The sequence below is a fragment of the Cupressus sempervirens genome, chromosome 2, assembly GCF_028749045.1.
Source record: "Cupressus sempervirens isolate cs-2001-9-10 chromosome 2, ASM2874904v1, whole genome shotgun sequence".
Lineage (NCBI taxonomy): Eukaryota > Viridiplantae > Streptophyta > Pinopsida > Cupressales > Cupressaceae > Cupressus > Cupressus sempervirens.
The window spans coordinates 290,469,663-290,613,841 of NC_143119.1; the positions used below are offsets into that span (position 1 = coordinate 290,469,663).

Consider the following 144,179-nt stretch of genomic DNA (forward strand, 5'->3'; position numbering starts at 1 on the left):
ATATATGCAAATAGCTTTATCATATCCTTCTAATTCACCAACATTTGTTGATAAAATAGAATACAAATAGGGAGAGAACCTTTCTTGATGTCTACTTAGCCATGTTGACCATCTAACATTTAGCAGAGTTTATGGTATTTGTTGTTTCTATTATTGTACATCATAAGGAACCATTACAACATCAATCTTTGGAGTATTATCCAATATTAGGAAATCATTTTCTTTCTTTTGATGTTGTTGCAATAGATCTTTGTATAATAATTTCTCATTGAATATGACATGATCCATGCTTCTTACAATTTTATGATTTGTAAAATCTCAATGTCTATAGACAAATTCATCAACTCATTACAAAAAATATATAGATCTTTGACTTAGATTCTAACTTGACTATATTTTTAGAATCTATATATACAAATGCTTCACATTGGAAGGATTTGAGAAAATAATAAATCACCTTCTTACATGTTTGTGCTTCCTTTAGAATACCACAATCCAAAGGTGTAGAGAGATGTCTATTAATTAAAGGAAAACAAATATTTTCAACCTCTTTCCATATGTTCAAGATAATTTTGACATGAAATCACATAGTCATTGTATTCTCTATTATTTTCCTTTTCATGCATTGAACAACTCAAATTTTCTATGGAGTCCTTAGAATGATTTTGTTCCTATGAATGCCATTAGAAGAACAATAATAATATTCAAATTCTTTTCTTCAATAATCACCACCATTATAAAATCTAAGATATTGTAGTCTTTATTCAAAATAATTATAACCAAACTTTTCTATTTTTTAAAAGTTTCAAATATTGTAAATTAGTAGATCTAAGGAAATAAAACCATAAATTTTTAGTTGCATTGTAAATTAGTGTAACATAATATAGATAGACACCAAGGGAAGATACTTGATCTATTCGTCATACATCTATATGCATGTTGGCTTCTGATTTGACAAAATTTCAACAACCTTTTGGATGATTAGAAAACCTAGGAATCAACTCGAGACCATGGTTTGCATTCTAAGATACAAACCTTAAGGACCAATTGACAAGACTCTGATGTCTTCTACACTTTGAATTTTGCAAGATTCAGGCGGGTATACCTAGGAATTCACTGCTTACTTCATTAAAACTTCAAAATCAACATGAATTCCACAATAATAGATAATTAGCCTCAATTATTCTAATTCCATGATAGTAAAAGAGATGGAAAATTGCTACTATATGAAACCCTAGAGCTCCATGAATGAAGTGTAGGATGACATTTCAAAACTTCAACAACAAAAAATTAAAAGATTGATTTATATGAATTTTTGCACAGTATAAGATATTCCGATTAGATCAACTTAAGAGGATGATCAATGCCTTGTCTATTGGGCTATAAAATCACATGAATTAGACATCAACTTCTAGATCTATCTAGACACTTTGTGAAAATATTATCAATATTCATTTCTAGATCTTATACTTATGAAAATCTTTAGTGAAAACCATAAAGTTCTTTCAATTTACATTAAGAATTTACATAACCCATTAGATTATTAGATAAAGAAAATTGAATATAATTCAAAGCGAATTACAACTAAAATTTAATATACTTTTCCATTAAATCTTAGAGATTAGAATAGAAATAAATGAAGAGCCAAGATTTGGGATGAATAGACAAGTTTTTGCATTTGCATTAACTTCTTTGAAAATGTATGCATTCAGTGACTATCCCTATCAGAAGAATAACTCAAGTAGACTAGAAATTGTTAAATTTCTATTCAATTTTCGAACAAAATTATAGTATACATGGACCAACTTAAAACATGAACAAAACCTAGTTCTACATAATGAAACTCGGACCATCACTCTACATCTTGGAAATCCTTTTATAGAAACAAGGTTGCAACAAGCTTATGATGGGAGGACACATGTTCAAAACTCAATTACGAATAACTTTTTCACATGAGACAAAATAATTAAAAAAGAATGCTGGAGATAGCCAAAATTTGAACAACTATCAGTTTTCATGTTTAGGGTTCACTCTATAATTTGTAATGAGAGCACATCCATAGCAAGTGAACCACAAAGATAAGATGTCTCTATTAGATAGTTTTCCTCCCTCCTGATGTTCTTTAACCTTTTTCTGCATGCTTGGTCGTTATCTCCAGATGGAATGGCCTTTAGGTCATCTATCACCTCCTAAATGGTAATATCATATTCTTCATGTGGCTAGGTGGCTACCCTAAATTCATTCAATTCTTCGAGGCACTTATTCCACTTTGCATTTGTTATATCTCTAACCTCTACAACTATTTTGTTCATGTCTGCTTCCTGCTTGTATAGAAGATCAACAATATCGAAAACTACTGCAATGTTTGTTTCTCCATTGTTGTAAGCAAAAAACCTTTCATGCTTCAAAATAATATCAAAAGAATCTAACCATTCTTGCCAATCCCTTATCTTATTTTCATCATCAGTTATCTTCTAGATAAAACTAGGTGTACCATTGGCAATGGTTTTAATTTTATTGCTTATTAATGACAATTTTCCAGAAAAGATTGCATTCAATTCTTTCACTCTATTTTACCATTTTCCTTGTGGAAATAATGGTTTCTTTAAGAAATTCCTTCTTTTGAGGCAAAATTGGGACTAATTTATCAAAAAATGGTATATAAAGATCCCATTTAGTAAATAAGGGAGACATAATGGATAGAGCTTCTGTAAATCAGTATTTTGCTCCCTATAGTGCAATGTAACTATTGTGAACACCTTGGAAAACCTGCTTATTAACACCTATTTTGTGTAAGAGCATGTTCTCGATTGTTATGAATTATATTTATTTCACAACATCTAGCTCATCCACTTCCATGAGCTGATCCATACCCTCATTTGTTATGATAGCTTTAGTCTGGGTCTCTTGATCCTTGACCTTTGTGATAGGTTTGATTACATTTCTTAGGTTCCTTATCTCATCCTCAAGGGTAACCACTCTCTAAGTTCTAATACATACATTTTATTTAGCTCTTCCTCATACTTCTTCCTTGCATCAATGGATATGTTGTATGTTTGGTACAACTCCTCTTCAAGCATATCCATTTTTCTTTTCCCCATTAATGATGCAGTGTTCATTAAATTATGAATTTGGTCACTTGAAATAGTAGTCACATTCCAGAATATCACATTTCCTTGGGGTGAGTCTCTTATCTTCATCAGGGTTGACTTGTTTTACTCAGAGGCCATACTCCATACTACTATTGTCCTGGAGTCCACATTGAGCCCAGACCCTTGCAACTATTCTACAATGTTTGTCTCCTCAAATGGGACATATTTGTCTTGTCTTCTGATCCGGTCCAACATGAAAGATGAGATGAAATCCCATCCTCAGAAATGTAACATCCCACTTCGTTGAACCAACTCCCTAGCTTCATTTACAGTGAGAGTCTCACTGCTTGGGTCATATTCTTGTAATTTTTGCACTAGTTCAACTATTTTTTCTGGTGAATATCCTGGCTGCATTTAGAGAGTGACTTCATTCTCTTTAATTGTGAACAAGAATAACTTGAACTCCTCTGAATTCATAAATTCACCATCCTTCATAAACTCTTCATCCTAGATTATTCTTTCATCCAACATTCTTGTTTGAAGCTCAAGTTTATTTGGGATTCTTTCATGTTGGCCTACCTACCTAATCAAGAAATTGTGCCTATGTCATCAAAATACTGTATGCCCCTTCAAAGGATCTGTAATGCCTTCTCCCTTGCCTTATCTAGGATTTCTACTAAATTTTTCTTTTTCTGCCTCCTTGGCCCCATGCTAAACTTTCAAGTTGATCATCTTCAACCTCTATTTGAATCAAATCCTCTTACTATAGAGATTGAGGTTCTGCTCTGTCTCTTATTTTGATAGGTACTGGAGACATTATGTTGTCAAAATTATCTAGGCACTTATTATACCTATCCAAGTATCTCTCCTCGTGGTAGAAACCTTTAAATGAGGGATTATCTCTCTTCATTTCCTGTTCCACCCTCATGATATCTTTCCACCTTAGGGTTCTATTTCCACAATCCTCTGTCTCTAGACAATTCATTATTATATCCTCCTCCCAATAAGGTTTTCTATTTGGGATAATGTATTTCCTTATTTATTTTAGGGCATGCCTAACTAAGTCATTAGGATCATAAGTCTACCAGGAGTAGTGGGCAATAGGAACTCACTCATATATGCATCTATCTCTTTTGTGGCATCCTTGCCAATGACAAAATCTCCTATCTTTACATTTCTAGGGACAAAGTTGTGGGACCTAAGTGTTCCTTGTTCAATATTATAAGCTACCAAAAAAATTCTAATTGCCTCAATCTTTCTGGAATATATTTGGGCAATACATGAGGGGGATGGGGGCATCCATACACCCTTATCAAGGGAAAATTGTCAAAACGAAACAAACTAGACCAATCATGACCTAGTCCTCTATCCCTATTAGGGCATTGAGAAGGTCTTATTTGTATTTTAATACCCCTAGGAACCCTATCTATTATATCAGCAAGCATATTGGGAATATGAAAAACAAAATCATTATAAAAAGCAACATAATTGGAATAAGGGTAAAACCTTTGCCAAAATTGAGTCCATAGCTTCATGGGAAAGTTTTCTCCATTATCCTCTATCCCTTTAATTAAATCAGGACTAATGTGCCCTATGTTCTTGTACATGATGATGTGCATTAATAATGGGAAGTCATGGAATATTAAAGTCCCCATCACTCCTTTCTTAGCATCAACAATTTCATTGTGCATCACATTGATTATGTGTGTCACAAAGTCATACCCAACATTGTGGTGTGATTCCTAGATGTCTAGGGCCCTAACATAGATATAACCGGGAGCATTCATTGTGCCATCTAGTCCAATTATATTATCCACTCCGAAAATAATATGTTGGAAGTATCTATTGAAGAGTTCTAGAGGCATGAAATCTCCTACCTTCTTTGGTAGCTCGCCCTTATCCTTTTTGGCCTAGGGATATGTCTCCACATAACCCTTCTAGTGAAGAAATTATTTTGGTTCTCGAATGTTTCATTCATCTTCTCCTACTCAATGGTCCTTTTCACTGGTCCTTCAAGCTTGAAAACTCCAATGAAAGTTTCTCTATCCAATATGCACAATATAATGATATATTTCGTATGAAATCCATGAGTGATAGGATTATAGGACTTTACCAAGGCTTTTATTTGGTCTACATCAACTATTACCTCTAACATGATTAATTTTGATAGGTTTCTGATCCAAGGGTTGGAGATTGGTGGTTTCTCAAATTTTTTATTGTATAAATACCTGAACAACTCATTTATGTTGGTTTCTGGCATAGTGACATCCCTACAGAAGCTGTATGTATCCTTGAAAATGTGGGAATTCATTTTCTGCGCGTGGAATGATCCTGGGAGAAAAAATACCCATTACTCAACATACCAGCTCGCTAATTTAGTGTTAGGTTTCTCAACACCTTGAGAGGTTTCTTACACAATGACTTGAGCAATTATCCTTCCCTCTTCTTGCACCATTGTCTCTAAATTCAACTTTTTCAAAAATTCTCTTTGCAATTGGAAAAATTTGAAAACTCTGAAAGCAACTTCGTGGTCAATCTTCTTTTCTTTGAATTATGTGAATGTTGTAATTAGAAATCTATTGCTTCATATTTTAAATAATAGTTCAGCAAAAGAATAACATTAATGGTGTCTTTAAGTCAACATGCATAAGAATTCTCAAAATCTCCAAAAGCGTCACAATCTAGGTTTACGACGCTTGTACTGCTACCTTTCAAAATCCCTTTTACGATTTTTAAGAAAGCACCTATCTTTTTTTTTTATAATCGTGAGGTTTCAATGGTCACTTTAATATTAAAATCTTATGCTATGACCATGTGAATAATGCATACTACTAGTTGTTCGTGGCTTCACAAGACTTATTTGTCACTTTATGTTTATGCTTGCAATTTTGTGAATACCTTGGTTGTTTCTTCATTGTTTACCTTTAAGTTTGACCCCTTAACCTTGTGACCTAGTGAGTACTGTTTAAAATAACTTGTCCCTGCTTTCTAGCTTCTTTTCTGCTTCATGCACTTATCTGTGCAACTAAGCAACCACACAAAACTTAACATTTTTTTGTCTCCATCGCATGACCATAGCTCATTTTTGTTTTTAACTCTTAAGGCTTATGACCTTGCGAAACCTTTTAGATTTGAGTGATCACTTGGTCGCTGCCTTCTTTTCCTTTTATTTCTTCATATGCACGACCATGCGATCATTGGGTTTTAAAAATGGCTCTTAACTATGTTGCTCAGTTGCAAGTTCCTTTTTAACTTGAAGTTTCAATTTTGTGACTGTGCATTCAAAGCACCTCTTATGCATATACTTTGATTTCCCTTTTTAATTATGTGATCGCATGATCAAAGGATTCTTCAAAGGTTATAAACCTTTTCGTCAATTCATAGGCTTTTATTTAATTGCAATTTTTGGACCTGCGACTATGCAATCAAAGAGTTTGACAAGTCACGGCTACATTTTTCCTTTTACCACTTAACTACGCAACTGTGTGACTAAGCATCTTTTGTATCCTATTGAGCAGCTTCACTAGGTTGTAACTTTGATTTACCTCATGTCTTCTAATCACACGATCAAGCAAAACTTAACAAGATTTTAACCGTGTCGCCCAATCGCAGCTCATAATCCTTGTTATCTTTTAAGACTTGTGACCATGTGATCAATCATTTTGGTTATTTACACTGACAATTTTGTACACTCATTGTTATCTCATAACATTGTATCTTTAGGCCTCCGACCGTGCAATCACAACCTATTGGTCAGTCACTTTATCATTTTGATCTTTTGAACTTTAGGAACCGAAACAACAATTGGCACTTTTTAACCTTGGTGGCATGGTTACACATAACTTGACTATTATGACAAGTCAATTCTTCTCAAATGCCACATGTCAAAACTTTTAAATGCTAACAGGTTTACGACTAAGCGATAACGCCTTTCCGTGCAATCGCAACTTGAAACTCTAACCTCATATTTAATTACGTGACTGCTACTTTCTTAATCGTTTCACTCATTCACTGCCTAGTATGACCCTTTTCAATAAACCACTATGACCAAGTGAATATTGATATTTTTAACCCTTTTGCATAGTTGCACCATAAAAATGCTAAGAGCCAAACCACGTAACGACCATGCAATCACCTTGGTCACTTGGTCACACCTTAAAGATTTCAAAGTTCTATTTATAAGTGTGAAAACACATTTTAAAAAGAGGAGGGTTTCAAATGGAAATAAGGATATAGATTATAAACTAGGGGTTTTCTAGGGTAATCTTGTATACAAAAATTGCAAACACTAACTGCTCAGAATAAATAAAATGGATTTTCACAACAAGATTTTTCAAGATTTTAAGCAAGGTGAAATTTTAGGCCGGCAATGCAAAAGTTCTAATTTCTCATTTTTCTTTTCCTTGCCACTCTTTAGAAAGCCAACTCTTTTTTTTTTAATATATAGTTTTATTTTTATTTTTTATATACTCAACATTCATATAAATTCATGTTGACACATCTTAGAAAAGGTAGAGATTTATTGTCAATGGAGCATTTTCTTTCACCTATGTTCCCAAATCTATTATGCAATAGTGGTATTTCATAATCTACAATGATTATTTGGTGTCCTTCCTACTCAACTACAAAAATTATTCTTGAACATTGACTTTCTTCTACAACAATTAATTTAGAAGAAAAAGTATGACTTGTACAAAGATATAAGGTGTCTATTTTTACACCTTTTTTTTTACTACTAAGGAACATTTTCAAACCTTCTAAGCCAATGATTCTAATTTTGTAACTTAATCTTAAACTTTCTCTTTTCAACAATTTGACAAGTTCCATTATCTCCTAAATAAACTAGCCCAAAATCCCCTTGGACATAATCAATAAAATAACTTATATTGGGTGTAGTATGAAATGAAGCCCCCAAATCTAAAACCCATGAAACATCTCCATTTTCTAGGGAAAAAATAAAATCCTTTTCTTTGGATTTATTACTTACTCCATTTGCATCATTATTTCCTTCTTATTTTTATCTTTTATTGTTCTTCCAAGACCAATAATATTTCCTCTTCTTACCTAGTTTCCCACAACACTAATAGAATCTTGTCATTTTCTTGTGAGTTCTCATGATTTTTAGAACTATTTATTCCCTCTAATGATCTACCCCTACTTTTCACATTGAAACCACTTCTTGATGTTGATCCACTTGATATTTTCATGTGATTTTTCTCACTTAGAATAATATGATGACATCATCAAATTTTATGACATTCAATCAAGAAATAGAGTTACTAAAAATCATTACCAAGCCATTCCAACTTTAGACATAGAACAAAAATTCAAATAAGTCATTATTTCTTCATCAAATTTGATATTTACGCAAGATAATTGATCAATGACCATAGAAAACTCATTGAAATGATCAGTAATAGACCCACCTTCCAAAATGTTCATATTAACAAATGCTTTATAATAGATACCTTATTTGAAGAGGAAGACTTTTCTTATGACTTCACTAGGGCTTCCATCAAATCTTCAGTTCTTTTTTCTTTATAAATATTAAAATTCACTAATCATGCTAGGCTTAATCAAATATTGCTAAGTGCTTTTTTGTCCAAAATATCCCAATTATCATATGAGATATTTGGGTCTTTCTTGTAATTTCCTCCCAATGGCCACTATAAATCCTTATGATAGAGACAATCCTTGTTGAAGTGGCATGCTTTCCTATCTAATAATCTTGTTGAAAAGTAGATAGGGAAATCTAGTTTAAGGTAGATACAACAAAGATAAAATCATATTGATTTATTGAGATATGTGAGAAGCTTAATATTGTAGTGAATGGTCAAGATTCAAAGGAAAAAGTTAAGCCTACTAGAATGGTTATTAATGAAAGGTTTTGTAATGCAAAAGCGACAGAGTTATTGAAGAGAGATTGAACAATATGATCAAGTCATTGGGAAGAGAAGAGCAGAGTGAAGTTGAAGAAGAGAAGATAACTAATTAGATTTGATAAGCAATGGGTGTCATTATGATATCAATGATGTACGTGTTCTGTAATAGTTACAATAGTTAAATTCCTGAATTTAGTGAGCCCTTACAAGTTATAGTTGTAAATCCCCTAATAGGGTAATTTGTTAGAAGAGTTTTATAAATCCTCTAACAAGGTAGATCCTAGCAGACTTCTTGTACTTCTAACAAGGTACAAATCACTCCTAATAGGGTGAAACCTCAAAAAGGGTACTTGTATCCTCCTATTGGGCAACTCATTTACTATAGTACCAATCTTTCTGGGCATCATCTCCACCATGGTTTTCACCCTCTGGCAAGGGTTTCCTCAAGATCATAATCGTAGTGTTATATGTGATGAATGTGTGATGGTTTGACATTGTTATGCTTTATTTAATGATACCTACAATATGCTTTATTATTTGGATGTTAATATTGCAATTTACTACTCCGATACCTAAGAATCCTAATAGGAAATGGAATGATTGATTTCTTGGAAGAAGTGGAGTTCACACTTATGAACTTGGTTGTGATGTAGCATAAAATTGCATTTGACCTATAACTATAGAAGTTCAGACAAGGAGGATTGGATTATTGTCAAACTTAATAGTTTCATAGTTATTGAATAGACCTAGTTACTTGAGCCATATTATTGGTGTTGGTATATTATTGGATCAGATGAGAGATATTAACACTTGTAATAAAACCACTAAACTTGGGGTAGTTAAATCTTGGCATCTTTGTAAGCATTTTTCCTAGAAGGATGAAACTTACAAGGTTAAAAAAAATGAAAATGGGATTTAGAAATGAGCTAAGGACTGAAATTCATAATTCTTTGACTAGCATTAGAAAAAATATTGAGACAGAAGATGAATTTGAGGAAGCTATTCAATATCTTGATAAAGATGAAGTTGAGATCTTGACCCAAATAGAATTATTTTTGAGAGCTATGACACAAATGGGCAATGTTCATAGAATTGAATTTGCATACCTTTTTGGCTCTTTACATCAAGATGAATTGATATACTAGAATAATAAACTAAAAATTTATTTTCAACTTAAAGATGTTAGAGATCAATAGAGAGTTAGGTTAGCACAAACTAAGTTGAAGGCTCACGTCACCTTATGCTAGAAAGAATTATAGAAAGTTAGGGAAGACAATGGAGAACAAAAGATTACTAGATAGAGAGTAGTGGTTTCCCAACTTAAGGCAAATTTTATACTAGAGGATTATGAACTAGATTTGTTTAAGAGATTACAAAACTTAAAGAGAAAAGATATGACAATTGAGGAGTATATATAGGAAAATTATAAGATAAAAATAAGATCCAAACATTGTGAGTCCTCTGAGGAAAAAGAGGCTAGGTACGTAAATGGTTTGAGACTTAAAATTTAAGATGAGTTAGGTATGCCAAGGAATAAAAATATTAAGGATGCTTATAAGTATTCTCTAAAGGAAGAAGATAAGTTGAAAAGAATAATAAGGAAAAATATATACTTGTCATTGAAGAGAAACTTGATTAGCAGATTCATGGAAAGGAAAAAGGGAATAGAGAGTTAAAAGGTACCTTTTCTAAATGTCAGAATGTTGAACATATGTATTTACAATGTTCCATTAGTTCTTGCAAAGGGAAAAAAAATCTAGTGGTACACAAGGAACAAGTGTTGAAAGATGAACTTGCTAAAAGGGAAGTTGCACTTGAGGTAGGAGAATCTATAATGTTCATAAGAGTTGTGTTGAGAAACAAGGAGGAAGAGCCTATGCTGAAAGGGTAGTTATTCTAAACCATTTAGAAATCAGCTAGTAAATATTGCAAGGTGATAATGGATGGTAGAAGTACTACCAACCTTGCATTTGAAGAAATGGTATAAAAGTTAGGATTATGGTGACTCAAACATTTGTGATCTTAGGTAATAAATTAATTTGAAGATAATCAATTGATGGAAGTAAAATACTAGTGTTAGGATTAAAACTCAAACAGAAATAATAATTACATGCAAATATAACCAATAACAAAAAATAATAGATCACACAGAAAAAAAAAAAAAAAAAACAAGACATCAAGATTTAACGCGGTTCACCCAATCCCTGGGCTACATCCACCAAATGACAAGTCCAATATTTTTTGATCTAGTGATTACAACCTAATTACAATTCGTAATCCCTTACAACTCAATACTACCGCAAGAACCAATTTTCGCATCACCTACAATAAAACAATCCCTAACCCTAAGCCCTTTTGCACAAGTATTTTTACCACTTCATGGTTACAACATGTCAGCCATATGTCGGCCATACGTCAACCACAACGTCAACCACGAGAATTTATGAAGTATGTACATTACTTCCCTGATTAGTCACCACAAACTAACAAAAAGTGTTTTGTTGATTTAGATATTGGACCATAACTAGATAAGTTATTATGTGATGTGGCTAACATGAGTGTTTATCATGTTTTGTTGGGTCGACCTTAGCAATATGATGTTAGCAATGTACACAATTTATGAAGGAATTATATTTATATTATGAAAGATGGCTCTAGGCTTACCTTACTTCTTGGAAGGAGGAATGAATGAAAGTGAATAACTCAAGTATGATGAGAAATTATATCTTATGAGATTGGACCACTTTAGATTAGAAGGTAATGGATTTACAATAGATGGATAAAAAGGTTACCAAGGTTGTACAATTATTAAGGAATCTGATGAGTGAACATGAACAAATGAGTTTGAATATTGGGAATAACTAGATGATGGCAATATAATAGGTTACCAAAGGAGTGGTATTAGATGAGCAGAAAAATCTTAGGAGTCTATTAGAGAATAATATCTAAGGTGAAATCAAATCACAAAAGTTGAAGTGAGCATTAGTTGGTCGTTGTAGAATTGATAGAGATCAAAATAATAAGTGTCATGAGATTGAAAAAAAGAGGTTGTAGAAGTAGTAGTAGTAGTAGTAAGGTACCTAGTGATGAAGTGCATTCTTATCAATTTGTTGATTACAAAGTCAAAACATTTATTTTCTTCCAAATGAAGAAGGTATGTGGAATTAAAATAATTATGGGATTAATATTCAAAATCTAAGAAGCATCCTCTATTCACCTAGGGTTTCTAATGAAGAAACTTTCTTAGGTTGTTGACAATATTGCATTACCAAAAAAAATTCCTTTCAATTTATTTATTTAGAGAATTTCTTGTTGTTTTAGGCTGTGATTGATCTAATTGTTTTTTTTTATGTGATCCTTATGGCATGGTCTATGCATCATGGAGATCGTATGTCTAGCTTGACATCATGTTCTCAGGTTTCCAAATCAGGTTTTCTAAAGATTGGTCTAGTGCCATGTTGGCTTTCACATTCCAATGGTTAGAGTGGCACGTTGCAACTACTTGTGAAGATTCATCATATGTGATGCTTAATAGTGCATTGCTATATGTTTGACTAACCCTCTTATGTGTTCACATGGCTTAAAATATCTATTTGGGATTTTTCTTATGGGTTTAGGTTTTTACCTATCTATTTATAATATGTTTCCTCTATCTTATAAATTAATGATTAGATAAGTCCGTTGTAGCTCGTGATCCTATTTATAAGTAAGGTAGTGGTTCTTGTTTAGGAGACAAGGATAAAGAAGAATTTGTAGAAGTAATTGGGCTAACTAGATGTTTGTTGAAGCATCATAATTTTGGAGGGATGATCAACTATAAATAGATTGTTGAAGGCAATATATGTATCTGACTTACCAGCAATTGAATATTGACAATGGTGTTGTAATAGCTACATTTGAAGGACAATTTAATGAGAAACCAATGATGTTTATTTCATTGATGTTCACTTATTGCTAGTTTTTTTGGGCATTTTCTTTGTGGAACATCTAGATACAAGGTTAGACATCTCCTTTGGGGGTTCTCTTTCCTTGACTACTTTAATCCTGCATTTGTATTTTTCATGAAAGAAATTTTTTCCCATTACACTTATCAACATCCAACTTACCATTGTCTGCAATTATCCCCACTAAATCATGAGACCTTACTATAGATGATAATTGAAACAACCTCACTTTGATACCACTTCTTAGAATTACAAGACAAAAATTTAACAAGTAAATGAAAATATAACCAATAAATAACGAGACTAAAACACACATAAGTATAATACAAGGTACATAGATTTAATGTGATTAACCTAATATTGGACTACATCCACCAAACAAAGAATACAATCTTATTATTTACTATCTAGTATAAATTAGAGTTTGATGAATTTTACATTACACCGTAAATTATCTTTAACTCTTTAGGTGGTTCACCAATGTCAGTTAAAAATTAAACCCTAAAAGAAACTTGACAAGTCAACGTAGGGAGTGTTTAATGAGTCAACTTGAAAATGGTTGATGAGTTAAGCCCAAAAAATAACCCCATTATAAATGGTGAGTATATGGTACTTTCTTGATCAGTCACAATAAACCAAAAATAATAGTGTTTACTTCAACTATTCTCAATTTTCTTCAATATCAATGACCTCAACACATATTATCAAATATCAAATTGGCATTTGTGACAACATAAAATGCCAACAATATTTAAAGTTTTATATATTTTTCATTCCTCTAACTATCTATCTTAGATAAGATACCTTTTCAATATAGACCAATTCTAAAAGTCATGGAACTTTTTTCTAATTATATAACATAAAGGATATATGAGAAATAATAATAAAAATCCACTAAAGATGGTTCGATGTAAAAAACATTGTTTTATTTTTACCCCTCCATTGAGTATATGTCATACAATATATAAAAAGAATAGATATGCATATACTTGTCTATTTTACTTGAGCTAGTTATAGTAATATCATCCATTAGATATTAAAAATATATAAAATAGAATTTAGTAAATTAAGTAAATAAAAGTGCGGAGTTTGTTTAACACATAGTTACATATTTAATGTTTAGGAATATGCTCCAATCCATATTGGCATTGAGTATATTAAAGTTCCAAAAGTAAACGCAGGAAATAGAGATAATAATATGTACACATAAGCCCTCCAAGAATGAATACTTTGATGCATGGCATGGACTTCTACAACAAATGCAGACACGGTACTCATGCACCCTAAAAATCCAAGTTCGAGGCCTTCTATCACAACTATTTTAGTATGATCCTTGACCTGCAATAAAAAATATGTTTAAGAAAATAATAGGGTGCTTAATCAAATTTAAACCAATATAAAAAATTAACTCCAAGAGAATGTTATACCACTTGATGAATTGTTGATAAAGCAGCCATCATAATGCTTGCCATGAAATTCATAAGTAATGTCCCGATTGGGAGCCATTTTAAGTGTTTTTTCTCTCCAATTCCTTGGCCATTTAGTCGAGCTATAGACCATCTTATCCACACTCCAAATGGTCCAACCATACAAGCTATCCATAATTTTGTCTTATGGTGGGACGTAAAATCAAACACTACTAAAACAAGGCTTCCTCCCCATAATATTCCAATAATGAACATCGCCACGATAAAACCATACAAGTGAATTTTCTTGTATTCATAAGATGGTATCCACATCAAGACTATTCGTTTCTTTTTAACTTTATTGTAAATATATGCAATTAACTTTGCAGATTCAATCCCTAGTAAAAGTGACATTTGGGAGAGCTCCATTCCTGTCATTTTGTAAATATTTTTTTATTACATGAATAATTAATCATTGGATTATATACACTAAAATAATAAAATAAAATCTCAAAGAATTGTGCATAAGGAACTGATAATATATTCTCAAATAGAAACTTTCTTTGTAATGATAAAAATGTTATTCTAAATCATAATTGGGCAGACTTTATCATTTTCATATCTTACCTAAAAGAAGACCAATAATTCCAGTTACCCAATCACCTTTAGTAATTAGGTTTAATGTTACTTGAGTCCAAGAAGTAAAAGTAGTAATGCTTCCCATCAATCCTGATGAGAGTCCGATGGCCAATGCTTCCGAGAAAAATATAATATCATTTCTGAATGCAACTCCAACCCATCCCATAAAAAAGCTTCCAACCTACCATTAAAAAATTAGCTAATCATAAGTTGAAGTATTCTAAATTAGCCCTTACCCATTTGTAGCATCATCTACAAGGGGAAAATATTTGTACTTCAAAAGGAGACTTAAAAATAAAATAATCCTCACCATATTTGAAGGAAGATCAATATAAAGAGCACTGTGATCATTTGTCACATTGGCTACATGTGGTCCAAACAATATTTGTAATGCATATCTTATCAATATCTACACATAATGATAAGTTAGTGATTTAATTTCAAATAAATAATTTTAATAAAATAAAATGTTTGAACATATAATTTTAGATCTTATACTAAAAATATATTTCATAATTATTAATAAATTATCTTTTGAATAGTGAACATGTTAAAATAATTTATTACATGTTGTATATTTGCATGTAAAGTAGAGCTAGATTTGTGAATTTTATGAGGTGGTGTACAATTTATTTTGTAGATTGTTCTGGGTGATCTCACAATAATGGGTTCCACTTTTTGACCAATTTTGACACTGAAATCAATATTTTTGCAACAAACGTCACGTTCAAGTGACTATATCTCCAAAACTATAAATAATTTCAAGATGACATAAATAGTGATTTTGAGTACTTTGTTCCTACTTTGTAACCATATTTTTTAATCTAAAAAAAAAAATTATTTATGTCAATTTTTTTTATCTCCTCCAAAAAGTGGTACATAATAAAATTCAATATTTTAAAAAGTGACAGTCCGTTGGACACACATAACTTTTTTTTTCTGGAAATGATAATGAAGTAATTCTTTCGGCGTTGGATTTGTAACATCAATATCCAGTGTTTGCATTTGGTTTGATTTATTTTTGTTGAATATTGTATAGTTTATGAAGTTTTGAAGTGACATGAACCATAATTCAGACATACATTCCGTTTGACATAGATAATTTGAAGTCAATTTATCATAAACCATTTTTTTTTTAAAAATAGAAAGGTATCTCAATAAGCCAGTGCCTCCATATTTTTCAAAAAAAATTTGACGTAATTTACTAATTTTCCCAAGGTGTCAAAGTCGGTTGATGTTCAATCGGTAATGAACCTATAATGAGTTAAACTCATATTTGAAAGTCTTAATGATTAAATTATGTAATAAAATTATAGTCGTTGGAAAGCTTGCTCCGAGCAGCACATTTTGACATTTTTTATTTTACAGTAGGAGATCATTCTCCTGCAATTATGGCAGTCAAAAGAGCAAAAAAAAAGAAAAAAGAAAAAAAGTTTAAAAATTTTGTGATTTTGCATGTTCGTGCGAACATGGCGCTCGCGTGAACACGTTTACTCAATTTCTCATTTTGCAATTTTTTTCATTTTTGTTCGTCCCACTAAAGTGGAACCCATTATTGTGGGTTCACCCTTCTTAGACCAAATGTTTAAAAAAATTCATTAACATCTGTAATATATAAGAAAATCGTGTATGTGACAATTAGAGTAAATAATCATATTTATTTAATACACATTAATTACTATAGATATAGATATTAAATCTTACCCCAATAATCCCAAACACTGCTAGATGAGAGAGGATCAATATATATTCCATTATTTGTGAGCATTTTTCTTGATTAACCTGCCAATATAAAAATTAAATATTTACCATTAGTGATATTTAGTCTTTAAATCACAATTACATTTCCAAAATTTGTAGCAATCAACTTTTAGATATAAGTAGTGTAGAAATCAAGACCATCTTTTGATAATATTATTATAATCTTATAAGGAAAAATGCAAATCTAAATATTATTATTTCTCTTTTTTCTTATTATGTCAAACAACCCAATATATAGTCAACTATAATGATGCAGGTACTTTTTAGTTACAAAATACGCTTAAATTAACTACTAGAAACAAAACTATTTTATAAAAAGAAGTATGATAAAAATATGATCTTGAAAAAATGATCTACCCTCTAATTTATCAAATAACTATTTTTATGAGAAATAAATGAACCTCAATATTATAATTGTATGTTTCATTTATTATTTAAATACAATGAAATCATTTCCTATGTATTAATTAAAGTAGTTAAAAATGAATGGTCTGCTCTCATGGTACACTTGAACATAAGTATTGACTGGTCTTACAAGGCTTCCAAGTTTTATAGGGGAAAGATATGCTATTAAATATTTTTATACAACTTTTCTTTTAAAAGAGATAAATTTTCGTATGACAAAAAAAAGTGAACATAAATATTGATGGGCCTAAAAAGGAAACCAATGTGTTGTAGGGGATACATATGTGATTGGAAGCCTTTATGCAATTTTTCTCTTGGGAGGGAAAAAATTCTTAGGAAACCAAATAAATAACAAAGTAGAGATGGAAACCTTTTTGTATGGCCTATAGACTACTTATAAGGAAGATTGTTAGGAAGGTGGGGTGAATGGTCTCATACACTATTGTTGATAAGAAATAACGTTATTAAAGAGAAAGCCCCTTTATATATATATAGTTCTAATTATGGTTTTAAAACTCAATATCTATTAGATAATTCATTGAGTACATGACTCTATAATATTTATTTTTAGAATTATCAATTATTTATAAATATTTTGTGCATGTGCGTGTGCGTGTGTGTGTGTGTGTTTAAAAGATTGTGTGGAATATATGATTTACCCTACTCTTAGTTATTCAATAGTTTCAACAATTAGTATTAGAGTTTGGCTCCTCAGTTTAAAGTTTAACAACTTGGGGTAGACCCTAATGCACACAAATTGAATATCCTTATGGTTTATGGATCTGATTACAAATCATGGAAAGGTCAATTTGAAGCATATATGGTATTGGTTGGAAATTATAAGACATGAAAGGAAGTAAAGACAAAGTATGTATTCCTTGTGAATGGCTTGTAGACAGCGTATGAGACTGAACTGTATCAAGAAAATGAGAAAGAAAGGTAGGCTATTATAAGTGCTTTATCTAAATCTCAAGTTGAAAAAGTTATTTCTTTGAAGATTAAACAAGAAGTTTGGGAAAAAGTTAAAGAGATCTACAAAGGAAATGTAAAAGTGAAATTATCTAGGGAGTTAACTAATAAGACATAGTATGATAATCTTAGAATGGAAGAAGGTGAAGGTATTAAAAATTAGCTTAGATAGTGAGAGTGTAGTTAAAGAAATCAAGGATCAAGGCAATAATATAATCAATGGAGATTTTATGGAGAAGATCTTGATGACATAACCTTTTTACCCCCTACTGACAATGCAAATAATGTATGTGAAACAGTCATATCAATTGTTATGTTTCCATAGATGTCAAGCCTTAGTTGGTTAGACATTATGCTAATTCAGTAGAGTGCCATATCATTTGATTGATGAAGAGGATTTCAAAAAAGCATGATGATGATATAAGTGTTGAAGGGTGTATGGCATTCAATGGGCGCTTTAGTACTAACTAAGATACTACAGTTGTCACTAAGCACATGATGAAGAAGTAAAGAAAGTGTAGTGTCAACCAAGCAAATTTAGTATTGACCAAGCAAGATGTAACGTTAACCAAGCATGAATAGGAAGAAAAAGTTTAGAAAATAATTAATCTGAGGCTGATATTTGATGAAAAAAAAGATTTGTCAAGAAATTTTGAAGATAAGAATGAAGTTAGTTACCAGATCAATGTCTAGAGAAATTAAATTAAGATCTAATGAAGGAGATTTAATAATTGGGAATGGAGCACAAAGTTCAAGGTGGAATTATATTTCCTAAGCATATAGATTCACTGAAAATGAACTTGATGAAGACTTGATGATTGTGATTAAGAAGAAAAACCTAGATGATTCTAGAGAAGCGGAAACAAATTTCTATTTAAAGGATGAACACAATGTTTATTGTGTTGATTTAGTTGGTATTTTTTATTAAGCTAAAGAAGTTGAAGAACTAAAGGTGAACCAAGAAAAACCGCATTGTTAAGGTCAAGGAAAGGAAGTGTTAAATTGATGTATGGAATGTGTGAATCGACCAAAAGATTGAAAGAGGAAAGAAATTGAGCAACACAAAGATCTGAAAAAAGCAAGGTAGTGTTAAAACCTTACAAACCATTACTCTCTAATCATTGTAGTAGAAAATCTTTTAACCCAATGGACCTAAAAGTCTTTTGAAATCCTATATGGTGACATATTGTTGAATGTTTTGTATTTTACAGAAGGCCATTCTTTAGAAATTTTAAGGAACTAATAAGGTGTAGATGAACATTGTTGTGAATCCTCTAACAATGCCATATTAAGATGTTATCCTTGTGAAAGTGTAGCTGAAAATACATATCATTTATTGCTCAAGTGCCCCTATACACTTGAAATCTAGTCTAGAGTTTTCTTTAAAATGAACCATCATTGGGTTTTACGGAATTCTATTCGTGATTTCTTTGACCAATGGATGAGACCTATTGCTAATAAGGGATTAGATAACTTATGGAAGTTCATTTTTCCTCATACTATCTAAAATGTATGGAAAGAATGAAACAATAGGTTATTTTGGGATCAAAGGAAACAACCTAGAGATGTTTGTGATAGATTCATATTCTATATTAATGAAGATGTGCAGATGGTGATGCAAAAAAATATGAACCAGAATTGTTAAGAGATCAAAAGTATTAAAATTTGGGAAATTTCTAAATTTAAAAAGGATCAACAATATAAAAAAAAAAGGAGAACCTTGTGTGGACTACGCCTCCTACTAATTAGGAAAAAGATAATTTTGATGATGCATCAAAGAGAAATCCTAGTAAAGTGAGATGTAGAAGAGTTGTGAGAAATGAATTTGGTAGCTATTTAAGTGTCCTAGCCACTCCCCTTGGAATTAAAACTTCTCATACTTATGAAGCCGTGGCTTCTTTGTACGCTATCCAATTGGCGGAAAGAATGGGATGCAAAAATTTAATGGTAAATGATTAATAAAATATTGTTAATTGCATTATTGGCAAAAGTGAGGTGGCACATGGTATAAGACACATTATTGATAAAATAAATATGATGGCATGTAGCTTTAAAAAGTTCCATATTACTCATGACTTCTGTGAAACCAATATGGCAGCCGACTCACTCATTCGGTTTGCGGCATGGAACGAACACTTCACTGCGCTCTTCTAATCGGAAGGTTTGCCCTACAATTCTAAGGTGGAGATGCTGGAACAGCTCGGTACGAACATGGATTGTCCCCCTGGAACGCATTGAATGGGAACGGAGTGTTCTTCGCAGGAACACGTGCAGATACTGGAGCATTCGGCGGATCTGGCAAATGTGGGAACTTCAACTAATGATATCATTACTTGGGATGATACGAGAATTAATATGTTAAATAGAGAAATTATCAATCAGCATGGTGGAGTTATATTAATAGTGATGGTTATGATAATACTTAGTGTTTTGTGTACCGATAAAACTAACAAAAAGAGAGTTCTTTTTCTCGTGAATCTGGGAATTGTATTTCTTATTTCTTGGTTTTTCTTATCTATGAAGACCGAACATCTCAGAGTGAATACTGCTAACTACAGAAGAACTAATAAGACGTTAGGCGATCTGAATTATTTGGAACCGAAGGTGTGTCAATGAAGAAACAAAATGAAAACTTGGAAATTTGTTCAGAAGGATGGCTTCTCTAATCTTTTTGAGAAATTTAGGGGTGCAAATGAAGATATCACTCTTATTTTTTTGGAAACCTGGAATGAGGGTAAAGTTATCCTACACAATCGAAAGGTTGAGTTGTCCATGGACCTGATTGCCAAAGTTACTGGTATGCTGAATGAAGGTAACACGTTCTTCAAAGATATAAAATATGCTCAACAAGTTGTAAAACCTTTTCCAACGGATACTAAAGAGAGATCTAGGTTAGTTAACAAGAAAGTTATCTTTTTTTTGAGATTACCCTTATTAAGAGAAAATGGAGAAATGTTTCGAAGGTCATGATGGAATACATTACCTTAGATGGTATATTTACTAGGGTTAGGAACTACCACTTTGTTTTCTTAAACTATTTCAGACATGACAAGTGTATTTCCTTTCTTCACTATTTGCAAAATACTTTGGTGAATGGGTTAACTAAGCATTGCAATAATTTGGCCAACTCTTTTCTTCACGAGGGTTAGATGTAACTCATTTTGAAGTATTGTGAAAAGCACAAAGTGGGTAAGATTCTTTGTTCGAAAGACCAAACTAAAAAAATGGAAGTCATTCAAAAGAAGAGGAAATGATCTTAGAAAGAGAATTTGACCAAGGCTAAAAAGAACAAGGAGGCTTCTAAGGACATAGAGGATGAGTCTTCTTCGAATTTCGAAGATGCCAAGGAATAAAATAAAAAATGAAAGTACTTGAGTTCTGAGGAGAGTAATAATAGTCATGCTTCTGAGGATTTTGAGTACTCGAAAGAGGATGAAGATTTGGAGGAAGAGGTTTCTAAGGAAGAGGAAAATAATGAGAAAAATGGGGATTTTGAGGAAGCCAAAGAAGACGGCAGTAAGGACAACACTAAGGAGGCTGAAGAGGAGAAAAAAGTTATGGAAGGAGGAACTTCTAAAGAGGATGTTGTTGAAAACATTGAAAAAAATGTTCCTGCTATTTAGGAACAGGAGGCGACATTCTTAGTGAAATTGACGAAAACAGGGTTGTTGAGGATACTAGGAATATTGATAGAACAAATGTAATGGACAACACCCAAAATAATGGCAGTGGGGATGATCTATCATCTAAGGTTCATGTATATCATGAGGATATCAATAAGGCAGAGGAAATCAATGCTCACAAGGGGGCCATGAGAGACATAGGGAACTTAAATATCAATGCAAATAGGAACATGAGATCAATGACAATCCGGAGATTCCTATGAATAACTTGCAAATAGTTAAGGCCAGGTATAATTATTATTTCCGATTTGATAAATGGATGGTTGGTGAAACCAACAATATCAATGAGGGATTGAAGGATTTGAGGAAAAAAGTTAAAGATGTCCAAAAGGAAAACGATAGCAAAGGCCTTTCCAACAATGTGGATAACGACTTCAATATTATTCTGGAGGTTTGTATGCATCAAATACAAGAAAGTATGGAAGAGAACAAAGCTCTTCTCAAGAACATTCTTCTCCAAACCATGAAATTCTTAGAGATTCAAAAGAAAACCTTAGAAGTCTACATGAAGTGCTTGAAATCTACAAGGAAAGGGAGATTATCAATGTGGACAAGGAAGCTGCTACTTCTAGTGAGAGGAATACTAGTCCTGGTAATAGAACTAGATCTAAAAAGAAGATGGAAGTTGAACTTGAGATCAAGGAGAAGCCCAAGGGGAAATCTGAATTTATTGAGTCTCTACATAGGTTAGAGGATGTAGAGAAGGAGACTGAGTCTCTCCTAATACTATTAGTCTAGGTGAGTTCATCCTGATCATGTTTTGCTAGTCTTTTTTGGTTTGTTTCTTTGGTTTGGTTTTTGAGTTTGTTATGTGCTTAGTGGGTCATCTAGTTTGTTTCTCGGTCTTGTACAAGGTTATCTTTCTATAGCATAATAGTTGTATCTAGTGAAAGTGTTGAATATCTATCTAGTTTGAGATTGTAAAGGGTTTTGGGTCCCTTCGAAACCTGTTTTTGCCATCAATCAAAAAAAATATTGTATGTACAACATGTTAGCCCCAACTGATAATGTAATTGGTAATGATATGAATGCATGTAAAAGAGTCATATTAGTTCTTATGTTATCATTGATGTCAAGTCCTAGTTGGCTAGACATTATGCCAATTTAGGAGAGTGTCATATCATTAGATTGATGAAAAGCATTTGAAGAATGTATGTTGAATATAGAGTTGATAAGTATAGTATTCAATGGGCATTTGAATGAGTTAGACAATGATAATGTAATATTGGTTTGATTTCTTTACAATCATGTAATATTGTAATTAGCGAGGTACACAAGCTTACCTTAGTGACAAGGTTAAAGAAGGAAGACTGTATTTTTTGAGTGACTATAGTATTAACCGAGAAGTTGACAAAGTTAAGTTGGAAGTTTAGTATTGCCCAAGGAAGTCCAGTATTAACCGAGTTCTATATTACCCAAGTAAAATGTTATGTTTACTGAGTAAGAATTGGAAGAACAATTTAAGTGTAAAGATGGAATCTAAAGCCAACTTTTGATAGAAAGATGGAATGTTTGGGGTGGTTTAAGGCATGAGTCAAAGTTTGTGACAAGATCAATGACTAAGAAAATTCAAAAGGATAAGGATGAGGAAAGAGTTCTATGAAAGTTCTATTTTCTAAGTGGTTACATAGATTGTATTTGGTAAACTCTGATATCAATGATTATGATTAAGTCACAATATCTGGAAGAATAAAGAAGCACAGAGATGACTATTTAAGGAGATGCTAAAGACAATTTTTTGTTGGAAGTTGATCAACTGGTAATATGATTGCTATGAATGTGAAGTAGTTGAAGTTGAAAGAGGATAGTTGAGCCAAGTGAATTGAGCAAAGAAAAGGGAAGATAAAAGAAGATTTGGTGAAAGTGTAAGAGTGAATCAGTTGGTCAAGAAAACATAGAAAGAAGATTAGAAGTGAGAGATCAAATAGAGACAAGTAAAAAGGAGATCTAAACAAGCTTGGTGGTGTTATACCTAAACAAATCATTTTTATATTGTTATTCTCTAATCATTCTTGAAGAAAATCTCATAGACTCATTGGACCTAAGAAGTTTGCAAAATCCTATATGGTAATATCAATTAGTGATGTTTGTAAGTCCTTTAGAGTGGGCCTCTCTTTAGATGATATCAAGGACTAATAAGGTCTAGATGATATCTTGGTTGAAATCCTCTAACAAGGTCATATTAATAATGTACATGTAACCTGTAACAAGGTGGGCTCTTAGCTGAGCTCACTTTAGAAGAGTGAAAATTTTGGTTTATTGGTCCTAGGTGGATTTTCCCTTTACATGGTTTTCACATTAAATAACTTGGTTTCAAATGGTGTGATTGTTGTTATGTTGCAAGTTAATTTTCATGTTATTTTCATTTTATTGCAACTTGGTAATAATTAAGTTAATGGTCGGTAATAACTACGTCTTGTTATTATTATCAGTCAATTAAAACAAAACAACGAATGGATAGTTTGGAGTTAAGTATTTGAAAGTGTTAAATGATAAGTTGATTGAATAAACTAAGTGATTATTTATGAAGTCTTTGATGTTTATTTGGTACTGAAATTGTTTGAAGGGACTATAGGATAACTGCGCATAACCGAATCATTGCATATTCATGAGAGAATGTGGTTCAATAGAGATCATAGTACCCTCATCTTTTTGATTAATTCTAGGAGGAGGTTCATGCCTAGGGGGGGAGGATGCAAGGCCTCAACCCAACCCATCATAGCGTAGTTGTTTATTTGGATTTAGATACTTTATGTTTTGAGACCATATTATATTTAAGACTTTTTGGACAGTGATTTAGACTATTTGATGTACTGTGGGACGCTTTATTTTTATGATGATTATTTATGATGTTAGAACTTATTGATGGTGCTTGATGATTAGCTATATTCATGTACTTGGTTGGCTACCTTATTGAGGAGTGTGCAATTATATCTTAATACAAAATTTAGATGGATTATATATTTGAAAATCATGAAATGTTACGAATGGCCATATCATGTTTGGTCTGATTATGCTAGTGTTATATGTGCACAATGTTTTAGAAATGGAAAAATGTTATTTGAAATTCATTTGATAAATGCTTTATGTTTTGATTCAATTATGAATATAGAATTGATTTAGAATTTATATATGCATATGATTAATTTATCTTGAACTACTGATATGTGGTTTGAGTGTGCAGGAAATAACCATGGTAAAATGGAGAACCAAGACTAAACCTTTGTATTTATTGAAAATGCGAAGGTTAGATCCAATGAAGAGAGATTAACCTTGTTGTTAAGTATTTTACTTTGTGAACATAATGTGAAAGCATGTTTTAGATTAGATTCATTTTATGAAAATTGATTTGTCACTCGTAATGTTAAGTGTATATTTTATAGTCACTTGACACTTGTGTTGTTATGTGTTTAAGTGGCAAATCAAATTGAGATATTGGTAAAAGACACCCAACCTTAATTTTACCCAATTAAAAATGTTTAAGTTACATCCCATTACATAATATTGTCATATGAATGCACTAATTAGAATAAATTAGGTCTTCAAGTTTAGGGTGACTTTAGAGGGCTTTATTAGTCCTGGGGTGTTCTTTTAGTGAAATTAAGTTACCTACATGTTAGTACTTTATGTTAGGGATTTAATTTTGACTTTACTTTAGTTTAAATCACTTTTCTAGCCCTTTTAAAAACTTATTTTTCAAGTATTGCGAAAATGGAAGAATTCTTACCCAACTTCCCACCTTACCTTTAGTAAGTCGGAGTTCCAATCAAACAGGGAAGCTTAGGTGGAGTTAAAGTGATTGTTCTCTTTTATGATGGAGAAAGAGTTTAGTTTCCCATTGTTGGTGTTTCAAAACATTATGTTTCAAAATCCCCAATAGGAATACATCTAGGGGCAACTACTTCCCTGTCTACAACATACCCATTCAAACACTGGGCCCAACTATAAGGCAAGACCCTTCTTCTAGTTCAGACTCTACAAAACCTAGGTGAGTGTACCTCAAATTCATTTATATGATACCAGTGTTAAAACATACACTTGAATCTAAAGAAAGCAAATAAAACCCTTATTTCTCTTATACTTATGCCATGACAAAGATGCGCAGTAGAAAATTGCAAATTCTATGAAATCTACAAGCTGAGCAAGAGTTGTTAGAATTCTTTAGAATAATTGAGAGGGGGGGGGGGGGGTGAATCAGTTATCCAAGCTCCAAATGCCCTATTAATACCTTTTTACTACTTTTAATAAATCCATACACTTTTTATCCATCCAAACTTAAATCAATCATATAAGCAAGTTACAGTAAATCAATATGCAAAGATAAAACATCCACGATCAACACATGACACAATGATTTACGTGGAAACCCAATTTGGGAAAAACCACCAGTAACATGCTACTTGATTCTAACTCTTCTAAAGTGATGCCCTGTTAAAAGCCTGCCCTGTTAAAGGCGTACAACACACTGTTAAATGTGACCCTATTAAAGGATTTATCTTATGGCATTAAACCAACCTAAGTCCATAGGATTTAAACTTATTGTTACAATTGCTAGAAAGTAACGATAATGGTCTTTTGATCTGATATAACTTACAACATACTTTGCAGATTTCATATCACACTTTCAGTTCAATCCTTATGCTTGGCTTCAATCACTCCAGCTCTGTCTGCTTGTCTTCCTCTCAAGCTTCGTCTCCTTGAGTCTTCTTACTCATTTTGCCAATGCAATCATCCTTGTGGTCGTCTATTCAAACAAAGTTCCAGTGCTTTCTTCTCCTGAGCAGCTTCTTCAGTACTTCATGCTTTTATGCTTGACCACCTCTCTCTCTCTCTCTCTCTCTCTCTCTCTCTCTCTCTTTATTAACTTATGTCTTCTTAAATAGAGATCTGATTTGCCCTTGCCGCTCAATTCTCCCTCTCTAATTTTAGAGTTTCAAAATGGATTAGGTATTTTAGAGTTTCAAAATGGATTAGGTAGGAGACAATGTATCTGCCCCATATCTTGTTCTAAACTTTGCTAGTTGTATTCTTAAAAATGTTTTACATGGTGTTCTGTGCCACCAGCTCATCATTCTTATCTTCCTTTTAATTCACAAATTTCTAGATAACAACCTTGTCGGCTTAGATCTGGCGAATCTTCGATTTTCAAAATAATGCAGCAACTCGGCATTATTGAGTTACTGGTGCTCGGCACCTTTGTGTTACTCGACAGCTATACCTGCTCGGCACTTGGTTCTGCTCGGCACTTGATAAACTCTGTGTCAGTCAGCATCTGAGTTTACTCAGCATCTGAACTTGCTCGGCATCTGAAGTTTGCTCGGCATCTGAAGTTTACTCGGCATTTGAAGTTTACTCGACATTAACTAAGAATTTGCTCGGCTCTTACTAGCTTGCTCGGCTCCTCTCTAATGAACTTAGTTTGAGCTTTACAAAAGACTTAGCTAAAACCTTAAATCTTTGATATGTTTCAGTGTGCTCATTCTTTGTATCTTATAGTATCAAATACACTTTTTCATCAATGGCTTAGCTGATCCTTGTACTTCATTACAACATCATAACTTCAACCTTTCTCTAGGTGTTCTAGTTACATCTTATTGATTGCCTCCACCTTGACAATCAACTAATTGATAGTATTTGGATCACTAAAGCAATTGTCATTCCTGCAAGTAGCATGTTTGACATCAATGACAAAACAATAATTGAGGACATTCTTTACTAGTTCCATATATTATTCCAGCAACTTTTCTTATGATCATTTCAATCATTTCCAACAAGAGTAACACTTTTCAGCTCTTCAACATGAAAGGGAAAAGATTTTGATTAATGATGTTGAATATCAGCACAACCCAAGTATGCAATAGCAAACACATGCAATTTCCTAGCTAATCAATCCCTTATCCATTGGGCATAAGCTAAGTCAAAACATACACATGGATACCTAAGATATACTCATATATTCAGATATTTGATCTATCCATTCACCTTGTAAACAAACATCTATCTTCAAAATGAAATTCATACTTATCAGATCCTCCCATGATCCCTGCAATTTTGTCAATGCATACTACGCAATTTACCCAAGTCCTTGACCCAATAGAAAAACATACAATGGCATACAACTTCAAAGCCAAGCTGCAATTGGACAATATGCACCTTATGCATATATCAACAGAAAATTACAAACCCATGAAGATGGAGACAAATTTCAGACTGAAACTTTCAATAAGGCTTTCTTATTAATTTCCTTGAAATCAATACATCATGCTATATGTCAAAACTCAGAATATACACAAAAAAAATTGTATAATCTATTTGCTTATAAGAAATAACAATTGTTGTTCATAAGAGAGAAAAAATACTGAAAAAATGGTGGAATCATAGTCATGATAGAAATTTCAACTGATCTGGAACAATCCTTGTGGTATCACAATAGTGAAAAAAATCCAAGAATTTGAACCAACCCTAGAGAAAGAGAAAAGAAGAGATTAAATACAAAAGAAGCAATCTTGGATCAGATCAGATGCTGCCATTTGTCCACTTGGAAAACCTCCATCTATTGATGAAGAACATCTCTCTCTCTCTCTCTCTCTCTCTCTCTCTCTCTATAACTGCAAATCAAATCTTTTCTTTGATGTTTTTTGAATGTATGAAAATATCTTTAGAATGAAAGAAACATCTAACTGAAAAGATACCAGATCTAATTTTAAAACAAGGGCAAAAACACATGTTAAAATGACTTCTAGAGGCAAAAAGAAACTATTAGAATCATTTTCCTTTGAATACTGGAACCAAGAAACTTTCATATCTGTCTTCCAACTGATTTTGATGCTACATGATGAATTTTGCCCATTTGACTGAGAATACCCCAGAAAACACAAAACAACTTATATCTTTTATTGGTGAATATATGTGCAAATTCTGATTGCACATTTGGAAATTTCATCTTCTGTCGATTCCAATAGTATATAATAGTCCTATGTTAGCATATTAGAGATGCCCAGACTGTCTAGTTGAAGATCAAGTTCATATCATGGCTCTTAGGTCTGCATTTCATTTTCAAAACATTTAAATCTTTTCTAAAGGATAAACTTTAGAATATAACATCTTTTAATTTTTTTAAATGCCTATACGTAATATGAGAGAAAACCTTTTAAAATATATATTTATGCACATTTTGAATTTTTCCCCTCAATTATGCATCCACGTCAAACTTCTTTGACTAATTGTGACATGTGTCGCCTCGTGACTCGTTAGTTGCTACATTGTTATCTCTCACCTAGGCACCATGTGGCACCTCTGATTGGGTCTTCAAATTTCCACTTGTCACCATTTCATTGGATCTCCTCCTATACGGTTAGTGCCATGTCATCTTCTTGCTGGCCCCTCGCCACGTCACTACCACGTGGCACCTCCTAATTGGTTTGATTTATCACACTGCTAAGTGGGCCTGTCGCCATGTGTTAGCACATCGTTATGTCACTTTGGTTAATTATCAGGCAACATTTCATTGTGACATAGCGACAGCCATCAATTCTGTGCCACGTGGTGAAATCTTGTGTTTTTCTCAAACATGCCATCTCAGCCCACCTGCCATGTTGTGACCTGTTGCTACTACCATGCATCGCTCTATGGATCGTTGTGATGCTGCCACTTGTCACATTTTTGGTAAATCTAGAATTCCACATCATCATCCTCATTTTGCGCACATGGTTCACAATTTTCTTGTGTCTCCAACGACCCTAGGCCCCACGTGAACTTGTTGTGGCTTACAAAAGCCGAGTGTCTTAAAGACACTTATGGAGTTAGTGCTTTTGTATTTAAAAATCAAAAATTTCCCCTACACAAGAAATGTGGGACTAAATCCTTGATGATATACTTCAAACTCTGCACTTCTCCACTGCTGCTCATGGAAAGATTGACATCGCACTCCATCATTTCAACTCACGATGTCTCCAAAGTTTGGAAGTTTGCGTTCACCATACAAAGTCTTCTTTTGTGTGGCCAAATCATTGCCCAACTTTTTGCATTTTTCCTCTCATCGCACCCCTGTTGAGCATTCGAATGCCAACTCTCCACTCCCAAATCCATCAACACACCCATGAAAGCTTCCATTCCATATTTAACTATTGACATATTTGCACATATGCTAGCAACACTAGTGTAAGTGAACTCATTAAGCATAAAATTGAATTTCACAACTGTTAGTTGCATTTCATGAATGAGTTTTAAGGTTAAGATGTGACATCCATCATTACTAAAGATGTCTTCAATGAGATGCTCAAGCATAGAAACGATGTTGTTGCTGGTTGTGTGTGGAACAACTTCTACAATTATAACGCCTTCATTGCAGCCGCCAATGCCTTCATCGGCTTTGCTACCACTAGTGATCTGACCACTCAGAGAAGATAACTCACTGCTTTCTTTAGCCAAACATCCCACGAAACCATCGGTAGCTAATTATTGCATTTCAAGTAGCTAAATGTCTCTTTGTTTATTTATTTATTCATAACATCTTATAACCTTCTCTTGTGTTGATGTAATTGACATAACTAGAAAGTCATGTAATGCAATATCTGATGAACCTGTGGATGGGCAGCAGTGCCAGGAGGTCCATATGCTTGGTGGTACTGCTTTGTCAAATAGATTGCCAATTCAAATACATAGTTATAAGAGCACTTGCCACAACTAAATCCAACTCGTAGCCATTTTTTATGACATCGGCATGGAGCTACTCATCATGTCCCAGGTTTTCTAAATTAGTACATGAACTAAGAGTAGTTACATATGTGGATGACTTTGGCACAACACCTTCCTGAGCCCCTATTTTAATTATTGCATTCCTTGCAATTTCCTCTAATGCATTTAGTCAAGCTCCAAAGTGGGTCCAACTAAAAAAAAATTGAACTAAAACACCAAACATTTCAAACTGATCTATTAATCTCCTGATACTGATTGAAATCACATTCGACCTCTGATTTATCATTTAAATCTTATTTTTCCTTTCATGCAAACTGCGAATTTCATGCCAAGGGATCATTTGACTAGCGTTAAAAACTGACTAAAACCGACAACCAGGCTCTAAAAGTTGACATGTTGATTCTCTATTCCACATTCTTGCACTATGTCAAATTTTGTGTCATGACAACACCTGGGTCGAAAGATATCGATCATCAAAGTTGCCTTCGTGAAATTGCCTGCAAGCAAACATGTAAGAAAACCATAAAATGCATTTGGTTTTGGCATGAAAATAGGTCAAACTAACACTTGGAAGCATATGAAAACTGGGGCATTGGTTCACTGTCACAAGGAGAGTATAAATTTGTGATTTGAGCTCATGATGAATAACTGGGCACATTTGGCAAGCGTTTAAAGTGGGGTACTTGGATTCGTAGAACTGGGAACACTCACAGAAAAGTAATTTTTGCAAAGAGAATGGACCTGGGAAAGTGTGCAGACGAATTTGTCAAGACTTGCAAACTGGCACACTTGAAGAATTTTGAGAGTAGAACATAGTGGTACAATCCATCTGGTTCAGACAATTACGGATTCTAAGCTATGGCATCCCAAATAGGGGTACTGATCAATCTGCATTTCTTGACACCACTAAAAACATCACAAATTGCATTTGGAATCACGTTTGCAAACTAATCAAACAGATTCATCATAGGCTCAAAACAAAAACATAATAAGTCTCTAACACCTAGAATGCAATACAAAAGGAATTTTCTCATTTCAATTTAATGCTTCAAAGTTAAAACTGGTCAAACAGGGCCTCCCAAAAATTTTGAACAATTTACATCAGTATGACAACTATAAACAATCGACTTTGAGGGATTTAAAACTTAGTCAAAATATATTGAAATGACTCAAAAAGCAAAACATAGGTTTTCTGATATGCATACTGAACATTCCCAAACCGGCGAGTCATGAAACATAACTGGGTGCAAGATATTCCAATGCAAACTAGGCTTCTTGTCGTTGTTTGACACGAGCAAAAATTCAGATTTGAACATTGCTCAAAATGAAACTTCACATAATGACTTAGAATGTCAAGTTAATATCATGGGATGCATGGATACACTGAATGCAAAGTGTTAGAAATATTAAACATCTCATAGGCCTCAACAGGACAAATGGGTAAACATGCACTAAACGCGCTCTAAGGGGCTCAAAATGACTCAAAAACTTACAATGGTACTAAAATCGGGGATGCAATTTTGAGTCCCATCACCTATCATAGGGGAATTTGAAAATAAAGTTATCATTCACCCACTCTCTAGTTTTAGATATTTTCTAGTTTGGACATTGCATCAAGGAAGGATATAAGGCTCTTCTCAAAATGTTCATTTGCCATATCTTGGAGAAAGGTTGGAACTTTTTCCATGTTTTAGGGATTATTTATTGTACTACTTTCATATATAAATATTGTGTAAATTTTGTTATAGATGCATATGTATATCATTTATTGTCCATGTTGTGTTGTTAGGTGTGAATGAATTTCTATTGCCTTCTTTTTACTTTTATTTTGAGAGTATGATGTTTATGGGTGTGTAAGGACATCACCCACCCTTAGGAGGGAGTTGTGGCCTTTAGGTGAAGGGGTTAGTTGGGCCTTTCCCCTAAGTGCAAAGTCTCTTCCCTAGAAGGAAGAGGGATAAGCATGAAGTATGGCCTTCATGTGCCAATACATTATTTTGCACTTTGGGGGTGATAAGAGGAGAATTTTTGTGAGAGTTGGTAATTATTTTGTATGTCTTGTGAATGAAAAAAAATGTTTTTTTTTGTATTTGGCTTCTCCACAAGATTCAAGCACACCATCACTCATTCTATTGATTTCTATGGTAACCTATTGTGTAAGCTCAAAAGGGTGTTAAATGTTGTATCCTATAGTTATTGTATTTATGTTTGTGCTTTATTGTTACCTGATCAGTCATGGTTCTCTAATGCAGGAGCATCCTGGGTGTAAGAGAAATCTTGCATCACCTAGAAATAATTCATTTCAGTAGTTTAAATAAGGGTTGTCTTAATGCAGAGTTGTTGTCTGTAGAGGCTTGCTACTTAGTAAGTCAGTCATACGAGATCAAAATGTCCAAATTTCAGAGGTGGATTCTCATCTTGGATATATCAACATACCAGTTGAGGCTCAATGCCATATCATGTGTATTCATGGATTTATTGCTGATTTTTGGTGTGCAGTCTTGGTATAAAAACTTTAGACTCACCATTGAAGGCTTGAATGTGCCTGAATGAGGCCCAAAAACTTGATGGATGGGTGCTTGCATGGATCCAAGCTTGTAGATTAGAAGTTCAAGATTCTAAAAAGTGGTCATAATAGCCAATTGGAGTAATGGTTTGAGAATTATGGTCTCCCGAAGTTGGGCTGGCCAAAAACTTCCAAAATAAATGTCAAAAAAGTATTTCACTAACTATGCATTTATTGTTAGGGTCTGTCATCCCTAGGTATTAAGTTTGAGTGTCTAGAACCTTCTTGAGTGACATAAAATTGTCTATTTAAGAAATGTTATAACATTGTCTACAACAACTCTGTGTGATAGTTCACAGCTTTGTCTTACACAGTCCTTACTTTACTGTATGTTTAAAATTCTTTAATAGGGTAAGATCTAATAGTTTTAAATGCATGTTTTAATAGAGCAGACCCCGCACATGGTAGATCGTCTAATATTATTAAAATTGTAACCCTAACAGGTTAACTTTGTTGTTGCAACAATGAAGATTTGTTGGTTTCATCCCCACCCCAGTTTTACCTTCATATTGAAGTGTTTATGGGTAACCACAATCATTGTGTTATGTGTTGATGATTTCCATGGATGTTATGCTTAGATAGATTTCATTTCAGCATTACATGTTTATGTTTATATGGAATAAGATCTGAGATATGAGATGGATAAGGTGTGAATTGTTTTATCAGAGAAAAGTATTATAGATCCTCAATAAGCATTATTCAAGAAATAATTATTAGGGAGAGTTTCCAAATGGATTTTAAAATTAAAATGTATTGACTATTTAAGATTTGATAGAGCATCATGAAGGCATTGAAGATGTCAATAGAGAACAATGGAAAATTCTAGTAACTACTTCTGAAAAGGAGCTAGAAGACATCATGGATTGCCACATGGGAAGAAGCACAAGATGGGATAAATATGAGGATTATTTCGCTATGTGGAAAGGAAGAATTTTTTAAGATTCATCGTGGTTGTCTAAGGATGAGATTTCCCATCTTAGTTGTTTTTAGACACCTAATATGTGTAAATCCACTTTTCAAATGATCCTTCTCTAATGCAAGAGAAATCAGTGGAGTAAGGAAAGTCTTGCATCACCCAAAATTATTGTATTTTTCTCTTTTTTATAACTTTTATTATTTTGAATCCCATAATGACACTCACAAGGTGTAGGATAACCAAAACCTCAAAGCAACTAGAACTATTCACTTCATATTTTTAGTAAGTTGACTTGTTTGGGTTTGATGAACATGAAAAATGGACTCCAAGGAGTGAAACTTAATGTAAAATAATTGGTTAAAGAATCATCATAACATCCTACACCATTTGAGAGGTATTAAGGTATTAATGTTTTTTCCATGATAATTTTTTTTGAGAAGTTTCAAACTCAAATTCAAAGACCTTAGAGGCCCTTGATATTTTTGAAAATTGAAGAAAATAGAACTATTCACAAGCTTTATAAGCTTTATAGCAATATGTTGTAATACCAAATCAAATGGTCAAAAGTTATAGCTCTTGGAATATGTATCCCCAAAACTCATGTTTAAACGAAAAGTCTACCTAGATAAATAAAAAATGAACCATGACCATTTTCTAGAACAATCTGATATGATCATTGGTGCTAAATAAGGTGGTAACTAAGTTTTTTAGAGTGACAATTACAAACTAAAAATTGCAGCTCCAAATTGTAAGATATTCTAAGAGAGTTGATTTTCTTTGTAATGATTTGAGTCATATGGTTGTAACATGTAATTTTTGAATGTTGTAGCCCTCATTTCATTAGGATAATAGAAATCAAGTGTTTCTTTCTTGCATTTTCTATTTATTAATTTGTTGTTGTTGTGCACATTTGGGCTTGTAAGGGGTGTACCCTTCATCAATGTGCACACAAAATAGATTTTATGTTACAAGTTTGTTTATGGGTTGAATGGAGATCCAAATAGTATATCCCTATGGATTTTAGTAGTTCTCATTTAAAGGGTTTGTCATTTTTATTCCATTATGCATTCTTAATTTTTAATTTGATCATAGTACATATCTTTCAGGTTCTTTAATTTAGAAGACTCAACCTTTAAAATGAGTTTTCTTAGTCTAATACGAAAGGAAAGTACAACTAAGGCTTAATTTTACCAATAAAAATCAAGGGGAGGATAGCATAATAACCTTGTAAAATATACTGTAACATGAAGGAGATCAAAACACGCCAAATTACTAGATATTTGGCATTCTTATAAACTTAAATAACATATAGAGTACATTACAACTATTTTACAAGCTCATCAAAACTTAAAAGATATTATTTTATAATTTTGTATGCAATTGTCAATAAGGATTTCGAGATTATTAATTTGAAAGGAAAGATCTAAGATAAAATTATGTGTGCACATCTTTTTATGATTATATGGGTAATGATAAGATCTATCAAAAAAAATTAAAGATATTTCAGCTTGAATGGGCTCTTAGAACTTACTTGTTTTTGTGGGCATTGATATTGGTTTTTATCCATGTCCCCTCCTTGTAGTGTCATTGAAGAGTGCCTTGACAAAGGTAGTTCAATAATATCAGAAGACAATGGTGTTACAACTGAATTTATTTTCCATGTAGAATCTCCATGCGGAAAAGAGCAAATGAAAGCATCATTTGGCATCAAACCCATCTCAATCATGTTCACATTATTTTCGAGCCTTGTTTTGCTACTAAATGATCGCCTTCCACCATCATCACCAACCTCTGCCACCTCTCTTTCATCAATTTCCTCCACTGCCTTTGTTGCCACATCATTTGAAAGATCGGTTGAGCCAATCTCATGCCAATCATTATTTCCACATTGTGAACTCATAAATTTTAAACTTGAGTGCGCTTTGATGTCAATGTTAGTTGAAGCATCTTCTTTTAGTGGAAGATTAGCCATCTTATCAATAATTCTTTGATGATAATTGAACCTGCACCAACCAAGAATTTAAAGATATTAATGCTTATATTTTGAAAGATGTTTTCATATTAATTTTTGATGATTTACATCATTCTTGTATATTTATAATTCATCTAATTGTGACCTTGCTATTTATCATAAATTTCATCAATTAGAAAACCATACAATAAAATAAATTATTTGAACCCACATTTATTTTCATTCAACTTCTAAGAATTAAAAGATAAATTTTTATTATTAAATAAATATATAAAAAATCTATTTCAAAAAGGGATTAAATATAATATTTGTATTTATATTAACATAATATTCCTTTTTTGAACATTTATTTCTATGTTTACAATGGCTCTTTTGCATATCTAATAAGTTAGGACAAATTGCATGGAGATATTTCTAGGACAAAAATGTTTTAATACATAATAAAAAATTATATAGATTGAACTTAGTAGTTCTATTTATGTTTGATACTCTTCAACAATCACATTTGATCTATCAAAATTTATAAAGTAAATGCTTACTTTTTAAGAATTACCTATTACCCTATATCTCAAATCCTTCCAAACTCTATTTAAATTTTATATAACATGATTTTGTATGATCTTATAATATAAAATTATATGTTTTTATATTAAACTTCTTAGATTTGTCTTCTTTCTAAATAAACTTTAAAGGCACCTCTTTATAAATAACAATCAAATGCCTAAATAAAAGATAGTTACACTAAATCAAAATTTGGCAATGTACAACATTAATAGATAATATTGTTCTATGAATGACTTTAGAAAATTAAAGAACTTAGAATATAAAATAAAAAAAGAAAACATCTCATGCTATTTGAACTTTTAAAATATTTTTTATTCTATAAAGGCTACTCTTTCCATACTATATAATTTTCTTAAAGATTTGTTTATTTGAAAAAGAAACAAATCTCTATAAAACATATTTGAAAGTAAGTGATAAAAAAGTATTCAATATTTTAATATTTTAATTAAGATACTTTTAATATAACTTAAATTACACGAGGATAGCCAATAGATTTGGTAAAGGAAGAACACAACACATTTCATTTCTAAATTGCTCTTTCTTTTCTTCTTCGAGATCACTTTTTCTTCTTAAAATTACTATTATAAAAATAAATTAGAAATAGAATATTAAGGAACTGGAGATGATAACCAAAAATCAAAAGAATATTAAGGAACCACAGATAACCAAAAATTCCTATTAAAAAAAAACAATTAACATAAAAGAGGCAGTTTCATTGTAAAGAATGAAACAATCATTAATTGTAGTCAACATTTTTGTAAATACTCTATAAATTAGCAACAAAAAGAGGTCTTTTCATTGTAAATCTTTAAAAATCACCATTTAAACTCAATATTTCCATAAATAATCTCTAAAAAGAAATATTAAGGAGGCCTTTTCAATGTAAAGAATTAAAAAAACACTATTTACTAGGAAAGGCAACTAAAATGAGGATTTTTCATTAATAGGATGGAAAAATGACCTATTACAGTGCAACAATTCGATAAAAATCAGTAAGAAAACAATGGAAAATGAGGATTTTTCATTAAAAGAACAGAAAAATGACCTGTTATAGGTCAACAATTCAGTAAAAATTAATAAGAAAACAATGGAAAAGTGGCCTTTTCATTATAAATAATGAAAACATCACCAGTTATAGTTCAACATTGAAAGGAGACCTTTTTATTGCAAAGGATGAAAAAATCATCAGTTATAGTTCAGCATTTCCCAAATAAATGAAACACAACAGAAAACTGTAAACTGTAATTTATTTTTTAAGTCCATTTCTTAACATAAAGCTTTCCTTCTTTCTAAATATTTTGAATTTGCTAACAATTGGTTAACTCGTGCACTTCATTTTTTGCATTCATGACAAAAGATCTAAGGGGCCGTTTGGTCGTGGGCATAGGAATGGAGAATAGGCATGTAATATTGGGACTAGGAATGGCTATTCCAATAACAACTATTTTTTGGAATGGGTATAAGCTCATTTTAGAGGCAAAATGGGAATACGCATTCCTATTCCCTATTGCAAGTGACGAACCAAACAGAAAATGGAAAACGTATTCCAACTTTTCTATTCCTATTCCAGCAACCAAACGGGCCCTAAATGGCAAACACAAGATAAAATCCTTTTGCCACAAGTAAATAAAATGAATATATAATTTCTTCGACCCGCTCTTCTTTGCTTCTAGTTCTACCATGGCCGACACTCTACTAGTTGAAAATCCTCCATATTTCAAGCTATTCGCCGTCCAATGTCAGAAGCGTGTAAGAAATGCACTAATTCTTTAAAAATTCTCCAACTTTGCTTGTAGGTTGTGTGAGATGAATCAGCCATAGGTTGTTGTAATGTAAAAGTCTATTAGCTAATTAATCTAGATTTTAGAAACAAATTTATATTATTTTTAAAAATAAAAGTTTGTCAATGGGTTTTTGGTCTACTCGTGAAGTTGAATGGCTCACAAAGAGCTCACTAGGGATCAAGTCTTGTTGAGTGCAAGGCTCCGACATCATAAGGGATGAGGTTGGGATTGTGTCATGGGTGATTTTGACGGCGTGGATGCCCCTCTATCCTTGGCTCTAAGCCAAAGAGGTTTCAGGCATGAGTGGGCCTGTACCGGGTTCCTAAAAAGTCTATGTGGTGGCCTTCGTTAGTTGGTAGCTCACAAGCTTCATGCCTCGCAGGTCTAAACCCTCCATCAAACAAAAAAGAAAAGAACTTTTATTTTATCAAGGATGATAATATAATTGAATCTTTTATATTAAAATGGATAAGATATATTTCTAAGAATTTATAAACGTGTTGAATATATACTTATTAGATGTTTGTGTACATTAGACTGTCAAAAATAAAAATATTTTAAATTATGTTATTATTAATATAATACATCAGATTTGATAGAAATTCAACTTATGTATCCAATTAATTATACATTGTCTTGTCTTACAAAATATCAAAAACTCACATTTATGAGGCTAATCAATATTATTAGGTAAGAAAAAGGAAAGTGTGATCCTTTATGATATGTAATCCAATTTACTAAAAAAAAATCGTTGACAAGACCAAGAAATACCAATATATCAAATTACTTACTAAAGAAAATCAATAATATGACATGGAGAGGCACTGATGATAAAGGGTACTCTCGTAAATAACACAAAAACACACAACAAAATAGAGAAATAACAACAATTTGTGAATCTCCAATAAAATGGAATTACAATATTCAGAAATATGACATGCATATCCACATGGGCACTTTACTTATAATATTTTACAAGTCAGAGCCACCATATACATTCCCAAAACTATCCTAGAGAACCCTACGAGCCTTCAATATATAGGCAATCACCCAAGAAGTTTCTAAAAAAAAATAACCCTAAACTTTAAGGTCGACTAACTCTAAGATATTAATATTAATATTTTATTAAATCATAGTAGACCCCAACAACTTTTGAAACTTTGTTTGGAAGGAAAATCATTTTCTTTCAATTTTACGTAGCACAACTTTCGAAGATCATAACTCGTCGCCAATTGCTTTGATTGGTTACTATGATCCCATTTCAAAAATGCCATGAGCTATGATAAAGTGCCTAACTTGCGCAAGCTCCACTCATTTGAGGTTTGACCCCTTTTTAAATGATGATACAACGAAACTTTATTGGTAGGATGATGTATCTAAAATAAAGTTCTAGGGAATAAATTTGAACATTCCAATCTCTAACAACAAACTCACTAAAAATAGTAAGCTTCCAATAATAGCAACATTGCATTGAGATATCACTTATTGGCAAAAAAAACTAGAAATTTTTTTGTTGATGCAATATTTCCCTTACACCTAGGATGCTTTTGCATCAAACATCTAAAGGTAATTTGAGAAAGTGAATTCGTGTCAAGCTATTAGTACATTTGAACATATGCAAATTTTGCAAGGTCTATGAGCTCAAAAAGCTAAGCAAGAAGAAATGAGGAGGGAGCTCTAGCAAGGACAAGTGCTACAGGAGATTATAGACATTTTTGTTGAAGCATTTAATGTAGAAAATTTTGATGAGAATGCTCTTGTAATAGCTCAATTAGTTCATATTATTGAGAAGATCAATAAAGATGATGTGGATGCAAATGAAAAGCTGATGGATTTGAGTTCCAAAATTTTTGAAAAGAAAGTCATTGAAAAGGTCTCCACTGAAATTGCAATAAGGAAAGTATATTTGTCAAGTCTTATCAATATTGTAGAAGAATTTGTAAAGAACATTCTTTCTTTGTACAAAAAGTTGTGTGATGTTGAGTTCTTTACAAAGGAGAATCAAGGTTATATTGATAGGAAACAAATAGATTTGAGAGCATCAACACACTCATTAAACATGGACCCAAGTTCCAATTTAAATTATTTCAATAAATTAATAGTTTCCCAAGGTAGATTAGTCGAGCTAGAGGCTAATGATGGAAGAATAAGGGCTAAGCTTATCTCTATTCAAATAATTTTGTTACCTCATTTAGAGGTTATAATAGCCAAGGAGGTAGCACGAAAAGACACAAATCTCTCAATGGCTAACAGTTTAATTGATCTAGCTACGACACTAGAGATCAAGATTCAATTGTTAGAATTAGTTGGGAATAGTTGGGATCATGCATTAGCCATGATAGTCCAACTTCACAAACCATTTTTGGATATGTGTGGTTTGACCCTTACACCCCAACAGCCATAAGTGACAAAAAATAGGGGGAATACATTTGTATGGGAGAAATAAATCATGATAGGGATATGAGTACATGTATTATTCTTTGAACATTTTGTAAATGTAAATGTCATAGATATATAGTGTATATTTTGAAGTCTTTATGAACACCGAGTGATAGTCAAAGAGGGAGCACTAGTTTTGAATTTTACGATGTGATGTTGAATCATGACAAAGTGTTTTTGCCACTAATTTCAAAGGGGGAAATTTTTGATCCCTACAATTTGTTGTCTATTAGTGTCAAACACTTATTCATCTATTTGGTAACATTGGTTGGTCATCACTATGGCTGAGCCATCCTACTAAGGTCGAGCAATGTATTTAGAATTGTTCATATTTTCATCTTGGATGAGCAATTATATGGTCACCGAGTGTTCCTATACATGTCAGGTAAGATAAAAATCAGTTTGCATTGAGAAACACAAAGTTAGTTCATGCCGAGTTATATAGTGAATGTTGAGTGTTCAAAAGTTTAGGGATAGCATGAAGAACTAGTCATATGACAGAGCGTCAAAGTCTTCAAGTGCCAAGTGAACTAGTTTTGATATGTTAGTTTGGAATTGCACAAACAATGAGGTAAATAATTTTTGGCTAACTTATTGCATGATTTAATGATCGAGGAGCAACTTAACGAGTTCATTATGCGTTGTGAGTTGGATCATTAATCCCTATGCAAGGTGTTTAACCAATCAAAAAATTGGAAGGATTAAGCAACAAACGGGAGAAATGTGGATCATTGATCTTGATCTAGAACCTTCTTTAGTTGATTAAATAAGGAGGATCTAAACACTAATTTCAATATGTAGAATGTATGCATGAGAAGCAAAGTTTGGATGCCTAACTAGAGTTTGAAGGTGAAGCAAGGCAGAGTGACCAAGTAGAGTAGTGAAGTGCAAAACACAGTTATATCAGATCAAAGAAGGATCACACTGTAGAAAAAGGAGATCCATAATCAAGGATTACAGTGCTAACCAAAGGATCAAGTAGTGGTACATTTTTAGTAGAGTGAATTAGGGTAAATATCTTCACAAAGTGGTCCTATGTAAATCTCCTAATAGAGTGCTTACATTGTTGTAAGTTTTAAATCCTTTAATCAAGATAGACTGAATAAGTCTTGTACAATCTTAGCAGGGCATACCCTATTGGAAATTTGTTCAGCACTCCCCTTGGCATTCGTGACAAGTTCTTAACCACCTCATGTGTACTATAAGTTGAGTGGTTGTATCAAAAATTGATAGATTGGTCTTTTGGTGCAATGGCAACCCCACTCTAACAAGTGGTATCAAAACTTGGGCATAGGTTTGAATCCTCAAACCCTCGGGTAACGCTAAGGGGGAGATTGTTGGAAATTTGTTCAGTGCTCCCCTCGGGATTCATGACAAGGGTTTAACTGCCTCTTGTGTACTATAAGTTGAGTGGTTATATCGGGCATTGACAGATCAGTCTTTTGGTGCAATAACAACCCCACTCTAACAAACCCCTCACAAGGTTGATCATCAAAAGTGATCAAAATTGTAGTGCTAACAAGCAAACTTTCTTACTTCAATAGTGAAGATTTGTGGGTCTCATCCCCAACCTAGTTTTACCTTCACCTTAGAGGGTTCTTGGGTAACCAATGTTTTGTGTTATGTGTTGATCATTTACTTTTATGTTCATGGTTGTGATCAGTACATTACTACTGTTAAACCAATACAATACATGTTTATGTGATTTGTGATATTGACGAGATAAGGGCTAGTGGTGGGAAAAATAAAATTATAGATCTTGATTCACCGCCCAGCCCCCTCTTTTAGTATCTCATTTTCCCAATAGGCTTCCAACAAAAGTAACTAGCCTAGTCATACCATCATGACTAGTAAAACAAATAGGGATAAGTATATGAGATATTACAAGACTTCAAAATATATAGAGAAGTTTAAACTAGAGACTTATCAGAAGAATAGGTAAACTAAAGGCATTTAGTCCCAAGAACCAATAGCATTGTTACTACATTCAACTTTATCTAGCGAATTGCTTCAGGCTAGAAAGTTCTTCTTGATTCAACATATCAATGTAGGTGTCAAAGATGTGGGTTTATTGAACATCCTCTTTGTACAAGATTGTGCCATCCTCATGAAATATTTTCAAGAATCTAGCTTTGAGAACTTCAATAACAATCAAAACTTGTGAAATGATGTAAAATGAGTGAGTTTAGAGATAAACTCAATAGGATCCCACTTAGTGTTCTAGAAACTTTTCATTCCTTCTTCTCAAAAGATACCATAAGGTTTCAATTGAAACACAAATCTATAATATCCCTAAATTGGAATTAAAATCATCAAAATGACCAATAAGGAAATCAAGCGAAGAGGGGCCATTCAAGTTATTCCAATTAAAATATTTGCCAAAGAAAAAGAGACCAAACTAAGCAAGAAAATTTGCATTAAAAAATAATAAATGTTCAAAAGTTTCGCAACACCCACATAAAGCACAAAAAAAAGTTTATAGGGAAAGAATATTACCTACAAGTAACTTTTCTTAACAACAAAAGCTATCAAAAATAGGTCTTTTGGGGTTGAAGTGGAGAGTGCCAAATTAAATTTAAAAAAATAAAATTAGAAATTGACCATGTGAGGCCCCATGTCTTATTGATCCAATTGCAAATTCTATCATCAACCTTCAATGTATTAGAAATCTATTTGGTAGATATTTTATTCAATAAACTCCCATCAGTATATTTAACATACAAGAAAAATTGATTACAATCTAAAAATTTTCCCAAGAAGGTGGTCCCAATAGCCTTAGAGATAAGAGAATATGTTTTCTTCTAAGAGCTATAGATATCATATTTATCTCTAAGAACTTCCCTAGACACTGGCTGATTGTCAAAAAGAATACCATAAATTTTAGAAATTTCTTTTCTATGCCAAATTTTAGAAACAAACCTTTGGGTAAGGGCTAAGGTTTTATTATTCAGGAAAATTCCACACCAAATAGATCTATCAATGATTAAAAAGGTGGGACCATCAACAACCCTTATGAAACAAAGAAAACTTCTCACCCAACACCATGTATTTTAGAAGGAACAAGAGACCTTATACCAAAAAAAAATCATATCAAAATGTCCAAAAATGATATCACATAATGGGACATTAGTCCACATCTTAGCTTTCTTAATCACATAAACTTGTTAATGTTATTTCTCACCAAACTTCCTAGGGATCCTCACCTTGGAGGTCATTAAAGATTCATTTGATAACAAGGGAAATTTCATGGGATATCCTCTAAATTTTTGGGGTTTATAACACCATTCCAATTTCACAAAATGTCTTTTCTTTGCACCCATCCCATCAAACTAGAAAAAAGTCTTAATATTTTATCCAACTAATTAGCCTGATATTTAGAAAATAGACACGAAGGGGAGTAATATATTGCATGAGAGGATAAAACTTTTTGAACAACACAAATCCTACTAGCAAGAGAAAATATATGAATCTTCCATTTTACATGTTTTCCTCAATTTTAGAGAAGCTCTAGTTCCACATATCCCTAGTAGAGGGTTCAATAGAAAAGGGAATCCTCAAATACCCAATAACAATATTAGGTCCACTTTTTTACCATTCTCTATCAGAAATCCATGAAGGCGATTATCAAACCAACATATTACAAGGGATTTATGAGGTGCGGCCTTCACACTAGAGGCCATACAAAAAGGTTCTTATTTTTTCATCACACTATCAAAATTATTACAAATAATTCAATAAAAAGTACAATATCATCAACAAATTGTGCATTCAAAAATTCATCATTATTGGGAAGTGTAATGCCTTTTACTATAGGTCCAATATTATTGGTGTTAGTCCTAAATAATTACATTACTCAGAGAAGGGGTGAATCTATAATCAGCTACACAATCAACTCTTTTAACCTCTTAAACTTTTAGTTGACAAAAAAACTTAATAGAGGAAAATAAAAGCACCCATCACATAAAAACATCCTCACATTTGACATGGATATTTTGGTTATGCAAAAACCCGAATTGGATAAAAACAACAATGGAAATTAGTATTCACAAATAATGTACTCTTTTGAACTTTTCCCTGTAAGGAGCTTAACCCTATTAGGAGTTATAAAGACACTATTAGGTGCCATCATGATAGGGGATTTACCTCTACCCCTATTAGGAGATTTACCCTACTAGGGGAGGCTATGTAAAAAGAATTTGAACACTAATTAAAGTGTCACACTATTAAAGGATTCACAACAAGGACTTGTGAGGATCCACTCGTTAAGGGATTTCACCTATTGCAAGTGTTGGGGAAATATAGAAAGAATGATATGTGTAAGAAAAAAACCTTCTTGATTAGATCTAATTAAGATCAAACTCGCTTCTCAACACTCTTCTCTTCTTCAAGGATAGATGGCACCTTGCACTTAGAGATCATCTTAGAGAGAAGAAAATAGGAGATGTGAGCTTGGACTCTGATGTTATAATCTTCCTTGTATATGGTCACAACCCTGAAGGCTGCACAACCATGCATATTGTTGTTTCTTTATATGTGAAGTGAAATAATTACACTATTGAAGATGTTAGTGATGATGAAGAGGAAACACCTAACCCTAATCCTAAACTTGAGGTTAAACAAGATGAAGAAAGACTTTTGAGAGTTTTGTCTAGGGCTAACTCTAGAGCATTTGTTATAGTTTCCTGTTATAATGCAAGACTCGAGACTAATGCAGTATTCGATTTGGATCTCTAAGATGGATAAATAATTTTAGTATGAAAGTAATTTTGATAATAAGAAGGTTAAGATATCAAGCACAAAGTTGAAGGGTCGTGATTCACTTTGGTGGGATCATTTACAAACTAAGAGACAAAAGAGAGGAAAAGAAAAGATCAAGACATGGGTGAAGATGATTGGAAAGATGAATAAGAAGTTTCTCTCTGTGGATTAACACATCAATTTGTTGAGAAAAATGCAAAATTTGAGCTAAAAGTGCATAAGTGTGATGTCATATACAGAGGAATTCTACATGTTGGATATCAAATCTGGACATGTGGATGATGAAGTTGAAAAAGTGGCTAGATACCTGAATGGTTTGAGAACATCAATTCAAGATGAGATCATTTTGACCCTAATCTAAATCAGGGATTGTGTAAAATATTTTACATGATGTTTGCCTCTTGTCATATATCTTATTTGATTTAGAGATGATCTTTTAAGAGGCTCAAAATAGATTAATTGTAATTTAGTGTCTTTGGAGATTTTATTTTATTATAGTTTACTATTTATTTATATCTTAATTATTATTTATTCCTCAAATCTTTCTTTTATAATTAATAAAAAAATAATTTTTTTACCCTACATCAAGATAGGGATATCAAAGTCCTACTCTCCCCAAAATTTATTGTCCTCAAGCAATATCCATTTTATACAAGTCTTTATCTGTGAGTAGCTTTTCTTGCACACATTGTTATTGACCCTTGCAATGGAAGTTTGCATTTGTAATTCTAAGTCTTGTTCTTTTAATTATCAAGGTCATCTTCATAATGGCATTAAATTGTAATGATTTATTTATTCATATTTACCCTATAGGATGGCAAGATCATTGCTCTAATACCACTGTAATGTCCCCACTTCCAAATTCATCGATAGAAGTTTAAATCTCTAACAAATCATTAGTAGAACATAGCAAATGTATATTTAAAATTCACAAACATATTAGAAATATTAAACTAACTAAATATTAATCTAAATACTATGCCTTACTACCCTCCTAAACCTTCAGAAAGAACCCTTCTCCAATCACCTAACCCTCTAATGAGAATTACTTCTCAATTAGGTGATCGTCATATGAAGAGTGCCCTTCCTAAGGCCTCTTTGGATCTATGATTATGATTTTTATAACACTACTTGGTAGAGACCCCGCCTCTAACCAAGTCTTTGATCTCTAACAAATATATATGATTGACTATTACAATATATATTGCCTCTAAGCTATTCTTGATAAATCTCTCTCTAGGTCCCAATTTAGAATCCTGACATTTTAAGAGAATGACCTCTAATATCCAAATTTCTCCTTTGGAGAAGCATGAAATTCAAATCAATGTCCTCTAGCCTTTGATTTCTCATTATGACATACTCGATATCCAAAAAATGGATACCCTCTATTAAGAGTTCCTTTATCAATTATAAGAAGGTTAAGATAGTAGACACAAACTTGAAGGGTCATGCTTCACTTCGGTGGGATCATTTGGAAACTAAGAGACATAAGAGAGGAAAATAAAAGATTGAGACATGGGTGAAGATGATTGGAAAGATGAAGAAAAAGTTTCTCCTTGTGGATTACAACGTTAATTTGTTGAGAAAATGCAAAATTTGAGGCAAAAGGGCATGAATGTGAAGGAATATACAGAGGAACTCTACAAGTTGAATATCGAATCTAGACATGTGGATGATGAAGTCAATAAAGTGGCTATGATTGGAAAGATGAAGAAGAAGTTTCTCCCTCTGGATTACCTAGTCAATTAGTTCAGAAAAATATAAAATTTGAGGCAAAAAGGCATGAGTGTGAAGGAATATATAGAGGAATTCTACAAGTTGGATATCAAATTTGGACATGCGGATGATGAAGTTGACAAAGTGGCTAGGTACTTGAATGGTTTGAGAACATCAATTCAAGATGAGATCAGTTATGATAAGTTGGACAATGTGGAAGAATCATATCGGTATGCTCTAAAGGCTGAAGAAAGATGGGTTAAGAAACATGATCAAAGACAAAGAAGAAGAGGTGGAAGATTTCAAAGAAGCAGAGGTAGAACATGTGGAGAAAGTAACAAATCAGACAATGCAATGCAAGATAAAGGAAAGACAAAATGGAAATAAGAACCTGCTAGAAAAAGAGGTAATTACACTAGAAGTGGTTATACTGGTTACTCTAGGAATAATAACGACAAAAAGAGAGAGGAGAGACCATGGTTTGAGGGAACTTGTTTTCAGTGTGGAGAATAAGGACATAGAGCTTTTGAGTGTACTAACTCTATAAAGAAAATTGGAGGTAGTGGCAGAAACACTTTAGCTTGTGAAGAAGTTGTTGAAACACCTAATGAACCTAAAAATGGTGAGAACATAATGTTTTGAAGGATCTTGTGGAATGAAGAATTTGTTGAAGAATCTATTTTGAGAAGAAGTTTATTCAAGACAAGATGTAAGATTGTAGGAAAATGTTGCAAAGTAATCTTTTATAGTAGAAGTTTTGATAATTTTGCATCAAAGGAGTTGGTTAAAAAATTACAATTGCATAGATTGAGATGACCTAAGCCTTACCATGTTGCTTGGATCCAAAAGGAGCATAAATAACTTGTAAATAAATAATTCCTTGTTAAATTCAAAAATGGAAATGATCACGATGAAGTCTTGTCTGATATTATGTCTATGGATTTTTGTCATATTGTTTTGGGTACACCTTGGTAGTATGATAAATAAGCTTTGCATGATGGTAAATTGAATCGGTTACTATTTTGGCTGATGGAAAGAAATAACTATTGTTTCCTTTGGTAGAAAATCTTGATGAGAATCATTGTATCATAGCCAGAATATGTTTGGTTGAAAGTAATCAATTTGCTAAAGATGTGAAAAAAAATATTAGTTGTTTTGCTCTAATTCCTAGAAAGACTAGGAGACAATATGAACTAGAACATGCACTTGAGATTGAATCTTTCTTGGAGAAGTTTCAAGACATCATTTCTAGTAATGTACTTGATGGTTTTCCTCATGTAAGAAGAATACGTCAGTGTATGGATTTGATTCCTAGAGCTAGTTTTCCTAATAAAGCATCACATAGGCTTCCACCTGTTGAAAATGTTGAGTTGAATAGACAAGTTCAAGAATTTCTTGAGAAAGGGATAATTAGAAAAGTTTGAGTCCTTGTGTAGTACCTATAGTGTTAGCACCTAAAAAGAACAGAGAACGGAGAATGTGCACAAATTTTAGAGCTATAAACAATATAACATTGAGGTATAGATTTCCTTTTCCTAGGATGGATGGCATAATGAATTGTTTGAGTGGAGCAAAGTATTTTACAAAGATTGATTTGAAAAGTGACTATCATCATATCAGAATTAGAGAAGGATATGAATGGAAAACTACTTTTAAGACGAATGAGGGTTTGTATGAGTGGTTGGTTATGCCTTTTTGGTTTAAGTAACACACCTAGTACTTTTATAAGGCTAATGATTAAATTCTTGAAGAAATTCTTGGGTAAATTTGTGATTGTATATCTGATGACATTCTTATATTCAATAAAACTAAAGAACTTTTTTGAGCATATCAAACAAGTATTGCAGAAATTGAAGGAAGAAACTTGTTGATTAACTAGAAGAAAGGTTCATTCATGAAGAAAATGATAATGTATTTCAGTTTTGTAATTTCAGCTGATGGTTTGAAGATTGATTCAGAAAAGTTAAAAGTTATTCTTGATTGGCCTACACCTGAGAATGTTAGAGAGGTAGGATCATTTCGTGGATTGGCAAGTTTTTATAAGTTTATTAGAAATTTTATTTCTAATTGTAATGTTATGACTGAGAATATGAGAGGGGATAAAAATAATTTCAAGTGGACACATGGAACAAAATAAGTTTTGAGACATTAAAATAGAGAGTTGTGGAATTGGCTACATGTGCTCTGCCTGATTTTAGTAAAGTTTTTCAAGTTGAATATGATGCTAGTGGAAGTCCTATTGGGGTTGTTTTGACTCAAGAAGGAAGACCTGTTTCTTTATTTAGTGAGAAATTGAATGATGCTAAGAGAAAATATTCATTTTATGATCAAGAATTATACGCTATTGTTCAAGCTTTTAAGAAATGGAGTGTAATGTCCCCACTTCTGGATTGGCTAATATAAGATTAAACCTATAAAAAATCATTAGTAAAACATAGCAAATATATATTTAAAATTCAAAAACATATTAGAAATATTAAACTAACTAAATATCAATCCAAATACTATCCCTTACTAACCCTCCTAAACCTTCATAAAGAACTCTTCTCCAACCACCTAACCCTCTAATGAGAATTAGGTATCGATTAGGCGATTTCCATATGAAGAGTGCCCTTCCTAAGGACACTTGGGATCTTTGATTATGCTTTTTATAACACTACTTGTTAGAGATCCCATCTCTAACCAAGTCTTTGATGTCTAGCATATGCATATTATTGACTACTATAATATTTATTGTCTCTAAGAGATTCTCTATAAATCTCTCTCTGGGTCCCAATTTGGAATACCGATATTGATAGAGAATGACCTCTAATATCTTTATTTCTCCTTTGGAGTAACTCAACATTCAAATGAATGCCCTCTATTATTTGAGTTTTCATTATGAGATACTTGATATCCAAAGAATGGATACCCTCTATCAAGAATCTCTTTGGTTTCTAAAGAATAGTTGTTTGGATGGTAATTCCTGCTACCACATATATATAGTACACGAGATGTACCTCTTCCACTTAATCATGCAACTCTCTTTTGTTTTGATTGTTTGTTTCCTTTCACTATGAGTATGTTTATGAGACACCTTGGTGTATCTATTATTTTCTCTTAGAAATATTGTTAAACATGATAATTTATTGAGTTTTGAATCTCTCCTTCATCCTTCCATTTTTAAACAATTAAAATCCATGTTGAAGTGACAGAGTTTGTGTTTGTAATTGATGGAGTATGTATTACTTCAATCGTAATGTATTTTTCCCCTTAGTGGACTATGTATTATGTCCACCTGGCCTGAATATTGGACACCCTTAAACATCACACACTAAGGAAAGAATTAAGCTTTGGAAAAAAAAAAGTCAACTATGACTATTTAACACTTTTAGCCTAGGAATCAAGCTTAGTGTGTGATGTTTAATCCATTCCTGAATATTGTGCCCAGATGTTGTAGGATATTATATTACCAACTATGAGTACTCTCAGTTCATGTTTTGTTGTGCTAGAGATATCCTCGGTAGCAATGTTGACTAGTGTTCCTTTTCTTTTACTCTTTCCCCATGTTAAAAAAATGATATTTTGAGTTGATGGTAGATAGTTTATATATATCTTCTATTTGTTTGTTCCTCCCTTTGATACTCCCACCACCATGGCTAATGTCATATATATCTCTTGCATTCTTGACTTACAGGTTTTGTTTTTATCATGAGTTGGACTTGAGTATCTTCTATTAGGTTTCTTCCTTTGTCACTATAATATTATTGTGTCCTCCTATTCACAACTGATTGGTCACATGTCTTGATGTATTTGTAGTCACTATTGATTGTGCTTCAAAGTATGTCGCCTTCTATCAAAGGAGATTATCTGATTACTTGATGATTAATTATCTCTCCAATAAGGTAATTGATTTATTTTTTCTCTATTCCTTCTCTTAATGGATTTCATACATGACTTATGTAGCCTGCATGGCTAGGAGGTCATGACCCTTGGTCGAGACCATTGTCGATGGACACGATTATCCTCCAAACAAACTGTACAGTTCATCAATTTTCAAAAAATTGAAAACATCATGGATTTTTAAAAAAAATTCAGCATTTGATCTGCATAATTTGGAGTAAAAAAACAACAACAAAAAATGGAAAAAAATCACTACATTTTCATGAATTTGAAAAAAAAAAAAGTTTGACTTTGTTTTGACCTTAGTGCATTTTGTCTAGAGATTACCCTGTCCCATCGTCAATTACTTTCATATAAATAATTTATATTTTTGTTTTAATTAGTTCTTATTTACGTATATTCAATATATAAATTAAATTTAGTTGTATTCAAAGGAAAAATGTCATTATTATTTTTGTCTACTATTCTTACTAATGAGTTTGACCCTAATTTTAAACCATTTAATAATATATCTTAATAGTCCAAATAAGGGATTCTATAAAATGTTGTATATGATATTTGTCTCTTGTCATATATCTTATTTGATTTAGGGATGGTCTTTTAAGAGGCTCAAAATAGATTAATTGTAAGTTAGTCTCTTTTGAGATTTTATTATTATTATAGTTTACTATTTATTTACATCTTAATTATTATTTATTTCTCAAATCTTTCTTTTATAATTAATAAAAAATATTTTTTACTCTATATTAGGATAGGAATATCACATAGAGACATAATTTCATTCCTAAATATTTTGTGTTGTACACTAATCATAAAGCTTTGCAGTATTTGGGAAGTCAAAACAAATTGAATTAGAGACACATCAAGTGGCTTGAGTTTTGTAGGACTTTTATTTTTCATTGAACCATAAGAGTGGATAGTCAAATAAAGTTGTTGAGGTACTTGGTTTTGATGATTTTAAATATTTGTGTGAAATTGTTCCTGATTTTGGTAAAACCTTGGAAAGCTTGTAAAGATTAGATGGTAAGAGATAAGTGAACTAATTAATTCATTCAGGTGGATATGTTGTTTAAGGGAATTTAATTGTGCATATCTAGAGGATCTAGGAGAGATAACATCATGAAAGAGAAGCATAGCAACGGACTTGCTGAACATTTTGGAATTGATAAGATAGTAAAGTTGATTTCTAACAGGTATTATTGGCCTCAGATTTATAGGGATGTAAAGAGGATAGTTAAAGGTTGTAGAATTTGTCAAACACTGAAAGGAACTAGTCAGAATTTGGGATTGTATTCGCCATTGCTTGTACCTAGTATACCTTGAGAAGATATCACTATGGACTTTGTTCTTGGTTTGACTAGAACTCGAAGAGGTAATGATTTTATTTTGGTAGTAGCTGGCATATTTTCAAATATGGCTCATTTCATACCTTGTATGAAGACATTTGATGTAGTATATGTAGCTGAATTACTCTTTAAGGAAGTGGTAAGATTGCATGGTTTTCCAAAAACTATTGTTTCAGACAGAGATAGTAAGTTTACCTATTATAATTTCTAGAGGACACTTTGGAAGAAGCTAAATATAGAGTTGACGTTTAGTTCTACATTTCACCCGCAAATAGATGGGAAAATTGAGGTTATGAACAAAAGTTTGGGTAACTTGTTGAGATGTTTAGTTGGAGATAAGCCTGCTAATTGGGATTTGGTTTTGGCTTATATATATATATATATATATATATATATATATATATATATATATATATATATATATATATATATATATAAGCACTAAGAGGACACCTTTTTAGATTGTGGTGTAGGAGCACCTAGTCTTAAAGATATTGGAGACAATCCCTAGAAATATTTTAATTATTTAATGTAATTCCATATATTTTTATGTGATATTCCATTAAATAGAATCATGGTAATGCCTAAAGGCAATAAATGTTAAGTTGTCAAGGAAGTGCAAAACTATTGCAAAAAGTGCGAAAAGGGTTAAGAGAATGTAAAAAGTTGGTTGGGAAGTATGGTCAAACCAAATCATGAATGGAAGGAAATATTTACATTTGAAACAAATTTGGAGTGATTCTAAGTTACGATTTTGATTGGTTTTTCTGTTTTGTGTTGGTTCCAGGTCTTGTACGATCATGTACAAACTAGAAACCATGTATAATCTGTAGATTTGGTTAGTAGGATTAATAACCTTCCTTTTGGTTTTGGTTTGGAGTGATTATGTGTAGAAATGAATAACTTATCAGCATTTTGGTGAAATTTTTTGTTTGCAGATTTAGGATTCCCTAAAATAAGGTTTTTTTTTGTTAAATGTATGATGGATATGAAATAAGGTGCCAATGCTTCCTTTTATAATAATTTTTGGGTGTGAACAGTAAAGCAATAAAATAGGTTCACCTAATTTCCAAATGTCAATCCCAGAGACATAACTCAATCTAGGACCCAAAATGCATAGTGTACAAGTCAACCTTAGTTGACCTATTCTAGTATAGGCCAACTTAGTTCAACCTATATTAGGGTTGTCCTAAGAAGGGGTAACCCTAAGGTCTCAAAAACTACATAGATGAAAATGAAATAAAATGAACTAAGTGGGAGAAAAAGTTGATTGAAAAAGTTGATTAAGTGCATTCATCCATGGTCCTTAATGTCACTAAAGGGTGGGAGTTAAAAGGTCTTAAATGATGGGTGTTTCCATGTTAAGACAATACATGTAGAGATATTTAGTCCCTGAATGCATAATCAAATTCTTTGAAACGTTAATTGTACTTGCATTACCACACCTAATAGAAATAGCCTCACATATCACCTCAATATCCCTTAAAGTCTACTTCCTCCACATTACTTGAGGGCAACAAGATTATTGAGCAATATACCTTTTTTATGTTGTTGATAATGGTATTGAATCTTTATTCTTATCCAAGAAACCAATTTGTTAGAGATGGAGATTTTATGTTTTTTGTACGTGGGTTATTGCTAGTTATATTTGGCATTAATGTTTCGTCATTTATGTCAACATATTTGTTCATTAGATAGGGGTATCTTCTATTGTTCAGTGCAGAGATAGGTTTGGTGGTGACACAGTTTGGTTCACCTGTACATGTGAAAATTATGGATTGATGTTTAGTGTTTTTACATTCTATATTTTCCATCACATATGATGGTGAAATAATTTTATCAAGTTACAAAGGATTTGATGCAACCTGATTAATTCAATATTTATTGATGAGCTATTTGAAACAGCGTCTTAGTATTTTGATCAAAAAAAATTGGTGGGGCAATATTTTTATCCGTCATTCATAATACTTCATGAGAACATGTACATTCTTATGTTTGTGTTGATTTTCTTGAAAATTATTGGCTCAAGAAGTCATATTTCTAATTGGAATCACTTATGAAACCACATTGATTGATATAATTTATTTTGGTATTAACTCACACATTGAGCTAACCTAATATGTGTTTGAGACTTGTATAACTAAATTCATTTATGAATTCCACATGGTATGCATGAGCATATACGTGTGCATATGTGAAGTTTTTAATGCAAGTTTTGGATCAGAAAATATATCAAAGTTGTTTGAGAAGAGGTATGGGTAGAATCTAAAGATGTGATATAAAGAAACTATATTGGCATAGTTGATGGTTTTGGTCAATTATTTCAATTGATTATTGTCCATAGTGAATTGGTGTTTAGTCTTTGTGTTATTTCTCGTATTGTAATTAGATTGTTGTCCAAGTAAGGTTATCACCCTTGCAATATTAGAGAAGTCAACTTCGAGCGAGTGCCTCAATGTATGTGCATTCCTAATTATACCTCTAACAAGTTTTTATATTTGTCATTATATTTCTTGTGGTTTTGATCCCCACTAAGGTCTTTGTTAGCATGAATGTTGTAGGTATTCCTTTGAGGGAGTATCCTAAACATTGCTAGAGCATGTGGAAGATTGTTAGCATGATTGACATGTTGTATTCATAATTGTGTTTGTCATTGACATCAACATAGCATTGTTTCTAACAAGACTAACAAGGTTGTACAAATAGAGTATTGAAGATCAAGTCAAGCGTAGTAAGGACGTGTTCTAGACAATTTTGTGATGAAGTGGTTAAGCATGCATACAAAGAGTCAAATATATGTATGATTTACAAAGAACAATTTATAGACAAAGTACCTAAGAACCAGTTTCTGATGTTTGGATTGCATCTCCTAACAGAGATAGATTCTTGATATGTGAGGTTAGACAATGACAATAGACATCCTAATGACGATGTTAGTGAGTGCGCAAGGTTTGAAGTCGCAAGTGTAAGAAGTTGTAAAGACTATGAGATGACAATGTCGTGTAATTGTAAAATAATTAATTATCTTAAAAAGGTCCTATAATAATTAATTGGGAAAGCCTCAAGGATAACTCAAGGAATTTTTTTGAGAACATGGTATAAAGGAAGGATATTATCCTTGTTTGGAAATGGTTTGAAATGCGAGTGTGCAAATAAGAGCAGAGTATTTGGTAAATGTGAGTAATTGGAGTACAAGTACATTTCATTTCTATTATTCTGCAAGGAATAATATGAAGATCAATTGGACAGTGAGTTAAGTGATCTTACCCCTAAAGTTGTTTGGATAGTGGCTCCATCTACCTTCTACAACTCCTAATAGGGTTGGAATCTACTGACAGGGATTCAAAGTCTCCTAACGTGGACTAATATGTACTGGATGTATTTATTGACTCCTAAAAGGGTCTATCCTCTAACAAGGAACATTTATATTAGTACATCATTTTTTGGGTACCACCCCCACCAGGGTTTTCCCTTTGATCAAGGGTTTCCCTAGTTAATATTTTGTGTGACTGTGTATAAGTATCTTGCATTGGTTGTTGCTTATATTGTTCACATGCTTAAAGTTTAATAACGTTGAAAAGTGTTTTAATTGTTGGATAACCAATTCAACCCCCCCCCCAGTTATCTTGGTGGACTTTACTTCCCGACAATTGGTATCAGAGCATTAGGTCCTTGAAGAGAAAGCTTAACAGCCTTGGGAGATCAATGGCAAGTCATTTGAGAAAAGAAAGTCCTAAATTTGATGGAGCTAACTGTGACAACTAGAAGGAGAAGATGAAGACTCATTTTCTATGTATGGGTCCAGGATATTGGCTTTTGACTATTAGAAATAATAGTCCACCAAGATAACTAAGAGGGGGGATGGGGGTTAATCAGTTATCCAACTAAAGCATTTATCAACTTTAATTAATATTAACCATGTAAACAAAGTAAACAACCATAACAAGATGCACATACACAACTACACAAGATTTGTTAACTAGGAAAACCCTTGATCAAAGGGAAAACCTCGGTGGGAATGATGCCCACAAAGATATATATATATATATATATATATATATATATATATATATATATATATATATATATATATATATATATATATATATTCCTTGTTAGAGGATGGACCTTTTTAGGAGTCTATAAACACATTCAATACATGAGAGAGTCCCTCTTAGGAGAATTTGAATCCTTTTTAGAAGATTCCAACCCTGTTAGGAGTTGTGCCAACCTTGTTAGGAGTTGTAGAAGGTAGAAGGACCTACTGTCCAAACAGCTTTTAGGGAAAGACCATTGAACTTCACTATCCAACTAATCTCTCCACTATTCCTTGTAGAATAATTGTTCATACTCTGCTTTATCCTTTTTCCTCTATCCTGTCAACACAACCAATCACTGTCAAACCTTGTAGACTAGGTCACAAACGTCGGATCCAAATATCAAACCTCAGATCTCAAAATAAAACCTCGGCAATGAAGTTTTCTCCAATCTTCGCTCTACTCTACTTATCTTTGCATATCAACCTAATTACTGAGCATTTATATATTTTCTCCTCTTTTTGCTCTTCTTACTTTCTTGTATAACAAAGGAAAATGTCCTTCCTTTATACCGAGTCCATAAAAAAATTCTCTTGAGGCTATTACACCTTCTCAATTAATTATTATAGGACCTCATTAAGAACACATTTTACTTAGCGATAACATCAATCTGTCACCTTGTAACTTGAATAACTTTCTATATGTGTAATATTATGACGAGCGAGCTTAGCCACATCATCTCCACCATGTCTTCTACATGCCTTTAACCTTACTTCTCAAAATAACAACTCTACTAGGAGATATAACAAGTTTACCAGAAAATGCTTTTGTAAACTCTATCTCTGAATAGTCTTCACCAAAACTTGTATAACTTCTTCCAGACTTAATATTTTTGCACCCAAGGTTATTTGCATATACTAGACACTGAGTAGCATCTCCCATTAACCTCACTTGTGAAAATACTCAATCATGTGTCTGCACCAACTTAATCTTTACTGTTGTTCTTCTATCAGATACCATAAAAAATTGTTATGTTGACATCAATGACAAACACAGTCATGAATGTAACATATCATCATGATAATGATCTAATCATGTTTCTACAATACTACCCCATAGGAACATCATCAACATTCATGCTTCCAATAATCTCCCCCTTTGGCATTGATGGCAACATAGATTAAAAACATCTAGTTCCAAAAATACTAAATGTTAAAGACTATTATCCTTTCTTTTCAAATCCTCTTTATCAATCATATTGGCTTTTGTGTTTCCTCAACCTTATGACTGACATCCATTATTCACACACTTCTCCCATGTATCAAAATGTTTTTCATGTTGTAATTTCTCCCCCATTGACATCAATGACAAAGGTTTCAACCACCATCTATCATTGCATCCTGTCAATCTCTGCAACAACTATCTCTAAATTGCTCAAGTGTCCAAAGACACTATTCAAAACAACAACTATCAAGAGTCCTAGATGACTCTGTCCATCACAAATACTCCCCCATGTAGGAAGCATTAGCATTCAATTCAAACAAACAATAGTGCTCTGTACCACTGGACTAATGCACTCTTGCATCATCTACTCTGATATAAGTAGAGGCATAACCCCTAGCATACCTCACAAATACTCAAAAGTCTCTTTGGGAAGAGGCTTAGTGAAAATATCTACAATATGATCTTTGGTGTTTACATACTCCAATCTAATTTCCATTTCTGCAACTTTCTCTCTCAACATGTGACATCTAATAGAAATGTGCTTAGTCTTAGAATGCAACACTGGATTCTTAGACATATTCATTGTTCTTGTATTATCACAATGTATGACAAGTTCACTAAATTCTATCCTTATATCCTTCTGCATCTACTTCATCCAAAAGACTTGATTACAATTGTTGGCTGCTGCAACATATTCTATCTATGTTGTTCTCTATGAGATATTATCCTACTTCTTTCTTAACCATGAAACCAATCTTCCTCCAAGAAAGAATGCTCCACCACTGGTGCTATTTCTGTCATCCATATTGCCTACCCAATCAACATCAGTATAAGCATATAAAGTGAAATCATTAGATCTATCATACCATAATCCGAACTCTGATGTTCCCTTCAAATATCTAAATATCCTCTTAACTACTGCATAATGTGCTTCTTTGGGGTTAGCTTGAAATCTTGCAACAATTCCAATTGAATTTGCTATATCTAGCCTTGTGTGAGTTAGATATTGCAATCCTTCAATCATAGATCTGTACTTCTTTTGCTCAATAGTAGATATCTCATCCTTTGCAGATAACTTCTGTCCAGTTATCATAGGTGTTCCAACTAGTTTACATGTTTCCAAATTAAACCTTTTCAATAGATCTTTCAAATACTTAGTCCAATAAATAAATGTTTCTTCTTTATCTTGCACAATCTGCAATCCTATGAAGTATTTCATTTTCCCTATCATGCTCATTTCAAATTCCTTCTTCATTTCTTCTGCGAACTTGTCACTTTCACAATCATCTCCTCAAAATATGATATCATCAAAAAATATTACCAAATTCAACAATCCATCACCTATTTCTTTCAAGTTTAGATTATTGTCTGCCATACCTTTGCTAAATCCAAGTTTTTTCAAATGCTTGTCTTACCTTGCATACCAAGTTCTGGGTGCTTGTTTTAAGCCATACAATGTTTTCTTCAATCTACATACCATGTATGTGTCATCTGTTAAAGAAAAGCCTTCAGGTTGTTCTATGTATGCCTCTTCTCTAAGTTCTCCACTCAGAAATGTTGACTTGACATCCATCTGATACACTTTGAATTTCTTATGTGTTGCATAGGCTAAAAATAACCTTACTGCTTCAATTCTTGCCACAGGAGCATACGTTTCTTCATAGTCTATTCCTTCTTGTTGTGAGTAACCGTTACATACCAATCTTGCTTTATTGCTTACAACTTCACCTTGTTCATTCATCTTGTTCATGAATACCCATTTTGTTCCTATTACATTCTTTTCTAATGGTCTAGGTGTAGAACAAGATTTAGTGTGCAAAGAACATTACCAATAAGAGAAAACATTCACAAACTAAAACTAAATTCACATATAAGTTTAGACAAAGAAAGCAAAAAAAAAAAATGCAAACCTCAAAAGAGAAAACACTCCATGCTTTCTTGATTTTGTAGATGTGTCCTTTGATGTGGATGTATGCTCAATTGCTTGCCCAATTGCTTCAATGGTGGAGATGGGTAATGACAAATTGGTAGCCTTGTGAGCTCTCAATTTGGCATTATAAGGTTAAGATTGATGACTTTGGTTCTCAAAATAGCATGGTAACTTTAGCTCAAGGATTTTGATAAAATGGATTGGGAGGGGATTCAATTTATAGGCCAAGGGGTAGAGGGATGGATGGCTTAGATGCAAGGAGAGATGAAAGCTTAAGGAGGGCTAGGATGCACTCAAAGGAGAGCACATGGATTGTGCTTTTTTAGCATTAATGGGAAGGTGACACTTGTAACAAGAAGGATGAGCATGAGAGGATAGGATAAGGGGTTGGTTAAAGGCATGATGAGGGAGATTGAGTATGGAAGAGGGATGTAAGAGTCATGAGTGGGCTTGTAAGAGTCTTTTATGGTTTGTAAGAGCACTCATAGCTTGGTGGTTGGGATATTTTGGAGAGGGGATTTTGATTTGATTTAGTAAAGTCTTAAACCTGTTTAGGGAATGTGACAACATTAGGGGGTGGATTAGGCTTGGGTTTGGGATTAGATTGAGGATGTTAGAGATGTGCAAGTGGATGGCATTAATGAGGTTGGGTGAGTTAGTGGCTAAGCTTGGTTAGTATGGGTGGATGGGGTGGATTAGGCTAAATGGAGGATTAGGGATAGGTTAGGGGTTTTTAGATTTGAGGATTTTATTTATCAAATAGATTTATTTAATAAATGGGGCTTTTTGGAATTAGATAGGAGAAAAGGATTTAATTGATAAATGATAGGTTATTTGATTTATCAATTTAGGACTATAGATGATTAATTAAATTAATTAGCTAGGGCATGGCAAAAGGATTAATTAAATAGGAATTTAATTAATGATTCCTTTAGAGATAACTAAATAGGATTACAAAAGCGGTGTAATCAAATTTAGGTGTCTACACTAGGGACCAATTCCCATGTCTCATTCTTCACTATCTGGTCCAATTCTTCTTTTATAGCTTGCTTCCAATAGTCATCTTTGCATGCATCATTTGCATTCTTTGGTTCTACTTGAGATATCAAACATAGTTCTTCATCGATTATACTTCTTTTCATCACACGTTTATCTTTGTTGTTGATGATCTGCCCTGGTGGATGATTCTTTGTCATATTCTTACCAAAAGTAGGAGTTATCTCAACTCTTAGCTCTGTTCTAGGTTCCAAACTTTGTTCCTACCTTAGCTCACCTTCATTTTGCAAATCATTGTTAGTCTCAAAGAATACTTCAACATTCTTTTTAGTAACAACATTCTCATCATCAGAATTGTAGTCAATTATTCTTTCTTGTATCCTGAATTTCTCATCAACTCTTACACCTACACTTTCAACAATAGTCTTAGTTCTCAAATTATAACATCTATAAGCTCTACTTTTAAATGAATAACCAAGAAACATACCTTCATTACTTCTAGTATCAAATTTACCAACATCATCATCTCTTTTGATATAACATTTGTTGCCAAAAGTTTTGAAATACTTAACTATAGGTGAGTGACCAAACCATAGTTCACAAGGGGTCTTGTTTGTGTCTTTCCTAACATGCAATTTATTCATAGTGTAAACTATTGTATTCACATCTTCTCTCCAAAATATCTTGGATACATCATTCTCAGCTAACAAAGCTCTTGTCACTTCTATTACTGGCATGTTTCTTCTCTCTGCAATGTCATTTTGTTCAGGGGTTCTAGGAGTTGAAAGTTGTCTTTTGATTCCATTAGCTTCACAAAATATGTTAAACTCATTTAAAGTAAACTCTCCTCCTCTATCTGATGTTAAACATTTAATCTTCATACCTAATTCATTATCAACTCTATTCTTGAATATCTTGAACCTATCAAATACCTCGAATTTTTCTTTAAGAAATGCAAACCACATCATTCTAGAAAAGTCATCAACAATAATCATAAAGTACCTTTCACCATAGAATCATTTAGTCTTTGTAAGACCACTAAGGTCTAAAGTACCTTTCACCATAGAATCATTTAGTCTTTGTAAGACCACTAAGGTCTATGTGTACAATCTCCAACTTTGATGTAGTAGTAAACTTCTTGCTAGGAAAAGAAGTTTTGTTATGCTTTGACAATACACACTCCTTGCAAATTGTGTTAGTAGGCTTTACAATCTTAGGCAAATTTGTAACTATAAACATATTACTAGTTTTCACAATGTTGTCAAAGTTGATATGACAAAATATCTTATGCCATAACCAACTATCATCTATCTTTACAACCAAACATGTCATTTTAGTGGGATTCAACTGAAATACATTACCTCTAGATCTGGTTCCTATTCTAATTACCTTTCCATCTTTGTCTCTGATCATGCATGTCTTCTCTGTGAACTGCAACTGATAACTTTTATCCACTAGTTGTCCAAAACTCAAAAGATTGTGTTTTAAACCATCAACAAAGTATACATCCTCAGTGTTAGTCTTACCATCAAGAGGTATAGATCCAATACCTTTAACATGGCGAGCTACATTATTTCCAACTCTGACAATGCCTCCATCATAACTTTTGAAATCAACAAACGTGTTCATATCACTAGTCATATGATGTGAACAACCACTATCAATTATCCAATCAGATTTCTTTTCAATATGTTATATCAAAGCTTTTCTCTGGGCTTTCTTCTTTAATAGCCACAAATCCTATTTCATCATCACTAGCACTTACTGCTTGTTCATCATATTCATCTTCTTCATTGGCATACAAAGAATCTCAATCTCTTCTAGGTTTGAACTTTCATTTATACTTTTTCTCTCTTTTAGGACACTTAGATGCATAATGACCAAACTCATTACAAGTCCAACATTTAAAGATTTTCTTACCATCTTTTTCTCTTCTCACAAAAGGAGCTACTCCTATCTTTCTATCTTCATCAGATTTACTACTACTAGAAAAATCTCCACTAGCACTTGTGCTCCTTGACAGATTAGGTCAAATGTTTAGGTCACTAAAAGTTGTCTCTGTTCTAGACAGTTCTCTAAATTGTCTGAGCTCATTCTCAACTACTTCAAGTCTCCCAAATAATGTTTTCTTGGTGAAATATTTGGCACAAGGGATTAACAATTGTATCATTTGAGCTACCATCTTAAATGGTGTTAAACTCTCCAATATCTTCCAAATCACTTCATCATCTTCCTTGGTTCCTCCTGGAGATTTGATACCTGCAACCATTTCTAATATTTTACCTACATATGTTCTTATAGATTCATCTTCCATCATTTTAGCATCTTGAAATGCACAAATCCAGTTTTGTAGCCTCATTTTCTTAATATGTACATCACCTTCAAAGCTATTTTCCAAAGGTTTCCAAATCTTATGAGAAGTATCAAGTGTTTTTACCTGGTTGTACTCTGCTTCAAGAAGTGCAAATAGTAGTGCTTCTCTAGCTCTCATGTTGCACATGAAAAGTTATATTTGTTCCTCAGTAAAAGTTTCCAGCTCATCTTCAACAACAATTGTCTTTTCTAATTTTGTCAAGATCCAATATCCTAGACCCATACACAAGAAATGTGTCTTCATCTTTTCCTTCCAATTGTCATAATTTTTTCCATCAAACTTCGGACTATCCTTTCTGAATATGCTAGCCATGGATCTCCCAAAGTTGTTAAACTTTATCTTCAAGGCCCTGCTACTCTAATACTAATTGTTAGAAATAATAGTCCACCAAGATAACTAAGGCAGGGGGTGGGGTAGGGGGTGAAGTAGTTATCCAACTAAAACATTTATCAACCTTAATTAATCTTAATCATGTAATCAAAGCAAACAAAAACCATAACAAGATGCACATACATAATTACACCAGATTTGTTAACTAGAGAAACCCTTGATCAGAGGGAAAACCCCGGTGAGAATAATGCCCACAAAGATATATATATATATATATATATATATATATATATATATATATATATATATATATATATATATATATATATATATATATTCCTTGTTAAAGGATGGACCCTACTAGGAGTCTATAAACACATTCAGTACATGAGAGTCCATGTTAGGAGACTTTGAATCCTTGTTAGAAGATTCCAACCCTATTAGGAGTTGTGTCTACCCTTTAGGAGTTGTAGAAGGCAAAAGGACCCACTATCCAAACAGCTTCTAGGGCAAAGCCACTGAACTTCATTGTCCAACTGATCTCTCAACTATTTCTTATAGAATAATTGTTTGTACTGTGCTTTATCCTCTTTCCTCTATCCTGTAAACCAGACCAATCATTGTTAGACCTTGTAGATCAGGTCAAAAATCTCATATCCAAATATGAAACCTCAAATCTCAAAATAAAACCTTGACAATGAAGTTTTCTCCAATCTTTGCGCTACTTTGCTTATCTTCACATATCAACCTGATTATGCAACATTTATATATATTCTCCTCTTTTCGCTCTTCTTACCTTCTTTTATAACAAAGGAAAATGTCCTTCTTTTATACCAAGTTCATAAATCAATTCCCTTGAGTCGACTATTATACTTTAATTAATTATTATAGGACCTCATTAAGAACACATTTTACTTAGCGATAACATCAATCTATCACCTTGTAACTTGAATAACTTTTCATGCATATAATATTATGACGAGTGACCTTATCCATGTCATCTCCAACATGACTTCTATACGCCTTTAACCTTGCTTCTCAAAATAAGAACTCTACTAAGAGATGTAACAAGTTTACCAAAATATACTTCTATAAACTCTATCTGTAAACAATCTTCACCAAAACTTGTATAACTTCTTCCAAACTTAATATTTTTGCACCCGAGGTTAGCTACATATACTAGACACTTAGTAGTATCTCTAATTAACCTTGCTAGTGAAAATACTCAATGATTTGTCTGTACCAACTTAATCTTTGTCGTTTCTCTTCTATTAGATACCGCAGAAAATTGGTATGTTGACATCAATGACAAACACAGTCATGAATGTAACATATCATCATGATAATGCTCTAATCATGTTTCTACAATACTCCTCCATATGAATATCATCAGCATTCATGCTTCCAACATTGACAAAGAATGATAAAGCAATTGTGCGAGAAAATAAGCTTGAGGAATGTAGTGAAGCTAAAAGAGATCTATTTATGTGCACTATGTGAACCACAAAATCATTATTGTCAGCTCTTCCTGAAAATTAATATAGTCAAGTAAAATCACTAGACATGTCTCATTAAATTTTGAAAGCTTTAGAATGTACTTTTGAAGGAGATAAACATGCCAAAAGAGTAATATTACAGAATTGGATATGTTTGTTTCAAGATGCTAAAATGATGGAAGATGAATATATGAGAAGGTATCTTGATAGAACATCTAAGATTGTTGTAGGAATTAAGTGTTCTGAAGGATCTAAAGAGGAAGATGAGATTGTATGGAAGATTTTGAGAACTTTAACTCCACCATTCAAACGAGTAGCATAGATGATTGAACTTATGATACCCTCCACTGAGAAATTCACCAAGGAAACTTTTCTTGGTAGATTTGAAGCAATAGAATCAAGTTTGAGGCAATCTGGAGAATTGACCAAAGTGGAAACAACTTTAAGTGCATGGAGTGTTCATTCTTATTTTACAAGAAGTGCAAGCACAAATGGAGACTATGCTAGCATTAGTAGATCCAAATATGAAGAAGATAGGAAGATTGAAGAAGGAATAGCCCTGCTTGTAAGAAGAGAATGAAATGGTAAGAAAAATTTAAATGTTGGACTTGCAATGCATTTGGTCATTATGCCTTTAAGTGTCCTAAAAGAGAGAAAAAATATAAGAGAAATTTCAACCCTAGAAGACCTAGAGATTGTTTGTATGCAAATAAAGATGATGAATCTAAGGAATGAGTTCAGAGTGAAAGTGATGATGAATTAGGATGTGTGGCTATAGAGGAAGAAAATCCTGAAAAAGAGTTTTGAGAAGAAAAGGCCTTAGTTTCACAAGTTGTAAAGAAATCTGATTGTATTATAGGCAATGGATGTTCACATCATATGACTGGTGATATGAACAAGTTCGTTAAGTTTAGAAATCATGATGGAGGGATTGTTAGAGTTAATAATAATGCATCCTGTCACATCATTGGGATAGGATCTATTACTCTTGATGGAAAGACTAATACAGATGATTTTTATTTTGTGTATCGGTTAAAACATAGATTGTTGAGAGTTGGACAGTTGGTTGATAAAGGTTATCAGTTGCAGTTCACAAAGTAGACTTGGATTATCAAAGATAAGGATGGTAAGTTTATTGGAATAGGTACAAGATCTAGAGGTAATGTGTTTCAGTTGAATCCTACTGAGATAACTTGTTTGGTTGCGAAAGTGGATAATAGTTGGCTATGGCATAGAATATTTTTTCATATAAACTTTGATAATATTGTGAAGGCTAGTAGCACATTTGCAGTTAGAGATTTACCTAAGATCGTGAAGCCTGCTAATGTTGTTTGCAAAGAATGTATCATGGTTAAGCAGAAGAAGCTTTTATTTCCCAGCAAAAATCTTGCTGCCACAAAGAATTTGGAGATTGTTGATACATATTTGAGTGGTCCTACCACAACAAGAGGATTCTATGGATAGAGGTACTTTATGATTTTTAATCATAATTTCACTAGAATGATGTGGGTAGCATTTCTTAATGAAAAGTCTGAGGCATTTCAAAAGTTTAAGGTGTTTAAGTATAGAGTTCAGAATGAATATGGTATAAAGGTTAAATATTTAAGATCTAATAGAGCTGGAGAGTTTTCTTCTAGAGAGTTTAACATCATTTGTGAAGAAAATGGTATTACGAGATAGTTGTCAGTACCCAAGACTCCTGAGCAAAATGGGATAGCAGAAACAAGGAATAGATCTGTATCAAAGGCAAAAAGAGCTATGATGTTTGATAATGATGTATCTAAGACATTTCAGAGAGAAGCGATCAATACAATAATATACACCATGAATAGAGTGTAGATTAGAAAAGGTACAAACAAGACTCCTTACGAATTATGTTTTGGACGTGCGCCATCAGTGAAGTATTTCAGAAAATTTGGAAGTAAGTGTTACATAAAGAGAGATGATATTGGTAAGTTTGATGCAAGAAGCAATGAATGCATGTTCCTTGGTTATTCATTGAAAAGAAAAGTTTATATATGTTTTAATTAGAGAAATAAGACAATTTTTGAAAGTGCAAATGTAAAGATAGATGAAAAGTTTAGAATTAAAGAGAGAATGCTAGATTATAATTCTAATGAAGAAGATAATCCTAGATATGTTAGAGAGAATATTTAAGTTTTCTTTGAGATTAACAATGAGTTGCAAAATGATGTACAAAGTGTTGAACATAGAGGTGAACAAAGATCAAAAGCAAGAGGAGATAAGAGTTCAGGCAACAACTCCTCCACCAAACAAGAATTTGGTAAAGAATCACCCCGTTGAATAGATTATTGGAAGTAAAGAAAAAGAAGTAATGAAAAGAAATGGAGTAGATGAAGAATTATGTTAAATTTATCAAGTTGAACCTAAGAGTGCAAATGAGGCATTCAAGGATAATGATTGGATTCAAGCAATGAAGGAAGAACTAGATTAGACTATGAAGAATGAGACATGGGAATTGGTTTCTAGACCTAAAGACAAGAATATTATAGGAACTAAATGAGTATTCAGAAATAAGATGAATGAACAAGGAGTAGATATGAGGAATAAAATAAAATTGGAATGCAAAGGATACTCACAACAAGAAGGTATAGACTATGAAGAGACATTTTCCCCTGTTACCAGAATGGAAGTAATAAGGATATTCTTGGCTTCTGTAGCAAATAAGAAGTTTAAGGTGTATCAAATGGAAGAAAGCTTTTTATGGTCTAAACTAAGCACCTAGAACCTATTATGCAAGATTGGATATGTATTTGACAAAACTTGGATTTGCTATAGGTATAGCAAGTATTTGAAAGAAATGGAGAATAAATTATTAATTATTGTGATATTTGTTGATGACATTGTCTTTGGAGGTAATGACAAAGCAAGTGATAAATTTGTTGATGAAATGAGGAATGAGTTTAAAATGAGTATGATTCGTGAGATAAAGTTTTTCTTAGGGTTACAGATTGAGCAAAACAGAGATGGTATTTTCACATCATAAGCTAAGTATTTGAAAGACTTGTTGAAAATATTTGTCTTGGAAATTTGTAAGCATGTTGGTACACCTATGGTAACTGGTCACATGCTATCTAGAAAACATCAGACACCTACAGTTGAGCAGAAGAATACATATCTATGATTGGAGGTTTGCAATATCTAACTCTCATTAGACTAGGTATAGAAAATACAGTTGGAATAGTAGCAAGATTTCAAGCTGATCCTAAGGAATCTCATTATGTAGTGGTAAAGACAATATTCAAATATTTAAAGGATACACCTGATTTTGGACTATGGTATGATATATCAAGTAATTTTACTTTGCATGTTTATACTAATGTAGATTGGGTAGGCAATATCGATGACAGAAAAAGTACTAGTGGTGGAGCATTTTTCCTTGGAGAAAGATTGGTTTCTTGGCTGAGTAAGAAACAAGATTGTATTTCCCAAAGTACAACTGAAGCAGAGTATGTAGCAACAACAAATAATTGTAATCAGATTATGTGGATGAAGCAAATGTTCAAGGATACTAAGATAGAGTTTTTAGAACCTATTATTATACATTGTGATAACACAAGTGCAGTAAGTATGTCTAAGAATCATGCAGGAGCATCCTAGACTTTCTTACAATCCTACATGGTTGGGCTAAGTATTGTGGACTCGGTCACCAAAAAGTGGTTCTCAATCACTGAAGGGTCTGGTTTTAGTTGAGAAGCTCGGCATACACTGTATAGCATGGCATGGTCTTGAAGACTGGCATTGTCTAGGAGTTTGGCATGGTCTGTGGAGTTCAGCAAGGTCTGGGAGCTCGACAATGTTTGTGGTACTTGGCATGAATTGGGAGCTTAGCAGTGCTTGGGAATTTACTAGTGCTCGGCTTGGTTTTGTTGACACTTGGCTTGGTCTTGGTTCAAGTTGGTGTCGACTTGTCTGTGAGCCAACTTTTTGATTTAATGTATGTTTGGATATTTAATTTGTGTTGTAGCTGAATTGTGGCTCAACATATATTTAATGTAAGGGATTTAGTTTAGTTTGTAATGAATTGGGCCAACTTGTGGCATAGTTAGGTATAATTAAGCAGTCTTGTAAAGTCTTTAGGCATGATTATGATCATCTGGCTTGGAGAAGAGGATCAAGTGTAGATGTGAACTTTGAAGGGTTAGTAGTTGTGGCTTGAGAACCAGAGGATTGCTTGGTGGACCTAAGGGTACAAGTGTGGATTCTTCTAAGTATTCTTATCTAGTTGTGCACTTGGACTAGCTAGGATTGTGATTGTAAGTTGGAACTTATGGGATCTTGTAGAGCTACTATTGTAATTGTTGTTTGTATTTGGCCCTAACCCAGAAGGCTTTACAGCCACGCATATTGCATGTGATCAATTATTTTATGAAAAAAGAGTTGTGATTTGATATCAAATCTTAAGTTATTATTGTTTTTTTGTGTTGTTTCTACTATGTGGTTATTTGTTCGGCAATAGGGCATCTCCTTTGGGGATTCTCCTACATTGCACTGTGTTAGGTGGTATCAAAGTGAAAGTTGTTCCTGAGTGTGTTGACAGATCGGCGAAGTTGAGGCAGTTTGCACCAGGATCTTGGGTTGGAGAAGGTTGATCTTGCAGAGCTGATTGGTCTTCTAGATTTGTGGATCTATTGCTTAGGATTTGAAAAAAATTTGGAAGATGCTTCCAAGAAGATTGGACCCTAGGGCAATTGATGATCTCAGTGATGTTGTGGAAGAAAGGATCTTAGAGAAGATTAGAGTAGAATTTAGATCTAAGATTGCATTGATGAAGAGTGACGTGATTGCTGAAATTATGAGCGTTTTAGTTGGTATACCTAGGCATGTGGGTACTGAAGATGGTTGTGATGAAGTTGCTTAAGACTTTGAAGCTATTGGATCTAGTGGTGAGGACAAAATTGGTCATGTGGAGAGACCTATTTGAAGTAGGGTTGGTCAGTTTGCTAGACATGGATCTCAGATGAAGCAGAAGCATAAGATGTAGGTTTCTAATTTCTCAAGCATTTTGACTTCGGAAGACCTGATTGATTGGATTGGTGAATTCGAAAACTACTTTGAACTTGAGGATATTGAGGATCTGCTTAAAGTGAGGTTGGCACAAACTAAGTTAAAAGGACATGTTTCTCTTTGGTGGAAAGAACTATAAAGACATAGAGAATAAGAAGTTGAAATGAAGATCTCTAGATAGAGATTAATGGTGACTAAATTGAATGCTAAGTTTATTCATGTTGATTATGAACTTGAGTTGTTTAAAAGGTTGTAGAGTTTGAAATAGAAAGATATGACTATGAAAGATTATATTGAGGAGTTCTAAAAGTTGACTATTCTATCTAGGCATAGAGAATTCTCTATGGAAAAAGGTAGCTCGATACATTAATGGTTTGAGATTCAATATTCAAGATTCTTATCAATATGCTTTGAAGGCACATGATAAGTTGAAGAGGAAACGTCAAGGGAATACTAGAGGGAAGAAGAAGCAAGATAGCTTGACACAAGCTAAACCGAGTGCAGAAGGTGAACCAAAACCTATTGATCAAAAAAGAAGAACAGGTGGAGGTTTGTTTAGAGGTAATTGTTTCAGATGTGCTCAAGGACATAGATCTTTTGAATGACTACACGGTAGAACAACTATTGTTGTGAATGAGGTTGCAGTCCAAGATAGTCAACCTGAGCAAGGAGAGAATTCTCTACCTCAGCAAGTACTGTTTGGTCAAAGGACATTGGATTCTTGTCATAGGACTAGTTTTTTCAAGACTTGTTGTAAGTCTGGTGGTAAAGTCTACAATGTGATTATGTATGGTGGTAGTATTGATAACCTTATTGTTGAGGAGATGGTTCAGAAACTTGGTTTGAAGAGAGTGAGACATCCTTATCCTTATAGGATTGGCTAGTTGCAAAGTGAGCATGCTTTGGAAGAGAGGGAGCAATGCCTTGTTGATTTCCAGATTGGGCAGTATAAAGATAAAGTGTTATGTGATATTGTGGACATGAAAAGTTGTCATGTGTTACTTGGTAGACCTTGGCAGTATGATTGCAGGGTTGTGCATAATTGTGTCAAGAATGTGTTTACTATTGAGAAAGGTGAAATGAAGTTTTCCTTGATTCCTATGTAGAATGAAGAGCTCGATACAAGAAACCTAAGTATTGGCAATCGAATTGAGTTAGCAGATTTTGAGAAGGTTGGAGATCAACATGGAAAGCAGACATGTACCACACTAAGGATGGATGCGAAGAAGCAAAAGAAGAACAAGGTAAAGAGTGTACAAGTTGAAGACTTGGAGGATATGTATGTGAAGAACCAATTTGGGATTTATGTGTTGAATCCTAGAAGATGTTCTTCCAGTTACTAGAACATCTTTTCGAGCCTAGGGTGTCTAATGTAGGAGCATCCTAGGCTTTCCTACAATCCTACATGTTTGGGCTAAGTGTTGTGGACTCGGTCACCAAATAGTGGTGCTTAGTTGCTGAAGGGTTTGGTTTTGGCGAAGGAGCTCAGCACAAACTGTATAGCTCGACATGGTTTGGGAGCTTGGCATGGTCTAGGAGCTTGGAATGGTCTATGGAGTTCAGAGAGGTCTAGGAGCTCAACAATGTCTATGGTGCTCGGCATGCATTGGGAGCTTGGCAATGCTTGGGAATTTATTAGCACTCGACTTGGTTTTGCTAACACTTGGCTTTGTCTTGGTTCCTATTGGTGCTAAGTTGTCTATGAGATGACTTTTGGTATTTAATTTATGTTTGAGTATTTAATTTGTGTTGTAGTCAACTTGTGGCTCAACATATATTTAATGTAAGGGATTTAATTTAGTTTGTAATGAACTGTGCCAACTTGTGGCTTAGTTGGGTATAAGTAGGGGGTCTCGTAGAGTCTTTGGGCATGATTATGATCATTCAGCTTAGAGAAGAGGATGAGGTGTCGATGGGAACTTTGAAGGGCTAGTAGTTGCGGCTTAAGAACTAGATGATAGCTTGGTGAACCCAAGGGTACAAGTGTGGATTCTTCTTGGTATTCTTATCTAGTTGAGAATTTGGACTGGCTAGGATTGTGATTGTAAGTTTGATCTTGTGGGATCTTGCAAAACAAATATTGTAATTGTTGTTTTGTATTTGGCACTAACCCGGAAGGCCTTGCAGCCAGGCATATTGCATGTAATTAGTTATTTTATGAATAAAGAGTTGTGATTTGGTATCAGATCTTGCATTATTATTTCTTTGTTGTGTTGATTACATTCTGTGGTTATTTGCTAGTTGTTAGGACATCTTCTTTGGGGATTCTCTTGCCTCACACTATGTCAAAGAATCATGTGTTTCATTCTAAGACTAAACACATATCTATTAAGTATCATGTTTAAGAGAGAAAGTTGTAGAGAAAGAAATCAGATCGGAGTATATAAGTACCAAAGAGAAGATTACAAATATCTTTACGAAACCTTTGCCTAACGATACACTTTAGTACTAGCAAGGTATGCTTGAGTTTATGCCTCTACCTACTTCTGCGTAGATGATGCAGAGATTGCATCAGTTCAGTGGTACAAAGCACTATTGTCCAATGAGTCAACAAGGACTCTTGGTAAGTAGTTTAGAATAGTGTCTTTGAACACTTGAGCTAGTCGAAGACTTTGAGCATATGGTTGAGATAATGAAGGCTTGGTCATTGATGTCAATGGGGGAGAGATTGCATGAAAAACATCTCCTATGAATGGGGAGAGAGAAGTATCATGAATGGTGGAGAAGATCCTCTAAGGGGGAAGAAAGTGTGTACATGAAAGACATCTCCTATGTTGTATATGAATGGGGAAGATATTGCATTGAATACTGAGAGTTGTTCTTAAGAGTCAAAGTGTGAAAAACTGATGTCAATTTTAAAGAAGAGATGTAGATAGAGCAGTGTTCTAAAGGATTTCATATTTGATTGATGAAGAGGATTTGAAAAGAAGAAAACAATAGTAGCAACAAAACTTGATTTGGTATTCTTTGAAATTAATTGATTTTAATCTATGTTGCCATCAATGCCAAAGGGGGAGACTGTTGGCATGAATGCATATGGTATTCATTTGGGGGAGTATCCTAAGCATTGCCAGAGCATGTGGGAGATTGTTAGCATGATTGAAATATTGCATTCATGACTGTGTTTGTCATTGATGTTGCCATAGTATTGTTTCTATTAAAACTAGTAGAATAACAAACAGAGAACGTTGTACAAACAGAGTATTGATGATCAAGTCAAGTGTAGTTAAAGATGTGTTCTACACTATGTTGTGATGAATTGGTTAAGTGCACATATAGAGAGTCAAAGACATGCAGAAGATATGTTTGATTTACAGAGTACCTAAGAAGTAGTTTTTGATGTTTGGATTGTATCTCCTAACACAAATAGAATCTCAATATGGAAGGTTAGACAGTGCAGTAGAGACCCTAATGATGATGTAAGCGAGTGCACAAGGTCTCAGGTCGCATATGTGAGGAGTTGTAAAGATTGTGAGTTGACAGTGTTGTGTAATTGTAAAATAATTAATTATTTTAAAGGGGTCCTATTATAATCAATTGGGAAAGTCTCAGAATTTTTTTGAGGACATGGTACAAACGAAGGATGTTTTCCTTGTTTGGAAATGGTGTGAAGTGTGAGTGTGAGAATAAGAGAAGACTATTTGGTAAATGTGAGTAAGTGATCCAAGGGATTATTGGATGTGAAGTTGGTGATCTGGTATCAATATCAGAAGAGGAAGTCTAGTTGACATGATAGAGGAAGTACAAGAACAATTCATTTCTATTATTCTACAAGGAATAATATGGAGATCAATTGGATAGTGAGTTCAATAATCTTACCCCTAAAGTTGTTTAGATAATGGGTCCATCTCCCTTCTACAATTCCTAACAAGGTTGGCACAACTCCTAACAGGGTTGGCGCAACTCAAGGTTGGAATCTCCTAACAAGGATTCAAGGTCTCCTAATAGGGATATGCACTGGATGTCTCTATTGACTCCTAATATGGTCCATCCTCTAACAAGGAACATTTATATTAGTACATCATTTTTTGGGTACCAACCCCACCATATTTTTCCCTCTGATCAAGAGTTTCCCTAGTTAACATATCAAGTGTTATTGTGTATGAGTATCTTATTATACTTGTTGATTATATTATTCACATGCTTAAAGGTGAATAAGGTTGGTAATTGTTTATTGTTGGATAACTGATTCACCCCCCCCTTCCCTCTTAGTTATCTTGGTGGACTTTACCTTCTAATAGTCTTTTGCCTTAGTCGAGTTTCCCCCAATAACAAAATTTTGGTGTTATTGGTATAGGAGCACCCTAAGGTCTTGTTAAGATTCTAGTTGCATTTGGCTTATAGGTGGTTCTAGCCAACCACCAAGGTAATAATTAGGACTTTTCATAAGGTCCCAAGTGAGGTGTGATGTGTGTTTGTAGATAGGTGTTCTTAGAATCATGCTTGTGGTATATTTTTAGTAAGTCTAATGTTAAGTCCTAGAAAAGTCAACATGGATCAAAGGTTGACCAAGTCTCCAAAATGGAGTGGCAATTATACATTTGATGTTGTAAAGTGTTTTTATGACCATATGATGTGATATGGGTCAAATTGTGCATGGGAGGATAGTAAAAATGTAAAATTGCGAAAAGATATAAAGTTGCTCATGACAACTTTGCAAAGTTGTCATGACAACAGTTCCTAAAACCTAGGAAATAGCTCTAAAGGAGTCCTAACCCTGACCTTAGGGTCTAAACATGAGGGAATGATATATTTAAGGTTATACAAACCCTAATTTTGGAATTAGTTGTCAAATTGTACGGTTTGCATTGGAAAAGACAGAGAGACTTTTACCTTCCTCCGGACTCTGAATGGATTGAATGGATTAATGTGAGGCATTTAGGTGTTGATTCTTGTTATGTAGTTAAGTTTGATGGATTTAATTTGAAGAGCTTGAATTGTTCTTTTTCATTTTGTAAAATCTTTAATTTCCTCTAGTTCGTTGTCCTAAACAATGCTAGTTATGTATGTATGAGACCTACTTGAATTCCTATGGTTGAAATTCAATGGCTACTTGGAATCAAGTAATGAACACTTCGTGATTTGAGGTTCTTGTTTGCAAGGGAGCTATTTTTTCCATCAAGCCCTAGGCGAGTGCGAAGGCATTCGAGCTAGGAGTTTGCATAGAACAGTAACAAGGAGGTTTGCCAAGAGAGGAGTGATGAAGTTGAACAGAGCACCTAATGGAAGCCAAGAAGCCAGGCTGGTTCACATGCCCTTAAAACTCAAGAACATAGGGGTTTGGTGACAGTCCTATGTATGGACACCTTGGAGATCTAAAACCTAGGAAATCTTGAAGCCTATGAAGTCCTTAGAAAGAATCCCTAAACAATTTGGGGGTTTGTGTGGAGAAGTTGAGATTTATTCCAAGGACACTGATTTTAGGAGGCCTGATTGGGCTAAAAGGGCTATAGGGCCTAAAACTTCAAAAATAAGAATTGGATGAAAAAACCAAAGAAGAATCCATCCAAGTGGATCGAAATGGATTGAACCTAAACAGGGAATAGCAACGACACATATTTGTAGTCCCAAGATTAGTTTGGAACCATAGTGGCTAAGTTGAGCCCATGAGTGCATAGTTGGATTGAGAAACATAGTTGAGTGTTTGAAGTTGGTGGTGAGTTATATAAGGAGAAAGTGGATCCTAGAAGTCATCTCTGAGTAGGGTAGAGTGGAATACCCTAGTAAGAGTAGAGAATAGGTCTTAGGAAGAGCAAGAGTGCTCTTGACAAATAGTACTCCCCATCAAATTGGTATCAGAGTCATTGAAAGGCTCGGGAAGTAAAGAGTGTATGTAAGAGGAAAGTGAATCCATAGGAGAGAGCACCATGGTGACCAACAAAAAGTTGGCAAGAGATTTATCATAACAACAAGAGAAGAATAGGATTCTTGAGGAAGTTCTAGAAGAGATTAAGATAAAAATAGAAGAGGTTGTAGAAACTGCAGGAAAGATGAAAGAAGAACTAGAAGTGGATAAAGATAAAGAAAAGAGTCAAGTAGAAGAAGAAATAGAACTAGAACCAAACCCTCCATTAGCAGAGGAACCTTTCCTCAAAGCCTTAAAGGCACTAGAACACATTCCTATCTTCACTAAAAGAATGGATGCAGAATTAGTTATGGAATGGGTTGAGGGTATGGAAAACCACTTTGAGTGTGATGGGATCACAAAGGCCCAAAAGGTGAAGATAGCCAAATTAACTTGGTGGAAGTTCTTACAAGAAGAAAGAGAGAAGGAAGGCAAGAAGCCAATGGTCAATTGGAAGACTATGATCACTAAAGTAAAAGAAAACTATCTGCCAAAGGATTATAACATCCAACTACACAAGAATAGACAAAATCTTAGGCACAGAGACCTAGATGTAGCTGCCTATACTAAGGAGTTTCAAAAACTAAGCCTTAGGTCTAGAGTGCAATAAATTGAAAACATTAAGGTTGCTAGGTATCTAAATGGCCTTAGATGGAATATACAAGAAGAGTTGAGTCTCTTTACACTTACTACCCTCCATAGTTGTTATTAGATGGCTATTAAAGTGGAAGAAATTTTGAAAAAGAAACAAGACTTAAGTACTAGGGGTAGATAAAGAGGGGAAGATTCTAGAGGTGAGCATAGAGGAGGTTCTAGAGGAAGAAGCAATGAGAACAGAGGCCAACAAGACTCCAAGTTCATTGAACAAGCACATAAACCCAATAATAGAGGTGGTTATGGCAGAGGAAGAAGTTTTCCTAGTGGTGGAAGAGGAAGATCACGTGGATTTGGAAGAAGTTCTCATTTTTCTTCCATAAAGTGTTACAATTGTGGGCAATTGGGTCACCCTACTTATAGGTGTCTAATAACCCATGATCTTCACAAGGGGAGAAAAAGATAGCATACGTACAAGAGGAGGATTGTTCTAAACACTTAGAGGTGAGTTTGGATTCAGAGAAAAGTTAAAATTCGATGCTTAGAAGAATATTGATCAAAGAACCTACCAAAGATGAGCACAAACAAAGGAGGGCTCTTTTTAGGGTCAAGTGAAAGATATTAGGCAAAGTGTGTAGGGTCATAAATGATTCAGGATCTAATGATAATGTCATTTCAGAGAAGGCAATGCAAAAGTTAAACCTCACCAAGATACCTCATGTGTGTCCATATAAAGTCACTTGGTTGAACAAAGGGCAAAATATATTGGTCAATGAGAAAGTATGGGTTGAGTTCACCATAGGCAAGTATCAAAACATAATACTTTGTGATGTGTTACCAATGGATGCATAACATGTGTTGCTTGCCAGACCATGGCAATATGATAGGGACACAATACACCATAGCAAGGAGAATAAGTACTCATTCAAGAAAATGGGGTCACTTATAAAATACAGTCATTGATTGAAGAGGACATAGTGGAGAAGATAGACTCTAATACACTTTTAATAAGTGTGAAGGAATTCCTACAAGATATGAAGGAAGGAGGAGTTGGCTATGCCATATTGGTGAAACCAAGGAAGAATGAGTCACCTAAATAGTCACCTATGCCAAAAGAAGTGAAGAAAACTTTAGACTAGTTCAAGGACATTGTTTGTGTGGGTACACCAGCTACATTGCCACCAAAGAGAGTCATCAGTCATCAAATAGACTTTGTGCCAAGGGCATCATTGCCTAACAAGGTTGCATACAAGATGACACCAGAAGAGAACAAGGAGATAACAAGGAAAGTTCAAGAGCTTTTGGATCAAGGCCTAATCAGGAAGAGTATTATCCCAGGTGTTGTTTCAATGGTATTGACACCTAAGAAGGGAGGTAAGTGGAGCATGTGTATTGATTCTAGGGAAATAAATAGGATAACTATTAGATATAGGTTTCATATTCCTAGAATAGAAGATTTAATGGATTTCTTAGGAGGTGCTATATACTTCTACAAGATTGATTTAAAAAGTGGATACTATCATATTGGGATGAAGGAGGGTGATGAGTGGAAGTCGGCATTTAAGGCCACAAAGGGATTATATGAGTGATTGGTAATGCCATTTGGGCTTACAAATGCACCTAGTACTTTTATGAGGGTGATGAATGAGGTTCTAAAGGACTATATAGGAGTATTTGTGGTAGTCTAGCTAGATGATTTTCTCATCTTTAGTAGGACAAAGGAAGAACACATGAAGCACTTGGAACTTGTATTGAAGAAACTTCAAGTGGAGAAGCTTACCATAAACCTTGAAAAGAGTGAGTTTATGAAACAAGAACTAGTCTACCTAGGATTTGTAGTATCACAGGGTAACTTGAAGATGGAAAAGAGCAAGGTTGAAGCCACTCTAAGTTGGCCTACTCCTAAGATGGGGATTGAAGTTAGAATTTTTCATGGGTTGGCTCAGTTTTCTAGGAAGTTTATAAGGAGATTTAGTCAAATCTATGCACTAGTCCTTGACACCATTAAAGCAGGACTCAAAAAAAAGTTTGTGTGGACCAAGGAAGCCAATTAAGGATTTGAGAGATTAAATAAGGAAGTGGCTACCCAACCTATACTAGTGTTTCCAAGTTTTGATAAGTCATTCATAGTGGAATGTGATGCAAGTAACATTGCAGTGGGTGCAATCCTAAGCCAAGAAGGCAAGCTAGTGACATTCTTTAGTGAGAGGTTAAATGAAACCAAGTTTAGGTATTCATCCTATGACTTAGAAATAGATGCTTTAGTACAAGCTCTTAAGAAGTGGAGGAACTACCTATTGCCTAAGGAGTTTGTGGTTTTCACTAATAACCAAGCACTAAGTTACATCAACACTTAAGTTTGAGGCATATCAAGTGGACGAGATTTTTGCAATCCTACACCTTCACCATTAAGAACAAGAAGGGAGCCAATAACAAGGTTGGGGATGCACTTAGTAGGAGGTTTCTCACTATCCAAGAGATACATTTGTGAAGCTTGGAGTTGAGGAATTCAAAGACCTCTATAAAGGAGATGCAGACTTCTCAGAGATCCACAAGCTATGCACTAAATTTGATAACAATTTTCATAGTGAATATGCTAAATATACATTGCAAAATAGTTAATTATTTAAGGGAAAATAGTTGTGTGTTCCAAGAGGTTCCATGAGGTAGAATCTCATTCAAGAGAAACACAATGGGAGTTTGATTGGACACTTTGGGTTGAACAAGACTTTAGACATGGTAGAGAGGTTCTATTATTAGCCTAAGATGCAAAAGGATGTAAGAAAATATGTGGAGCAGTGTGGAGTGCATTAGAAGGTGAATGGAACATCATCAAATACAGGTCTCTATCTATCATTGCCTATCCCAAGTAGACCGTGGGAGTGCATAAGAATGGATTTTGTAGTAGGATTGCCTAGGACACCAACTGGTTAGGATAGTGTATTGGTAGTAGTAGACAGGTTCAGTAAGATGAATCATTTTATCCCTTGTAAAACCACACATTATGCCAGTCATATTTCTCACCTTTTCTTCAAGGAGATAGTAAGGATACATGGGTTTTTAATAAGCATAGCTGCAGACAGAGATGTGAAGTTTATGGGACACTTCTAGGAGACCCTTTGGAGGAGGCTAGGAACAAACTTGTCACATAGCTTTGCATATCATCCCCAAATAGAAGGATAGACAGAGGTAATTAATAGGGTACTTGGTAACTTATTGAGATGTTTGACTAAGGAGTATGGACAAGGATGGGAACAAGTCATTCCTCAAGAAGAATTTTCCTATAATGACAGTACAAATAGGATTACTGGAAAGAGTCCATTTGAAGTGGTGTAAACTACATCCAAGAGGATTTCTTGAGCTTAGAGACTTGGAGGGATATCAAGGGATCAGTGGTCATGCTGATGATTGTGTTCAATCAATGATAGAGGTACATGAGAAAGTAAAGAAGACCCTAATGGAGACCAATCAGAAGTTGAAAGTTAAGAGAGATGACAGGAGAAAAGACCTACAATTTGAGGTAGGGGACTAGGTGATGGTATTCTTCAACAAGGCTAGACTACATAAAGCCATACCAAGAAAGCCACAGATGAAAAGGATTGGACCATGCAATGTGTTGGCTAAATAGGTTCCAAACGCCTACAAGGCGGACTACCCAAAGAGATGACTATTTCTCCTATCTTCAATGTGCAAGAATTGATGAAATACAAAGGACCAAAGATGGATGAGGAATAGTATAGTATTCAGATGATTAAGGAAATGGATCGAGGACCTAGGGAAATGGAGACACCAACCAGAGTCAGAGGCTACCTAGATAGCAGAAAGTGACTTCAAGAAACATGACATCAGTCAAGAGCTCTTTACACCACAGGTTCCTTAACCTCTTTGTTGCAAGGGGGAATGGTGCAAGAGCACCCTAGGGTCTTGTTTAGATTCTAGTTCATTTTAGCTTATAGGTGGTTCTAGCCAACCATGAAGGTAATAAAGATTGTTAATAAGGTCTCGAGTAGGGTGTGATGTGTGTTTGTAGATAGGTGTTCTTAGAGTCATGCTTGTGGTTTGTTTTTGGTAACTCTAATGCTAAGTCCTAGAAAAGTCAACACGGGTCAAAAGTTGACCAAGTCGCCAAAATGGAGTGGCAATTATACATTTGATGTTTCTAAGTGCTTTTATGACTATATGATGTTATTTGGGTTGAATTGTGTATGGGAGGATAGTAGAAATGTAAATTGCAAAAAGATGTAAAGTTGCTCATGAAGTTGTCATGACAACATTTCCTAAAATCTAGGAAATAGCTCTAAAGGAGTCCTAACCCTGACCTTAGGTTTTGAACACGAGGGGTTGATATATTTAGGGTTAGACAAACCCTGATCTAGGAGTTATTTGTCAAATTGTATGGTTTGTATTGGAAAAAACACTAGATTTTGTATGACAGAGAGACTTTTACCTTCATCTAGACTCTAAACGGATTGAATGGATTAATGTGAGGCATTGAGGTGTTGATTCTTTTTATGTAGCTAAGTTTGGTGGAGTTCATTTGAAGAGTTTGAATTGTTATTTATCATTTTTCAAAATCTTTAATTTCCTCTGGTTCGTTGTCCTGAACAGTGCCAGTTATGTAAATATGATCCCTGCTTGAATTCTAACACAAGGAGGGATGAAGAACTAGGGTCAAGGTACACCTAGCTATCCAAACCACCCTGCAGGGGAAACACAATGGAAGAAAAAAATAGAGAACAACACCAAGGAGAGAGAGAACAAAATACTTTTATTGATTTTTCAAATAATCAACATGCATGCCCAGTTGTAAGGCCTTTTGGGTTACGACCAAATACAAAATACATTCAAGATCCACAATTCAACTTCAAATTCACACTTCCAGACACATATGCCTCCTACTTTTGAAACCCTCTAAGTTCTACCTTTAACCTAAGCCTAAGCACTCTATTTATACTTGCTAAAATGGCTTACAAAATATTCTAGAATATTACATCAAAGAAAGGCCAACCCCAAAATGGTCAACACTCATCCCTAAACAACATCCTATCATTAAATTCATGATCCAAATTAAATACAAAAGTTGGATCCTACTAAGCACTAAAGATAGTCAACTTGACCAAAGAAAGAACCAAGTATCAACAAATAACATGTTCACTCGGCACATGAAGGAAAACTTGGCCAAAACTGGACAACTCGGTAGCAACTGAAACTCAACAGCAACTGGAACTCAGCAATGACTAGAACTCGGTAACAACTAGAACCCAGCAATAATTGGAAGAATGAACAACAATGCAAAATTACAAGGCAACCCAGGATACTCCTGCATCAAACAACTGGGGTTGAAAGAAATGATTCTCCTAAATCCTCCAAGTATCACAACCTGAGTTGAATCCAACTTAGATTGAGAAATCCATGTAGCATCCTGAACTAGTCTATTCTTCCACTTCACTAAATACTCATAGTAATATTTTCCTCTTGTGCTCTTACCAACTCTCTGATCCAATACATGTTTAGCTTCTTCAATCTGCTTCTTAGGATAATCATTTGATACAACAACTTCATCATCTAACTCATAATACTTAAACAAATCAGCAACATTGAATATAGGAGATATATCCATGTCATCAGGTAACTCAACTTCATAAGCATTTCCACTGTCAAACTTCCTCAAGATCTTACAAGGTCTAAACTTCTTCATCTTCAGCTCACTATATGTTCCAATAGGAAATCTTTCTTTCTTCAAATGAACCATCACCTCATCACCAACTTCAAAACCATGATCTCTTCTAGACTTATTAGCATTCTCCTTGTACTTCTGATTACTTTGTTCTAGTTTCAATTTTACTTCCTTATGCAAAGACTCCATAAAATCAGTAAATTCTTCCCCTCCAGCACTTCTCTTTTCTTCACAAGCAACATCCCTCAAATTTAATATTCCTGTAGGTTGCATTCTTGTAACAATCTCAAAAGGTGTTTTCCATGTACTCCTATTCACATAATTATTATATCCAAACTTAGCTTGTGCCAATACCATCTCCCAATTATGTGGTTCATCTCCAACTAAGCATCTCAACAAATTACCCAAGATTATATTCACAGCCTCTGTTTATCCATCTATCTATGGATGGAATATAGAACTAAACCTTGATTCAGTACATATCTTTTTCTACAAAGTCCTCCAAAAATAACTGACAAACTTACTACCTCTGTCATAAATAATATTTCTTGGTAATCCATGCAATCTAACAATCTCTTTGAAGAAAATTTCAGCAACATGCTTAGCATCTGATGTCTTCTTACATGGTATGAAAAAAGTCATCTTAAAAAATCTATCCATGACAAAAAATATGGAATCATACCCTTTTATTGTCTTAGGCAATCCAGGAACAAAATCCATACTAATGTCACTCCAAGGTTTCTCAGGAACATAAATAAGTGTATACAATCCATTATTTTAGCTTACCCCTTTTGCAACTTGACAAACTCCACAACTCCTTGCAAACTTCTAAACATCCTTATACATTTGTGGCCAATAATACTTATCCTTCAACAAACTCAGTATCTTATCAATTCCAAAATGTCCAACCAATCCACCACTATGTTTTTCCATAATCAAATTAACTCTCATAGAACTTCTTGGTATACATAACTGAATTCATTTAAACAACATACCTTCTTGAATAAAATAGTCATCAAACTTAACTGGTTGTTTTGTCAAACTAGGTTCTCTGCACTCTCTCCATCTTTAAGAAAAATCAGGATCAGTATTATACAACTCCTTCATCTCATCAAATCCAAGAACTCCAACTTTCATCTCAGTCAGCAAAGAATGTTTTCTACTCAATGCATCAACAACTCGGTTAATGACTCTACTCTTATGCTTAATCACAAATGTGAAACTTTGCAAATACTCAACCCACTTCATATGTCTTTGATTCAACTTATGTTGACTTCCCAAGTACTGTAAGGCTTTATGATTAGTATACAACACAAACTCTTTAAGAATCAAATAATGTCTCCACTTTTTCAAGGCTTGAACAATAGTATAAAACTCTTGATCATACATAGAATTATTATTTTTAGCATCATTCAACTTCTCACTAAAGAAAGCAACAGGTTTACCTTCTTGGTTCAATATAGCTCCTATTGCACTACCACTTGTATCACATTCAACTTGAAGTACCTTATTGAAATAAAGCAAAGACAATAGAGGTAACTCAGCAACTTTTTGTTTCAAAGTCTCAAAACTATTATCAGCCCTATGTGTCCACTTGAATTCATTTTAATCTCCCCTCATTGCCTTAGTCATAGCATTACAAACAAAATTTCAATTCTTTATAAACTTCCTATAGAAATTAGCCAAATGATGAAATGATCTTACCTCACCCACATCCTTAGGTGTAGGCCATTCCAAAATTGTTTTAACATTCTCAAGGCCAAAATTCAAACCATCAGCTGAAATCATAAATCTCAAATACACAATCTCCTTCTGCATAAAAGAACACATATTTAGATTAATCATCAACTTCAAGTCTTTTAATTTTTGCAATACTTGTGTAACATGCTCAAAATGTCCTTCCTTAGTCTTATTAATATCTGAATATCATCCAAATAAACAATCACAAACTTACCCAAGAATCATTTGAGAACTTCATTCATCAACCCCATGAAAGTACTCGAAGGCTTGACCAACCATTCATACAAACCATCTTTTGTCTTGAAAGTAGTTTTTCATTCATCACCTTTTCTGATTCTGATATGATGATAGCCACTCCTCAAATCAATCTTGGTAAAATACATTTCTCCACTCAAACAATCTATTATGTCATCCATCCTCGACATAGGAAACCTATATTTCACTGTGATCGTGTTGATAGTTCTAGAATCAGCACACATTCTCTATTCTCCATTCTTGTTAGGGGCTAATACAATAGGTACAACACATGGACTCAAGCTTTCTCTGATCAAACCTTTCTGCAACAACTCATGCACTTGTCTATTAAGTTCTTCATTCTCTGTCGGTGTCAATCTATATGGTGCTTTGTTCGAAAAACTAGCTTCAGTAATTAGATCCATACAATGACTTATACTCCTTAATAGTGGTAATTCATTAGGTATATCCTCTACAACTATCTATTTATACTCATTCAACAAGTTTTCAATTTCTACTGGTACTTGGCCTCTAACAGTTTCTATTGGCACTTGATCATTACCAGCTTCTTTTGTCACTCAGTCATTACTATCAAAAATCAATCTCCTAGGAATTATAGAAAAATAAACTTGGTTCCTTTTCATTTATTTTTCAAATTGCTTCTCATTAACCATGCAAACTTGAACAATAGTACAATTAACCTCATCTGGATTTTCAATCAAAGGCAACAATACTTTTTTTCTTCCATTCACCCAAAGAGTATATTGATTCAATCTGCCATCATGTATAGCATATCTATCATATTGCCAAGGTCTACCCAACAGAATGTGACAACAATCCATAGGCATAATATCACACAAAACTTCATCAAAATAATGTCTAATCTTGAACTTCACAATACATTGTTCACTTACCAATATCTTATGCTCCTCCTCGATCTATGAAATATGATAGGGTTTAGGATGCTCCAACCTCTGCAACTGCAACTTTGTAACCAATTCTTCTGATACCAAATTTGTAGAACTTCCACTATCAATGATCACCTTGCAACATTTTTCAACCATCTTACATCTGGTCTTCAAAAGACTTCTCCTTAGGAAAGGTTCATCATCACTTTCCTTATTACATAAGGTTCTTCTCACTATCAAAATTTCTCTAACCTCATGTCCACTTGGTGAACCCTCAATGTCTCTTTGAATCACAACATTTTTGTTACCTTTCCTACTTTCAGATGATCTACACTCAAAGGATCTATGCCCTTCTTTACCACATCTAAAATAACTACCCCAAAAACAACCTCTAGAATAAGAATCACCTCTTCCAGGATAAGAACCAGTACCTCCTCAGTAAGAATCACCATCTTTCCATTCGATCTTTCCTGTATCATCATTCTTCCATTAAAATTTGTCTTTATTTTGCACAGAACTTGTTAGCATGAATTTTGATGATACTACATTTGGGGGAGTATCCTGAGCATTGGAGAGGATTGATATGTAGCATTCATGACTGTGCTTTTCATTGATGTCAACATAGCATTGCTTTTGTAAAGACTGACAGAGTAGTAGATAGAGATCTTGATGGTATGGACAATGATTTGATTGTCTGGTCATGCACAGTTATGGAAATGTACAACATAGTGTCCTGATAACATGGTTAAGTGCATAGAGTCTAAGTCAATGGCGTATGGAAGTTGTACCTAATTTACAAAGAGCAGTTCAGAGATAGAGTATTGGGAAAGCAGTTCCTAATGGTTGATGTCCATCTTACATCCTAGATGTAATGAAGTGATGCACAGTCAAGCAATGACAAACGACAATCAGGTGATGACATCAGCAAGTGTGCAAACCTTAGTATCACACGTGTGAAGTTTTGTATAGACTATGAGTCGACAGTGCTATTGTAATTGTAATTAAATTAATTATCTTATTTTAATTAATTGGGAAATCCTCAAGGTTGACTCAAGGAATTATTATGAAGATACGGTATAAAGGAAAGATGTTTTCCTTGATTGTAAAAGGCATGGTGTATAATTGAGATCATTGTTGAAGTGTGAATTGCAAAAGGAAGCAAAGTGCTTACTAAATGCGTGTAAGTGATCCAAGGGATTATTGGATGCAAGATTCGAGATCTAGTTACAAGATCTGAAGGAGTAGAAGTCTGGTTGACACGATAGAGACAGAGGAAGGAATTACATTTCAGTTCTATTATTTTGCAAGGAATAATACAAAGATCATTTGGATAGTGGGTTCATTGGTCTGACCCTTGAAGTTGTTTGGGCAGTGGGTCCTCTTGTCCTTCACAACTCCTAACAGGGTTGGCACAACTCCTCATAGGGTTGGAATCTCCTAATAGAGATTCAAAGTCTTCTAATATGGACTCATATGTACTGAATGGTGTAATAGACTCCTAAAAGGGTCTATCCTCTTAAGAATATTTATATTAGTACATCATCTTATGGGTACCATCTCCATCGGGGTTTTCCCTCTAATCAAGGGTTTTCCTGGTTAAAATATCTAATGTTATTGTGTATGAGTATCTTGTTGTGGTTTCAGTTTACATTACTCGTATGGTTACAATTGTTTAAGATTGTTAATACTAATATTAGTTGGATAATTGATTCACCCCCCCACCTTAGTTATATCAGTGGACTATATATTCTAACAATTGGTATCAGAGCATCAGGTCCTTGAAGAAAACGCTTAACAGTTTTGGGAGATCAATGGAAAATACGTTTAGGAAGGATAGTCCAAGATTTGATGGGGCCAACTATGATAGTTGGAAGGAGAAGATGAAGACTCATCTATTGTGCATGGGTCCAAGATATTGGATCTTGACAAAAAGTCAGAAGATAGTCATTAAAGAAGAAGACCTTGAAGGTTGTAGTGAAGAAGAGAGAGATCTATTGATGTGTAACATGAGAGCAAGAGAAGCCCTACTAACACCACTTCTAGAGAATGAGTATAGTTAGGTAAAATTATTTGTAACATCTCATGAAATTTGGAAAGCTTTAGAATCTACTTTTGAAGGTGATAATCATGCAAAAAAAAAAAATTACAGAATTGGATATGCGCATTTCAAGATGGTAGAATGATGGAAGACGAATCTGTAAGAAGTTATATTGATAGAATATTAGAAATGGTTATAGGTATTATGTCTCATGGTGGAAACCAGGAAGATGATGAAGTCATATGGAAGATCTTGAAAAGTTTGACACCACCATTCAAGCCAATAGCACAAATGATTTAGCTAGTGATACCTTGCACTAAGGATTTCACTAGGGAAACTTTACTTGGAAGATTAGAATCAACTAAAGAAAATCTGAGACAGTCTAGAGAACTTGCAAGAGTCGAAACAGCCTTTAGTGCCCTATACATTCAACTTAATTTGACAAGAAGTGGAAGCACTGATGGAGATTTTTTTGGCAACAGTAGAGTTGATGAAGAAAAGAAGATTGAGAAAGGAATAGCCCTTTTCGTGAGAAGAGAAAAAGATAGTAAGAAAAACTTTAAATGTTGGACTTGTAATGAATTTGGTCATTATGCATCTAAATGTCCTAAAAGAGAGAAAAAATATAAAGGGAAGTTTAACCCTAGAAGAGATACAGATAGAAATTATTTGAATGCAAATGAAGATGAAGAATTTGATGAAAAAGGTCAAAGTGAAAGTGATGATGAATTAGGATTTGTGGATATCAAGGAAGATGATCTTGATAGAGAAATTAGAGAGGAAAGAGCTCTAGTTACCCAAGTGGAAAAGAAGTCTGATTGGATAATTAACAGTTTTTTTTTACATCACATGACTGGTGATATTAATAAGTTTGTCAAGTTTATGAATCATGATGGAGGTATTGTTAGAGTTGGAAACAATGCAGCCCATCATATAACAGGAATTGGATCCATTACTCTCGATGGTAAAACTGACTTTGATGATGTCTATTTTGTTGATGGATTGACACATAACTTGTTGAGTGTTGGATAGTTGGTAGACAAAGGTTATTAGTCGCAGTTTACTGAGAAGACCTACACTATCAAAGACAAATATGGTAAGATGATTTGAACTGGCACTAGATTCAGTGGTAATTTATTTCAGTTGAATCCTACTAAGATGACATGTTTGGTAGCTAAAGTGGATAACAGTTGGTTATGGCATAGAAGATTTTGTCACATAAACTTTGATAATATTGTGAAGGTTAGTAGCACTATTGCAATCAGAGATTTGCCGAAGATTGTTAAGCCTACTAATGTTGTGTGTAAGGAATGTATTTTGGCTAAGTAGAAGAAAGTATCATTCCCTAGAAAAAAATTGACTACCACAGAGAAGCTAAAGATTGTTCACACAAATCTGAGTGGTCCTTCTAGAACAAGAGGATTCTATGGTGAAAGGTATTTTAGGATTTTTGTTGATGATTTCACTAAAATGATGTGGGTAGCATTTCTTAAAGAGAAATCTAAACATTTTGAGAAGTTTGAGATATTTAAGAATAGAGTTGAGAATGAATTTATTGTTAAGATTAAGTGTTTGAGATCTGATAGAGGAGGAGAATTCACCTCCAAAAAATTTAACATATTTTGTGAAGAAAATGGAATCAAAAGATAACTATCTGCACCTAGAACAGTTGAGAAAAATGGGATTTTTGAGAGAAGAAATAAGTCTTTAGCAAAAGTAGCTAGACCAATGTTATTTGAGAATGATGTTTCTAAAACACTCTGGAGAGAAGCGGTGAATACAATAGTATATACTCTAAACGGAGTACAAATCAAAAAAGATATGGACAAGACACCTTATGAACTATGGTTTGGACATTCACAATCAATAAAATATTTCAGGATATTTGAGAGCAAATGTTATATTAAGAGAGACAATAACATTGGTAAGTTTGACCCAAGAAGTAATGAAGATATGTTTCTTGGCTACTCTTTGAAAAGTAAAGCTTATAGATATTTCAACTATACAACTAAAACAATAGTTGAATGTGCAAATGTAAGGAATGATGAGAAGTTTGGAACTAAGAAAAGATGGTAGATTATAATTCAGATGAAGAAGAAAACAAATTTGGAATTGTTAGACAGAATGCTAAAGTTTAGTCTAAGACTAACAATAACTTGCATAATGATGCGCTAATTTTTTAGCATAAAGAAGAACAGAGTTCTGAACCTAGAGAAGACATAAGAGTTGAGATGTCATGATGTAGGAGCATCTTGGGTGCAAGGGCAATCTTGCATAACCGAAAAATATTTTATTTTCAGTCTTTTCTATTTTAATAAGGGCTAGTGGACAAGGTGGTTACTATTAATGGGAACTTAATATTTTTAGTAAGTTTGTCATATGAGTTCAAAATGTTCTTATTTTCTACAGGAAGGTTCATTTTAGAGTTGTAAGTCTACCATAAAAATCGCATTGCTCAAGCATAAGTATCAGAGAAGTTATTGCAAATTTTCGGTGGAAAAAATTGCAAAAAATCTTCAAGCTCACCATTGGAAGCCTTAGAGTGCCAGAGGAGGTTCGAAAACTCAACAGAAGAATGCTAGCACAATTTTTAGCCTCTAGATCAGGAGCTGGCATTTCTGAAAAGTGATTATAATAGCCAATCAGAGCAACGGTTCGTGAGTTATGGCCTTTCAAGGTTGGGCTACCTAAAATATATAAAATAATTGTCAAAGATGTATTTGGCCGACTCTATATGTATTGTTAGGGTCTATCAGCCCTAGGTATTAAGTTTGAATGTCTAGAACCTTCCTGGGCAACATAAAATTGCCTATTTAAGAAAGGCTCAAACATTGTCTAGGACAGCTCTGGGTGATAGTTCGCAGCATTGTCTTACAAATTGCTATAATGAAGGCACCCATTTGGGTTAGCATATTGCAATTGAGAATTCTGTAATTCTGCATTTGCGGAGATAATAAGAAGTCCATATTTTGTTCTCACATCTATTGTTGTTTCTTTGTTTCTATTATGAATTTATAGTATTAAGGGGAGTCCCCTACATTAAGTGGTATCAGAACTATAGTTCTTGAGTGTGTGGACAGATCAACAACTATGAAGCAGTACACACCAAGACCGTGGTTTGGCTGAGTGTGTAGACAGAGCATCGATTGTGAGGCAGTTTGCACTAGGGTTTCAGTAGAAGTGCAAAAATGCCTCCATGAAGAGAGCATGGCTGAAGAGCTGTAGGTGTTACACTCGAGAGTTTCTAAACCCTCAAAAGGAAAATGCAAGCATTGGAAGAACAAATGCCAAGAGGAATAAATCTTCCTGTGAGAGATGAAAGCGAGGATGAGGATGAAGTAGAAGAAAATGCCAAAGCAAAAGCAATTCTAAACCTAGAGGAAGAGAGGTTTTTTAGGGTCATCTCCAAGACTAGAAAAGACCTAAGTTTAAGGTTCCCACATTTTCATGAAATCTTAACCTAGAAGAGTTGATCAATTGGATCAATGAACTAGAGGAGTACTTTGAGTATGAAGATATTGAGGATCTGGATAGGGTCAAGTTTGCGAAAGCAAAACTGAAGAGACATGCAAAGATGTGGTGGGAAGAGGTTCAGTTGGAGCAAAATAGAAAGGGAAAGGAGATGGGATTGGATGACAGCTAAAATGAAGTGATAATTCATTACTATGGATTATAAGCTTAATTTGTTGAAGAACATGCAAGGAATGAAGCAAGCAGAAAAATCTATTCAAGAGTATACTAAAGAGTTCTATCGAGTTCTCATTATAATCGGTCATGCAGAAGTTGATAAGAAGAAAGTCATTTGTTATCTTAATGGGTTAAGGCCTAGCATTTAGGATGAGTTCAGTCTGGTTTGAATGAGCAGTATTGAGGAGGCATAACAGTTTTCCCTAAGAGTCAAGGAGAAACTGAGAAAGAAGTTTGACAATAATAACAATGGAAGAGGTCATGGTGGAAGATCTGGTGGACGATCTTATGGTGGTCATAATGATGATCAAAAGAACAAGGATGAGGCTAGAAGTAGCAATCAGAACCAGAGAGGAAACAATTCCAATCATTTCTATGATCAGAATAATACAGATCAGAGAGGAAGAGGTAGAGGACAAGGATTTGGAAGAAGAGGCTTCCGTGGGAAATGTTTTCCCTATGGAGAAGAAGGGCATAGAGCATTTGAATGTACCCAGTGCCAAGGAATGACAATTCGAAGAATAGAAGGCCAGGCCAGAGTTGTACATGTGTACAAAGATGTTAGATCCTCACATTCTAAAGATGCTGAAAGAGGAGAAGTCCTAGTTAACCAAAGAGTCATGCTGAGTGGTGAGAATGAACCTGAGCAAAGAAGGAGCTTGTTTCACACAAGGTGCAGATGAGAAGATAAGTGTTGTGATGTGATCACTGATAGTGGAAGTAGTGACAATTTGGTGCCAAAAACAATGGTCACTGAGTTGAAGTTGAAGAGGCAGAAACACCCACGTCCATACTGTATTGCTTGGGTGCAAAATGACCACAAGGTCATGGTCAATGAGCAGTGCTCAACGAAGTTCAAGATTAGAAGCTACCAAGATGAGGTACTATGTGATAGCATACCTATGGACATATGTCATATGTTGTTCTATAGGCCATGACAGTTTGACATGCATGTCGTACATGATGGCCAAGCAAATACCTACACTCTAACTAAAGATGGAGTGAAACATAAGTTGAAGTTGTTGAAGGATAAAAAAAGAAAAGGTATGTAGTGCTGCCAAAATATGTTTTGTTGATGGAAAAGAGTTTCTTAAAGGTATGAAGCATGAGCATGTGTTTTGCTATAATTCCTAAAGATATTAAAGAAGTAGAAGAGATACCTACAGAAGTTGCAAATATATTGGGAGAGTTTTCTAATATTGTATCAAATAATGTACCTAATGGATTGCCCCTAATGAGGAAGATTAGTCACCAGATGGATTTGGTTCCAGGAGCCAATATGCCAAACAAGGTAGTGCATAGAATGATACTAGTAGAAAGTGAAGAGTTGAATAGGCAAGTTCATGAGTTGTTGCAGAAGGGGTTGATTCGAGAGAGCCTGAGTCCATGTGTTGTACCAGTAGTGTTAGCACCAAAGTAGAATGGAGAATGGAGGATGTGCACAGATTCTCGTGCTATCAACAAGATCACCATCAAGTATAGATTTCCTTTTTCGAGGGTGGATGATATTATGGACTATTTCAGCAGAGCTCAGTATTTCACAAAGATAGATCTGAAGAGTGGGTACCATCAGATTTGTATCGAAAAAGGTGATGAGTGGAAGACTGCTTTCAAGACAAGGGAAGGACTGTATGAGTGGTTAGTCATGCCTTTCGGGCTAACCAATGTGCCGAGCACTTTCATGAGGCTCATGAATGAGGGACTGAAGGAGTTTCTAGGTAAGTTTGTCATTGTTTACCTAGATGATATATTGATCTTTAGTAAGACATTGGAGGAGCATTTGATTCATATTCGCAAGGTATTTGATAAGTTGAGGGAAGAAAAGTTGTTGATAAACCTGAAGAAGTGCAGTTTTGTAAAGAAAGAGTTGATGTATCTGAGATTTGTAGTCTCAGGAGAAGGTCTGAAAATGGACTCAGAGAAAGTGAAGGCTATCTAGAATAGCCTACTCCAAGGAGTGCGACAAATGTAAGATCTATTTATGGACTGGCTACATTTTATAGAAAGTTCATAAGAAGTTTTAGTAGTATTTGTGGACCCTTGACTGAAACAATGACAGGGGATAGGAAAGAGTTTAAGTGGACTATAGGAGTAGATAAGAGTTTTAATCTGTTGAAACAGAAAGTTACTAAGCAACTTGTTTTAGCACTTCCTAATTTTAACAAGGTGTTTCAAGTACACTTTGATGCTAGTGGTACTAAAATAAGAGTTGTTTTGAGTCAAGAAGGTAGACTTGTTGCTTATTTCAGTGAGAAGTTGAATGATGCAAAAAGAAAATATTATGTTTATGATCAGGAATTTTATGTTATAGTTCAAGCATTGAACAAGTAGAGACACTATCTTCTTCCCAAGGAGTTTGCTTTGTGTACTGATCATCAAGCTTTGCAATATTTGAATAGTTAAGGAAAATTGAACCAAAGGCATTTAAAGTGGGTTGAGTTTTTGCAGAGTTATACTTTTTTTTTGAAACACAGGACTGGGAAGTCTAACAAAGTTGTAGATGCTCTTAGTAGAAGACAACTTTTGCTGATAGAAATGCAGATAGAGGTGGTTGGGTTCAAGGAATCCAATACTTTGTATCTAGATGATCCTGATTTTGGTGAAGCGTGGAAGGCTTGTACAAAACCTATTATACTTGATAGGACAAAGTGTTTGGATTTTATGATCAGATAGTATGATGTTCAAAGGAGGCCAGTTGTGCATTCCTAGAAGTTCAATGAGAGAGAACCTCATCAAGGAGAAGCATAGTGGAGGATTGGCTAGACATTTTGGCAGACATAAAACTATAGCTTTGGTTGTTGAAAATTATTACTGGCCATAGTTATAGCAAGATGTGACAAAGTTTGTACAAAGTTGCCAAGTATGTTAGATGGTGAAAGGAGTGAAGCAGAATACAGGGTTGTATCACCCATTACTTGTACTAGACAAGCCATGGGAGGATGTCAACATGGATTTTTTTCTTGGATTATTGAAGACACGGCATGGGTATGATTCTATTTTTGTGGTGGCTGACAGATTTTTAGAGATGACACATTTTATTCCTTGCAAGAAGACTAGTGATGTTGTTCATATAGCAGAGTTGTTTTTCAAAGAAGTGGTGACATTACATGGTCTGCCAAAGAGTATAGTTTCAGTTCAAGATACCAAATTTGTTGGGTATTTCTAGCGTACATTGTGAAAGAAGTTGAAGATAGATTTGAAGTTCAGTTCATCACACCATCCACAAACTGATGGATAGATAGAAGTTGTGAATCACAGTTTGGGAAACTTGTTGAGATGCTTGGTTGGAGATAAACTGAAAGGATGGAATATGATTTTACCATAGGCAGAATTTGCATATAATAATCATGTCAATAGGAGTACTGGTAAAACACCATTCCAGATTGTATATGGGAGTAGTCCTAGAAATGCTTCTGAACTGAGGCAATTGGATAAAAGAGAGATAAGTAGTGTTGAAGCAGAAGATTTTGCTAAACATTTGAAGAACATCCATGAGAAGATGAGGAAGCACATCATAAATATGAATACACAGTATAAGGCTAAGGCAGATGTGAATAGGAAATATAAGTAATTTCAGATTGGAGATGAAGACATGGTTCATTTGAAAAAGGAGTGTTTTCCAGTGGGTACATATAATAAGTTGAAGATAAAGAAGTTTGGACCGTGCAGGATAGTGAAGAGGCATGATTTTGATAATGTGTATGAAGTGGGATTGGTTGTTGAATTGAATATTTCACAAGTATTTAACATTTCAGATTTGATAGAGTATTATGAAGGAGGTGATGGAGATGAAGTTGCAGAAGCACAGTGGAGCATTCTAGCAGTTAGTTCAGCTACAAAGGAGATTGAGGACATAGTAGATAGTTGTGTTGGAAAAAGTACTAGAAACAGAACTTATGATGAATATATGGTCAAATGGAAAGGGAGACCAGTTGAGGATTCATCACGGATAGCAAAGGAGGACGTTAACCATCTTGGTTTTCCTTTGAAAACTTGAGACATGACGGGGTCACTTCTCAATTTACCCCGAGTGTCTAATGTAGGAGCATCCTGGGTGCAATGGCAATCTTGCATCACCCAAAAATATTTTATTTTCATTCTTTTATATTTTAATAAGGACTAGTAGATAGGGTGGTTACTATTTATGAGAACTTACTATTTTTAGTAAGTTTTTCATATGAGCTTGAAATGTTCTCATTTTCTACAGGAAGGTTCATTTTAGAGTTGTAAGCCTACCATAAAAATCTCATTGCTCAAGCATAAGTATCAGAGAAGTTATTGTAGATTTTCGATAGAAAATTTTGCAGAAAATCTTCAACCTTACAGTTAGAGGCCTTAGGCTACCCAGATGAGGTTCGAAAATTCGATGGAAGGGAACTAGCACAATTTTGAGCCTGTAGATCAGAAGTTGGCATTTTTGAAAACTAGTTATAATAGCCAATCGGAGCAACAGTTTGTGAGTTATGGCCTTTCAAAGTTGGGCTACCCGAAATATCTAAAATAATTGTCAAAGATGTATTTAGCCGACTCTATATGTATTGTTAGGGTCTATCAGCCCTAGGTATTAAGTTTCAATGTCTAGAACCTTCTCAGGCAGCATAAAATTGCCTATTTAAGAAAGGCCTGAACATTGTCTAGGACAACTCTGGGTGATAGTTCGCAGCACTGTCTTGCAAATTACTATAATGAAGGCACCCATTTGGGTTAGCGTATTGTAATTGAGAATTCTGTAATTTCACATTTGCGGCGATAATAAGAAATCCATATTTTGTTCTCGCATCTATTGTTGTTTCTTTGTTTTTGTTATGAGTTTATGGTATTAAGGGGAGTCCCCTGCATCATATCAACTCCTACCCCAAATAAAAATCTAACAAGGAATCACCCTCCTGAGCAGATAATTGGAAGTAAAGACAGACGTTATGACAAAGAACAGAGTAAATGACGAGATATTGTTGATATCTCAAGTTGAACCCAAGTGCACAGATGAAGTAGTCAAAGATAATCATTGGATCCAAGCAATGAAAGAAGAATTGGATCAGATAATAAATAATGATATAATATGGGAGTTAGTTCCTATACCAAAAGACAAAAATGTGATAAGAGAAAAATGGGTTTTTAGGAATAAGATGAATGAGCAAGGAGAAGTTGTGAGAAACAATGTCGGACTTGTTTGTAAAGGTTATTCACAACAAGAAGGCATTGATTATGAGGAAACATATGCACCTATAGCAAGAATGGAAGCTATAAGGATGTTCCTAGCTTATGCAGCGAACAAGAAATTCAAGGTTTATCAGATGGATGTCAAATCTTCCTTTCTAAATGGAGAATTAGAAGAAGAGGTTTATATTGAGCAACCTAAAGGTTTTCCTTTATCAGAAGACAAAGACATGGTATGCAGATTGAAGAAAGCTCTTTAACGTCTAAAGAAAGAATCAAGAACCTGGAATGCAAGGCTGGACAATTACTTGGCAATGTTTGGATTTGCAAAAGGTATGGCAAAAAGTAACTTGTATCTGAAAGAAATTGAAGATGGCTTGTTGATCATTGTAATATTTGTTGATGACATCATTTTTGGAGGTAATGATGAAGCTAGTGATAAATTTGTTGAGAAGATGAAGAATGAATTTGAAATGAACATGATAGGAGAAATGAAGTTTTTCGTAGGTTTGCAGATTGTGCAGAATAATGATGGTATATTCATTTCACAAGCTAAGTATCTAAAAGATTTGTTGAAAAAGTTTGGCTTGGAAAGTTGTAAACCTATTGGCACACCTATGATAACTGGTCACAAGTTATCCAGTAAAGATGAGACACCTCCAGTAGAGCAGAAGTGTAGATTAATGATTGGAGGTTTGCAGTATCTAACTCACACTAGATTTGATATAGCAAATGCAGTTGGGATTGTAGCTAGATTTCAAGCTAATCCTAAGAAATATCATTTTGTTACAATTAAGAGAATATTCAGATATCTGAAAGGGACATATGATTGTGGAATTTCTTATAATAGATCAAGTGATTTCACACTTTGCACATATACTAGTGTTGATTGGGCAGGCAGTATGGATGATAGAAAAAGCACCAATGGTGAAGCATTCTTTCTTTGAGGAAGATTGGTTTCTTGATTGAGCAAGAAGCAAGATTGCATTTCACAGAGCATTGTTGAGGCAAAGTATGTTGCAATAGCAAATAACTATAATCAGGTTATGTGGATGAAGCAGATGTTGAAGTATATCAAAATTGAGATTAAAGAACCTGTTATCATTTACTATGATGACACAAGTATAGTGAGTATGTCTAAAAATCCTAGTGGTGGAGCATTCTTTCTTGGAGGAAGATTGGTTTCTTGGTTGAGCACGAAGCAAGATTGCATTTCACAGAGCACTACTGAGGCAGAGTATGTTGTAGTAATAAATAATTGTAATCAGGTTATGTGGATGAAGAAGATGTTGAAGGATATCAAAATTGAGATTAAAGAACCTGTTATCATTTACTGTGATAACACAAGTACAGTGAGTATGTCTAAGAATCTTGTATTGCATTCTAAGGCAAAGCATATATCTATTAAGTATCATGTGTTGAGAAAGAAAACGATAGAAAAGGAGATCGGATTGGAGTATGTAAGTACTATGGATCAAATTGTAGATATCTTTATGAAGCCTTTGCCTAAGGATACATTTGAGTACTTGAGAGGTATGCTTGGGGTTATGCCCTTGTCTACTTCTAAGTAGTTGATGCAAAGAGTGCATCAGTCTAGTGGCACAGAGCACTATTATTTGACTGGACCAAATGATAATGCTTCCTATATGGGGGAGTATATGATATGTACTGAGTCATTGAGGACTCTTGGTATTTGGTATTGAACAATGTCTTTGGACACTTGAGCTAGTTGATATCTTGGAGCAGCTGATTAACAATTCGTATTGAGATTGACACTTTTGACATTGATGTCAATGGGGGAGAGAATATGCATGAAAAACACTTCCTAAAGCATGAGGGAGAATATGAATGAGATGAGGACAGAAGCAGTAGTAGAGTACTACTTGATATTTTTGGAACTTAGATTTTTTTCATCTATGTTGTCATCAATGTCAAAGGAGGAGATTGTTAGCATGAATATTGATGATACTACATTGAGGGAGTATCATGCGCATTGGAGAGTATTGATATGTTTCATTCATAACTGTGTTTGTCATTGATGTCAATCTACCATTGTTTGTGTAAAGATTGGCAAAGTACCAAATAGAGATCTTGATGGTATATACAATGATTTGATTGTCTGGTCATGTGTTCTAGACATGTACAACACAGTGTCCTAATGACATGGTTAAATGCGCAGAGTCTAAGTCGATGGTGTATGAAAGTTGTACCTGATTTACAGAGAGCAATTCAAAGACAAAGTATTAGGAAATAGGTTCCTGATAATTGTTGTTTATCTTACATCCCAAATGTAATGAAGTGATGTGTAGTCAGGTAGTGATAGAGGATAGTCAGGTGATGACATTAGTGAGTATGCAAGCCTTAGTATCGAATGTTTGAAGTTTTGTATAAATTGTGAGCCAACAATGCTATTATAATTGTAATTAAATTAATTATCTTATTTTAATTAATTGGGAAAGCCTCAAGGCCAACTCAATGAATTATTACGAAGATATGGTATAAAGGAAAGATGTTATCCTTGATTGTAAATGGTATGGTGTATGATTGAGATCGTTGTTGAAGTGCGAATTGTGAAAAGAAGCAGAGTGCTTACTGAATACATGTAAACAATCCAAGGGATTATTAGATGCAAGATTCGTGATTTGGTTACAAGATCTGAAGGAGTAGAAGTTTAGTTGATATGACAGAGATAAAGGAAGGAAGGAAGGAATAATACAGAGATAATTTACACAGTGGGTTTATTGGTCTTGCCTTTAAAGTTGTTTGGGCAATGGGTCCAGTTGTCTTTCACCACACCTAACAGGGTTGGAATCTCCTAACAAGGACTCATATGTACTAAATGTTGTAACTGACTCTTAATAGGGTCTATCGTCTAACAAGGAATATTTATATTAGTACATCATCTTGTGGGTACCATCCCCATTAGGGTTTTCCCTCCGATCAAGGATTTCTCTAGTTAACATATCTAGTGTTATTGTGTATAAGTATCTTGTTGTGGTTTCAGTTTACATTACTCATATGGTTAAGATTGTTTAAGATTGCTTATGGTGATATTAGTTGGATAACTGTTTCACACCCCCCCCCCCCCCAGTTATATCAATGGACTATATATTCTAACATAACTATCAGATCTACCACCTTTCCATAAGATCTACGTCTACCTCTCTAAAATCTACCACCTCTACCTCTTTGTCTTTGTTCATGCTTCTTTGTCAAGATCTCCTTAGCTTTCAAGGCATATTGGTATGCTTCTCCCACACACTCCAATTTCACAAAAATTATCTCATCTTGAATTTCAGATTCCAATCCATTTAGATATCTAGCGATTTTCTCAACATCATCATCCACATGTCCAGATCTGATGTCCAATCTATAGAATACCTAAGTATACTCCTTCACAGTCATGTCTCTTTGTATCAAATTTTGCATCTTTCTCAACACGCTAACTTGGTAATCAGCAAGAAGGAACTTGTTCTTTACCTTGTTCACCATGTTCGACCAAGTCCTGATATTCTCTTTTTCTCTCTTTTGTTTATCAGTTTGCAAATGCTCCCACCATAGTGAGGCGTGTCCTTCCAACCTAGTAACTACAATCTTCACCTTCCTATTATCAGGGGTGTTTTCATACTCAAAGAACTTCTCCATTTCAGAGATCCAATCCAACACAACACTGGTGTCCAATTTTTCATCATAAGGAACAACTTCTACAACAAGTTTTGAATTTTCCCTAGATAATACACTCAACAACCTTGCCTCATCTTGATCTTCTTCAAGTTCTAGATTAGGGTTCGGTGTTGCTGCTTCATCATCACTCACATCATCAAGATGCGCTCCTCTCTACTAGATTGTCTCTACAGCATCTAATTTGGCTGCAATTTGTCTTAATGTATCCAATATGACATTTTCAACATTTCCTCTACCTTGAACCATCTTTACAATCAGGTTCCTGCAAGATCATAACCCTCTACAAGTTATAGGTCAAATCCGCAGATTTGCAACCCTACAACCAAATTCACTTAGGGTTTTACATGATCCAATCTCCACAAGGATGAACCTCAAGCTTTGATACCACGTGATGTAAGGAGGGATGAAGAAATAAGGTCAAGGCACACCTAGCTATCCAAACCACCATGTAGAGTAAACACAACAAAGGAAATCAACAGAGAACAACACCAAGGAGAGAAAGAACAAAATACTTTTATTGATTTTTCAAATAATTAGCATATGTGCCTGGCTGTAAGGTCTTCTGGTTTATGGCCAAATACAAAATACATTCGAGATCCATGATCTAGCTTCAAATTTGCAGTTCCAAACACATATGCCTCCTACTTTTGAAACCCTCTAAGTTCTACCTTTAACCTAAGCCTAAGAACTCTATTTATACTTGCTAAAATGACTTACAGAAGATTCTAGAATATTACATCAAAAAAATGTCAACCCCAAAATGGTCAACACTCATCCCTAAACAAGATCCTATCATTAAATTCACAATTTGATTTAAATATGAAAGTCGGCTCCTATTAAGAACTAAAAGACAAACAACTCGGCCAAAGAAGGAATTGAGCATCATCGAATAACATGTTCACTCAGGACATAAAGGAACACTCGGCCAACACTGGACAACTCGGTAGCAACTAGAACTCGGTAGCAACTAGAACTCAGCAACAACTATAACTTGGCAGCAATTGGAAATCGGTAACAACTGGAACTCGACCGGAACTAGAACTTGGCAATAACTAGCAGAATGAACAAAAGTGTAGGATTACAAGGCAACCCAAGATGCTCCTGCATCAAATTATCATGGTTGAAATTCAATGGCCACTTGGAATCAAGTAAGGGACACTGTAAATAATGTAAATGTGTTTTGAGGTTCTTGTTTGCTGGGGAACTATTTTTTCCATCAAGCCCTAGGCGAGTGCAGAGGTATTTGGGCTAGGAGTTTGCAAAGAATAGTAGCAAGAAAGTTCACAAGATTGATTTGTTTGTGCTAGTCAATGGTGGGAGTAAGGGCATGTGTCCTTGATAAGTGACTACAAGGAGAGGAGTGGTGAAGTTGAATAGAGAATCTAATGGAAGCCAAGAAGCCAAGCTAGTTCACATGCCCTAAAACCTCAAGAAGATAGGGATTTGGTGATAGTCTTATGCATGGACATCTGGGAGATATAAAACCTAGGAAATCTTGAAGCCTAAGAAGTCCTTAGAAAAAATCCCTAAACATGTTGGGGGTTTGTTTGGAGAAGTTTAGAGTTATTTATAGAACACTAATTTTAGGAGGCCTAGTTGGGCTAAAAGGGCTACAAGGCCTAAAATTTGAAAAATAAGAACTCGATGGAAAAAAAAACAAAGAAGAATCCATCCGAGTGGATCAAAATGGATTGAACCTAAACAAGGAATAGCAAGGACACCTATTCCTAGTCTCAAGATCAGTTTGGGAGCATAGTGGCTTAGTTGAGCCCATGAGTGCATAGTTGGATTGAGGAACGTAGTTGAGTGTTTGAAGTTGGTGGTGGGCTCTATAAGGAGAAAGGGGATCCTAGCAGTGATCTCTGAGTAGGGTAGAGTGGAATACCCTAGTAACACCAAAGAATAGGTTTTCGGAAGAGCAAGAGTGCTCTTGAGAGATAATACTCCCCATCAATTATGTGTTATGGTGTTATTTTCTTTGCATTGCTTTAAAGGTTTCAAATTTGATACGTTGTAAATGGTTAAATGTTTTGACTATCTCATAACTAATTCACACCCTCCCTCCTCAATTGGGTGTGGTGCTTTGTTATTCCTAACAATTGGTAGCATAGCAGGTAGGAGCTTTTAGTGTATTTTTTGTTTTCCTATTTTTTGTTAATTCTTACAAGAATTATGGTTGCATCATCTAGTATCAAAGCTCTAGAGATCTGAGCAAAGGGGATTTTTTTTTTTTTTGTATTAATGAGCTTATAGTTATGTGGTTTGAGAAGAGGAAAGGGAAAGAAAAGATAGAAAAATTAGATGAATAGGTGAGAAATGAAATCTTAAGTATACCTATTACTATTTTGGCATCAAGCATTGAAGAAGACATGGTAAACATAGTTGCAGATGAGTTAGTGTGTCATTTGCAATTATTTGAATCTAATGTTCAAAATAATAAAGTGGAAAGGCTTGTTTATAATATGATTCATAATGAAGATATCATAGATTTGTTTGGTAATGAAGCATATGAATGTTTACAAGGGTACTATGTAAGTTGTGGTAATGAAGACTATGTTGATATATATGTTGAGGACATAAATAATGATACCACAAAGGTATATAGAAAAGAATAAAAATTTTGAATCTAAAGGCTAAGAGGATGCTAAATAGCATAAGGGTTCAAGAAAAAAAAAAGAGGAAGAGGGATCCAAGGACAGTTAAAAAGATGATGGGCAAATTGCAACAGAATTGGAAGACTAGAAAGAAGTAGACATGCATTTGAGAAGACTTGAATTTATTTTATTTCAGTTAATAAAATTGATATCTAGTACAATGGGAAGGGTTAGATCAAAAAAATAAAAGTGCATCCAAAAACAAGTTGCACGAGTTACATTCTTTTCAACTAGAGGATAATAATGCAGGAACTTTAGTGGCTTTTATATCCAGGAGCTTTTTGCATATTTTTTAAACTTTTAATGGCTTTCTTAATATTTTAGAAAATTCATTTATTGACAACTTCAAAATCTTATTTTCAATTTTAATTTTTAGTTCATGTAATTTTAGATCTCTAATTTTGAGTTTTTTAGAAAATTGCAAATCCCAATTTTTGCAACTTCCAAGACCTTGTTTCGGCTCATATCAACTCCTTTTCAAGTGCAACTTTTTCTAAAAGTGCATAATTTTTTCTATATTTTTCTGATCTGATATTTGATTTTAGTGACTATAACCATAAATTGTACTTTCAAATTTTGGCTTCATTTTATAAGCGTAGTGCATAGGCCATAGTTTGGTCCTTTGCATAGTAATCTAAGTCTACTATAGCCTGGTTGTGGGGTGTAATTATTTGTGATCTTCACTTGTAGTGGGAGAAGTGTATCATTGATATAATCATGGGTTATGAAACACATCCTGCGGTAATACTTTTGACTAAGGATAATTATGAGTCATGGGCAAAAAGAATAATCACACATTCTAGATGGTTGAACCTCTTGTCTCATCTTTATGGACTCCTTTCTGAGCCAAAGTCATAGGGGAAGCAATATGTTTGGGAAGAAAAGAATTATCATATTATAAATTTAATTAGTAGTGGCATCGATTGGTGTCTCTTTAATGACATCTACCCCAAACTGAGAGGTATTAAGTGTCCACATACAATTTGAATAATTATTTGAGATATTTTTGGAGATCTACAAGTTCCACCTATTCCAGAGGATCCTACCTTAGATTGTCTCATTCCTCTTAATGATGAAGATAATATTCCCTATGATGATTATACATTAGATGGGATTAAATAATTTACATATATTAAGAGAAAGGATGATCCAGTGACTCCTCTTGCAACTCCTACTTCTCTAGTTGAGATAACACATTAATCTCTTGTTTGTGATTCCAAGGAGTCATTACAAGAGATATATATTCCTCTTCTTGATTGGGATTCCTACTTGCTAGATATTGATTCATTATTTGAGGAGTCTCACGTTTCAAATTTGGGAGACATATTAGAGGTGGTTTTATACTCTTTGATGATAGGAATGTAGTTAGAGATGCTTGTTCACCTTCTTTAAAGATTGGATTTCCCAACTCTTCATATTCTCATCGTTTGTCACATCACATAGGTCAACTTGATGGTGTGATGGAATATTTGAGCTTGGAGACACCTATTCAGTCTTCAGAGATAAATACATGGAGACATTCCTCCTCCTTCCATTTTCACATGGATTGGCTTCTTCATCATTTGATGTATTTATCTCTTCCTAAGGGGAGACATGTTTCTTGTAGGCATTGGATTGTCTTTTGTTTGCAGGTACTCTTCATCTACATTTGAGCTTCTTCAATATGGGTGGGATATCATGTCTCCTTATTTTCTTCCAATTGGAGGATAATTCTTTGTATATACATGATGTACATGGTTCTTGGGGGGGTCTTGTTAGGATAAACCACGGACAGAAATAAAAACTACATGCAAATATAACCAATAACAGAAAATAATAGAACACACAGAAATGAACACAAGGCACCAAGATTTAACGTGGTTCACCCAATCCCTGGGCTACGTCCACCAAACAGCAAGTCCGATCTTATTACAATCCAGTGATTACAACCTAATTACAATATGTAATCCCTTACAGCTCAATACCGCCGCAAGAACCAATTTCGTATCACAACATTATTAAAAATACCCAACCCTAAGCCCTTTTATACAAGTATTAAACCGCTTTAGGGTTATAACATGTCGGCCATATGTCGGCCATAATATGTCGGCTACTGCCCAAAAAAAAAAAATTGGGCCGATGCCCCGAACCCCACTATTTATGAAGTATGTACAGTACTTTCCTGATCAGTCACCACAATCTAACAGGTCTTCAGTACTCCATCCATGCATGCATCTTGTTTTTCATCTCTTTTTTGAGGGTTTTTCACATGAGGTTTTCTCTCTTTCTCCTCGTTATGAGAGATTGCATTTCATATATTGTTTTGCATATTGTACATGGGTACCTAAAATGGCCTAGTAGTCGGGATCTATCTTGCATTGTGAGTTTAAGTGCATTCCACTAAGTTGCACTTAAGGGGGGGTGTTGGTGTACTTAAATATTCACTAATTACACTTACTTAAGATTACTTAGGATAATGCATTAGATAGTAGTCTATCATTGAGACACCTAGAAGTTTGCACCTCAATTAAGCACATGGTGTAGGAGAATTCCTCTCTAGGTGGTCATAGTTGTTATCTCAATCCACATTTAGTGCACTTATCACATTATCCTTATTGTTGCACATACCTCATTGCATAATGGAGGATGATCCACCTTTGGTGGACATGTGATTCCACCTTGTGTAGGTGATAGCTTATCTTCTCCTTATCTTTGTATCTTATCATCTTTCCTATATAAGGAGGCCTATTATGTATATTTTAATCAATCCATTGGATGTCAAGGAAGTCCATTGTCAATAATATCATTCTTGCATCTTAATGCAATTGTCTTGCCAATCTCTTATGGAAGTTATCTTGGTCTTTCATTTGATCCTGAGGGTGTTGTAAAGTCACCTAAAACTCTAACAGAAGAAAATTAATAATTTCTTAAAGTCTTTTGTGTTTGTTGCTCTCGTATTTTCTATTAGTTCTTACATGAATTTTGGCTCCATCAATAGCTTTTTGGTCATTGTTTTGAAACTAAACAACTTGAGGAGATTTGTGATGGATTTAAGAAGGATGGTATTAAATTTTATGGAACTAACTATCCAATTTGGAAAGAAAGGATGATATGTAATGCCTTTCCAACAATGCTCTAGTTTGGCTACAACTTGGAGATCAATTTTGGTATGTTAGTTAATTTTGGGGGAAATGTTGAACTACTTGGGATAAAATCATAATTAATTAGACGTGTGTGTGTGTGTGTGTGTGTGTGTGTGTGTGTGTGTTTGTGTGTGCGTGCGTGCGTGCGTGCACATATATATTTCTACATTATTATATGGATTTAATAATTCTAATCATCTAGGTAATCATGTAAATTTAATATGATGAGTGTGCTCATTAAAAGAGGTAAATTGTCTAAATGTTGATTTCATATTTATATGCATAGACAATTATAAAGAATATCATATATGGGTATTGAATAAAACAACTTGAATTATATATATATATATATATATATATATATATATATATATATATAATAGTGAATTCAACTATAGATCATTCGTCAACTAATTTTCTTGATAAGGATATTAAGTACGACTTATGAATAATAATAAAGTATATGCATTCACATACATACATATACATATACATACACATATAGACATATATAATGACTATAACGATATCCTTATAAAAATTGTCGACAACAAAGTAAATTCCTAAGCGTATTATATATGGCCTTGAAGGTGGTAAAGATAATATTTATCATATGCTTGTGAAATTGAAGAGAAATCTGTTCTACAAAATTATGATCTATGTCTCTACTTTTCCCTTCATCTTCGAAGAGGTGTTCCTCTTTTGTCCCTCTATCTTCTAACTTCCTACATCTCCCATATCTAGAGAATAAAAATCATCATGTTCCCCCCAATCTCTAATCCATCCTTCTCTGCTCATTCCTGGTTTCAAGTAATTGGCAAAAAGTAGAAGCAACTCCTCCTAAAAACTGCCAGAAGCGCTCTGGTCAGATCTCCCCAACTCCATTTTACACATTTAATGTTGTATTAGATGGAGTTGTATGGTACTGATCTTAAAACCAAGGTCGTGTCTCACCTTCATCTAATGTATATTCTATATTAAATTAGAGTTTGTACTTAGTTCTTCAAATTTAGTTTTCTTTTTGTTTAATAAAATTCTCCTTTTAGAGTCATTCCGTTGTCATAGTTGGATTTTGTGAATGGAGGAATATATTCTATAGAATTCAAAACTAGTTTATGATAAATCTTTATTCACTCAAGAAATAGGTCAATTATTAAAATCATTAGAAGTTAGATTATAGATAATATGTTATACAAAGTTTACTAAAGATTTACATATAGTAATAGAAAGTGATATTCAATTTATTTTGATTGTTTGGTATTGTAACATTTGGTTGAGAATAAAAATCTTGGTAATTAAAATTTCAATTAAAGAAAAATAAATAAATATATTTAAATAAATTAGTTTGTGCTTATTGTAATTTAATAACCTTACTTGTTTATTGCTAATATTAATAAAGTTAGTGAGATTAAGCTTTTGTGTGTGTGTGTGTGCGTGTGTGTATATATATATATATGTGTGTGTGTGTGTGTGTGTGTGTGTGTGTGTGTGTGTGTGTGTGTGTGAGTGTATAAACGTATATATATATATATATTCACACACACACACATATGTACATATGTACATACATACATACACGTGTGTGTGTGTGTGTGTGTGTGTGTGTGTTTATATATAAGGTTGTTAGTAAATTCATTAATTTGTTTTTTAATAATATTTTTATTAGTTGGGAACAAAGCCTTTTGTATTCTATTAGTTAATGTATTTACTTGGTTAGAAATATAATTGAGTAATCTTCTAAAATTATTGAAGGAACATTCTTGTTCATTTAGCTATTTTGGGAAGGAAAATAAGTTACCTTGCTATGTGTTGATAGGAAATTGTTATTCTATATGCATTCAATTTAATATATATTTGTGTATGGAAAATTGTGCTTAGGTTTGCATCTAATTTATAATGCTTCTCCTTATATGTAATGCATCTTCTCTGAGCTATTTTAATTAAGTATCTATTAATTCTTCACATCCATGTATCTTTTTTATTTTATAATTTTATATTTACAATTAGTAAGTGAGCGGTAAGTATGATATAGTAAGACTATAACAATTATAGAGGTAGAATGTGTTTGGAGTATTTTTGTTAGAGGTAATGGATGGTATTGAGTTCATTTATGGAAAAGCTTTTGCAATTGCTAATTTTGATCTTTAATTTGACTATTATCATGTTTGATGGTGTGTGTGTGTGTGTGTGTGTGTGTGTGTGTGTGTGTGTGTGTGTGTGTGTGTGTGTGTGTGTGTGTGTATATATATTCTATTAGTTAATGCATATATTTGGTTAGAAATATAATTGCGTGATCTACTAAAATTATTTGGGGAACATTTTTGTTCATTTAGCTATTTTGGGAAGAAAAATAAGTTACCTTGCTACATGTTGATAGGAAATTGTTATTCTATATGCATTCATTTTAATATATCTTTATGTATGGAAAATTGTGCTTAGGTTTGCATCTAATTTATAATGATTCTCCTTAGATGCAATGCATCTTATTTGAGATATGTTAATTAAGTATCTATTAATTCTTCACATCTATGTATCTTTTTTTATATTATAATTTTATATTTACAATTACTAAGTGGACACTTAGTATGCTCTAGTAAGACTATAACAATTATAGAGGTAGAATGTGTTTAGAGTATTTTGCTAGAAGTAATGAATGGTATAGAATTCATTTATGGACAAGCTTTTACAATTGTTGATTTTGCTCTTGAATTTGATTATTATCATGTTTGATGGTGCATGTGTTTGTGGCTGTGTGTATATCATTTCATTATAATCAATCATGTGTTCATTATGTATTGATATTATAATGTTTTTGGATCTTGTGGTCATTGATATGTTTGTGATTCATTTGGTTGTCTTCATCATGACTAAGTTGATTGATAGCATATTTCATGCACAACTCCCTTGAGATTGGGATGATTATCATGATATGTATTCAATGATGTCGGATATGATTGTGTTAATAATATGTTGTTATCTAAGGATTTCATGTTTTCTTCCATGAGACATTTTTATGAATTGTAATTTAAGGTGGTTTCATAGATACTACATTAATGTGGGTTGAACTCTATCCTAAGTTTTGGAATTTGTGTCAAGCTATTAGTTAAGCTAGGTCTTCATCTTTCTTCCACCTAAATAAGTGGCGACTTACGATACTACTGTTTAGGAAAATAGGACCCTTGGAAGGGATGTACACTTACTTTTGTATCTTTAAACATGTCATGCATATAGTACACTCACACCCCTAATCCTTGTCAACCAGTAAGCTATGCTTCAGATTTTAAGTCTCAAATTACGAAGTCTCTTAGCATGAATGTAGGCGAGGCCATCAATGATGAGACCTTGAGGCTTAGGTCCAATCCCTAGTTATTGAGATTTGTGTTTAGTTGAAGGTGCTGGATGTAGTGGTTAAAAATGCAAAGAAAGAGATACTGAAGTATGAAATGATTTATTTTTTTAGTATGTCAAGTAGTATAACATCTCACCCTTCCTTGTGCTATGATAATGTGGTCTTAAGGTGTTGATTAATTAACTAGTTCAAATTATCAATTAGGGTTTTTGTAAACTACATTATCTAATTACATTTTTGATAACTGAGAAGTGTAGTTAAGGTTTTTTTAAGGTAACCATGCCTTGGGAACCTTTGAGAAAGTTAGATGGATTAAAGTAGTATTATTTTAATGTTTAATCATTTCCAAATATAGTTATAATTTACATAGTTTCTACATTTATGTTTTATTAGGTATGTATAACAATTTTAAAAAAATATTACATCAAATTTATGTCTAGGTAGTTTATTTTCTCATAGGTTCTCGGGTGGGGTGTTACATGTACCTAGTTCAGATCCCTTCTCGAGTCCGCCTAGATATTTAATGTGCTAACCATCCTTTCATCTTAACATAAAAGATTATTGATCATTCATGAATGCTTGATATATATATATATTTTCAAAATAAATTATATTTATTATTCCTTGCATTATGGGTTAACCCTCTTAAAAATGTAACTTGTGAATTATGTGTAAATTATAATTTAAATGGAAATTTATAACTTGGTGTCAAAATACCATATTGGTCCAACCAAGTGTTTACCTACTATATAAGAAGAGAGATTGAAGGCATTCTTGATAGAACAATCATCATCAAGCTAATTTGAGCAATTCTGGTCATCAAACAATCTTCATCTATGAGCAATCAACTTCAAGAATATATATGATCTAATTCTATTGGCAACAAGTCCACTACAGTTTGATCTAATATTGGTGATCCATTAGTAAAAGGAAACAATTCATTAGTTAAATGCAATGAATTTGATATATATTGCAAATACTCGAAATTATATAAGTTTGTATGTCTAAGTAAGTCGAGGTTGTAATTCTCTTTGAGAAATATTTTTAGATGATTTTATTGTTGGGTTTGTCACCTCGAAAAGGCAAGTTTTTCCTAGGGGAACATTGTGTTAATATGTTGTGTTGAATTTTTGTTTATTTCATTATTTACTTTCAGTTTGATTGCTAAAATTAACAATTACATAATGAAATACATGGTGGAATATTATATTGATGGCTCATTGTTAGTTGTTATACATATGTTGTTACCTGTGTATTATTAAACTGAGAAGAAGAATGCTCTATGCCTTTAGAAATTTGACATAGTTTTGACACTCTCATCCTATATAAAGACATTTTATTGTTCATCTTAAATATTCAAGCATGGTGAAATTTAGTACACTCAAATTGAAGTTGAGTAAATTTGTGTTCATTTCGTAATTTCTATCTCATATTCAATAAAAACTTATATGATATATAAATATTCGCATTTTTAAAAGACTTACTCATTATACAATCTATGTAATTTTGTTGATTGACTTTTGTTAAAATATCAAAATTGTGTTGTTTCCCTCGACATGTCAAAATTAATATCACAAACTAATCAATTTTCTCTAAAAATTGCACCATTTGTATGTAGGTGTGCAAGCTTTTTGGTGTAGTACATGTAGTTTTCCTTCTACCTATTGTATCTTAATATATGTGTGTAATATCTTAAGCCCTTAAATATTTTTTTACTGTAACCCTTAATCTTTTGCATTTGTACAAGAAAATAATTTGAAACCTATTAATTACATGGACGGTAGAAAAGTAAATGTAATTGTTTTACTTTTTCATAATGACTTGATGTAAAATGGATATTATTTTCAATTAGAAATTGTCAGCCTTGAAGTTCATGTTTAAATTTTGAAGATTCTATAAACTTTGTGAATTATTTAGATCAATTTCTCAAGAACAAGTTAGAACAAGTTATAAGCCAAAATGAAGAAAGGAATTATTTATCACTTTGTGAAATAGTACATACAACAAATTCCAAGCTCTGCATTAAATTTTTTATTAGTATTAAGTTTGCAATGCTCTATGTTATCATGAACTTACGCTACTTTATGCTCTCTAGGTTTTTTTTATGGTAAGAACTTATGCAATAGTAAGACTTTATATTATTGCAACTCTGTTATTTTTATATAGTTTATATCGAATCCTATATTTTGGATTGATTTCTATGGTTGCAAGTTGTCTAGTAGATTTAGTTTGATGCAATCTTCCATTAGTTTATTTGTTGCTCTTGTGATTGGTATCAGTAGCTTTGGTAATCTTAGGCTTGTATTTTTATTTTTTTTTGTGGGAGTGATGTGTGTTGGCTCTCATATTATGGCTAGTTGCTCGATTGTAATGGCCCTGCACTTTGCCTTGTTGTATTTGTAACTTTGGGTTTAGGGCCCTCTCCCTGCCTCCTTTATCAAAAACAAATTCTAAGCAAATTTAGTTCATCAAGACTTGATAAACAAATCCTTAGGACCATATTCATATGAATTTACTATATTTTCAGGAGAGAGAGGATTTTGATGTATTTGTATGTGCATGTACTTACTAGCAATTACACCTTGGGTGTGCAATGGGTAGGCCAAAGATATGTGGAAGGGAACAATACAAATGGTGATACTTTTTAAAGCCTTTGCAATATAAGATGTTTGTGAATATTCTCCTATCATATGATCTAATTATGATAGATTTATTAAATTAATTAGAAATTGGTTGAAAATTTTAAGAAGTAAGTTTTATTATCTAATTGAAACATGTACTTTACAATCACCTTCCAAACAATTACTATGGGAGAGTTTTTCATGCCTAATTAAATTTTATATAAAGAGCAACGACTATTAAAGCATCTATGAGTGCATTTGAAAAGTCGTTAGGTGTAGGTGTTTATCTATCAAGATAATAATGCATGATAGAAGAGTGTGCAACATGACCATTAAATGCACCAATCATTCTTTAAAAGTTTCAGATGGACTGTAGTTAAAAGTAGTTGACTTTCAGTTAAATTTTGAAGTGTGTATTATGGAGTTTATATTAGCAGAGATTTAAAAGTTGTCTTGTATTAATTAGTATTATAAATGAACAGTAATGGTGAAGTCAATAATTTTGGCAAGAGCCTACAACGCATCGATAAATTGCGAGCCTCTCATCGGGGAGGTCTTGGATTCAAATCTACTCGAGATTAACACATAATAATAATAATTAAACATAACAATAATAATAAATAAGCTAGGCTTCGGCTAATTGCCCATCCAAAAAAAATTTTTGTTGAAGTCACTCATTCTATACTAATTAAAGAAGATATATGGTCTATAACTTCTGTTTTTATTAAAATTTCTTATTAAATTTATTAAAATGTTAAGAACAACCTAGTTGCTATAACAACAAGAGAAAATGTACACAATATAATATATTTAATAAATTAAAAAATTATAAACCTACAAATACTAAACCTATAAATTATTAGAAAAATCTAAATAATTAATAAAATATTATTATTTGGAAATTTATATATAATCTTTTATGCTAAAAAAAGACTATATGAAATTTAAAAACTTCATTTTAAAAAAATTCATTTAAACTTTTAAATAAACACTAAAAAAATTAACTTCAACCGTTAAATCTTATAAAACAAAGTCATCCTAAAATTTTGGGCTTGTTTTGTTAGAAATAGGAAATACTAAGAGAGGGGGGCAGAGGGGTTGAATCAACATTTCACAAACTTTTCACAAAATATGGATAGCATTAGCAAACTTAGAACTTGCATATGAAAGTGAACTGATTATGTTAAACAGTAAACACAACCATAAATTAATGCAACACATAACATCATATTTGTTAACTAGGGAAACCTTGGCCAAGGGAAAACCCCAGTGGGGATGATACCCACAAAATGATCCACTAATCAAAAGTATCTTGTGAAAGATATTGACCCTGTTAGGAGTCTATTACACATGTATAGTGTCTTGGTCCTTGTTAGAGAACTAGGCCTTATTAGAAGCCTCAACCCTGTTAGGAGTAGTTATTACAATTACACAAAGTATGCAAGATGGTCCTACTACCCAAACATGCAATATACAATAATGTTCTTCAATACAAGAGATAAATACAAAAACCTCTTACTGTTGTTGATATCTTCAATGTCTGATTTGCCTTTGCTTCTTTTCACAAAACTAATCATATATTCACACTGCTCTGATCAAACATCAGAGTTTAGCATCTCAAAATAATAGCTTATCAATATCATAGACATCTACAAACTTCGTATTTGAAGTTTTGTCTTTTATACCAAGTTGTTGCAAAATAACCTATAATGTCGACATTGATACCTTTCACGCGTGTCCCAAAACATAACATTATAATTTTCCCTTATGTCATCCCTACTTAGTTAAGTAATTATTTTGGTAAACAAAACAATTCCTTAACCCAAAATACTTGATACCTTATCTTTATCTTGTTTGAGTTGGCTCATACTGCAACTGGGAAAATTGTTGTAACTTCTTATGTACAACCCATACATTCTCGTGCACTTATAGGCATGATCAATAGACTCTACTTTATCTGTCCTTAAGGGCCCATTTGGTTGCTTGAATACGAATAGGAAATTAGGAATATGTTTTCCATTTTTCATTTGGCACGTCAATTAGAATACGGAATAGGAATACAATTTCACATTTTTCCCTAAAATGAGCCTATGTCCATTCCAAAAAAAATAGTTACTACTGGAATAGCCATTCATATTCCCAATATGCATTCCTATTCTTAGTTCCTATGCCTACAACCAAACAAGCCCTAAGTTCACATGTGTTGATCATCTCTCAGTAGAGCTTACCAATCAAATCTTTGTCTTTGCTATCAAATATACTCAGTGATACTTTGACAATTTTCTAAGTCTAACTGTCATAACTATATCCTCATATCTTTCTCACTTCATGCTCAATATATGTTGCCATAAATGACATCATATTGTCTAACCTAGCCAAATTGCCAACCCTTCCAACCATGGTTAAATCTCCTCTACCGAACCTCAATTAAAGGTTGGCATCTCAACTAAAATTTCTAAGCCACAAGGAAGATGTACAGAGGTGCAACACCAATTCTTAAGTTCTCTATTAGAGCCAATGTGTATTGAGCTTCCTGATTTTTTCCATGCTATCTTAGATGTGAAATCTAATGTCAATGAACAATTAATCCAAGGAGACTATCAGGTTTCTATAGGAAATTAACAACATGAGACTTGATGTTGAAGTGAGCAAGGAATAATATCATTTGATGATATTCCTTATAGGACATGGATCTATTGTTTGGAATGGAAGTGTGAGTGTCCACATAAAAAGATAATTGTTCACCTAAGTACTACAATAATTTAAAGATATGGGACATGAATTAAAAAGGAAGAAGAATTGAGGAATCATTTTTTTCAATGAACTTAAAGTAGAGTATCCAATAGCAGTTGTTTTGGAGGTGTGGTGAAAACTTTTCCTATCTATGGGATCAATGCATGTTAGGTTTTCACAACTTCAATGCATTGCTTCTCCTTCTGCCTCAACACCAAATTTCCTCGATGTTGCAACACCAAAACCTATGGAGATGGTGGTTTTTGTGAGACGTTGAATTACTCAAATATTGCTGATATTTTAGAAAGGCTTGTGAGTCTGACATAGTGGTTGTCTCTCAACTGTGAAGATCTTGACCTCATCAAAGTAAATAACCAATCTAAGGAGGGAAATAGTGCCCAACAAAAGATCAAAAAAATAAGGAACCATCCACCTAGCCAACAAAATGGTTGTGATTAGATGTTTATTTAATATTAAATTGAAACTATAATGTTAACTATCTTATAATTTTTAAATGATTAATTAATTACAGTAAACAATCTTTATGTCAACTAGGTAGTCATTTCATAAAATGAAGATGCCTTGGTGGTTGTGAGGCATCGTAAAATGGTGAAGTTCAATTCATGTATCATGTAACAAATTTGAACACGATGATGTCCGATTCAAATCCATAAGAAATTGACCCCATTCATTCAAGGTAAAGCCTAATTGAATGAAATCAAAACCCAAGTCAATTATACTAACTCGTTAAATGACAAGGAAATACATACCTTTGTTTTGGTCTCAACGCAAATGTCCAATGATTGAAGGTGAGTAGACAAAGTGTCAATAAGCCATTCTCCCACACAAGGATTGACCAAGTGTGAGCTTGGCTTTTCAAGATTCACAAACTGACCCCACTTCTGAATAATTCCCACAATCGCCTAACCAATACACATTCAACACAAAAAACTACCTATTTCTAAAATTCAGGTCTTGCATCTTTAAAATTTCGAGCTTACAGAAAGCCTTTGAGCTTACAAAAAATATGGCTTTCTGTAAGTGTGGTATTTTTAGTAATAATGGCTGAGAAATGGTTGAATTATGGTGTTGGTGCGTATACCTTGCTTTAATAGATCTCTTTGTGCTAGTATATGGGGATGTTCATTGTAAAAGAGAATACATATATTTCGTAATAATCCATTTGAGTGAATTCCCATAAATAATGATTTGCCAAGTTGACAAGACATCACAGTGGGGTAAGACCATTTGACATTTAATGAACCTGATGCAAAATAATTGGTGGTTTAAAAAGCCCAAATCATCGTATACCCTTGTAATTGTTTGTCAACTGTGGTATTTACTTTTCAAGTCCTTCATCTTATATATAAAATGCCTTTGGTATAAAAAAAGGCACATCAACAATATTAAAAATTGAGTCCCTAAACAAATGTGGTATTAATCTTATCTCAATGGATCTATTCAAGAATTTTTTATAAATCTTATCAAGAAAAGAACGAAAAATGATATATAAAATTGACAACTCGCTAAACTTATTTCGTAAACCATTCTATTTCTAGACAAGAATAAACATTAAAATTAAGAAAATATTTTTTATATAAGATATGATAAAAATATGTATAAATAAAAATTTGAATTAAAAATGTAAATAGTCAATTTTAAATACCCCTCCCCAATACCAACCAAGAATACAATTTTATATATATATATATATATATATATAACAATATATTTTCCTATTCCATAATCCAGAATTAAATTCGAAAAATAAATATAAAATTTATAACGCTCTGTATTTTCCAATTCCTTGAAAACTGGAGAGTCTAGACGATTTAAGAGATAATATGATTGATTTAACATGCAAAAGTAACACTGTGGATTCCACATAAAGGTTTGTCTAAAGTTGTCTCGTCTTACGCAGCATTGGCTCATGAGTCTTTAAGACATCCTAAAAGGCTTTGATTATCCTGTGGTGCACTCTTGTCTACACATGAAAAGGACTGTACTGGTCAGACTTTTCTGGGGCCACAAGCTATCCCGGCTAATCATTGGCTACAGAAGAAAAGCAAGAAATAAAACTAAACTAAATAGTGAGAAAATTAAAATAGAAATACAGCATGTAGCCGGCAAAAGGCTTTGTTCTACACTTGAACAGTATCAACACACTACTCAAATCTCGATCATGAATTACGACATCATGCCTTCCGTAATTAAATATCTACTGTAGGCGATTTTCCGAATAAAATCAAAGATTTCCAACAAATTAAAACTTTCATCTCAGCCGTGCATCACGCGGATCAACAAAGTTTACAATTTCCAAACTTCATCCGTGCAATCGCGTGGCTCTAGCATGACGTCCGTGTTATTTCATTTACATTGACAAAGTATACAGAAATCCGTCCTTAAATAGTACTAATTTTTCAAAGATTACATCTCTAAGCAAGAATTCACAAAGTCTAAATATTTTTTTATTGTCATTACTATTATGAAATACATTATTTTCGCAGCATCTTATCTTTAGCCAAGAAAACGCCGCCATTAAAATTTTTGGGGAAGTTAAATGATAAATTTGAATATGCAATGTACTAAACGCAACCGAATTCCTTTGTATGTCTAGTCTAAATATTCTATTTCGGATTCGTGGTTTTACTCTTTGCGAGAAAAATATTTTCGCTTACATTCTAAAAAATGCAAGATGAACAAAACATTTTCTCTCTGGAAACCACAGACATTTACACGAAATATGACAAATCCCGCCAAAAGGAAAGAAAAAAGATTGCTTAAAAAATCCGCACATAAATAAAGGTAAAGATCTTTAAATGCTGAGGACCACACCTTTTTCTTTTGGCAAGCAAAGATGCAGCCGACCTCAAATAATCCCCGATGGAGTCTCCAAAGCGTTCAGATCTGTCAACAAACCCGGTAAAAGAGGAGTAAAACGACTGCGCAAAACACAATCAGCTAAATTGAAGTAAAGGTCTTTAAATGCCGAGGACCACACCTTTTATTTCGAAAGCGAAGTTGCAGTCGGCCTCAACTATTGCCGAAGGAAGTCTCCAAAGTATCAGATTTGTCCAGCTCCAATCCTTCTGCGGCAGACAAGAATTATTTGCAAAATGAAGCAAAATATGAAAACTTTTCAGGCTGCTTTCGCTCTGACAAGCTCTTCCATTAATAAAAGCCTGATTATGATGAAAATAAACTCCATCCAGAGCCGAAAACCTTGAAATGTAACCCTTCGGCGTCCCTAATTTACCCACCTTTCCTCTTTTCCTCCACAGGTAACACCTCCCTCAGAAACTCCCCTGGCCAAAGCGAATTGCCATCAAACGTTGGAAGTAAAAGCAGGCCACTCACACGCGGGACTTTAAAGGCTTGCTCGTGATGTTTTACTGCGGTTCGAACCCACGACAATTGGAGAATGTCGACACTTGTACGGTCCGTATTTGTTCCCGTCCGGAAACAGGAATGCTATGCGCCTCATTGAGAACACGTGGCGGCATCTAATTGAGCTGCTGACAGTTGATTTAGGTTTTGTGGTTATCCGTCAGTCACGTTCAAGCCAGCACGTTTGGAAAGTGCGCTGAAATGACAGCAATGGACAATTTAGACCAGATTCTTTCCAAATGAGTTTTATTTGTGAATTTTTTGACATGCTGCTATGGTCTTTAACTTATTTTTGTTTAATAGTAGAGTTCTTTTTTGGGAAAATTTTCAAATTACTTCTTCAATAGATATTCAATTTTGTCAAAATAATATAAAAAATTAATGCTATTATTTTCATCATAGTTTAATATTATTATTTATTTATTTAGTTGATTGTATGTCTACTTTTTTCTTCACTTTTTATGAATTTTCATTATAAAAAATCCATTATATTTGAAATACAATATTATATTATTTTCTAATATTTCAAATAAAAATATACATTATTTTAGACTATTTTTGAAAATATATTTTTATAATTATTTAGAAATGAGAAAATATTTAAAATTTAAAATTTTAGAATATTTTCTAATTTTAATAAGTTTTTCTAATATATAAATTGGGAAAGTGATTGTATTAATAAAATTGAATATTTTCTAATTTTAATAAGTTTTTCTAATATATAAATTGGGAAAGTGATTGTATTAATAAGATTGAATGGTTTCACAATATATTATTTATTCACTCTCTAAAATCTAATTAATTTTCACCACAAGAACTATTTTAAATAATTTTAAATTTATATATAAATTTTATATACTATAAAAAATATATGATTGGCTAAACTATTTAATTATTTTTTTAAAACTTAAACAATTTATTAACTATGAACTCTCTTGCTTTCTACAATAATTTTCTAACTATACATTCAACTAAATTTAATTTATTAAAAATATATAACAAAATAACAACTTATATTCCATAAAGTCAAAACAAATACAACTAGCAGTCGCATGCTTTTGTACATGCAACGAGTGCGCCAATAGGAGATGAGATTTAAGAGAAAATGTAGAATGAACATAAAATAATGTAAATATAAGTTTTTTTTAATGAAAATACAAAAATAAAAAAGTTGAAGATTAAAACATAGATATAAAAGTTATAATATTTAGGAAATTTGAATATTTCTTAAGAAACGTGTTCAATAATTTCAATATTTTACAATTAAATTCAATTTATCAAATATGAAAAAAAAAAAATTCATTTAAAAAAAACCATCAAAAAAATTATTACAAAAAATTACTAAGAGAAATACAAAAAATAATAATATGAAAAATAGCAACATCTAAAACTAAACTAATATAAAAAAATAATTTAAAGTAATTTAACAACTAAAACCTAAATCAATTTAAAAAAATAAAAGTTTAATAAATAGAGATCACAACATAATCTAATGTGGAGATCACAAGTAATTATTTACAATAGATCACAACATGGGGGAGATCACAACTAATAAATAGAACAAGAAAAACAATAGTTAAAAGTGGAGACAACAACTAATAAATATCAAAAAAAAGAGTTAAAAGTGAAAGGAGATAAAAACTGGCCAGTAAATAATTAATGGTAAGGATTTTCAATTTTTCGACCAAACTCTTGCAAATTTGTCGTCAAAAATTTAACAAAGTTCCCACAAATAGCATATCAACTAAATTAACTATGCGTGCAAATATCATGCCACTATGTGGCACTTGTTATTATTACTTAGGATTTGTTAAGCTTATTTTGACTAGGGTGTTCATTTTTTAGAATATTCTTTTGATTTTTTTTAATGTTCAATAGATATTCAATTTTTTCAAAAATAATTAATTTAAAAAATAATTAATGTAATATTTTATAACATTAAATTACTAATTTATTTAGTTCATTATGTCTACTTCTTTTAAGGAGATTTTCACTTGTAGAATTGGTAGAATAAATTAGGAAAAATAATTAATGCTATATTTTTCATCATATTTTAATATTATTATTTATTTATTTAGTTCATTATATGTCTACTTTTTTCTTTTAATTTATAAAGTGAATAGTATCACATTCTATTTTTTTATAAGTTTTCAAATCTAGAATTCAATATTCCTTGTAAAAGAGTCCATTATATTTCAAAAACAATATCATATTATTTTCTAATATTTAATATAAAAATATACATTATTTTAGACTATTTTTAAAAAGGTATTTTTATGATTGTTTCTAAATAAAAATATTTAAAATTTAAAATTTTAGAATAGTGTCTAATTTTAAAAGTTTTTCTAATATATAATTTTGAAACTTGAGTATAATGGTTTAAATTAAATAGTTTTTTACTTGTAATAACCTAATTATCAACTAATAGTTAATATTTTTCATTGAATGTCCAATAAGGCATTGAAATGACCAAATCATCATTAGAATTTCATATGAGAGGAAGGGATGTGGACTCTTCATAATTTTCCCTAGAAAATCTTAAATTGGAATTGTGACAATTAAGATTGTTTTCTAAATGACCTATCAATAACCTCATACACTATATACAAAATAATAAAATATTTTTTAATTGATTTTTGACACCTATTCAACATATTGTGTGAGGTTATTAATAGGTCATTTTTGAAATTGTTGAAGGAGAAGGCTAACTGGTGTAAGATCCTAAAAGCTAAATGCCTGGGAAATTTGAATTTTATCCATTGCATTTGGAGAAATGACCTTCCTATGGGATCCAAAATTTGGGGTAAGATTTTAAAGAACATAAGTTTACTTAGGGAAGGTGTGAGGTGGCTAGTGGGAGATGGTAATCAGATTAAATTTTGGGAGGATACTTGGCTTGTTGGGAAAACCCTAGTCTAAACGAAGTATGGTAGGCTAAGGGACTACCTACATCTACAGGAAGTATGGTGAGGAATTTCTTTGGACTGGGAAAGAGGTGGAAAGAGATACAAGTGCAACAAGGTCACCTAGATGGTGGAAATCTGGTGGAGGAACTGGAAGAACTTCTCAAAGGTTACAGAATCCCAAGGGTGAATCAAAATGACACCTTTATCTGGAAGGAGACCATGTCTAGGGAGTTTTCAGTTTGTACTGCTTATAGGATGATTTTTGAGAAAGAAATGGAACCTAAATGTTGGAGGAGAATATGGTTTAGCCATTTGATCTTGAAGGTAAATATCTTTTGGTGGGTTTCCATGCATGGGAAAATCCTTACCATTTATAACTTAAGAAAAAGGGGATTTCGATTACCTAATAGATGCTACCTGTGTAAAAGGGAGGAAGAGAACATCCCCCATCTATTCTTAAACTATAGCTATGCTATTAATATATGGGGTAGGATGTTACATAAACTTGAAATGGTCCGGGTGTTCGATAAGGGAATAGACCAATTTGTTGAGAATTGGCATTGCCCGTTCCTCTACCCCCTCCTTATCCAAATGTGGAAAGTGATCCCCCCACACATCTTCTAGGGCATTTGGAATGAGAGAAATAATAGAGCTTTCAAAAATGAAGAGAGGAGTGAGGAGATTGTTACAGACATCATATTCAAGTTGATAGTGGAGAATATGAAGAATTGCAAGTGGAGGAAACTGATAGTTCACCCTAATATGACTGAGCAAAGGATTGCCAAGAATTAGAACCTTGAACAAGGATTCATGGAAGTTGACAATTCTAAGAAACTTGCTGGAAAAAGAACAAGATGGAGACCCCCTAAGGAAAATAGGGTTAAACTTAATTTTGATGGCATTGCGAGAAAGGAAGGGATGACTTGAGGGGGTATGGTTAGAGATAGTGAGAGAAGAATGCTTCTGGCCTATGCTAGTCATCTAGGGAAAGTCACAAATAATGTTGTGGAAGCCATGGCGCTCTTTTGGGGTTTGAATTTGGTTATTAGTGTGGGATGGGAGAATGTGGAGATAGAAGGTGATTCAAAATTTATTGTTGAAACTGTGTAAGGCATCATGAAAGAGGGATGGGTGATCAAAAGGGTGATACAAGATATAAGATATTTATTACTCATCCTAAAAAGATTGGAGATAAAGCATATTTTCTAAGAAGGAAACAAGGTGGCGAACAAGATGGCGGCATTAGATCTGAGTGTGCATGGCCTACGTTGCTGGAAAGATTTTAGAGTGTTGCTAAATTTGGTAAGACTTTTAGTGAATAAGGATATTATCCCATGATGAAGTACAACTAGAGTGATTTTTTGTATCCGAGTGACAACTCGTAATGAGTAGACTGATGGAGTTGGTTCACTATGGACAGATGGTTGGGAATGATGAAACAGGTACCTACAATCATAAATGGAATGATGGAAAATATTTCAAGTTTTTGGGAATGATAGAAAAGAATGGATTTGGGGTAACAACAGTTGGCATGTGATAATAAAGCCAAGATGTGACATAGGCATTCATGAGAGAAAAGGCCTTTATGAGCACTCAGTACAACCCATTTTTTTGCATAAGTGTAACTGGATTAATATTTGCCTCTGGTTTATAGTTTTGAAAGAAGAGAGAATTCTGGTGAAGGTTGTTGATATGGGCGGAGATCTTCTGCATATCGAGCCTACAATGATTGAGGAAAGTGCCCATAAACCACTTATGTGTTATATGCTCAAAGAGGGTGGGTTGATCCCATTAATGGAGGCATTGAATGGCTTTGATGAGAACAGTTTCCAACAATTTGTTAACTCTTGAGAGGATAGGAAAGTTATTGTTAATGGAATTATGTTCAAGATTTCTAAGGAAATTATCTCCTTGGTAATGGGGTTGGCGATGAAAGGGAGAAAGTGGTAGAAGGTGACTAGGGTTGCTAATAAAACTAGCTTAAATCACTTCTTTCTAGAGGGCGAAGAACCCATTCACCACCAAGGAGGGTTTTTGAGGGAGAAACTTCAAGAGCCTTAGAATGAAGTTTGCTTGATTTTGATAAAGTATTTAACTCTTGAAAGGAGGTATGGTGTTTGTTACTATTATCATTTTCCTCTTCTCAATCACTTCTGTCATCGTGATCATATTTCTCTTCCGTTCTTCCTATTATATGATTCAAAGGATACAGTTTCTGATGTTAAGGAGAAGATGAAAAAGGGGGTTAATTATACTATCCTCCATCAAGGGTTGATGTTCCATCTTTATCAATTCCACCTAGCCCTATTACCCCCTAGGATTATGGAGGTTGACATGTCGGCTCTCCATAACCCCCGCCCCCACCATAGTCCTCTAAGAATTACTGACCCTAGAGCCCCTACCCCCAACCTTCACCTAGTGGGTCCCCAAAGGAGAGGAAGATTTACCCCCTCGTAAAAAAGATAAAATTGGAGAAAGGGAAGGAGAAGTTGTTGGAAGACTCAGAGGATGAGGTGGGAGGTGGTAGGCAAGGATTTGGAAGAATTGTAAAAATAAATGCTAAAAGGAAGTTGAGGTCCACGGCCTCCCAGGACGAGGACTCTAATTATGAGGAAATGACCTGCCCCAAACAATGAATCAAACAGAAGACTTCTAACTATGGTGTGGGGAATAATAAGAATGGGAAGGTGGAAGTCTCAGACTCTTCAAAGTTTGGCTTGGGTGGCATGACTAAAAGTAGTAAGGAGAGGACCCATGTCTTGGCCTTAATTACTATGGGTTGTGTGGATCTCACAAAGGACCAGTTCCCTGATCTGGTGGAAAGAGCCCCCTCCCCTATGACGATGTTTTCACCTACCAAGGTTTTTCATAAAGATAAGATTATCTCTAACCCCCTAATTTTGCAAGAAATTGAGAAGGATATTGTGGATGGTAATCAGAGTGAAAAGAAGGAGGGCCCTAGGGAGATGTCCAAGCTTGTTGACAAGGACTTGAGGGAGAGAGTGCACGCCCTAGAGGAAAGAGTAAGACTTTTGGAAAAGTTCATTGTCAAGATAACACACGCTGCGACCACTACCCTACACCTATTGAAGGATAACCAGGAGTGGGACCTCGCCCATGAAGACTCCAGAATGTTGTTTAACTTCTTGGTGGAGGACTAGGCCAACATCCTTCTTAAAGGGAAGGATGAGAAGAAAACTAATTAGGGCCTGCTCTTCTTGGTTTCTTGTGTTTTATGGTTTCCTAGTTATTGAACTTAATATGTTTTAAGGCGGTTCTACCTTTGTTTATAAACTTTTACAGTTTAAGTAGTACAATTGATGGTAATTGTAACTTGTTTCCTAGTAAAAGTTTTTTAATGATCCATCGGGTGTTGTTTTTGCTTGGATTAGCAACGGTAAGGGGTAATTTTGTCAAATGGAAATATGTTGGTTGTTGCCAGTTTGTCTTTTGTAATGGTTGACCCCCTTGTTTTGGCTTCTTTTTAATTCAAAAACATACTCATTGTTAAATTGTAAATTTTAAAATAGCCTACAAAGAATATTAAAAAAATCAAAAGTATATTAAAAAACTACAGGCCTTGCATTAGTACTCAAATCTTGTAGTAATGTAAGCATTGTTAAGACAAAATAAACTAAACACATCAAAGTATTATTACTTATTAAAATTAGTAATATATTTTTAATATTAATAAATATAGAGAGTGGAATATGATTTAATATAAAAAAATTCAATTACTTAGTAAAGGAAGAAAATTTAAACTTGTCAAAACTATCAAATATAATAATATTGAGGGTTAAATCATTTAGAAACTAAGAGTGGAATCATATGCACATCATAACTCTGTCTATTTAGGAAGAATCAAAGAAGAGTCCGAGCAAATTTTAGGCTTCCTACTAAGCTGATATCCTTTGGATCCTAATTTTTGACAGAATATGTGTCTTTCAGACATGCAAAAACTCAAGATTTGGATAGTGATTATATTTCGGCTTGCAATTGTTAGATAAAATTTAAGAATCTCTAGCATATTCAGTGTGAACTCAAAATTTTCTCCATTTTTAATATTTTCCTTCCAGTATATTTGACAAATTATAATTAAATTTCAGCCCTAATAAATAAAGAGAGGTTGTCTAGAAATATTTTGCACTATCTTCATCTATGAATTTATTAAAATTTGCTAGAGCCTCCAACTGTGTTGTGAATAATATGGTAGTAGAAAGGCTTAGATTTGTGAAAAGAAGAGGGAGAAACTATTTCATTCCTTTTTTAAGGTACAGTGTTTGTAGACTGACATATTATCTTTAACCACAAATAGGACTCATAAATTGAAAAACAATACCAAAAGAAAGGAGTGCACTCAATCAGAAGAGAAAGTTTACCTATAATTAGAAGCAAACTTTAAACAAAGAGGCAACAAAAAAAACTATATTTGAAAAGTTTTAGCTAATAATTTGAAAGCCAAGTAAATCAAAGAATTGCAGAGAATGAACATGTTGTCATCACCGTTGCAAATATCTCCAATTTTTGAATATTACTTTGAGCTTTAGAAGAGGGTGCTTTAGCTTATATTCAAGGCAACAAACATCTCCATATAAGTAGTGATCCAAAGTGCATGCTTTGTTGCTTATAAAATATTTGAATTCAATTCAAGTCTTCCTGAGAATAGAAAAGGTGTGTTTGCATCCTATCTTTTTGAGAACATATTATGTTGAAGTCAATGAAAAATCAACCCCACAGCTCCCAAGAATCACCTGCATGAAAACATGTATCACAAAAAGAGAGGAGCAAAAGCTATAGAGGTTGGGATTCACATATCCATAGAAGAGACATTCTTGATGAGCAAAAAGAGAAATTGCTATTAATCAAAAATTCTTGTTGAGTACAAAGAGAGATCCATCCTTATAAAGGAGATCAAAACCCTAAAAGGAAAAACCTAAGTAGCATGATAATAATTAATAAAAGGATTAATTATTATGTGCCTAAAGTTTAGATTAAGTAAAATGATGTAGGAGCATCCTGGGTGTAAGAGCAATCTTGCATCAACCAAAAATATTTCATTTCAGTTGTTTTAATAAGGGTTGACTTAATGCAAAGTTTTTGTTTGTGGAGGCTTGCTACTTAGTAAGTTAGTCATACGAGCTCAAAATGTTCTAATTTTAGACATGGATATTCATCTTAGATATATTAACCTACCAGTTGAGGCTCAGTTCCATATCATGTGTATTCATGAATTTATTGTGAATTTTTGGTTTGCAATTTTGGTATATAAGCTTCAAGCTCACCATTGGAGGCTTGAAAGTGCACGAATGAGGCCTAAAAACTCAACAGATGGGTGCTTGCATGGATTTGAGCTTGTAGATTATGAGCTGAGGTTTCCAAAAGTGGTTATAATAGCCAATCAGAGCAACAGTTCGAGAGTTATAGTCTTTTGAAGTTGGGCTGACCAGAACACCCAAAATAATTGTCAAAAATGTCTTTGGTCGACTTTATATGTATTGTTAGGATCTTTCGGCCCTAATTATTAATTTTGAGTGTCTAGAACCTTCCTAGATGACATAAAATTTTCTATTTAAGAAATGCTCGAACATTGTCTAGGACAACTCTGAGTGATAATTCGCAGTTTTGTCTTGCAGATTACTGCAATGAAGGTGCCCATGTGGGTTAGCATATTGTAATTGTGAATTATGTAATTCTATATGTGTGGTGATAATAAGAAGCCTATATTTTATTCCACAATTGTTGTTATTTATTTTCTTTCTTTTATGTGTTTATGGTATTAAGGGGATCACCCTTCATGAAGTGGTATCAGAGCTAGAGTTCCTGAGTGTGTGGACAGATCGTTGACTATGAGGCAATTCACACCAGGCCCATGGTTTGGGCTGAGTGTGTAGAAAAATCGTCGATTGTGAGGCAGTTTACACAAGGGGTTTAGTGAAAGCACAAAAATGCCTCCAAAAAGAGAGCATGGTGGAAGAGTTGAAGCTGTTACACCTGAGGATTTTAGAACACTCCAGAGGAAAATGCAAACAATGCAAGAATAGATGCACAGACGAATGAATCTTGTCTTAGGAGATGATGAAAGCAAGGATGAATGAGAAGAAGAAGGAAATGTGGACCAAGATGGAGTAGAGGAAGTTCTTCACGCAGAGGAGATGTAGCTTTTTAAGGCCATTTCTAGTATTGGAAAAAGACTTAAGTTTGATGTTCCCACATTTTTGAGAAATCTCAAACTAGAGGAATTGATCGACTGGATCAATGAATTGGATGAGTACTTTGAATATGAAGATATTAAAGATCCAAAAAGGGTCAAGTTTGTGAAGGCCAAATTGAAGGGTCATGCAAAAATCTTGTGGTAGGAGATCTAGTTGGATTGAAATAAAAGAGGAAAGGAAATAATCACCAAATGGGATCAGATGGTTGCTAAAATGAAGTGGCAGTTCATTCTTGTGGATTATGAGCTTGATCTGTTCAAGAAAATGCAAGGCTTGAAGCAAGCCAAAAAATTTGTTCAAGAATATACTGAAGAGTTCTATTGAGTTCTCATTAGAACCAGCCATGCAAAAGCTGATAAGGAGAAAGTCACACATTATCTTATTGAGTTAAGGCCAAGTATTCAGGATGAGCTTAGTCTAGTTCAAATGACCAATATTAAGGAGGCATACCAGTTTTCCCTAAGAGTTAAGGAGAAACTAAGAAAAATGTTTGACAACAAGAATAGTGGAAGAGGTCGCGGTGGAAGATCTGGGGGACTATCTTATGGAGGCCGAAATGATGATCAGAAGAATAAGGATGAGGCTAGAAGTAGCAGTCAAAACCTTAGGGGGGACAATTCTAGTCATTTCCATGATCAAAACAATAGATATTAGAGAGAAAGGGGTAGAGGACAAAGATCTGGAAGAGGGGGCTTTCATGGGAAATGTTTTCACTGCGGGGAAGGACATAAAGCATTTGAATGTTCCCAACACCAATAAAGGACAGATTGAAGAACAAAAGGCCAAGCTAGAGTTGTAAATGTCAATGAAGATACCAGATTATCACATTTTGAAGGTGCTAAAAGAGGAGAAGTCCTAGTTAATAGTGTAGGATTTGAGAAAATATGCAAATCAAATCCACGAAGCCCAAGAATATCTGCATGTAGAAAACCTATCACGGAGAAGAAAAAGACAAGAAGAGTTAAAGGTTTGATCTCAAAACATGAAAATTGTATATTCAAAATAAGAAGAGATTGAAGAGATAATAATTACAAAAGAGATCAATCCTTATAAAAGGAGATTGAAAACTGAAAAGGATAACCTAATAAGTTACAAAGGGTAACCTAAAGGTGAAAGCTATTTAATAATTATTAAATAATTATTAAATAGAGAAAACTAAAAAATGCATAAAGCAAAATCTTAAGAAGGGAGAAAAGGTAATTTAATAAATGAAATGAAATTATCCTTTTTCTCTAACACCCCCCCTTAAGATGAGCAACAATGCAGCTACAAACAAAGCTGAAGGCAAACTTGGGTCCCAACAACAAGGCCTGATGAGGTACGCAATCACAACAAAATCTCTATGAAATAGAGAAATGGAGAAAACCTAGTGGGAAAAATCCTACTCCAAAAAGAGATAGCAAAAAATCTAGTGAAGGACAACAAAAGCCTCCAACTAGAGGAATGTTTTAGAAAAATAGGAATAAACAGTGATCATGAAGGAAACCACTGAAGCATGTTGATTTGTAAAACCTCCTCTAAAAAAAAAAAGAAGGCTGTCTACATGGTAGATGATCCATCTCATCGAAATGCATAGATATCCAACCACTGCAAGTGCCTAGTACATAGAATAAAAAATTGAATACATAGTTCACTCCAACAAGCCAAGGAAGCATAAGAAACAACAAAAGAACCCCCCTTAATGTAGACAAGGGTGAGGTGATAAGCAACTGAGAAAGTGGGCTAAAAATCTCCTATAAAATAGAAAGAACCAAGAACATTGAGAGTGAGGAAGAGATACAGACACCTATAAAGGCACGTGTCACTGACACATCATGGGGCTAATGTTGTGGAAGGGAAACTCACTTGACAAAGGAAGAGGGCACTAAATGAAAATCAACTACCCTTCCATGGCACTTTATAATATAGTGCAAGTACAATAAATCACAATGATGAAAAAGATCCCAAAAAGCAAGGAAAGGCACTTTATCTCAGTGCATTTGCATAAAAATTCTTACAAATCATATCAAAAATAATTAGATAGAACAGCCCAAAAGAAGAGATCCCATGCCAAGAAAATGATCCCCGGACCTGAAACATCCAAGATATTCACCATAGAGAAAAAGAGAAAAAAAACATGATAGAAAGAGCATGGAGCAGAATCAAGAAGAAATTATAGCATTTCTGAAAAGTAGACAGAACCAACTTTCCAAAAATATAATGTTTTCAAAAAATGGAGATGGGATGCTCAAGATATGCCCTTTGGAGTGAAAAACTAAACAATCAACTTTGACTACCAAAATAGGCAACTAAATTGCATCAAAATTAGAAAGCACCTACACCAATGTCTCTGTCTCAAAACCAACTTTTTGGCACATTTTTTGGATCAAAAAATACATCTATATGCTCAAGTTACGGAGAAAAAACTAATAGGGCCCCTAGAAATGCAAAACACATTTATATATATAGATATATATATTTAATATATATAAAAATTAAAAATTAAACACAAAAATACAGTCGGCCTCCACGAGCGGTGGCGGAGTAGTGCTTCAGCGGAGTCCTGGCCATGGAGGGGGCTAAGTGGAGGGTCGGAGGCAGGCTACATCAGTGAAGGAGGAGGGTGGGAGGTCTGTCGGCAGCGTTGGAGCCACTGGCAGTCTACAAAACCGCTGGTGGTAACCGCTGGCAGTTTATCGCAATAGCTAGCAATTTCAATGACCGCCAACAATATTCCTAACTACAACAATTTTAAAAACTGCATTTTTTTTGCAATTTTTTTTATTTTTCTTCACCTCGAAGTGTGTGCAAAAGTCGTATGGCCCTACCGGGCAAAAAAGTTTTGCCTCCCAGATCAATGTTGTCCAAAATAAAAAAACTTTATATGGAAATGAGGGTTTTAATGCCTTTTGAATCCATCCATGAAGTCCATTTAGCCTCAAACTACTCCAAAAATTGGTGACCCCTATTTTCTCAAGAAATACCCGAAAAACTCCAAATCTGATCAATGAAACCCTTGTTCTCCCTTTTCCTCCAAATACTAAACAAGCTACAGTAGATCTAGCTCTAATACCATGTAGGATTTAAGCAAATATGCAAATCAAATCCACGAAGCCGAAGGGTACCTGAGTGCAAAAAAACTTGTCACGGTGAAGAAAAAGACAAGAAGAGGCAAGGGTTTGATCTGAAAACACGAAAATTATATATTCAGAATAATAAGAGATTGAAGAGATAATAATTACAAAGAGATCAATCCTTATAAAACGAGATTAAAAACCCAAACATGGTAACCTAATATGTTACAAAGGGTAACCTAAAGGTGAAAGCTATTTAAAAATTATTAAATAGAGAAAGCTAAAAAATGCATAAAGCAAAATCTTAAGAAGGGAGAAAAGGTAATTTAATAAATTAAATTAAATTATCCTTTTTTTCTAACAAACAGAAGAGTCCTACTGAGTGGTGAGATTGAACCTGATCAAAGAAGGTGCTTGTTTCTCACAAGGTGCAGATGTGAAAATAAGTATTGTGATGTGATCATTGATGCTGGAAGTATTGACAATCTAGTGTCAGAAATGATGGTCACAAAGTTGAAGCTAAAGAGACAGAAACACCCATGCCCATACCATATTGCGTGGGTGCAAGATGATCACAAGGTCATGGTCAGTGAGAAATGCTCAGTGAAGTTCAAGATTGGAAGCTACTAGGATGAGGCACTTTGTGATATCATACCTATGGACATATGTGATATGTTGATGGATAGGCCATGGTAGTTTGACAAGCATGTTGGTAAGAAAATACCTACACTCTAACCAAGGATGGAGAGAAGCATAAGTTGAAGTCGTTGAAGGAGAAAGAAGAAAAAGTATGTAGTGCTTCCAAAATATGTTTTGTTGATGGAAAGGAGTTTCTCCAAGGTATGAAGCATGAGCATATGTGTTTTTTTGTAATTCAAAAAGATGGCAAAGAAGAAGTTGAGGAGACACCTATAGAAGTTGCAGATATGTTGCGAGAGTTTTTCGATATTATGTTAGATAACGCACTTGATGGATTAACTCCAATGAGGCTGATCAGTCACCATATGGATTTGATTCTAAGAGCTAGTTTTTCAAACAAGATAATGCACAAAATGACACCAGCAAAAAGTGAAGAGTTGAAAAGATAAGTTCATGAGTTGTTATAGAAGGGGTTGATTTGAGAGAGTCTAAGTCCATGTGTTGTACTGGCATTATTAGCACCAAAGAAGAATGGAGAATGGAGGATGTGCATAGATTGTCGCACTATCAACAAGATCACAATCAAGTATAGATTTCCATTTCCAAGGGTGGATGATACTACGGATTGTTTGAGTGGGGCAGAATATTTCACAAAGATAAATATGTAGAGTGGATATCATTAGATTCATATCAAAGATGGTGATGAGTGGAAAACTGATTTCAAGACAAGGGAGGGACTGTATGAGTGGTTAGTCATGCCTTTTGGGCTAGCTAATGCACTAAGTACTTTCATAAGGCTCATGAATGAGGTACTGAAGGAGTTTTTGGCTAAGTTTGTCATTGTTTACCTAGATGATATTTTTATCATTAGTAAGACATTGGAAAAGCATTTGATGCATAACCAAAAGGTGTTTTATAAGTTGAGGGGAAAAAGTTGCTGATAAACCTGAACAAGTGTAGTTTTTACAACTACCTTTGGACCTGAATTGCAACAGTAGGTCATCGCAATTGCGATGGTTGCCCATTTCCTAAGAGACAATACCGAGTATTGTCTCTTGTTAGACGAGCATTAGACTTTTGGAGTCACAAATTGCAATAGCAAGTTCATTTGTCACAATTGTGATAGCTTTTGGCATCAAAATCTGGTAGAAGGCAAGGCCAAGAGTTCATCATCACATTCATGTAATTGTGATAGGCCACCATCACAATTACGACATCTGGCATTTTTTAGTCCACCATCACAAGTGAGATGGATTACGACAACAATGTCATGGGTACAACAACTATCCATTAGATTTATCCTTGTCGCAATTGTAACGGGTATGAGATGACAATGTTGCTAGTGTGATGACATTCTGTTGAGACAAGCCATCACAATTATGATGGCTTGCTAGAATATTAAAAAAAATCAATATGCAACCATTCCAAAGCATCCACTTCATTCAATTCTAGGCTTCATTGTTGCTAGAAGAGGAAGTGGAATTTGGCTTTATGACACACAATTTTGTTTGCGAATTCTTGCTATCATTGTCCTTCTGTTAAAAATCCATGCACTTCAGTTTTGAATGATTGTTTTTGCACAGACACATGACCTTCCTGTCGACACCTAAATTTGATTACACCGCTTTGATAATTTTATTTAGCTATCTCTAAAGGCATCATTAATTAAATTCCTATTTAATTAATCCTTTTGCCATCCCCTAGGTGATTAATTTAATTAATCATCTATAGTCCTAATTGATAATTCAAATAACCCATTATTTATCAATTAATCCTAATCTACTATCTAATTCCAAAACCCTCATTTATTAAATAAATCTATTTGATACATAAAGCCCTCAAATCTAATAACCCCTAAACTATCCTAAATCCTCCATTTAGCCTAATCCACCCCATCCACCCATACTAACCTAGCTTAGCCACTAACTCACCCACCCTCATGAATTCCATCCACTTGCACATCTCTAACATCCTTAATCTAATCCTAAACCAAGCCTAATCCCCCCCTAACCTTGTCACATTCCCTAAGTGAGCTTAAGACTTTCCTAAGCCAAATCAAAGTCTCCTCCCTCAAAATATCTCAACCATAAAACTTTATCCCAACCACAAAGCCTTCAATGCTCTTACATGCCCTTAAAAGCTCTTACAAGCCATTATGAGGGCCATTTAAGGCCTTGAGCCTCCTTTGTTGACTCATCCTTGCCCTTTCCTCCATTCACTTACCTTGTGACATGTGTCACTCCTTGATTGGTTGTAAGGAAGCACAATCCATGTGCTCTCCTCTCATGCAATCTGAGCCCTCCATAAGCTTCCATCTCTCCTTGCATCTTAACCCTCCATCCCTCAAGCCCTTGGCCTATAAATTAGATCCCCTCCCAAGCCATTTCATCACAATCCTTGAGCTAAAGTTATAATGCTAGTTTGAGAAGCCAAATCTATATCAAAGCCATCATCCACATCAAAAATCTCAATTCCATTGAAGCTATTTTGAAACTTGAGCATATATCTCAAATCTACATAATAGACTCATCCCTAAATCAAGTGACCATCCTCATTAGGAGAGCCATTACATGGCTCATATTCTCATTTGAGGGTTTCACTTTGTCTATCTCATATGTTATGATTTTTATGCTAGTTAATGCTTTGGTCTTTTAATAGATTAGTGTTTCTTGCTAACATATTTCTCATATACATTTTGGCACGCTCGGTGGGACCCTGCAAGGGTCATTTCAATCTCCATTTTGTTAGTTTCACATACTTTTTCATGTTTTTACTAACCATGGGAAACTAGCATTTTGTGCTTTAAATTTTGTGTCTGTCTTGTGGTTTTTGCTTGCAGGGTACTATTGACCACCGCAGGAACGCGCATACAACCCTATAAACAGTTTTGACGCAGTCAACCTTAAGAAATAAAACTTTTTTTGCATCCTTGCAACCCCAGGAATGCAATCTTGCGATGTGAGAATGCTACTACTCTTCGGTAGGAATGCGAACCCGCGACTGTGAGTTCGCACTTCATCACAAATCAGCCTTCGCCACGTATCCTGCACTTGGCTCTACATCCCCGCCGACTAATCCTCCAACCAGATTGTGAATCCTTCTTGCGGGAACGTGCTTGAGAACAATGAGATTGTCATTCCTGGTTGTAGGAATGTGAACTATATTTTTTTCATCTATAATCATTAATTTTCCTATGAAACTATCATTCTGACATTGCGAGAACGTTGTAAAAAATACAAACCAACGAGATCGCTCTGTTCAAAACGAGCTCCCTAGTTTTTATTTTATCTTCTGCCAATTTTTTCTCGCATTCTAGCACCTTGGTAGGTCTATGGGAACACATCCCCATGAAGAAAAACTCCAACAGGATCGTGAACTAGCGTTGCAGGAACGCGTTTTCTTGTATTTTCTCTGCAGGAACGCTGTCAGTTTTTGTTGGTCGGGTCTAAGTCATTGTCATTTCTCTTTATAAATTGGAAAAATGAACTTGTATGTCTAACAAATCCACAAATCAAATTTTTTTTTTTGGAGCTTAAAAAGGAACAACTACAAACTTTCAATTCCGCATGCAACTTAAGCTAATTTAATTTTGAACACTTAGAAAATTTGTTAAGTTAACATAAATCAACAAAAAATCAAATTAAGCGATTTTCATTTGGACTCACCATTTTTCTAACCACCCATCATTCTAACCATTGGTTGCAATATCAGCGCCATATATGGGGATGGGTCCACTTGAAAAAGGTGTTAAGTGTTCCAACCTGATTCTACTTGATTAGCCTTTTTTTGAGGATTTATCTTAACTTATAAGATTTCATGAATGTCCACAAGTCTAGATTAGATCGATCACACTTCAATTTTGGACCTTAAAATTGAACAAAAATCAATTGACGTGGAGGGCCTTCGGATGCGCGCTTGAAATCGAATTTCACACATCTTTGTTTTGGGCTTAAAATAAACTCACATATCAATCTTGAATGCCTTAAAGAAAATCAATCGATACTTGATGTGGAGGGCCTCTGGGCACGTGAGTTTATTTTTGTTGACCTTAAATCTTCTTGATGTATTCATTCTTTGATCGATTTTGCTTTGTTAGTGCATTTAAAAGTTGGAATTGAACATTTGCATCTTAAACATGAGTGCTTGCAAAGTCTAGATCAGCACACATAAGAGTCAGTTGGTAAAAGAATAAACGTGTTTTTTAGCCCAAGATCATCCAAGTCTTCTCTCCCCTTGTCGTCTTCCGAGGCCATCTTGGGTGCATAAGATTAGGATCCAAAATCTTGTTTAAATTTTAGGAGGCCTGCTTGGGGATTTCATCACCCCTTGGGATGACCTCAACTCTAGCGTTCCAGCGAAGTATAAAGATCGAGAGGTGAATCCAAAGACACCTCTCTTGGGATCAAGATTTTGTCACTCGGGCTAAGCCTCAAGGAACTTTATACCCTTGAGAAGTGAAAGAGGAGAAGTGGGTTACCGCTCCTCTTGGTTGTATGACATTTTTTTGGTTTTATCTACGGATTTGGGCCTCACGTACCTTGGGTATATCGAGGACTCCCTAGCTAAACCAACTGTCAGCCTTGCAAACAACCATCTAGGGTGTTAATGTGTTTGAAGTGACTAATCGAAACATTTGTAAAACATACACACTCCTTGGCGCAAGTATCACATTCTGAGAATCAAAAACTTCTATCTGGTTGTTCCTATCTATTGCTTGATTTTTTATTTGTTGAATGAATGTTTGCCAAACTTGGTCAATCCTAGCTTAGGGAATACTTAGCGTAGTCACTACCTGTTTCAGAAGTTGAACAAGTTGAAGCAAAACAATTGAGATCTCTCAAAGCCAAGCAGATTCAAGAATTTATGTCAGAACAACCCAAACCCAAATAGAAGTTTCACAAAGCCAAACTCAAGCCATCTCAGGTATACCAAGAAATTGCAGCTAAGAAGAAGGAAGTAACACCAAGCCCTCGAATTGCGAAACTCCACAAAGAAAAAGACAAAGCTATCGACGAAGCCCTTCAAGAAGCCTGGTTAGATCGCACTATCAAATTTAGCCAACATCCAGGAGTTAACCCTGCTTATGCATTACCAACTAGGCATGATTTCTATGATTAGACCCCCTTGTTTCTCCACATCTTCTTGCATAAGCTCCCCTTTAGAGTCATCCTTATAAGTAAGCCAGCCATCTTTAGTCCTCCCTTTAAGCATTTTAGCTCATCCATCTCATTTAGAACCAAACCATCTAGCCAGCAATCCAAAAACTTCACATCCAAGCCTTCAAAATTGTTGTCACCTTGCCAAAAGTTTGCCATTCCTAACATCTTCCAAATCCACCAATCTCACCAAGGTTATCCCTTTGACAGAGCTTTGTCTAGGGTAATCTAGCTTTGCAACTTGTTATCCCTCATCACCTTGAGCTAAAGGTTGGGATCCACAAGTGGTCAATCTTGTGTTCTTCCTAAAGGATCATCAGTCTATCCTTAAGTTGACATAATCACCACCAAGCTTGCACATAGGAAAGCAGACCTTTCATGCTTTGGCAACATATCTTTGAAGTTAGAATCCCCAACCCAATCCTCCTTAGGTTTTTTCATCTAGCTTTGCCTCAACCTAGGAAATCATTTGCATAGAAAAGCTTTCCCCTTTTGCATCCATCAGCATTGTTGCATCTCATCCCTAGGAACATTCTGCATTTTCATGCCACCTTTCACTCGCTTAGCCAAGAAGAAGGAAACAATGGAGCCCTATCATTTGGATCAAACAGCTTTGCTCCCCTTGAGCAGTCAACCATCCTTCAGCCCAGAGAACACTATACTATCACCTACTGACATTGAAGCTTTCGTGAACCAACCAGGAAATGTAGTATTGGTTAATGCCATTATAGACAAGAACAAAGAAACGATCATGGATAACTTTCGAAGGGACAACATAGGAGCCTTCAACTTTGGAAGACCTCCTCCGTTATCAGATCCATCTCACCCATTGTTTGGGCAACTCCTTCCACCCATAGGCTCTTATGATTTGAATTATCCTCAATATGTGCCAAAAGAAGAGCCTCAACCCACCCCATATGATCTAACAGACGCAAACATACCAGCCTCCACTCAAGTTGAAATCTCCCTTTTGCAAGCCAATCCAGCCACCACCACTCCACCATTGGTTCATACCACTCCATCCCAAAGCCCCTTTGCCCAAAACACCTCACCATTAAGTCCCTTCACTATTGCTGCTGCTGCTCTCCAACCCAGCCTTCCAAATCCACCCATCTCCCAAATCAGTACTAGTATCTTTGGCCAACCTCAGCAATATACAACTGGGATTCCACCCATGGGGCCAAGTAATCAACCTTTCATCACCCCAACTTGTTTACCTCAGCTCAGAGCACAATTCCATCATTTTCACTAGGTCCTTGGAGCTCTGTGCCATTAGCCACAAATCCACAAGCTACTACCCTCACTCCACAAAGCTATCAAACCCCACTAGCTACTACCAATGTTCTGCCAAGCTCTCAAGTGACCCAAGCTCCTGCCACCACTCTACCAAGCTTTCAAATCCAGCCACCAAGCTATCAAACCCCATCAATTCCATTTCCAAGCTTTCAATTCCCACCACCTCCACCACCAACTAATCCATTACCTCCTATTACCAACTATTTTTCTATGCCACTTCTAGGAGGAAATCCACCACCACCAACCACCAATTACTTGGCCTCTTTTGCCATGCAGATACCTTCCCAAATGGGGGTACAACCCACATATATTGGTCAAACTCCTCAAATCCAAAGACAAGTTCCACAAGCTCCCTGATCCTTTGCCCAAGCTTCACAATCATCTTATACCTTACCTCCACAAAGCAATCCATTTATCCCATAGCCAGCCCACATCCCTCAATCCCTATCCCAAATCCAATATCAACAGCAAGCCTCACAATACATGCAGCAATATGTGCCACCTCCACCTCAGCAACCCATCATCCACCATTCAATTGCCCAAGCCATGTACAATCCCTACCAGCCCATACCTCAAAGCCATCCATATTCCATTGCCCCATCTAGCACATACCTACCTTAGGGCACTTCTACATTGGGGGCACCCCAGTCATCACCCATTAATTCAGAATGGGAAGCCATGAAGACAGCCTTGAAAAACATCCAGGAGGGAAATGATCCAAAAACCTTCAAGTTTGAGAATGTGTGTCCTTACCCATTTGACAGAGCCATTACCATGACAACATTTCCAAAGCATTTTGAGACACCCAAATTTGACAAATTTAGAGGAAAAGGAGACCCTATCACACATATCAAAGAATTTTACATGCGCTGCCAAGAAGTGGCATACGATGATGTCTTTCTCTTGCATCTCTTTCCCAAAAGCTTGGCCGGACCAGCTCTTGAATGGTTTTATAGAATCCCCTATGGCACAATTAAAAATTTTGCTGAATTATCTGAGGCATTTGTAGCCCAATATGCCCATCTTGTTGAAATAGAGCTATCAGTAGTTGATCTTGTCCACACTAAGAAAAAAGGTGGAGAAAGCCTTCCTGAATATCTACAAAGATGGCAAACCCTTACCGCCCGCATATCTTGCACCTTGCTAGAGTGCCATTTGCTAAAAATGTTTATTGATAATGCCCATCCTAGCTTAGCTCACCACATGACCATGAACTGTTTGCAGACCTACAAAGATATCGAAGAGAAAGGAATGATCCTTGAGGAAGGACTCATTAAAGATGGTGTGGTCAAGATTTATGAGGAGGCCAACCAAAATCAATCACATTCCAATGACAAATCTAGGTATTGGAACAAAAACAAGCACGTTGCAACAGATGGGGTTACCGATACGAGACATGTGAATATTGTTGGTCCTGCCCAAAACCAGTCCAACCCACTTATCAATCAAATAATCAACAAGCTATCAACTACCAACAGCAGAATAACCAAAGCTATCAAAATCACAATGCAAGACCCAACTTTCAAGGGTCTAGCAATCAAGCTAATGCCATCAATGTAGCTGCAAGACCAAAGCCCAAGTTCCAACCTACACCTAGAAATTATACACCCCTTGGTGAGCCATTGGATGTCATTTTTGAGAAATTGACTAAGGAAAACCTCATCAAATTTCCTCCTACCCAGCAAATTGACCCAAGCCAATCCAAAGCTACATGGTACAAAGACAATGAGTACTGCAAATTTCATAGGGTAAAAGGTCACACCACCCTTAGATGCATGAAATTGAAAGATTATGTGCAGGATCTCATTGATCAGAAAGAAATCACTGTTGGTGCCCAAACCTCTCCCAATGCAGGCTTACAGATCTATAAAAATGCTTTTCCCCTCACAACAACCACAATCCTGGAAAAGCACCTATCCAAACCAACAACAACAACACTAACAACCGCCAGCCAAACCAACAACATGGGAAGAACAATGACCACACTTCATCCTATATAGATTATGGTAGCCTCATAGGTTATATATCTGAGAAAGAGCCTTTTGTCAATGTTATCAATATCCAAGGACCAAACAATGAGTGTGCAGTCACCACTCGAAGAGCGTGATTTAACATCGCAGGCCCACTAGTTTCACCAGCTCCATCAAAAAGCCAGTACAATATCTTGGAACACCTTGGGAACATGCTAGCCCAAATCTCCATTTTAGACCTTCTCCGCACTAGTCATGTGTACAACAACATCCTTGACAGTGCTCTCATAGAATCCTGTGTCCCTTCAGATATCAACGCAATTGATTTTCATAATATCGTTGGACACCTATCCTCGTCATGTGCCCTATCATTCAAACCTATTGACATACCTGTGGTCAAGCTAGATCACACCCTTCCAATCCGCATAGCCATTATGGTATCCAATTTTTCCATAAAAAGAGTAAAGATAGATAATGGATCAGCCTTGAATACTTGCACCCTAAAATTAATAAAACAAGCTAGGTATACTGAGGCAGATATCTTCAGCGAAGCTATCAACATCAAAGCTTATGACAACTTGGAAAGAACCACAGAAGGAACTATTTTGTTTCCAATCAAGGTTGGGCCAGTCCTCCAAGAAACACTCTACCATGTTATTGATCTAAACCTACCATTTAACATCCTCCTTGGTCGCCCATGGATTCATGCCATGAAAGCTGTTCCATCCACTTACCATCAGTGCATCAAATTTCTGCATCAGGGCACTGAGGTAACCATCCATGCCGATCTAGAACCCTTTGCTTACTGCAATGCGGGTTAAACCTCATATACAAACCATTGCCCTAGAATTGATATCGGCATAGCCATCGCCAGCTCATCCCACACTTGTAATGACCCAGAAACCATCCTTGCCTCCACCTTATCTATCATGAAGATCAATAACAAAGGCTTTAGAGAGTATAGTCTGTCAGATGCATTTTCTGTCAGGGCACTCCCACTTGATCCACATGCCCATGGATGACTGACATATCACAAAGCTAAGGAGATTCCACCTCCTCGATACAAACAGTTTGGCCCAACAACCTTTGTATCCTCAAAAATCCCTCTTCATGAGGAGCTCACTTCAGATATCAAGAATTGGTTACATAAGGATGCACCTCCAAGAAATCAAGCACGCCTTGATCACTTTAGACAAAAGTATCCCCAATAACATAAGCTCATCACTGACAAGTGGAACTATCAAGGTGGTGGTGTAGGACCAGAAGAAAGAGGCATGCAGTGCCCCATCGTAGCACACAAGTGGGAAACAAAGTCAGGTCTTGGCTTTGGCATACCCACAATTGGGGGCACCAATACGGACAGTCACACTTTTTTGAACATTCACCACGATCTTGTCAAAATTGAAGACATTCCTGAGGAAGTTCAAAAGAGATCCTACGACGATATCCTAGACCAAATTTTCCTCGGAGACTCTATTCTCCAAGAACTATCCATCCATTTCATTGACCTACCACTCGCGCATCCACAACTCATAGATTGGGACCAACCAAGCGTCATACACATTGATGAGTTCACATTAGAGGAAGCGCTTCTGAGATTCATGGGAGCTGAAACTCCTCACAAGCAAACAAAGCTAGATTTTGCCTATATCTATAAGCTAGATCCCAAGGGGTATTTTGGAGAAAATCCCCAACCTAGTTTCAATACACCCAAAACTGGAACTAAGGTGAATCTGAGACTAGCTAAGGTAGTGAAGAGAACCCCTCAGCAAGAAAATCCAGAGTCACAAGCAGAACATGAGGATTTAGCATTGCCTCCTCAAGATAATCGACCAGAGGTGTCTTCTATTCTAATTGAGGATACTAGAGAAGTCAACATCGGTTCTTCAGAGATCCCCAGACTTGTTCATGTCGTTGCATCCCTATCACTAGACCAAGCTGACCTCCTCTTTGAGGTCTTAAGAGAGGACATTGGCTGATTTGCATGGTCATATCAGGACATGCCAGGACTTGATCCAAAGCTTGTAGTGCATCATCTTGCAGTCGATCCAAAGATCAAACCCATTAGACAAAAGCTTAGAAAAATGCACCCCAAGGTGGCATTATTGGTCAAAGCTGAATTAGAAAGAATGTTAGCTGCTAAGGTTATTTGACCTATCGACTACTCAGAGTGGATCTCCAACATGGTCCCCATCACGAAACCTTCCGGTGACATCAAAATCTGCACTGATTTCAGAGATCTTAACAAAGCTTGTCCAAAAGATGATTTTCCCTTGCCCAACATAGATATGATTGTAGATCTTACAGCTAGACATGAAATTTTGTCCCTCATGGATGGATTTTTTGGGTATAATCAAATCAAGATTGTAGAAGAGGATCAGCATAAGACAACATTCACTATCCCTTGGGGAACCTTTTGCTACAACATGATGCCTTTTGGCCTAAAGAATGCAGGGGCTACCTATCAAAGAGCTATGACAGCCATTTTCCATGATCTTATCCATAGCATTTTGGAGGATTATGTGGATGATATCTTGGTCAAATCTCATACCTTCATGGATCATCTTGCTGACCTGGAGAAAGTCTTTGATAGGTTAGCCAAATATCATCTCATGCTGAATCCCAAGAAGTGTGCCTTTGGGGTCACATCTGGCAAGCTTCTAGGCTTTATAGTTTCTAAACGAGGTATAGAGATTGACCCCAAGAAGGTCAAGGCTATCTTAGACATGCCTCCTCCCTAGACACTGTGACAGCTTTGCTCTCTTCAGGGAAAGCTTCAATCTGTTCGATGCTTCATCTCCTAGCTTGCAAATAAGTGTATGCCATTTGCACATTTACTAAAGAAGGATGAAAACTTCAAGTGGGATCCTTTATGTCAATGCAACTTTGATCATCTCAAGCAGTATCTCAGCAATCCCCCTATCTTGGTTCCACTAGTTCCTGGTCGTCCCTTGATCTTGTACATATTAGCAACACCTATTGCTCTAGGGGCACTTCTAGCACAGCTCAATGACTACGATAGAGAAAGAGCCATCTATTACATCAGTAGAACCCTAGTTGGTTATGAACTCAATTATACTCCTATGGAAAAAGCATGTTTGGTAGTTGTTTTCTCAACTCAAAAGCTTTGCCACTACATGCTAAGTCATACCATCCAACTAGTCTCTAAGATCAACCCTCTCAAGTATATGCTCTCTAGAACAACACTTACAGGCCGTTTGGCCAAATGGGTTATACTCCTTAGCAAATTTGACATCCAGTATGTGGACAGAAAGGCAATCAAAGGGAAAGCTATAGCAGATCACCTAGTTGATGTGCCTCTAGTAGATACATATCCTTTGATCACAGAATTTCCAGATGAGCATATATGTCTAATTGAAGAACAGCCCCCATGGACACTCTATTTTGATGGCTCATACACATCTCATGGATCAAGGGTAGGAATATTGTTGGTCACACCTCAAGGAGATTACATTCCAAAAGCCTTCAAGCTAGAATTCCCTAACACCAACAATATAGCTGAATATGAGGCTCTCATAGCAGGATTAAAGATAGCTGCAGAATGGAACATCATTGAGTTACAAATATTTGGCAATTCTCAACTCATCATCAAGCAAGCCCTAAATGAATATCAAACCAAAGATGAAAAGCTATTACCCTACAAAGATCTAGTTGATCAGCTAACCCAACATTTTACAAAGCTTCATTTTACACAAGTGCCTTGAATGCAAAACAAAGCAGCAGATGCTATGGCTACTATCAACTTGCTCTTGGAAATTCCCCAAGCAGCTACACAGTATGAGTTTTTAGTCGAGCGGCTCCTCACACTTGCCTATGCGAATGATGACACAAACTGTGTTTGTATCTTGGTTGGTCCCCAATCCCCTTGGTACCATGAGATTTATGCTTACCTTAACGATGGTATCATATCCCCTCACCTCACACGTACCCAACACCAAAACCTCATCCAAAAACCATCCTACTATGTTATCATAGCCAATACCCTATATCGTCAGGGTTATCACGATACTCTCTCTAGGTGTTTAGACCAAAATGAGGCCGCGATGGCATTAAAAGAAGTACACTCTGAACTTTGCAGTGCCCACACGAGTGGTATTTTCCTAGTGCAAAAAATCCTTAGAGCAAGCTACTATTGGCCTACCATTGAAGAAGACTCTTGTGACTTTGTCAAAAAGTGTCTCCCATGTCAGCAGCACGCAAATCTTGTGCACGCTCTAGCACAAGATCTACAGCCTATTGCACCACCCTGGCCTTTCGCTTGTTGGGGCCTTGATCTAGTTGGAACTATCTCATCTAATGGACATAAATGGATAATAACCACTACAGACTATTTCACTAAGTGGGTGGAAGCAGTCCCCCTAGTCTCAGCTATAGGAGTTCAAGTCTCCAAGTTCATCTTGTACCACATTGTTTGCCGCTTTGGTATCCCATCCACCATCTTCACCGACCACAAAGGTAACATTGAAAATCTCAACATGGAAGAATTATGCACTTCCCTCCACATCCATCACCTCTTTTCTAGCCCATATTTCCCACAAGGTAACGGCCAGGCAGAGGCAACTAACAAAACCCTCCTCAAAATCCTAAAGAAAGTTGTCAATGATTCTGGCCGAGATTGGCACCTACAAATAAATCCAGCCCTATGGGCCTATCGAACCTCCTTCTGTACATCCACAGGCACAACTCCATACTCCCTGGTTTATGGTGCCGAAGCGGTACTACCCATAGAGGTTGAACTTCCCTCCTTGCGCATATCTTTGCGAGGGAAAATATCAAATGAAGAATACATAGTAGCTCGGCTCACCCAGCTAAATCTCTTAGATGAGAAGTGACAACAAGCTTATGATCATCTCACAATCTATACAAGAAGGTGCTTCCATGACACTTTCAGTCGGGCGAGCTAGTCCTCAAAGAAAATATGAAAGTCCAAGCTGATCGAGAAAAGAAAGGCAAGTTTGAACCTACCTGGCTTGGTCCTTATGTTGTCACTGCCTCCTTCTGCTCCAGAGCCTATCAGCTATCTACACCGGAAGGAGAACTCTTGAATGATCCTACTAACATCATTCATCTCAAGAAGTTCTATGCTTGAAGATCTTTGGTATACCCAGCTTTTGAAAACTATAAAAAAATAGTAAAGAGAAATAAGCGTCCAATGGTGAAAACTTGGCAATTCAAGTGCTTTGGATAGGTACCTTAGTGAAAACCTGGTAATTCAGGCGCCTTGTGTACTAAGACTAATCCATTATCTATCACTATCCTATCCCTCATCCATTCACCCACCATCCCATAAAGCACCTGCTTGTTCCCTTGGTGTTTCAACCAAATATCCAAAATCTAATGAAGCTTGTAAATACCTCCTGTATAGCTTGTAAATCTTGTATCGTCCCTTGTATCATAGCTTGTATATCCAAATCTTGTCCAAAGCTTGTACCATATTCCAACTTGTATTATATGCCAAATCTCTTATCCTAGCTTGTATCCTATCACATGCACACAAAGAATCCCATTTTCACTTAAGCTTTTCGCAAACCATCTACCTATCCACCTATCAACTATTACAGACATCCCACCCTTCACAAACATTTCCATCTCAAAAAAACCAAAACATGACCAAAACCTTGTACATTTGTAACGTATCTTGGTCCATCAGCTTGTACATC

The 144,179-nt window shown here is 34.4% G+C and overlaps 1 protein-coding gene across 3 annotated transcripts; it reads right to left on the bottom strand.

Annotated features, from left to right (window-relative positions):
- Positions 1-13,929: 13,929 nt before the first annotated feature.
- LOC149572211 (uncharacterized) lies at positions 13,930-117,295 on the bottom strand. 3 transcript variants are annotated; one of them, XM_089810854.1, is made up of 9 exons: positions 117,140-117,295; positions 116,881-116,968; positions 116,715-116,786; positions 35,492-35,963; positions 16,668-16,745; positions 15,274-15,372; positions 14,952-15,144; positions 14,346-14,755; positions 13,930-14,256 (listed from the first exon to the last, which is right to left on the bottom strand). In XM_089810854.1, exons 4-9 carry the CDS (start codon positions 35,930-35,932, stop codon positions 14,038-14,040), a joined length of 1,440 nt encoding a protein of 479 aa, XP_089666980.1. In that variant the 5' UTR covers positions 35,933-35,963; positions 116,715-116,786; positions 116,881-116,968; positions 117,140-117,295; the 3' UTR covers positions 13,930-14,037. The 3 variants fall into 3 exon arrangements, with proteins under 3 accessions (XP_089666980.1, XP_089667000.1, XP_089666990.1); XM_089810874.1 differs by lacking the exon at positions 35,492-35,963 and having other exon boundaries at positions 117,140-117,229; XM_089810864.1 differs by lacking the exons at positions 15,274-15,372; positions 16,668-16,745.
- Positions 117,296-144,179: the final 26,884 nt, after the last annotated feature.

What these genes read in the sequence shown, in the direction of transcription:
- LOC149572211 (XM_089810854.1), bottom strand. Translation starts at nt 35,932, where the DNA reads ATGGCTAATCTTCCACTAAAAGAAGATGCTTCAACTAACATTGACATC. An exon ending in CAGTGTTTGGGATTATTGGG is followed by an intron (nt 15,373 to 16,667) that starts GTAAGATTTAAT and finishes CATTATGTGTAG; the next exon opens with ATATTGATAAGATATGCATT. An exon ending in TATCAACAATTCATCAAGTG is followed by an intron (nt 14,257 to 14,345) that starts GTATAACATTCT and finishes TTTTTATTGCAG; the next exon opens with GTCAAGGATCATACTAAAAT.